This window comes from Prionailurus viverrinus, chromosome C1 (assembly GCF_022837055.1).
Source record: "Prionailurus viverrinus isolate Anna chromosome C1, UM_Priviv_1.0, whole genome shotgun sequence".
NCBI classification, from domain to species: domain Eukaryota; kingdom Metazoa; phylum Chordata; class Mammalia; order Carnivora; family Felidae; genus Prionailurus; species Prionailurus viverrinus.
The window spans coordinates 194,921,436-195,059,320 of NC_062568.1; the positions used below are offsets into that span (position 1 = coordinate 194,921,436).

At 52.5% G+C, this 137,885-nt stretch overlaps 4 protein-coding genes across 15 annotated transcripts; 2 read left to right on the forward strand and 2 right to left on the reverse strand.

Annotated features, from left to right (window-relative positions):
- Window positions 1-9,450: 9,450 nt before the first annotated feature.
- Window positions 9,451-20,765, reverse strand: PDIK1L (PDLIM1 interacting kinase 1 like). Of its 5 annotated transcripts, XM_047870336.1 has the most exons (4): window positions 20,136-20,195; window positions 19,143-19,349; window positions 17,636-17,937; window positions 9,451-12,077 (listed from the first exon to the last, which is right to left on the reverse strand). In XM_047870336.1, exons 3-4 carry the CDS (start codon window positions 17,918-17,920, stop codon window positions 11,337-11,339), a joined length of 1,026 nt encoding a protein of 341 aa, XP_047726292.1. In that variant the 5' UTR covers window positions 17,921-17,937; window positions 19,143-19,349; window positions 20,136-20,195; the 3' UTR covers window positions 9,451-11,336. The 5 variants fall into 5 exon arrangements, with proteins under 5 accessions (XP_047726292.1, XP_047726291.1, XP_047726290.1 ...); XM_047870335.1 differs by lacking the exons at window positions 19,143-19,349; window positions 20,136-20,195 and adding an exon at window positions 20,635-20,765; XM_047870334.1 differs by lacking the exon at window positions 19,143-19,349 and having other exon boundaries at window positions 20,136-20,246.
- On the forward strand, window positions 19,895-61,699 carry TRIM63 (tripartite motif containing 63). 7 transcript variants are annotated; one of them, XM_047870327.1, is made up of 13 exons: window positions 19,898-20,043; window positions 25,438-25,488; window positions 31,541-31,634; window positions 32,990-33,058; window positions 49,493-50,538; window positions 51,392-51,564; window positions 54,362-54,530; window positions 55,318-55,413; window positions 56,567-56,800; window positions 57,550-57,572; window positions 57,907-58,031; window positions 60,601-60,672; window positions 61,635-61,699. In XM_047870327.1, the coding sequence occupies exons 5-13, from the start codon at window positions 50,380-50,382 to the stop codon at window positions 61,643-61,645; spliced, it is 1,062 nt and encodes a 353-aa protein (XP_047726283.1). In that variant the 5' UTR covers window positions 19,898-20,043; window positions 25,438-25,488; window positions 31,541-31,634; window positions 32,990-33,058; window positions 49,493-50,379; the 3' UTR covers window positions 61,646-61,699. The 7 variants fall into 7 exon arrangements, with proteins under 7 accessions (XP_047726288.1, XP_047726283.1, XP_047726285.1 ...); XM_047870329.1 differs by having other exon boundaries at window positions 50,073-50,538; XM_047870331.1 differs by lacking the exon at window positions 31,541-31,634.
- Window positions 61,700-75,984: 14,285 nt separating this feature from the next.
- Window positions 75,985-83,068, forward strand: SLC30A2 (solute carrier family 30 member 2). Its single transcript, XM_047868897.1, has 8 exons — window positions 75,985-76,523; window positions 77,183-77,403; window positions 78,184-78,330; window positions 79,046-79,199; window positions 79,953-80,109; window positions 80,845-80,950; window positions 82,091-82,225; window positions 82,712-83,068. Exons 1-8 carry the CDS (start codon window positions 75,985-75,987, stop codon window positions 82,855-82,857), a joined length of 1,605 nt encoding a protein of 534 aa, XP_047724853.1. The 3' UTR covers window positions 82,858-83,068.
- Window positions 83,069-85,831: 2,763 nt separating this feature from the next.
- Window positions 85,832-100,314, reverse strand: EXTL1 (exostosin like glycosyltransferase 1). 2 transcript variants are annotated; one of them, XM_047872503.1, is made up of 12 exons: window positions 99,542-100,314; window positions 92,866-92,956; window positions 92,470-92,577; window positions 91,525-91,644; window positions 90,810-90,942; window positions 90,476-90,582; window positions 89,394-89,483; window positions 88,491-88,577; window positions 87,948-88,108; window positions 86,727-86,898; window positions 86,382-86,557; window positions 85,832-86,062 (listed from the first exon to the last, which is right to left on the reverse strand). In XM_047872503.1, exons 1-11 carry the CDS (start codon window positions 100,312-100,314, stop codon window positions 86,387-86,389), a joined length of 2,013 nt encoding a protein of 670 aa, XP_047728459.1. In that variant the 3' UTR covers window positions 85,832-86,062; window positions 86,382-86,386. The 2 variants fall into 2 exon arrangements, with proteins under 2 accessions (XP_047728459.1, XP_047728458.1); XM_047872502.1 differs by having other exon boundaries at window positions 85,832-86,557.
- Window positions 100,315-137,885: the final 37,571 nt, after the last annotated feature.

The following is a 137,885-nucleotide window of genomic DNA, read 5'->3' on the forward strand; positions in this document are numbered from 1 at the left end:
GTATTATTCTTGGAACACACCCAGCCTCCAGGAACAATTTGCTGTCTCCAGCCCCCTCCAGAGACCCCCTGAAGGGGGCTTCTGAGCAGCTCCCCCAACACGTCTTTCTACTCTATTTGAAATTTAAGCTCTGCTTTGTTTGAAATAATTAAGCACCCACTAGTTTCAGAGCCTTGATAATTTTTTAAGTGCCTTCCAGGGAGACTGGGAGTAAATATTTTCTCCACAAAGGGCCTAGACCCTGAGTGGTCGGTTCCCCCTCGGCCTCCTGAGGTTTCAGCCACAGGTAGAGTGGCCATCCTTGCCAGCCCTAGTGATCTGAAAGAGATGGCTTGTCAGGAGCCTAGGCCAAGTCCCTTCCATGACATCTGTGGTTAGTCACTTAAAAAAATTTTTGTTTTTTAATGTGTATTTATTTCCTGAGAGACAGAAAGAGTGTGAGCAGGAGAGGGGCAGAGAGAGAGGGAGACACAGAATCTGAAGCAGACTCCAGGCTCTGAGCTGTCCGCACAGAGCCCGACGCGGGGCTGGAACCCACAGACCGTGAGATCATGACCTGAGCCGAAGTCAGACGCCTGACTGACTGAGCCACCCAGGTGCCCCTGCGGTTGGTCACTTCTTAGAGACTGCCCCCAACAATACTCTGAGATTAGGTGAGCTTGGCACCGTGAGACACAGGCCACAGTGATAATTTTGTTTCCAAATTATCCCACTCTACCCTCCAATGTTTACAGGAAGCAGGTCGGTTGAGTCAAGGAGATGTAGAGACTCAGACTGGGGAGAGGTTTCCCAGGGACACGCACAGGGCACCTTGCCTTTGAGCAAAGTATCCCAGGCTCATCCACCAGAGGGCAGGCTTCACCCTTCAAGGAGCCTTTCTGATTCGCTTTCACCTTGGGACTCTCTTTTCCAACCTCCAATCGCCCCAGGGTCCACACGGCTGCCAGGCATCTCACTGCACATCCTGGACCTCCTTAGCGCTGCTGTTCCCCCTGGTGACCACTCTGATAGTTGTTTACCTGGACGCTTGGTGTTTTGTAATGCCAGTTAGCCGGTAAGAGCAGTAATTCCTTCATTTCTATTTTTATTTCCTGTAGTTTATGAAATATCTTCACATACATTATCTCATTTGGTTTGCAAGGCGACTTGGAAACATAACTTATTATATGGTCACTTAAAAAATGTTTATTTAGTTTGAGAGAGCGGGGGAGGGACAGAGAGAGAAGGAGAGAGAGAATCCCAAGCTGGGTCTATGCTGTCAGCCCAGAACCAAGGCAGGGCTCAACTGCACATGAGATCATGACCTAAGCTGAGCTGAAATCAAGAGCTGGATGCTTAAGCGACTGAGCCACCCAGGGGCTCCTGTATATGGCCACTTTTTGGAAGAGGTAACTGAGGTTCACAGAGGTGAAGTGGCTACACTTTGTAAAGTCACGTGAGTTTCTGGTGCTACTATAATTGACATCTGTTAAGCATTTGCTATCTTCCAAGGATGGTATACAAGCTGGCTTGTAATTTACTTAATTCTGCAGTAATTGGGACCATGGAGTATTGACAGCAGGGGTAGACAAATAGATAACTGGAACTTACAGAACTTATTAATTAAATGGTTAAAATCTCCTATGTTCTTACTGGGTATTTGTTTCCTTGATCTATCAGTTTCTAAGAGGGCTTAGATCTGCCTTTTGTAAACAGGACATCATTGGATTTTGCTCTTTTATTTGGTCTGACATCCTTTATCTCTAAACTCATTCATTGAGATTAATGTATCTTTATTTACTTTTCTCATCTTCTAATGGGCATTGTATTTTTGTACTCCCCCCCTCTTTTTTTTTTTTAAACATCTTTGGGATCGACCCCCAACTGCCTGCCTCTGTTCATTTGGAAATTATAGGTTCTATGCCTTTGAATATTTTTTCAATTGTTACGTTGGCCATTCTAACCTAATAATTTGTCTGCTGAGTTCTCGGTTTCAATTAGCATATTTTTCATTTTCAGAAATTGTATTTGGTTCTTTTTCAGGTTTACTAGTTCCCACATAATATCAAGTTTCTCTTTTAGTTTATGAATATATCAAGGTTATTTTATGTTGTGTGTCTGATGATCCCAATATCTTTGAAGGTCTGTTTCTACCATCTCTCAGTTCTATGTGTTCTCCCTCGTGGTGCCTTGTTACCTTGTGTGTTTGGTTATTTTTCACTGTGAGCAGCTTGCATTTCCCTAGAAATTTGTAGGAATTATTTGAAGCCTGTGTTGACATTGACAATATGCATTTATTTCTGTCAATAATGTGCTGGTACTACCCCCCCACACCACTTTAAATTCTTTGTTTAAGGATTTTAGGATTACATAAGTAATGTGATTTGACTTCGGATTTCAGAAAGGGGCTGGCTTGCAGATTGTGAATTTTTTTTTTTTTTTTTTTGAGAGAGAGAGAGAGAGAGAGAGAGGGAGTGCTTGTGTGCAGGAGGGGCAGAGAAAGAGAGAACCTTAAGCAAGTTCCATGCCCAGTGCAGAGCCCAACACAGGACTTGATCCCATGACCGTGAGATCATAACCTGAGCTGAAATCAAGTCGGATGCTTAACCAACTGAGCCACCCAGGCGCCCTGAAAATTATGAATTAAAAAAAATTCTTTAAACGTTTATTTATTTTTGAGAGACAGAGAAAGACAGAGCATGAGTGGGGGAGGAGCAGAGAGAGGGAGACACAGAATCCGAAGCAGGCTCTAGGCTCTGAGCTGTCGGCACAGAGCCCTACAAGGGGCTCAAACTCTCAAGCCCTGAGATTGTGACCTGGGCCAAAGTCTGATGCTTAACCGACTGAGCTACCCAGGCGCTCTGAGCCTGTGCATGAGAGCAAATGCTAGAACAAAAAGACACAATAGTTTTGTTTTTGTTTTTGTTTTTTTTTTAGCTCTGATCACAAATTTGTATTCCTCTGCTTGTCTTTGAGGACCTTTCATAATCTGATCACATTGTATTCACCCACTCTCTTTTTCCTGACATACGTGCCCCGAAATAGTCCTTCTGGGCATCTTCATGATCTCTTTAGTTTGTGACTTGCCGCAGCGCAGTGAAGAAGCAGTGACCACCGTCGTGGGCCCTCAGAGCCTAGGCTCAGATCCTGAGAGAACTGTAGACCTCCGGCAGGTTACCCACCCTCTCCTGGGCTTCTGTTTCTTTACCTGTAAACTGGCAAAGAACAGTAGGCAGTTTGCAGGGTTGGGGGATTCTATGAGTCAATGCAGGTAGAACAGGTGAAGTAGGGCCTGGCACATAAAATTGCAGGTGTTGGGGTGTCTGGGTGGCTCGGTCAGTTGAGTGTCTGACTTAGCTCGGATCATGATCTCGTGGTTCATGAGTTCGAGCCCCACGTTGGGCCCTGTGCTGACAGCTCAGAGCCTAGAGCCTGCTTCCGATTCTGTGTCTCTCTTTCTCTCTGCCCCCTCCCCCACTTGCACTCTGTCTCTCTCTCTCTCTCTCAAAAGTGAATAGACTTTAAAAAACATTTTTTTAAACTGCAGGTGTGTTTTAGCTGTTACTACTAATCTCCCCTATGTAGTGGGTTGTTATTAGTTCCCTATAGCTCATCTGTAAACTGGGAGAGGATCCTTGGGAATAAAATAGTTTTATTATCACTTTTAAATTTTTTATTTATTTTTAAAAATGTTATTTGATTATTTATTTTGAGAGAGAGAGAGACACGGAGAACACAAGCAGGGGAAGGGGCAGAGACAGAGGGAGAGACAATCCCAAGCAGGCTCCGCGCTGTCAGCGAGACCCTGACGTGGGGCTCGATCCCACAGACTGAGAGATCCTGACCTGAGCCAAAATCAAGAGTTGGGTGTCCAACTAACTGAGCCACTCAGGCGCCCCTAGTTTTTTAAACCAAATATTGTCACTTTGTTTTTTGTTTTTTGTGTGTGTGTGTGTGTGTAATTTCAAATTTTTATTTAAATTCCAGTTAGTTAACGTACATAAATAAAATAGTTTTAAAAAGTACCTAACGGGGTTGCCTGGGTGGTTCCATCGGTTGGATGCCCGACTCTTGATTTTGGCTCAGGTCATAATCTCGCAGTTGGTGGGCTCCAGACCCCGGGGCAGGCTCTGAGCTGACAGCTTGGAGTCTGCTTGGGATTCTCTGCCTCCCTCTCTCTGTGCCCCTCCCCCGCTTCACGCTCTCTCCCTCTGTCTCTCTCAGGATAAATAAGCTTAAAAAAAAAAAGTACCTAACACAGTGCCTGGCACATAGTAGGGCTAATTTTCTGGAATGGCAGTTTTCCTGCTGCCATTTTAAGAGGGCGATAGCGCCCTCTCTACTGAGGTCTAGGGCTTCGTTTGTCCCAGTGGAGAGACAAGTGCTTTGCGTTTCAAGTCTCAAGGGCAACGAAATGGCTCAAAATGTTGAAAGACAGAGGAACGAGCAACCCTACCCACCTGAGCAAAGGTAGTAACTAGCTCCTGAGACCGAGGGGATGGACCGGTGGCTGATTCTGTGAGAATTGAGCTCCAACTGACCCATGGTAGCAAGATTTCGGACTGGATGGAATGTGACTCCGGCTCCGGTGTTTAAATAGGGCTGGACTGTGGGGATTTGGTCCATAAGCATCTTAGTGGACAGCGTGAGGATCAGAGGCCTTTCTCCAAGTCTTAGGGATAATTCTGGAGAAGTTCCCTCTAATCTTGGCTGTTTGAGGAGGATGAAGAAATATGATGCTTCCTATCTCTTGGTGTCTTGGAGGAAATTTATAGTGATACATTGTATGTTTTATTTTCTCAATGGAGGGCAGGGATGTGTGTGACCTTCCTCTGTAAATCTCACAACCCTTTCATTAGTACTTTTCCATGTTGAATTGAATCATTAAATTTTAGAACTGGAAGGGCTCGTAGAAATTATCCCGAGTACTGACAGTAATGAATTATTCTGAAGGCCAATGATACCATCCTATTTGATTCTTTTTGTCCTATGTGTCTAAAATAAATCCTGAAGTCAGGAAGTTTCTTCTCTAAGGACTGGGCTTAGGCTGAAAGGTGGGCCCAGGTAAACATGTAATTTATCTTCAAAGAACATTTTCTTCTCCACAGCCCATTGTAGCCCACGGGCACTGACGTTCTTTTGGGAAAGACTAGGAGAACCACTGCTTTTGATGTGATTACAGCAGAAGGGTTGAGGGTCCACCAGATTGCACCAGCTTCCGGAAATCCTGCCTGCTAGACTGGAAAAGGCACGACCCAAGACAGGTCTCTGGAGCAGGCCCATTAGTTAGCCAGCTGGAGAAGGACCAGAGCCTCTGCAGACAGAGTAGTGTTCTGACATGTAGACCTAGACAAGAATGGTTGTCAACCAGTCAACTCCAGCCTGCCCTGGGCTCATCTGTGACTTAGCTTTCCAATCTCTTCGGTGTCCATTCTTTTCCTTTCAATATCCACTCCATTTTCCCTGCACCCAAAGTTCTCACGCAATAGTTCCTTATGTGCCCCTTTGTTAAGGGGCACCCTGGGTGGCTCAAGTCAGTTAAGTGTCCGACTCTTGATTTCGGCTCAGGTCATGATCTCATGGTTCATGAGTTCGAGCCCCACATTGGGCTCTGTGCTGACAGCGTGGAGCCTGCTTGGGATTTCTCTCTCCCCCTGTCTCTCTCTGCCCCTCTCTGGCTCTCTCTCTCCCCTCTTCTCTCTCAAAAATACACAAACATAAAAAGAATTTGCTATGTTATGAACTGTTCTTATGAAAAAATGCTTATTCACATAAAATTTTGCTTACAATTCTAGTGGGTCCACTGACAATCCTGGATTCCTTTGTTGGATTCCTGCTTAAGAATACCCACCCTTGAGTAACGTACCTGATAGTGATTTAATGCATTACCTCTTCTGTTTCTCAGAAACACAGCTGCTGTTCTACTATGAGGTAGACAGTCTGAGAGTGAGGATAGGGACTTGAGTTTGGGATGGGGTGCGGAAATGGGTCTGTGCTGTTGGTTGTTAGAGGAGGTAAGCGAATCTAAAAAACACTAGGACTTGGGGCGCCTGGGTGGCACAGTCAGTTAAGCGTCCGACTTCAGCCAGGTCATGATCTCACGGTCCGTGGGTTCGAGCCCGCGTCAGGCTCTGGGCTGATGGCTCAGAGCCTGGAGCCTGTTTCCGATTCTGTGTCTCCCTCTCTCTCTGCCCATCCCCCGTTCATGCTCTGTCTCTCTCTGTCCCAAAAAAAAATAAATAAACGTTGAAAAAAAAATAAAAAACACTAGGACTTATTCTGCCTATCCCACAGTCTGAGCAGTATTGTTTCAATTGCACTATTTTAACCTGTTTTCACATTAGAATTACTAATACTTAAAAAATATTAACGTGCATGCCCTGCTCACTGAAATTCTCCTTTTATTAATATGAAATGGATCCTAGGCATCAGTGTTTTAAAAATTTAAATGGCTTTATTGAAGTATAATTGATGTAAAATAAAATGCATAAATTTAAGTATATAGTTTGGTGAATTCTATGTATGAAACCCATGAACGTACCCATCATCCCCAAAGTTTTCCCTGAAATTACAGGCAAACATTTTCCTGAGGAAAGTAATGGCTTCATCACGTTATCCCAAAGGGGAGAAGAATCAAAGCCACAGCTGAAGACTGGCTTTTTGGGAACCCATTCATTCATTCAACATATTGTCAAAATCAGAACCCAGTTAACAATAATGGAGACGATTTGAGAAGTTAATGTACCAGATACTATGTGTCTATAGTATGTGTACTATGTGTACCAGATACTACAGGCACTTTATGTGTATTATCTCTGACCCATACAAAAATTCTGAAATGTAAATACATCATGTCAGTTTTACAGATAAGGGAACTAAGGCTCAGAATGAAGTGACTTGCCCGATGCCACATATTATGTAGGTATTTGCAAAAGCGAGTGTTCGGTAGGAGATCTGCTACAGTGAACCTGTGCTTCAGCCTCTAGGCCATGATGCCTTTAGTAATACCAAGTTACCTAATTCTGCTCAGAACAAGTTAAGCTTGAAATACCAGGGCTGAACAGGAACCGAAAGAGTGAAGTCAAAGACATCTTTTTTTTTTTTTTTTTTTTTTTTTTTACAATTCTCTTCTAACCAATGAGAAATCATTACAAAAGAGAAAGTACTGCCTTTAAAAGACGCAAGAGAGCACTGTGCCCTCAAGAGGTGTGGTAGGTTTTCTCAAGTTGTTATCTAACCACAAACCAACTGTCTATCATTACACTGCATTTTAGAGGACATCTATGATTGGTTGGCTAAGAGAGCAACATTTAAATTTAAAGACCAAAACAACCAGGGGTCATTTTCAGTGAGAAAGATAAAGCTTTGTTATTAGAGAAAACTCCAGCTGGAGTCTGAGATTAGGCATTAAAACCCTTACCATTACCTCACTAACTGGTGTACTACTATTAATTTCTTCATCAAGAAACCAGCCCCTATTTTAAGTAAAACCCACTGCAAAGATATGTTAAAAACCACGTGAAGGCTCTTTGTAAACTGCAGGGGATTACAAACAAGCTAGTAAATACAAATATTTATAGCTTAAGATTTAATTAAAAAATTAGTCTCAAAACAGAAAGCAAAATTTGCCTGTGTACAAAGGTTATGCCAGGAGAAGGTGGCAGAGTCAGAAGCAGCCACAAGTCCTGATGCCTAAGTCCCTACTTGCCGCTGGATCACATATAGCGTTAATGTTTTCTGCCTCCAGTTTTTCCCTCTGCTGGTCTACTGGGCCACTAAGTGCACTGTATCCTCAGTACTTTGTTTATTCTGGAGAAGACATACACAATAAAACCTATAAAAGAAAAAAAGCGGGCCAGATGACTTTACAGAAAGGAAACCATGGTTTCAAGTTATGGATTGAAAAATGACTTCCTCTTGGTACATTTACTGTACTTCATTCTGAGTCTGGGATGCATCCTCAGCTTAAGGAGATAGAAAGATTAATGGAAAAAAAAAACATTTATTTCAGGCAATATAAGTTCTTCTGACAAATACAGCAAGATAGTAAGCATTAAAATTTTAGAGAACTTGAAATGCTGAAATTCCTATAATCCAATCATCTTTTCCTCAGTAATAGCTTCTATTACAGAAAGTTTCACTTAATAGATAAGGCTGAAAATGACATTGTTTCAAATTTTATACCCTCTATTTTATGTTCATGAAGTAAAGCACTACAGAACTATACAGAGCCACCAAATCAGCAATATAGAATTTCAGGTTTTTTTTTTTTTGTTGTTGAAACTCACTTTATTTAAAAAAAAACAGTCATGAACAATAAATTACAATCATTTCCCCCTTTTATAAATTCTTCATAAAATATATTTGACAATTTTAAAAGAAAATTTCAAAAGTTGCTTTCATTTTTGAAGTGCTGATGACTTATTTTTTGACCATTTTGTCATGCTGGTGAATTATTTTGTAGCTGCTACAATAGTTTGATTGATAAACATTTTACAATTAAAAACAACAACAACAACAAAGAGGAAAAAACAGACCAGCAGAAAGAACTATTCAGTGTGCTATTTATCTGACACTTAACACTTACTTCATCATAATGACAAAGTATCCCTTAGCACCAAAAATCTACAGGAACCCCATCTTTCTAAGTGACATCTAGTGCAAAATAACATTCTAGGAACTAACTGTACAACCCCATATTTTAACTGGCCACAGCTGCCTATGAGCTTATTTGAAATATTTGGTCTTTTTTCAATTAAGACAAATTTCATAAAACACTATAAACCATGGCAAGAGACTCTGAGGAATAATAATTGTTTATTGAGTACCTATTATGGGCAAGGCACTGTGCACAAATTCTCGCTTTCGTTTTTCCTCTAGCAAATATCCAGGAATTTCCAAGTATCGCTAACCTTTTATTTCTTACTCCTGGCTGGAAAAGGCTTGTAGGGTTATATACCATTTTTAAACTGTCACTTTATCAACTGACCTTTAGTGCTGAGCTCACAGTAGGTACTTAATAAATACCTCCTGACCAAAAGAACAAATAGAGACAAAGAATTTACTATCATTTTGCTTGGTATCATAGGCTATTTTAGAATACAAGGACTGAGAAAATTCCAGAAGAAACCTCCTGATCACCTCATACCTTTGCTGCCAATGAAAGAAAGATTTCCACTTCACAGGTGAAATCTTTCAAAATAGGTAATTGTTAGCTATTTTAAATGAAGCAAGACCAAAACTATGTACTTAGGGAACCATGACTCTAAGCACATAGATATTTGAAGAGCAAATGAAGCACCGGCATGCTATCACCTGAATCATCATGAATCTCTGCTGAAGTGCCACCTTACTGGTGTGACACTAGAATACTTTTCACTTCCAATAACTCAATCCCCTTGGCCAGATCTGTGTTACAGTAATTTGGTGATCCAGAGGGTCAATGGTCATGAGGTTCCAGTGTATTCCACCTCTAATTTCCAAAAAGCTTCTTGTATGTATTGGCTTGAAAGTGATGTTAAAAGTATATGATTTTTTTATTTTAAAAGGTTTATTAAAAAAAATAATAAAAGGCTTTAGTTCAATAAAGCCTTTCAGTCCAAATTTCAAACTTCCAGATCAAGTAACACATAGTTCAGAAATTTTACATACTCTAATTTTTTGTGCTTTTTCACCTTCTCTAGTCCCCAAATACACTTTAAGGAAAAAATTATGTTAGCAAAATTCCAAAAGTTGTAGAAGTTCAAAAAAACTGAGGAGACACATTGGGTGCCAACTATGCTTCAATTAAAAAAAAAACTCAAGAAAAAAAAAAAGCGAGGAGACTATGCAAACTATTAACAATTTCAGTATTCTAATACTTTTTTTTTTTTTTACTTTGACCAAAGATTCTAGTGCTTTATAAAGACTAACCTAGATACAATGGTCTTAAAGTCTATCTAACCTTAAAGGCTAATATTCTGTTTTAGGAAAACTTTCCTTAGATTTTAATTATCTGCATGTATATAGGAAAACAAACTGGAGACAACCATACAGGGTTAAAAATCAAACTAACTTCAAGAGTAACAGTCTATTGGTTTTTTACATAGACCATACCAAGTGTGATTGTATAAAATCAATAATGTTTCTACTTGAAAGATATAATTGATGCCACAACATTTTATCCATTTGTCACACTGTATAGGTATCATCTCCCACTTTAGAAAAAGGTGATCAACATTTAACACAACCATATCACTATCATTACTGTGTCAAATTAGACAAGAGAAAATAGCATTAGTGCTAAAATGAAAGGAATTCCAGTGATTACACAAGAGACCATATCAGGGCAGGCGATGTGAGGGTAGATTTCTTTTGATCTCTTCAACTTTATGCTGAGGCTTAGACAAAGTCTTGAAATCAAAAATTAATATATCAAGTAGGGCAGTTCATATATAGCAAAGTTTTCAGAAACAGAGGAATCCTGTGTTCAGATTTATATCAGATTGCAGATGCTCAAGTGCAGACATGTTCCAGTGCAGTGGTTTAATTGGTTAATTGAATGCTTGGTTACTTAAAGAAGGTGATTGAATCAAGGTCCTTGCCAACCTGCTACCACATGATTGCATGGCTAATTCAACTCCTGCAGCTATAGGGCACTGGAGAGCTCAAACATACTTCAGCAGCTTTGGATCACTTAATTTTACGTTTAGATTATTTTAGACCCTCCAAAATGATGCCTTAAAAAAAAGCTGTATAATATTACAAAAATAAAAAATGTGGTATGATTTCATTAGAGGGAAGGACAGGGTAGGAAGATGAGGGAAGGTTCTTTTATTTTTCATCACTGATTTCACCAGCAAATCTCAAAAACCCAAACCTACATCAAATAATTTAAACAGAAGTGGCATTTTCGTCATATGGAATGCAAAATGCACACATTCACATACTTACATATACATAAATATATACATATATGTTTCCTTTACAAAGCTTCAAAGGTTGCATTACCAGCATGCAAACCTCTTCTTCCATGGAAATTCCTAATACTGACAAGGAATGTCTAAAATACTTAGAGACTTATTTCCAGAAAACTGGACTTTCTTCTCCTCTTGGCTCTTAGATAATTTTCCTGCCAAACTTCCAATGATCATTTTAAAAAATGTACACCCACATTGGTAATACACACTTAAAACATACTAACAAAATGGCCAGCTTGGACTTAAGAAAAATGAAAAAAAAACACCCCACAATAAAATCTAAACCCTTAGAAGGTGGAGTTTAGCTTTTTATATTCTTTTTCAGCCACATTATGTTGTTGCATCACTGTGAAAACATAAGCAGCATACCATCCGAGATATTTGCAAACAATGTATGTGTCACGTTTCCCAGCTGCTATCTTTAAATGCAATTTGTACTAATCTGAGTTCTAGTTCAAAAGCATCTGGGCGATCCTGAGGGTTTGCAGCCAGCATTTCCTTAATCAGTTGTTTCATTCGCCCATTCATAGACTTTTTCTTCACAGGAATGAGAAGTTCCATTTTGGGATTTTCCAGAAGCGCCTCTCCAACGGGCACAATCTCAGTTCCTTGTTTTACATAACTCCCTAAGAGTTCCTTCTTTGTCTCTGTGTCTATGAATGTGATCCTTTCCAGCATTGCCCAGATGATAATCCCCAGAGCAAAGATGTCAGCTTTTGCTGTGTAATGTCCCTCCCACACTTCAGGTGCCATGTAGAAATCTGTTCCACACGCTGTGGAAAGGAAACACTTGTTTACACTGACAGGTTCTTCTGGGTTCTGCCCAGAGGCTGAACAAACTTTACTGAGACCAAAATCGGCCACTTTCAGTGTGGGTTCCAAGTCACTGGTATCCAACCTGCTTTGAGAAATCAGGATGTTATCAGGCTTAAGATCTCGGTGGATGATCTGGTTTTTATGCAAGAAAGCCAGAGCACTGCTCAGCTGAAGCATAAAGCTGGTGTTAGTTTTACGATTGGGTTTCCTGGACAACAGATACTCATTCATATCTCCGCCGTCGCAAAAATCCATCACAAACCACAAGTAATAGGCGCTTCTGGGATCAAAGGCAATTTCTCCTTTTAATGAAGTCTCTACAAGCTATAAGAGGGAAAAAATAAATGGATTACAATCATCTGCACAGTTTATAAAATTCAGCTATAGGGGCACCTGGGTGGCTCAGTCGGTTAAGGGTCCAACTTCAACTCAGGTCATGATCTCATAGTTTGTGAGTTCGGGCCCTGCGTCGGGCTCTTTGCTGACAACTCAGAGCCTGGAGCCTGCTTTGGATTCTGTGTCCCCTCTCCCTCTGTTCTCCCTGCTCACGCTCTCTCTCAAAAATAAATAAAAAACATTAAAAAATTTAAAATTCAGCTATAGAAAATAAGTGACTGGTTAAGTGAGACTCCCAATTTTAAGTGGAAATTCTGTGAATGTTTTATTTGGTCAGTGCTTTTATATGTGCATTTTATTTTAAACTTCAATAAAATGGCTTGGGGTGCCTGGGTGGCTCAGTCGGTTAAGCATCTGACTTCGGCTCAGGTCATGATCTCATGGTGGGTGAGTTGGAGCTCCGCATCAGACCCTGTTCTGACAGCTCAGAGCCTGGAGCCTGCTTCCAGATTCTGTGTCTCCCTCTCTCTCTGCCCCTTCCCTGCTCATGCTGTCTCTCAAAAAAATAAACATTAAAAAAAAATTTTTTTTTTAAATTAAATAGCTTTAAGGGTGCCTAGCTGGCTTAGTTGGTAGAACATAGGACTCCTTATCTTAGGGTCATGAGTTCAAGCCCCACATTGGGTATAGAACTTACAATCAATCAATCAATCACTCAATCAATAGCTTTATTTTGAAAAGTGTCCAACTGGCTATACATTTTGTGTGTGTGTTAATGGAGCTGAACTCTACCCACCTAGCTAATAGCTTCATGAAAAGTCAAAGTTTTTGGGGCGCCTGGGTGGCTCAGTTGGTTGAGCAACCAACTTTGGCTCTGGCCATGATCTCATGGTTCATGAGTTTGAGCCCCGTGTCGGGCTCTGTGCTGACAGCTCAGAGCCTGGAGCCTGCATCGGATTCTGTGTCTCCCTCTCTCTCTGCCCCTCCCCCACTCATGCTCTGTCTCAGAAATAAATAAACATTAAAAAAAAAAAAAAGTCAAAGTTTCAGCAGCCAGATCTGGGAGACTGCCAGCTGGGATATAAACATCCATTAGGAATTTCTATTCAATTAAATGGCCTGAAATAACTTTCTTGTTCACTGGACATACACTATCAAATAATCTGTGATATTAAGAGAAAAATGATCAAGGAACACTAGTTGTTACAGAAATAAAGCCTTCCTGTAGCCACTGATAAAAATAAAGACTGACATTATTGCTTCATAAACTTCTACAGACAGAACGCAAATACATTGGCAATCACTGGAGGCTTCTAAAACCAATTTATAAAAAACATTTACATTTTGAAATAAAAATTCAAATCTGAGTTTGTAGATTTCTTTTATACAAGCTGAAAACCTAGAACAAATTGCTATTTCATTTGTTATGATTATCTAACTATAACTCTATTACCTTAAATTCAAGAATATTAACTACTTCACTGAATATGAATTGTCATTCTAAAATATAGATACAGTGCTTTGAAAGCATTTGTCCCATAGTGTCCTTTTCAAACCCACTGAATAGAAGCTCAGTAGGGAAGATGAAGAGTTGTTAAAGAATGAATGAACTGGGGGGGCACCTGGGTGGCTCAGTCGGTTGAGCCTCCGACTTTGGCTCAGGTCATGATCTCATGGCCTGTGAGTTCGAGCCCCGCGTTGGGCTCTGTGCTGACAGCTCAGAGCCTGGAGCTTGCTTCAGATTCTGTCTCCCTCTCTCTCTGCCCCTAACCCACTTGCATTCGGTCTCTCTCTCAAAAATAAGTAAATATTAAAAAAAAAATTTAAAAGAATGAATGAACTGCTAATTTTATGTTTAAGTCCACTAGTACATCCTCTTGTCATTTTGGAGGGCAGAAGCAAAGAGCACCTTTTCATGCCATCTCCCCCAATGGCAAACAGCTGTAATTGCAACTGTCTGCAGATGTCTTTGGCATGCATTTTCTTTGTTGTATGTGTTTGCCAGTGAGCCAGAACAGTCTAGAAAGGTACAGATCACACAATTATTTACCAAGTGCACTATTACTAAATATGCTGAGATTAAAGACCAGCGTCATCACTCCTTCATTTCCTCTCTTCTGTCTTTACTCTCAAAATCAAACTTCCTAAATAGCTTTGAGCAATGCAGAGTCCTAAACCATTCAAAGAATGGTTTAGAATAAGGCCAGATAAGTAAATATTTTAGGCTTGATAAGCCACATAAGTCTCTGTTTCATATTCTTTTTCATTTTTTTCTTTTTCTTAAAAACTCTTTAAAAATGTAAAAACTGGGGGCACCTGGGTGGCTCAGTCAGTTAAGTGTCTGACTTTGGCTCAGGTCATGATCTCATGGTTTGTGAGTTCAAGCCTTGCACCAGGCTCTCTGGGCTCTCTGCTGACAGCGAGGAGCTTCTTTGTCCCCCTCTCACTCTGCCCCTCCTCCCACACTCTTTCTTTCAAAAATAAACATTTAAAAAAAATGCTAAAAATTAGGTGTGCCTGGTGGCTCCGTCCATTAAGTGCCTGACTTGATTTCAGCTCAGATCATGATCTCACAGTTCGTGGGACTGAGACCCACGTGAGGCTCTGCGCTGGCAGAGCGGAGCCTGCTTGGGATTCTGTCTCCCTAGCTCTCTGCACTTCCCCTGCTCACATTCTTTCTCTCTCTCAAAATGAATAAACAAACTTAAAAAAAAAAAAAGTAAAAACTATTTTTAGCATCTGGGCCATATAAAAACTAGCTGAGGGCTATAGTTTGAGGGTCACTGGTTGAGAGCTATAGAAGTACAGTGCCCAATCTGCTTATTTCCACGTGTAGAGGATGTCATCAGCCATAGGTTCTCTTGGCTCAAGTCCTTCAATAGCTTCCCTGATCTCTTTGGATACAATCTAAGCTCTTTAACATGGGCTATGGGATCCTCTAACCTTGCTGATATTTCCAGTCTCATCTAAAACAACTCTCCCAGTATAGTATAGCCTTATTATCTTCTTTCACTTCTTAGAATGTTTTGTACTTTTTGCTTTAAGATATTTGTACGTACAGTTCTTTCTGGCTGTGAAGTTTTCTCACTCACTCACCTGGCTAACTCCTCTTTATCTTTCACGTTTCCACTGTTTCAGTTGAAACAGTTCCTGTGTGTGTGTATGTATGTATATATATTTGAGAGACAGTGGGGGAGGGGCAGAGAGAGAAGGAGAGAGAGAGAATCCCAAGCAGGCTCCACACTGTCAGTGTAAAGCCTGACGTGTGACTCGAACCCACAAACCATGAGATAAGACCTGAGCTGAAGTCGGAGGCTTAACCAACTGAACCACCCAGGTATCCCTCAGTTGAAAGTTCATAATTCCTGAACCCCAGAATTATGTCAGGTTCTCTATCATATGCTCCTATATCATCCTGTACCTCTCATTCACGACACTTATTATAAATTATACAGACTGGCCACTAAGTTCCTATGGTGAGACTACATCCTCTGTTAATTATTTGTTTTACATTTTCTTCTAGGTAAGGTTTTTAGCTATTAGGAACTGGTTTAATCTTTTAGAACAAGGAAAATACTTAGGAAAAACACAGAGAAAAACAAAAATTCGTGTAAAGAATGGAGAAAGCCAGGGATAGGGACTCTGTGGTCACATTATATATTTAATTGTTTTTATCAGACGTAAATTTAGAGAAGGTATTTGCTAAATGTGTTGATCAATGTCTGGTGAACTAAATAAATCCATAGAAAAGACAATTTTAACAATGACCTACTATTGAGTACTTCCTATGTGCCAAATATTATACCTGCATCATCTCTAATTTTGACAACTCCCATGGAAGGTAAAAATTATTTCTATTTTACGTCTGAAGATACAGATGCTAGGAAGACATGAGCTATTTAGCCAAGGTCATACAGCTAGCAAAAGTGCTATAAGTCGAACACAGGTCTACCAAGCTTTCAAAGATGTAAGAGTACAAATAAAAAGGTGCTTTAGATTAAAAAAAAAAAAATCACTGAATCAAGTCTGGAAGTACTTTACATCTTAAAGCCTTGAAAGACCACCTAATGCCTAGTTACTATGAAGGTTGCTTGATCTGGATCAAGGATACCATCAGCAATAAGTCATTTATTTAAACGTCTTTGTATCTGTAGTCCAAGAGAGATTATATATCTTGGTCTCCAAAATTCAATGCAAAGTTCAGCAAGGTCCTATTCACTTTTAAGAGGGAATGTGGTGAGACTGTTTCTAATATTTCCTATCAGTGCAATGGACATAATAAGCACTTTTAGAAATGTAAATAATAAATCAAATAGAGGCTAAATAGTTGGGCTTTATAGTCACTGCCTTAAGAGGTTTCATGGCAGAGCATGCTAAACTATGATATAAATTAGGTTCTCAAGATTGATATTTGTTTACCATATGATGAAACCTGCAGGTTTCTAATTACACAGATTAATGTGTTTGTCTTCCTTCTTGTTCCTAGTCCAAAAGCTTTTGTTATTTTAAAATCATACTTCTGTACCCTGATGGTAAATTCTGAATTTAGACATACTCATAGAAAGTTATTTCTTTTTCCAAGAATGACTGGACTTAAGAAATTTTCGTCGGGCCTTTAACTACCTATGTTTTAAATACCTTTTCTATGCAGCAAGTATAGGCCTCCTAGAGATTTTGATCTATGTCAGAAGCCAACCTAAAAAAATCTAGCAAATCTTTTCTGTTTTCCTATGTTAATGCTTTCTCCAGGTCTACAAAAAAAGTAATTTGGAGGCAAGAGTAATTTGGAAGTTAAGGGAACACAAGTTTTAGCAGTCAGATAGTCTCCTATATTCAGCTTCCAATTCTGTCACTTGCTAGATAGGCGACTTTAATAAATTCATTATTTATTCTAAGCCTCAGTTTCTTCATTTGTAATGATGATGATAATAATACCACCTTCACAAGACTGTTCTGAGCAACTGCCTTTAAAGCACTTAGCACAGAGCACAGAACTGAGTAGGAACCCAAACGTTAGCTATTAGCACTATTAATAACATTCAAGTGCTATGCCACATACCTCATGAAAATTAACTGGAGTTGCATGGTTAAGAAACCACGTAACCCTCTAAAACAGCAGAGGCTTTTGTTCAAACTACTGATTTATAAAGAAATGCCCAATTATCTATATGGGTACTGCTATTGATTGTGGAGTTTTCATTTCTTCTGTCTTCAGTTCCCCAAAAGATTGATTTCAAATAAATGAATTTATTAGACTCTGATCTCAATCACTTCTCTAGTTCCTACATTGCCCCATTCCCATGCAGATTGGCAAGTATCATGGCATAACAGGTGGCTTATGTTATTTTTAGGTATTTGCATCATAGGTTTAAATAAAACCTTGTTTTAAAGCAAACATCTACTCAGTTCTTGGCAGACCCCTATCTACTCCTAACTATATAAACACCTGCATTTAAAAGTACAAGTTTATCTGACGCTTTTATTTCTCTTTTTGCTGACCAATGCTATGTTCAAGTAACTTCTATTTCCCATTCAACCACACATACCTGTAAATAAAGGGAAGAATTAGAGCCATGGGACATTTTTTGCACCATCCCATCTTTTTGTAAGATGCATTCCTCCAAGTGAATCACATTTGGATGTTGGCTCTTGATACTGCTTAGGGCCCAGAACTCACGCAGGGCTAATTCAACATTTTCAGGTGCATGGCATCGAATCTTCTTCACTGCCACCCGTGCAGAGGTCTTTCTGATGACTGCTTCATACACAACACCGTAACTGCCTCGGCCTACCTCCCGTATTAGATCGTACTTTGGCTGGCTACTCACCATCTTCAAGGTCAAAGTTTCTGGAAAAATCAACAAAGTTTGCTCTGTTGAAATTAAGTATACTTACTGGCTTATATACCTTCTTATGTATAATTTAGTTATCTGTTTCACTGTTTGTACTGCTTGAAGGGTAACTGTTATAACTTAGGCAAATCTAAATATTTTAATAATAATAATAATAATAATAATAATAATAAATCAGCTAACACTTAGGTAGTACTTACCATGTATCAGGAACTGTTCCAAGCACTTTATAATATTAAATTCATTTAATCCTCACAACAATATTTTGAAGCAGACACTATTATGGTCATTTTATAGATGAGAAAACTAAAGCACAGTTTAAGCAACATGTCTAAGGTCAAACAGCTACCAACTGGTGGACCTGGGATTTGAAACCAGGTCATCTGGCTCTGACCCTCATAACTGTAACCACTACGTTATACTGCCTCTTACACAAACTGCTTCAAAATATTACTGTTAAAAACAAACCAAAAAATTTGTTTTTTCTTGATCAGTAAGTAAAAATGATAAACAATACTCCAGCTTCTCCTTAAAGCTGACACACACACACAAGTTCACAAAAATGTCAACACAAAAACAAAAAACCCCCACAGTTAGAAATACAAACACCTGGCTTGGGCTTAAGGACTGAAAGTGAACCACATTACATATAGAACTGAAAATGTGTAGTTGTTCTTTTTTTTTTTTAGTAAACTGTCAAACTGTATATGTCCTTAATTAAATTTTATGTTATTTCCTCATTTCTTGCAAAATAAATGAAAAGAAAGTTTGTGGAGAAAAATGGTCTTTTAAAAATAAAGCAAGCGCCTGGGTGGCTGAATAGGTTGAGCAACAGATTCTTGACTTTGGCTCAGGTCATGATCCCAGAATCCTGGGATTGAGCCCTGCATCTGGCTCTGCGCTGAACATGCATCCTACTAAAGATTCTCTTTCTCTTTCTCTCTCTCCCCCTCCCTCCCTCCCTCCCTCCCTCTGCCCCTTTTCCACCCAAGCTCTCGCTCTCTCAAAATAAATAAACTTAACAAAATAAAATAAAACAAGCTACTTAGAATATGGTTACCTTTCTGTTGTTGAGTTTGACAACAGCTATTTAGATCTAGACCATTTTTGCCACCAAAACCTTCTCCTCCATATGAAGGGGTTCTCTGGCAGAGATCTTTCAACTTGAAAAATCATTTAAAGGCAGAAGCAAAGGCCCTACCCAGAAATGCTCGTGAGTTGTATCAAGAAAGTCGAAAGCATGCCACCTCATTCTCCAAAAAATGCTGAGATTCTCATGAGCTTCGGGAACAAATCTCATTTGCAGCTGGCCACGATGCGCAAGAGATCGTGCAATCTTCATAGCGTACAGTTTGGGGGGTACAAGAAGCTACTGACTCTTGACCCTGAAAAACTGGGTCCAGCTACTCTAAGTCCATAGGGAAGATTTAATAAAGAAAATGAAAGCTTCAGAGATTACTTCTTCGTCCCACTTCCTCTAACTGGAACCCCCCCCCCCTTCAAATTCCTATTGCATTTCCTAGTGTCTGATTTCCTGCCACGGAATCCGTGCCCCAGGTCCACAGCAGCCTTTCTTTCCCGCTCTCCGTGGATCGCCCATTACTATCCGTGTCAAAGTGGCTCGTGGCCTGCAGGCTGGCCCGTACCCCCACACGAAAGGGCACCCCAATAAGCGGGAGGGAGGGCGTGTATGAAATCCCTGGATGCGAACCTGAGCGGCCGGCCGGCCCTTCCCGGACCCTCGCGCCGGCCCTGCTAGCCCAGCGCCGGGCCGCCGGCCGGCCCGGCCCCACACCTGCCGGGCCCGGGAAGGGCCAGCCCTGGGCAGAGGTGTTGCCCGACGCGGCGGCTCAGCGCCCCGCTCATTGGCCGAGGATCAGGCCCTCCCCCTCCTCGGCGGCGTCCTGACCAAACCCGGAGGGGATCCTCCCGAGGCCCTTCACCCCGAGGAGCCAGTCCTGCAGCTGCCCTGACTCCTGGGGCTGGCGGCTGAGGCCCAGAGCCTGGGCAGGAGGCCAGGGGCAGAAAGGGAGGCCGCAGCCGGGGCCGGTGGCCTGAGGAGTGCGGGCCGGAGGCCTTCCCTAGGAGGACTCCGCTGACAGGTCTGTGACAGGCCTCCCGGGGAGGGAGGCGCATGCAGGGCCCTCGGCTCTGCAGCAGGGCCTCTCTGCCAGGCCTGAAGGGCCAGATTTACCTCAGGGTAGCCGCCGCCGCTTCTCCCTCTCACGGGCTCTGCAGGCCGCCATTATCGGGCAGCTCGCGCCTCAGCCGCGGCGGCCTCCAGTCAGAGACCGGCGCGCGCCCCCGTGGTGCGCGCGGACACACCCCCTTACGCCGTGCGGCCCCGCCCCCCCTCCGGCTTTCCGTAGCGCGAGCCGGGACGCCGAGCGCCGTCCTTATTGGGCGCGCGCCCCGCGCTCCGCCGTCCTCCTCCCTCTCCCGAGGCTTTCAGGAGCCGGGAGTCGCCGAAGGTGTGCGCGCCCCGGAACGCACCACTAGTGCCCCTCCCCGCAGGGGTGGCCGGGTCCGGGAACGCGGAGGCCGCTGCACGCCGGGACTCGGTATCCGTAAAGCCGCAGCGGGCGCGCACGGCCCGCGGCCCCTGGGATGGTCTGCGGCAGCAGGTCCGGGCCTGGGGGTGCGCGCGCCCGGCGCGGCCTCCCCGCTCCCTCCCCGCCCCCCTTCCCACCTACCGAGCTGCGGGCAGGTGTGCGGGGGTCGCTGGGGCGGAACGCCTGGTGCATCTTCTTCGGCTCGGGCCTGGGGTGCCTGCGGGACGCGGAGCTCTTCGGCGGGCCCGCGGGGAGGCGCGGCCCGAGCTGGGAGGCCTGGCGTCCGCCCCGCCGGGAGGGAGGCTGCACCTTTTGTCAGAGTCACTGAGCCATGTTTGCGGACGGTGCAGTTGCCCAGGCGGTGGCGGCGCGGGACTGGGTGCGATCATCTGGGAGGACGCCGTCCCCTGCCCCGCCGGCGCGGTGGTATCTCCCTTAAAGAACCCGGCGCCTCATTGTTCCCGGGCCCCGGCCGCCGGGAGTCGGGGGCGCCCTGCCCGGCGCCGAGAGGAAGGGGAGGCGGTGCCGGCCCCTGGCGCCCTGCCCGGCGGCTGCCCCCGCGTGGAGTCCGGATCCAACCCGCGAGCGGCGACGGGCGGCGGTCCGAGGCAGCCGGGGCCGGGATGGACCGCGAAGACGGCTGTACTCTCGCGGCCAGACTGACAGCGGTCCGTCAGATCCCAGCCCTCAAGTCGCCTGACAGCCAGCCCGGGACTGTCAGCGACTCAGAGGCTCGGACCAATCCATTATTCAGTTAGTTACACAGATCAGTAAGCATCCGCCAGAAACGTCCGTTCCTTCTTTGCCAATTTATTCTGCATCTACTATTTGTCAATAAAGTGGCTGTTCCTCCTCCCAGTGGTGCATTGGCACGATGTGCAAAGCATCCCTGTCACCAATCTCAAGGATCAACCACTTACCCATTTTATTTTCTGTCCTCTATTTATGGACCTTCTCCCGAGAGTCTGGGACTGGGTTAGGTCTTTAAATTAGCTTTACTAATCCTGACCAAACCTCACAAGGGCAGGCTTACTAATCCTGTTTTTACAGGTGAGGAAACAGACCTGTGCCTTATTTGACCAAATGGTGTGTTTTTGTGGGGTGTGTGTGCTTTGAATACCCACTCTCCTGGTGTAACTGCCTCCCCGCGCCCCCCCCCCCCCCCCCGCCCCAAACCCAACAATACCCGGCTCTATAATCGGTTCAGACTTTTGTTGTAAATACCATCTACCATTCTTTAGCTGTCTGCTGGGAATACTGACGCTAGCCAAGGCTGTTTCTGCCGTTGAAAGTAGAGGGAAACTATGGAAGGGCTTATTACCTGTGTGGGTAACTGATCAGAATCAGGAGAGGGGTATCTCTTCTGGTCAGAAGAGCCTTTTTCCTTTTGTTGTGTCAGTAAATACAGGAATCCCTCATCTGACGCTGACTGCAGAGCTGAGACTTGAAATCCATCCCCAGAACCCCCAAAGATAGGCAGGGAGGTGAAATCAACGTGTTACGGAGGCTGAAGCTTAAATAATTTGGGGTATCTCTTCAGGAAAAACATTACAGAATGGCTCCATGAACACACTGCTGAGACCTTGGAAAGTGTCTCTAGGGGACTCAAGCTTAAGCTTCATGAGCTTCAGGGTAGATCTGCCTGGCTTATTAAGTTACAACATTATTTGTTTGCCCATAGGACTTTCACTAGACTGAGAGTTCCTGGGGACAGGAATTTTATCTATCTATGATTCGTCTCTGAAGCCTCCTCTATCTGATATGGGACCAAAACACACCTGAGGATAGTACTACATTGCTTGTGAGGAGACAAAACAATGTAACTCATTAAGAAAATCTGGCAACACATAGCCACTCTCCGTATATATTTACTATTTCACCCAGCAATCCTAAACCAAATCCTAAACTTCTTAGAATCAGTCCTAGTGATACATTGGCAAAAATACAAAAAGCTGTATGCACAAGGCTATTATTCATTATGGCATTTTTTTTTATAGCAAAACACTGGAAACTGCTCACATGTCAATAAAGAACTGGCTGAATAAATTACACTACATGCACAGGATAAAGTGCTAGGCAGCTATAAAAAGATACATGAAAGACTTCTTACATATACCCATAAACATACTAACCTGGAGTGATGTCGATATATATTGCTAGTGAAATAAAATGCATAATAGTGTTTAGATGCTATCTTCTGTATAAGTAATGGAGTGATATAAATATACATTAATTGCTTATATTTACAAGTTAGACAACGGAAGAATAAACCCCAGTCTTCTAAAAATGGTTGCCTTTGTGAGATGGAGAGGGCAGGGATGGAAATGAGACTTCTGTGAATGTACTTTATGATACAGTGACTGTTTTGGAAACTTGTAAATGTTTTGCATATTTATAAAACAAAGTTAAGTAAAGAGAATAAAACACTCCACAAAAATAAAAAACAGATGGGAGCAAATGAGCCATTACATGTCAGATTGGTGGCAAAACTACACGGAGAAAATCATTTCAAGTGGCTTTATACGTATTTTGACCGTATTTCCCTAATGGGATATAGTCGAAGGACAACTAGAACTGCATACAAATATTAAATTGCACTTTCTAGTCTCGTTGTTAGTAGTAATATTGACACTGCTGTTTTGAAACTATGATAGATATTTAAAGATCAAGCCAATAAGCATGTTAATGTCATTAGGCATCAAGAATTTCAACATGAGAAAAAGTTAAAAATATTAAACAAGCCTAGGATAATTTTAGATCTGAGTTAGATAGCAGAATGAACAAAGTACATATTGTCCTCTTAAAAAATGTGTTTTCTAGCTCTCTGCTGAAAAGGCCTAGAAACAATCACAAACCCAGTAGTAACAAACACCCCCAATGCACAGATTTGATCTCCACATACCATTTTCCAGTTTCAAAAAAAGTAAAAAGTAAGCAAAGAGAATCAAGGCTCCTTAGATAAATGGCTGGTTCCAGATCTGGATCATCTCATGCCTGGAAGCCAGGAAGCCATCAAAGACTATTGGGGTCACGTAAGGATGACTGAGGAACCGATATGAAGGGGTCCCACTGGCCAAAGATGGAACAATTTCGGCATTAAAAGAACAATAATGACTTCAGTAGGTTGTAACACATAAAATATATAAAAACCCATTAGTTAATAATAATGATACTTAAGGAAAACAGCATGTTTGTTACCCATGGAGTTTTAAAGGGAGTCAACTAATTACTGTGAACATTGATAACGAGAAATAATCAAACATTTTTTTTCTGGTCATTCCTCCGGTTATATTGTACGTAGGCAAATAGTAGGTAAAAGTTATTTTTTTGGCAGAAGAATTCCGACTAATAAATGCAAAAGAAATGATAGGATTAGAAAATCATGATTTTGCAAACCTTAGTGAAGTAATGAGTCTAGGTGAGGATCATGAAATGATGCTAAAACAATTGGATAAAGGGTGTTGGGGAATTTTGTAATGGAAAGCTTAGGCTGACAGTGCCTGAACCCAGTGATCAAACTTAACATCACCAGGATTCAGCACTCTCCAAGAAATGTTGTTGCCTTAAAAAGCAAAAAAGAAGCTAAGTCTAATCAATCCAAGATCTAATTACGGTTTACCAGAAATAAGGGAGATAGACAAATCAGCCATAACCAGCCAAACTCAAAATGTGGGACAGTCTACTACACAAGTGACCTGGTTTTTGCAACAAATTCATGGTGTGAAATTTCAAAAGGAAGACAGAACGTTAAAGCATAAAAATCAAGACACTTGCCAAATGCAATAACCTCACTTGGATCCTGATTCAAGCGAGCCACTGTCAAAAGACATGTTTGGTACGATCAGGGAAATTTGAACATGGACTGATAGATTAAATTAAGGAAGTATTGTCCTTTTTCGTTAGGTGCAATAATGGCATAGTGCCTGTGAAAATAAAAGCCTTTTTCAATTAGAATAGCACATGGATGTGTTACGGATAAAGTATAATGAGATCTGGGCTATGCTTTACAACCCCACAAGCAGTATAGCAAACAAAAAGAGGGAGGAAGATTGGTAAAATGTTGATAGTTGTTGAAACCTGGTGCTGGGTACATGGGGTGCACTATTCTACTTTGGTATATGTCTGAATTTTTCCATTATAACAAGTTAGACAACTATGCTCAAAAAATTAAATGACGGTTTTAGACAGGTGGGAACTTGGATGTAGCAATCCTGCCCCCTTGTGGCAGGTTCTATTAGTACAGCTGGTGCCCCAGCCTTTAAGGCAGGTCTGAATTCCCAGACGGGTCTAGAGCCACGTTGTAAAATCTCCCAAGAACCCTGGGGAATGAGTAGTATTAGTACACCATTTCTAAGCTGAGAAAAGGGAGAGTTAGAGGAACTCAGTAACTTAAGTTCCTAGGAAGTCATTGGTGGACCCAAGACTCCAGGTCCAAGTCCTATAAAATTGCTGTGTTTCCAGAGTTTACTTTTCCTATCTGAACAAAGGGGTCCCGTGCAAAGAGGCAGGTGGAGATGCCCCTAATTACGATAGGTCCATAGGAAGCAAATCACTGGGGAGCAATTTTGCCTGTCAAATACAGATAAATATAAATAGGTACTATAAATGTCAATAAAATAGGTAATATTCATATTCCTCCCTGTGCCAGCACTGTGCAAACAGTACACTTTTACAACCGAGGAAGCAGTGGTTCTAAGAAGACAGAGTCACACAGCTAGGAAATATCTGAATTGGGACTTGAACCCTGGTCTGACTACAATGCCCATGTGTTTTTTAATTAATTTTTTGAGATACAGTTTGCATACAGTGGAACGCTCACATCTTAAGAGTATAACGATTGTTTTGAAGTTCAGCTATTTTAACTATAGTATCCTGCTTGTCTCACTTTTAGCATGGATAGAAATATTAATTTTTTCATGGATGGTTTTTTTTTTTTCTACGTAGGAATGGGAGCCATGAAAGAGAAGAAAATGGTCAAGAAAGGAAGCTTGCATGGTAAGGTCAAAGTTCACAGTTCTGCCTAGAGCTGACCAGCCCTCTGATGACTTTTTTTTTTTCCCTTATAGGAGAGGGTGGCTCCTATTTTTATCTCCTGTCTTCTTTTAGAAGAATCTCCTCATGCCCTCTCAGCCAGTTAAACATACAATTAAGATCATACAATGGATCTCAAATGGGTCAGGTTGCCTTTCAGGGCCATTTGGCAGAATGTCTGGAGACACTTTGGTTATCACACTGGGAGGGTAGGTGCTGCTGACATCCAGTAGGTAGAGACCGAGGATGCTGCTACAATGCACAAGAGAGTCACCCACTGCAAAGAATGATCCTGCTTAAAATGTCAATAGTGTGGAAATCGAAGTAACAGCAGTAGACCGACTATGCAAATGCAGCTTCAGGGCAAGTCTCAGTCTCCTTTCCCACCAGGCTGCTGGCCCTAAATTCCTCCTCTGCAGAAATTCTGGAGGCATGACTGTTGCTTTATCAGAGACATGGTACCCTCTGAACTCATCTCACCCTAGGCTAGTCACAAGGTGTTATCAACATACTACTAAATTATTAAGGACGACTAACCAGGCCTACTGGTGACTGTTTGGGGAACAGCTCCTATCTCCCCATAGCAGGGAGAATCCCCATCTATGTTCTCTCCCCTCTCCTTCCCAGCCACATCTCTGCAGGGGGAGGCTGATGGAGAAACTCCTTTAAGCAGAGTGCCAGCTCTGGCCCTAACATGCTTTGTGACCTTGAACAAGTCTCCCTGTTCCGTGCCTCAGAGTCTTCATTACACATAATGAGGGGACCAGCTCATCTCTACAGATCTTTCCAGCTCTGACATCTGATTCTTTAGTTCTACACCTCCACCAAGCAGATTGAAATGCTTATTTCTGATCCAGCCCCCAAACAAGTGATTTAGGGTACCAAGAAGGTCGTGGGCCAGGCACAACTTCAGCTGTTTTGTCTTTGGATGGGTCCTAGTTGTCTCCTCAGTGAGGACTGAGAACAGCTGGAGCAGCATCCCCTGTCCTTGGTGCCAAGAGCTGCTGCTAGGCGGTGTCCCCATCTGATAGCCAATATGGTTGAGGAGGGCCACAAGACAAGGTCCCAAGAGCATCTCAAACTGAGGATTCATTCAGCTCCTCAGCAGATACTAAGATGTTGGAGCTTTGGCTGCCCCTGGCCTTTCTGGAAGCTGTGTGTTACAAGGGCAGAAACCCAATCAAACTGACTTAAAAGGAATAGTTGGCAGGTGTGCCTGAGAGGAACTGAGATGGGAACACCAGTTGCAGGAACGGTTTGATCCAGCAGCTCACATATCACCAAAGACTCAGCTTTCTGTATTCTGCCTCCCACTTTGCCGACTACATCTTAAGGCTGGCTTCTCTGATGGGCCCAGGTGGTAGGCAGCAGTCCCAGGGGTTCAGCCTCAGGAGTTTGCCCCTGCAGGAAAGAGAAAGTCAGCCACTCCATTCCTCAACAACAGTCCTGAGATTGAGTCCTGAGTCTTTGGATCTGATTGGCTCACTAAGGATTGTGGGCCTTCCTTGATCAAGCTCTGTGTCCTGGAGAATAGGGCTTATTTACTGGTGGGGGCAGTTAGCAAATATCACTTCACAAACTCCTCCCAAAGAGTTAATCTGTGCCTGGCACATGGTGGGCACTTTATTCATCCATTAAGTCAACAGCTATTTAGTGAGCAACTACTATGTGCAAGAAATTATGCTAGATGCTGGTGAAAAGGCAGTGAACAAGAAGACAAGGTCCCTGCCCTCATAGCCTAGCCAGGGTGACAGACGCCTAAACAACCGAAGACAGTACAATGTCATTTAGTGCCACAGGGGGTTACATGAGCCCAGAGGAGAGACCCGAAATTGTTCTTACGTGAAAGGGATACAAGGTCAGGGAAAGCTTTAAACAAGAAGTGACATTTAAATTGAGATTCAAGGGGGCACCTGGGTGGCTCAGTCGGTTAAGCATCCGACTTCAGCTCAAGTTATGATCTCATGGTTGGTGAGTTCAAGCCTCTCGTTGGGCTCTGTGCTGACAGCTCAGAACCTGGAGCCTGCTTCAGATTCTCTGTTTCCCTTTCTTTCTGCTCCTCCCCTGCTCACACTCTGTCCCTCTCAAAAATCAAACATTTAAAAATTTTTTAAAAAGAGTCTTTTGTGTTTTGTCCTGCTCTGTTTTTATATTACTTTTGCTTTCCTTTCCTTATGTTCATCTGTTTTGTATCTTAAATTTCTCATATGAGTGAAGTCATATGATATTTGTCTTTCTCTGACTGACTAGTTTCGCTTAGCCTGATACCCTCCAGTTCCATCCACGTAGTTGCAAATGGCAAGATTTCATTCTTTTTGGTTGCCGAATAATACTCCATTGTATATATATACCACATCTTCTTTATCCATTCATCCATCGATGGACGTTTGGGCTCTTTCCATACTTTGGCTATTGTTGATAGTGCTGCTATAAACATGGGGGTGTATGTGCCCCTTCGAAACAGCACAACTGTCTCCCTTGGATAAATGCCTAGTAGTGCAATTGCTGGGTCATAGGGTAGTTCTATTTTTAATTTTTTGAGGAAATTCCATACTGTTTTCCAAAGTGGCTGCACCAGTTTGCATTCCCACCAACAACGCAAAGGAGATCCTCTTTCTCTCCCTCCTCGCCAACATCTGCTGTTGCCTGAATTGTTAATGTTAGCTGTTCTGACAGGTGTGAGGTGGTATCTCATTGTGGCTTTGATTTATGTTTCCCTGATGATGAGTGAGGTTGAACATTTTTTCATGTGTCGATTGGCCATCTGGATGTCTTTGGAGAAGTGTCTATTCATGTCTTTTGTCGATTTCTTCACTGGATTATTTGTGTTTTGGGGTGTTGAGTTTGCTAAGTTCTTTATAGATTTTGGATACTAACCCTTTATCTGAGATGTCATTTGCAAATATCTTCTCCCATCCCATTGGTTGCCTTTTGGTTTTGTTGATTGCTTCCTTCACTGTGCAGAAGCTTTTTATTTTGATGAAGTCCTGATAGTTCATTTTTGCTTTTGTTTCCCTTGCCTCTGGAGACGTGTGGAGTAAGAAGTTGCTGTGGCTGAGGTCAAAGAGGTTTTTGCCTGCTTTCTCCTCTGGGATTTTGATGGCTTCCTGTCTTACGTTTAGGTCTTTCATCTATTTTGAGTTTGTTTTTGTGTCTGGTGTAAGAAAGTGGTCCAGGTTCGTTCTTCTGCATGTCGCTGTCCAGTTTTCTCAACACCACTTGCTGAAGAGACTGTTTTTATTTCACTGATATTCTTTTCTGCTTTGTCAAAGATTAGTTGGCCATACGTTTGTGGGTTCCTGTTCCTGTTTCTTAATAGGGCCCAACCCCAGTTGAAGGGGGCAGAGGTGTGCTGATCAGCCTTAAAAGTCCAACATGAGGCGGGAGCCAGATCCTGCAGGGTCCTGTAGACCCTGTTATGGATCTTGAGATAAAAGTGAGTCATCAAAGTTGTTTTTAAAAATTGTGGTAAAATATATATAACATAAAGTTGACTTTTTTTTTTTTAACCTTAAGTAAGTCTCCACATCCAGCATGGGGCTTGAACTGATGACCCTGAGATCAAGAGTCACATGCTCCACTGAATGAGCCAGCCAGGTGCCCCAAAGTTGATCATTTTTAAGGGTACAGTTCAGTGTTAAGTACATTCACAGTGTGGCACAGCCATCACCATCCATCTCCAGAACTCCTTCGTCTTCCGAAACTGAAACTCTGTCCCCGTTAAGCACTAACTCCGCATCCCCTCTCCTTCTCAGCCTGTGGCAACTGCCATCCTACTTTCTGTCTCTATGAACTTGCCTATTCCAGGTAACTCATGAAAGCACTGTATGATATTTAAGAGTATTTGTCCTTTTGTGTCTGCCTTCTTTCACTTAGCATAATGCCTTCAATTCATGCATCAAGCGTCAGCATTTCTTCGTGTTAAGGCTGAATAATCTTCCATTGTATGTACACACCACATTTTGCTTACCCATTCATCCTTCCATCACTGACGACGGGGTTTAAGTAGAGATTTTAAACATGATCAGATTTGCAGTTTAAAAGATCACTTAGCTGCCAGGTGGAGGTTGGACCAAGGGTGGAGGGAGGAACGGCGGGAAGTTGGCTGCAAAGGTCTAGGCCAGAGGCGATGGGTGGTGGCGTAGATGAGGCTGTGACCAGGAAAGAGGGGACAATTAGACTGAAGGGCAGGTGGGAGATTGTACAGGATCTGGGGTTTGGAAATTTGGCATGAGAAGGAGGAATTGTCAAAGAGTGTGGGGCTGACCTCAGTTTTCCTTAAGGACCCAGATCTGAGGGAGTCCGCTGAGCTGAAGATAAGATGTCCTCTCCTCACATGTCAGAGCTTCCTTCTCACCAGCCCTACCTTCTGGGGAACACAGACTGAGCCACCGAGAAACTTTCTCATAAGCTGGCTTTCCCTGTGGCCTTCTAACAGAGAGAGGGCACGCCGGTATGCACATTCTTGTTTCCCTGACTGTTCAATGGATCTTGGTAAATTCCCAGATTGATATCTGCTTTAGTGATTGAATCTGCCTCTGCCGCTTGGTTTTTGTTAATCCATCGGTGAAAGATGAATTCCCTTTCAGTGTGCTTCGAGAGGTCATGGTTCTGATGTGGTAAAGCTCAGCCCCAAACTCAGGACCGAGAGAGAGATCCTGCCTAGTGAGCCTTTCTCGTGCCCGTCAGACCTCTGTCGCACTGTATTATATGCCGGGAATTCTTAAAATTCTAGGCGATTCTAGCCAAGAAGGCAGGTGCCTGAGCTGCACTCTGGTTATGCTGTGTGGTTGTAGCTTGCTCCTCCCACTGCTGGTGGGACCCTACAACATTCTAGGGAAGCAACCTGTCAATGTTTACTAAGTAGCCTTTCAAAAATCAATCCCATTTCTGAGAGTCTAGGCTAAGGAGGTAATTGAAAATGCGACAGTCCCTGTAGCATTATCGATAACAGTGAGAAACTGAAAGCAAAAAATGTGTCCAACAATATATCGATAGGATGGGCTATTCTGCAGCCATTAGAAAGTAGGCGTTCCCAAAAGAGTAGGTCCTCTTCTTAAACAGGTGAGACTAATCTTTGTGGAAGTGGGGTGGTTATTGATGGGGAAGGTGAAGGAGTCTTCTGGGGTGATGGAAATGTTCTGGATCTTAACCTGGGTGATGGTGACGTGGATGAGTACATATGTAAAAATTCCTTGAACGCGGCACTTCCTGTTTGTGTTCTCTGTTTGTGTGATGAGACCCCGATGGAAAAGAATGTGTTCTGAAGGCAATGCCCGCTAGAATGTAAGCTCCTAGAGGGGATGGCTTTGTCTGTTCCCGCTGGTGGCCGTGTGCCCAGAGCCCAGAGCCACGCTCAGCACGGACCAGGCCCTCAGTTCCATCCTATTGGACGATTATAGAAAACGTTTGGGATAACACGTTAAATGAAAAACAAGTCCCAAGGCTGCGCGGCTTTTCAGTACGCTGTGACGGTCGAGTTGTAAAAATGATGGACAGGAGAATAATCGGAAGGAAATGGAGTAAATGTGGTTGTGTTGAATGGTGCAGTATGGGAGAGGAGTTTTTAAAGTTTCCTTGATGAACGTCTCCTTTCCCTTCTGTTATTCTGCACGGAACATCGCTTGGAAGTAGCCGATGATGGAGTGTAACACTGATTGAGCGCTTATTCTGTGCCAGGCTTTTTTTTTTTTTTTTAATTTTTTTTTTAACGTTTTATTTATTTTTGAGAGAGGGAGAGACAGAGCATGAACAGGGGACGGTCAGAGAGAGGGAGACACAGAATCGGAAACAGGCTCCAGGCTCCGAGCTGTCAGCACAGAGCCCGACGCGGGGCTCGAACTCACGGACCGCGAGATCATGACCTGAGCCGAAGTCGGGCGCTTCACCGACTGAGCCATCCAGGCGCCCCTGTGCCAGGCTTTTTAGGCTTGCAGAAATGTACCCTTTACTTTTATTAACTAGGTTGATTTTCACAACAACCCTATGGACGTGGGTGTTTCTCCCTGTTTTACAGACAGGGGAACAGAGGCACAGAGCAGTTCAAGAACCTTACCGAAGTTACGCAGCCCTAAATGGCAGACCTGGAAGGGAGCCCCAGCAGTCTGGCGGTAAGTGGTTAAGCGACCACTGTGCCACGCCGCCCCTCGAAAGCTAATGCCAGGCGCCTAGATTTGAGGCCTTTGTGACTACGAGCCCAGGGACAAATGGGCCTCTTTGCTTTCCTGTCCCTGTGATTGACTGTCTCTCCCAAATAGTCAAACACCTCAAAGGAGTGAAGAGATGTGTGAGGGAGGGAGAACCAGAACCGCAAGAGAAGAGGTGAGCAGAGGGGTAATCACAGGCCTGGTTTCCCTGTCACCCGCCTCCCCACACCAGAAGCCCGGGGAGAGCACCTCCTCTCCCAGGCTGGCTCTGGCCCTGCCCCTCGGACGAACAGGCCCTGTCCTGCCTGGAAGCTCATCCCCTCCCATCCCCGGTACGAGTCAGCTCTGCTCCTGGAGGTTAAGGGGACTGGGCCACCGTGTTTACCGGGACTCGAGCAGGACACACGTCTTTGGCTCCGTCACCCACAGGAGCGCTTGCTGCTGTTGGCAGACGGTTTTGAGTCCCTGCCCGGCTGCTCCCTGCTGTGAGGCCTGGGGCAACTTACTTGACCTCTCACCAGCCTCAATTTCTCTGTAGATTAAGTGGAGGTACTAAAAGTACAGGTAGGGATTGAACGCAACAGTGTGGGTGATGCATTTGGCACTGTGGCCCTCAAAGCAGGGTAACTGGTATGTCATTATCATCATCATCATCATCATCATCATCATCATCATCATCATTATCCTGCCACCCTCATCCTCTTCAGGGTCATGGGAGGCTTGGAGAGATGGGCTGAAAGGCATTCAGAGGTCTTGGCTGCCAGGATGCCTTTCTAATCAGCACCAACGTCAGACTCCAGCTATTAATACCCAGCCAGCCCCACCAGTCGGTAGATTTAGCGTTCCAAAGAGGAGGTACAGAGGTGGAGAGGGCGGGTCTGGGGAACAGGTGGCTGAGGACTGGAGAAGGAGCCCTTTCTGTGTGGGAACAACCCTTCCCAGCCTCGCAGGCTGACTTGGCCTGTCCCCCAGACACCCTCCACCTGTGGTCTAGGGTCTGGGAAGGTGTGAAATTCCTGCCTGAAGCTGAGCTGCAGGCAGTCAGACTCTCAGTCCCCTAAGGGCACAGCACTGTCCTTCCAGGAATCCAATGTCCCGAGTGAGCAGGGCCCCCCACTTGGGCCTCCAGAAAAGACAAACCAGCTCATGGCAGTGTGGAACGTGAGGGCGGAGAGAGCTCCCGGAGCTCCCAATCTCTCCTCCTGACTTAGAGCACAGCCTCCCATACACAGCTGGGTGACGGGGCAGATGGATGCGCCCCAGCCTCAGTTTCCTCCCGTTCCCTGGGAATAATCATTTTCAACCCTTTCGCACCATAGAAACATTTTCACTCGGCTGTGGAAAGAACAAATGGAATGATTCACGTGGAGCATGGGGCTCAGTGCGCAGTAAGTGTGCGGTGAAGAGAGGCTGTTGGGAGCCCAGTTTCTTCATCTTATACATGACTTCTTGTTCCTTCCTGCATGAGCGGCGGCAGACCTCAAGGAGCAAAGATCTTCCGGGAATTTCCCAGTCCCCCACCGGAGCTAACAATTATATCCGTGAATGTTTCTTTGTTTTCTTATACTGATTTAAAAAAACTTTTTTTTAATGTTTTATTTATTCTCGAGGGAGAGAGAGACAGAGTACGAGCAGGGACGGGGCACAGAGAGAGGGAGACACAGAATCCGAAGCAGGCTCCAGGCTCTGAGCCGTCAGCCCAGAGCCCGGCGCGGGACTCGAACTCATGAACCATGAGATCATGACCTGAGCCGAAGTCGGACGCTCAACCGACTGAGCCACCCAGGCGCCCCTCTTATACTGATTTTTGAAAAATGAATAACCTATTTTTAATTTTTTAATGTTTATTTATTTTGAGAGAGAGAGACAGAGAGAGAGAGAGAGCGTGAGCAGGGTAGAGGCAGAGAGAGGGAGAGAGAATCCCGAACAGGTGCCACGCTGTCAGCAGAGCCCGATGCGGGGCTTGGTCCCACTAACAGTGAGATCATGACCTGAGCCGAAATCGAGAGCCAGATGCTTAAATGACTGAGCCACCCAGGCACCCCTAATAACCTATTTAAAAAAAATTATTTATTTATTAAAATTGTTTTCAATGTTTATTATTTAATTTCAAGTGAGAGAGAGAGAGAGGCAGAATGCGAATGGGGGAGGATTATAGAGAGGGAGGGAGACACAGCATCTGAAGCAGGCTCCAGGCTCCGAGCTGTCAGCACAGAACCTGAAGACGCAGGGCTGGAACTCATGAACTGTGAGATCATGACCTGAGCCGAAGTCAGATGCTTAACTGACTGAGCCACCCAGGCACCCCAATAACCTATTTTTTAGAGCAGTTTTACATTCACAGCAAAATTGAGCAGAAGGTGCAGACAGTCCCCATATATCCTCTGTCTCCCCCATCAATATCCGCCACCATCAACATGATGCACCAGTGTGGCACATTTTTACAATCAATGAACCCACTTTGACATGTCATTATTACCCAAAGTCCTTAGCTCACATTACAGTTCACTCTTAGCATGTAAGAGTTTCTATAAATGTATATGACATGTATCTACCATTATAGTATTATACAGAATATTTTTACTGCCCTAAAAATTCCATATGCTTCACTTATTCATCTCTCCCTTTCCCCAACCCCCTGGAAACCACTGAACTTTTTACTGTCTCCATATTGCCTTCTTCAGGATGTCATAAGGTTGGAATCACACAATATATAGCCTTTTCAGATTGGTTTCTTTCACTTAGTAATATAATATGCCTTTAAATTTCTTCCATGTCTTTATGAGTGGCTTGATAGTTTGCTCGCTCTCTCTCTCTCTCTCTCTCTCTCTCTCTCACTCTCTCTCTCTCTCTTTGTGCTGAATAATATTCCACTGTATGGTTGTACCATAGCTTATTTATCCATTCACTTGCTGGAGGACATTTGGTTGCTTTCAAGTTTTGGCAATTATGAGTAAAGCCTCTATAAATATTTACATGCAGGTTTTTGTGTGGGCATAAGTTTTCAACTCATTTGGGCACATACTGAGGAACCTGATTCCTATATCTTCTGGTAAGAGTATGTTGAGTTTTATAAGAAATTGCCAAACTGGGTTCCAAAGTGGCTGTGCCATTTTACCTCCCCCCAGAATGAATGAGAGTTCCTGTTTCTCCACATCCTTGCCAGCATTTGGTGATGTCAGTGTTTTGAACTTGGGCCATTCTAATGGACGTGTCATGGTATCTCATTTTTGCTTTAATTTTCAATTCGCTAATGACATATGATGTTGAGCATCTTTTCATATGCTTATTTGCCATCCGTATATCTTCTTTGGTGAGCTCTTCAGATCTTCTGTCCGTGTTTTAATTGAGTTGTTCATTTTCTTATTGTTGACCTTTAAGCGTTCTTTGCAGACGTTGGGTCACGGTTCTTTATCAAACATGTCTTTTGAAAATATTTCCTCCCATCCATGGCTTGTTTTCTCATTCTCTGGATTGATTTTTCTTACTGATTCCATTTTTTTTTTCCTTGCGATTGAAAAAAAAGTATTCTTATAAGTATGTGTTACATGAATAGCATGTAGCTTGGTTTTGCCAGTGCCTTCCTTCATCTATGAGGGACCCCACTTTTGTCAGATGTACCAGGCAGTCTGCATGTTCAGTATTGTGGCCCAGAGAGGGAGCGTAACTTGCTTGAGATCGCACAGCATGTTTGCTAAGATGATATATCCCTCTCATGTGCTTAGCCTTCCCAGTAACCAGAGAACTGTCTTCTTTGGTCTGTGTGAGACTCCTGGAATGCTGCTTCTTTTTTCTTAACTTTAAACGAATTAGGTAGACCGTCAGGTGACAAAAGCAGGTATTTTTCATAAGGGAAAAAAGAAATTAAAAAGGCCTCATCATCATGCCACCTCAACAAATCTTTTTCACTTTTCTGACAGTTTTGTCCGTCCGTCTAGCAGAGGCTGGGATGAGGTGTGCACAAAACTGTCATAGTGATCATCGTGGTTTCTTCTTTTTTATGTTACCTTTTCCCAGGTTTTAGTTTGCAAAATGATATTTGAGAATGGCTGCTTAATATATTTTTTAATTTTTTTATATTTATTTTTGAGAGAGAGAGAGAGAGAGAGACAGAGAGACAGAGACAGAGCCTGAGCAGGGGAGGGGCAGAGAGGGAGACACAGAATCCAAAGCAGGCTCCAGGCTCTGAGCGGTCAGCACAGAGCCCGATGCGGGGCTCGAACCCACAGACCGCAAGATCATGACCTGAGCTGAAGTCAGATGCTTAACCGACTGAGCCACCAGGGCTTATATCTTATTTGAAGCAGCCCGCCTGACTGTAAGTCTCACTCCATCCCACTGTCCTGTTTTCTTCTCTTGATAGTATTTATTACTCTCAGAAATTATCTTTATTTTAATTTTCATGCCTGTCTTCTCCTAACAGAGAATGTAAGCTCTGTGAGGCCAGGGGACTTTTCGATCTCACTTGCTCTGTGTCTCCAGTGATTACAACAGTGCCTGGCACATAGCCTATCAATAAATATTTAATTGACTCAAGAATTCAGAAGACCACAGTTTTCTGAGTTGGTCATTGACTACCCAATTTTATTTTATTTTTTTTACTGACTAGTCGACTTGTTAGTTTATTTCAAGGGAATCAAGTGGTTGGGGAGGAGGGTTTTGGATTCCTCTCTCCCCTTTGTCATTTATTAACTTTGTGACGTTGGCCAGTATATTTAGCTTCTCCGAATCTAGGTTTCCTTATTTGTAATGAGGGTAATATCAGTGCCTGTCTTGTAGCCACTACAAGGTAGTTACCATGAGGATTTAATAAAAATAATACGTGGCAAGTGCTTAGCACAATGCATATGAAATACAGCACGAGTGACATTAGCCGTTCATCACTGGCACCCTAAGTCCTCCCCAGGTGTTGTCTCATGTGATCCTCAAAACTGCCCAGATTACAGGACCATATTTGTGTGTGTCTGTGAAAATCCGCTGAGTTGCACATTTATTTGTATACCTTTCTGTATTTGGATTGTAGTTGATAGAAAGTTTGCCTAACAACAACAAAAAGCCAATGAGGTAGGAGCCGTCATCATCCCCACTTTACAGATTGGGAAACTGAGGGTCAAAGAGGTAAGTCATTGGCTCAAGATCACAAGAGAGCTGAAGCTCTGCGACCCGTGCTCTTAACAACAGCTCTTCATGCCCCCACGTGCTGCCTGGCCTGTTCAAACACTCAGTAAACAAACAGTAGCTTTTATTGTGGTTAACATTCAACATTTTTGTTGTTGAAAAATTTTCTTCTATTTTCTTGTTTTTTTTTTAAGTTAATTTATTTATTTGTTTTGAGAGAGAGAGCAGGGGAGGAGGAGAGAGAGAGGGAGAGAGAATCTCAAGCAAACCCCATGCTCAGTGTGGAGCCCAACGTGGGGCCCAACCACGACCCGAGCTGATATCAAGAGTCGGATGCTCAACCGACTGAGCCACCCAGGCACCCCTACATTTTTTTCTTCTATTTTAAATAATGCTTCAGAGTACATCTTTGGGCATTTTTGGCTTTTCTCTGATTTTGAATTATTTCCCTTAGCTAAAACCCCAAGGATAGAATTAACGGCGGGAAATGCCTAGAGAGCTGAAGTGACTTTGCTCAAGGTCACATATAAGTAGTGGTGCTTGGAGTAGGGCCATCATGCACAGTTGTACAGGTTGTTCACTTCACAAGGGCAATTGATCCATGGGTAAGTGGGCTTCCCAGAGGAGGTCCAGTAGGAGCTGAGCCTTTGGCAATGTTTGAAGGGGCAGAGGTAAAAGGGCATTCCAAGTAGGGGCACATAGGAGAAGAGAATGAGGAGAGCGTGATGGGGAAACCAGTTTCAAAGGAGCAGAGAATCAGAAAAAGGGGGATATGAGGAGATAGGTAGGGCTGGGTCATTCATTCATTCCCTAAATATTTGCTAGGCTCCTACTGTATGTTGGGAGCTGTGGATACAGCAGTGAACAAGCCCATCCAATCCTGGTACTCATGGTATCTCCAGTTGTCTTCTAGTTCTCTACACTCTCCCAGACTGTTGCCAAGCTCCTTGATTCTTCCTTCCTCATTCCCTCACTTCTATCCCTGCTTTGGCCACCTTCCTAGACCAGGGAAGCAGCCAGGTAGTCTCATGCAGGGGGCCACACACACAACAAGCACTTTGGAGGCATGCAGACATGGGTTCAAATCTCAGTTCTGCCATTCAGTATATCTCATTGGGGCTTGGTTTACAGGGAGTTAGTTATATGGTGGCTAGGGAGTCAAATGAGATGATGATGTAAGTGACAGCAGCTGGCACACAGTAGGTAGTTGATAAATGACAGTGCCTTGCCCTTTCCCTGCCAATCTTGGGAACCATCTTGTTTTCTTCATACCTTGACTCTTCATATTTGGGAAGCAGAGAGATGGAAAAGGTCGGGGTAACCACCAACTCCCTAAATATCTCTTTGGGGGAATCAAATCCCCAAGTATCCCCTTTTCCAAGAATTTTAAACAGATAGCTTAATTTGTAAGTACAATACCTACTATTAACTGAAGGTTTACTACGTGCTGGTTACCGTGCTAAGTGCCTTACATACACTCTTTTCTTGTCCTCATGACAGTCCTGTGAAGGTATTTCCATTGCTACCCCCATTTTATAGCTCAGGAAACAGATTCAGAAAAGTAAAGCGACTGGTCTAAAGTCACAAAGTTCAGGGATGAAATTGGGACTTGAGCCCACATTTTTCTGGCACCATAAAAACCTGTGTGCCCAACCACCAGGCAATCCTGCCTCATAGCCCATCTGGCTAAAGCAGGGAGAACCAACATGTTTCATTTCTTGAGTGCAGAAGGCCCAGAGGTGAGAGATTTCCTGAATCCCATAATGGACCGGACACTAAGCTGCAGACCCACAACTGCCCCAGCAGAGCAAAATCGGTGGTCTAAGACCTCAGGGTGGCCTAGACCTTCATCCCTAGTGCTGGAGGACCTCCCCACGGCAACAGAGCCATAAACACAAGCAGCTCTTTCAACAGGACGCTGAGCCTGAGTCATGGAGTATTTATAGATGGGCCTCTACTCTTCCCTCAGCTCTGCCAGGATTTATCAGGTTCACTTGGGGCTCGGAGGGTGACAACTTGTTTATCATCCAAGGTGCCCAAGCGGGCTGTTGGGACATTCTCCGAGAACGAGGTCTGGTGGCCTGCCCGTGTTTAGACCTGACCTGACCCCCATACATCAGACTGAGGCAACATCAGCTGTTCCACCTTCTCCCAAATACCCCCACACCCAGCCCTCCCACAACCACACCCACACCCAGTGAACTTACGGTCTCAGGGTAAAATGGGACGGAAATGTTATTTCTCTCAGGAAGACATCTTGGATTACTCTGGAAAGGTTAAAAATTTTCCCTAGCCCCACTGCTCTTGGGGAGTGAAGCCTCACATTGCCTCAGAATAACGTTACAGGTTGGATATTAATTTAATATCACCTTTATAGATGAGGCAACTGAGGCTCAGAGAGGTCAAATAACTTGCCCAAGACCGCCAATCATTGGGGTGAGCCTCAAAAATCTAGGTCTTCCTTGGTTCCAGAGCCAAAGCTGTGGGTGACCTTAGGCCAATTACTTCCCCTCTGAGCCTCTGTTTCTTTATCTGTAAAATGGAGTACTAATACCTACCTCTCATAGTCATAAGGACTGAATAAAACTGGTATGTCGTAGGCTCCCAACCACTGATTGTGGACCCTAGCCCCCAGCCTCAACAATCAGTAATTTGGCTTGTTCTAAGCCACTTAGGACAATTAAGCAGGTCACACTGGACTCAAACTTCAGGGACTTGAATCCAGGACCCAGACTCTTCCAGTCACCACTGCCCCACCCTTTGTTCCTTCCCAAGAGTAGGGGCAGAGGAATGAGGGAGTAGAAGGGGCGTTGGGAGGTTAAGGGGTGGCTGTGCTCAGAGGCACAGAGAGCAGACCATGCTCTCACATCTGTTTTGGATGGTGCCGGGCTCCAGGCTGCTGGCAGCCAGAGCTGGAGGTCTCAGTGCTGACTTAACAGAGCAGCCCCTGGGGCCATATTTAGTGGTTGAGTGCTGACCCCAGTTGGGTGGCTTGGCTGCAGGCACTAGGCAGAACCTGCATTTATAACCCCTAATAGGTGGCCCTTGCAAAAAACCGGTGGGCTGGCTTTCTGAGTCTGAGTCTGAAGGCAACCCGCTCCTCTCTGCTGTCTTGGGCCCCTCCCTCCCCAGCCCAGTGCAGGGCACCCAACTCAAGGTTCAGACAGATTTGGGTTCAAGGCCTGGCTCTTCCACTTACGACCTGTATGACCTTAGGCAAGGTACTTAACCTTGGCGTCCTGATCTAGAAATGGAGATCATCACACATGCTTCATAGGGCAGTGATGATTAAATCAGGTCCCCTTCTTCCTTCCCCTCCCCCACTACCACTAGGGCCCATGACCTCTAAATGCACCCCCTAAGGCCTTGACCTGGGTGTTCCAGGGGTCCTAGGCTGCTCACCTCTCACAGTGCTTCCAGAAACCCTACTCCTAAGTCCCCTCTGGCCTGTTGGCCAGGGCCCAGCTCTGACAGAGGTGACAGCCCAGCTTCCTCAGTTGCAGCTCAGGTTTCCTGCTGGGCCTCAGTAAGAAGCCCCAGCTCTTTGAGACTTAATCCATAGGAAGAGTGACTTTTTAAAAAATGGGATTTCTTTCCAGCCATTTTCTATGCCTGTACAACATTTCTGATTTCTACACTTCTTTACATAAACATAGATATAATCTTAACAGAAAAGAATCAGATTACATACAAACGACGTCTGTCTTTCTGCTTGTGGCTAACAATATATTGCCGACATCTTTTGATACTGGTATTCAATATAGAAAGCTCAAGGTCATTTTTTAAAATTAGAGAAATACTTATATATATATGTACTTTATGCATGGGCAGTCGGAATTCTTATTGGGGTATGCTTTGTTTTATTTTTAAGTAAACTTTTCCTTGAAGTATAACATACATTCAGAAAAGTGCACAATTCACAAGGATACAGTTCAAAGCACCCTCACAAAGGGAGTGTACCTGAATAGCTCAAACTGAGATCAAGAGCCAGATCATGACCAGTGCTCCAGAGTCTGGCTTGTGACCCCTTCCGGCCCCTGCACCAAGGGCAGCACTCTCTTGATTTCTAACAGCTCAGATTAGTTAGGGCTTTTTTGAACTTTATAAAGACAAAATCATGTACGTACTCTTTTGTTCAACATTCTTTGAGATTCATCTATGTTGTTGCCCATGGCAATATTTGTTCATTCTCACTGCTGTATAGCATTCACGGTGTGACCACACAACAATTTATTTGTTCGTTCCATTGGTGGACATTGGAGTCGTTTCCAAAGTTTTGCCACTACAAACAATACTGCAAAAAACATCCTTGTATTTAAATGGATCTATGGATCTGATTATCTATTTAACTGTCTCTAGTTGGCTAAATATATCTTTCTGTCACTATCTTTCTAGGATTTTGATAAGATAGATGCCTCAGAATAGAACTGCTGAGTCACATGTATAAATACTTTACAGTTTGATTTTGTAAAATCGTACCCCCGCCCCAAGGTCAAGGGTAGTGGCAGTGTCTATTGCCCTACACTTTCACCAAAGTTGTATATTATTAATTTTTAATAGTTTTGCCAATCTGGTAGGGGGAAAATTAGATTTTATTGTGGTTTTAATGAGATTTTGAAAATTAGTGAGGAGAAGCCTCTTGCTTGTTTTTGTTTTGGGCGAGGGGGCATTGTCATTTATTCTCTTGTGCATTGCCTTTTTGTATCCTTTGCTTATTTTTAAAACTTTAACGTATTATGGGTATTGACACTTGGTCTTTACGTGTGTTTCTACTGTTCCCAACGGTCACTTGTCTTTTAGCTTTGTTTATGGAGCAACTGCCAGTTTAAATATAGTTTGTTTTCCTCCTGCTTACTGTTTATGATCTGGATCGTCCTGAGGGTGTGTGTGGCAAACCCCAGGTTCAGGCTGGTGGGGGGAGAGCAGCAGGCCAGGTGGGGTGGGCAGGTGGCCCCCAAGACCGTCTCTCTGGAGTACAAGTACCTGAACATTCGGGTCAGCACTGAGCCCCCGGGAACCTTGAGTTTGCTGTAAGCCTTCCAAATGCCATCTGGACCCCACTGTCAGGGGAGTCTCTCTGCACAGCCCAGGGCCAGTGTTAACTGGGCCGTAGAGGGAGGGCAAACTTGAGAGCAAGGGTAAGCAGCCCGCCTCTCTGAGTTCAAGTCCTGTCTTCTCCTGCTCAGGCTGCCATAACAAAATACCACAGGCTGGGTGGCTTAAACACCAGAAATTTATTTCTCACGGCTCTGGAGGCTGGGAAACCTAGACGAAGGCACAGGCAAGGTGGGCTCCATTCTGAGGCCTCTTCTCTTGGCTTGTAGATGGCTGCCATCTTGCTGTATGTTCACATGACCTTCCCTCAGTGCATGTGTGTGAGAAGAGAGAGAGAGCGAGAGCAGGCTCTTTTGTGTCTCTAAGGCCACTAGTCCTTACCTCCCAAAGGCCCCATCACCAAATATGATCACACTGGTGTTTAGTACTTTGATATATGATTTTGGAGAGACACAAACAATGCCCCAAGCCATTTCCTAGAGGTGTAACCTTAGGCAAGTTACCTAAACTCTGTGGGACCCAATTTCCTTATCTATAAAATGGGCATGATAGTAGTGTCAACCTCATGAATTAATAAAGAAATTAATAGCTATAAAACACTTAGAACAGACCGTGATAGCTGTTCAAGATAGCTGTCAAAGTTTCTTGCCTCCTGCCTCCATCTGTGGTCCCTTCCCACACTATATCATGGTTGGTCTGTGTGACCAATAGAGTATAGTGGAAATAATATTGTGTCGTGTCTGAGGCTAGGTCATTAGAGAACCTTCGCTCTGTTGGATCACTCCATCTGGGGGAAATCAGCCACCATGCTCTGAGGATACTCAAGCAACCCTGTGGAGAGGTACACGTGCTAAGGAACTGAGGCTGCCCACCAACTTGCCGACCATGTGGGTCGGCCATCTTGGAAGTGGATCCTCCAGCTCCAGTCAAGTCTTAAGATATAAGCTGCACTGCAGCCCCAGCCAACATCTTTACTGCAGCCTCCTTAGAGGCACTGAGCTGGAACCACTCTGCTTAGCTGCTCCTGAATTCCTGACCCACAGAAAACTATATGAGATAATCAATGTTTACTATTGTTTTAAGCTGCTAAGTTTTGGGGAAACCTGTTGTGTGGCCATAAAGAATACACAGACCATGGGGTTATTCATAGTAACTGTTCAGTAAATGCCAGCCAGTGTTATTCCCTTGACTGTGAAAATCTTAGCCACGGTGTTTTTCAAGTGTCTGTCACGTGCCAAGTATGTGCCATATGCTGGGCATATGGACTCCTATCTCTGTGCCATCAATTTTCAGCAAGGCCTAGAGTGTTGGGGGCAGACAGTCACCCCAAATCCTAGACTCTTGGGGTTGAAAGACCCAGAGCTATCGTTACTCAACCCAACTTTCATTTTTAAGATGAGCAAACTGAGACACAGAGGCCGTATAACCCACCGTAGGTATCGGAGCTGATATAGAAGAGCCTGAACCAGAACCCAGATCCACTGGTGCCTGGGCAGCCCCTTTGTTGTTGCTCTGCCTTCTAATAAGGAGCCATTGCATCTTACAGTTTATAAAGCCCTTTCAGTATTTTATTTTGGGATCATCAATGCAGAGCCCCCTCCAGACCCTATTGGTATCCATATCCCTAGGGCAGTCTATTTCTCTAAAGGCCCCCCACTCCCCAGAGCCCTTATAGCTGCCCACAATGGCTGTCTGGACCTGGAAACAACAGGAATAGGCCTGTGGGGCTCCCGGCCCTGAGTGGTGAGATCCTGAAAACACTCTGCTCTTCTTCCATGGCATGTGGGCTTTACCCTGGCACCTGGTTCGTTGCATCACAACCCCAGATCCCACTGATCTGCCTCTGCCAACTGTTTGGTCTTTAGCTTCTGGATAAAGGACCTATCAATTTGATCCTGTGATTTGGGATGACTCTTTGTTGAGGATGACACTGAAGCATGTGACAGAGAGCTCAAGCTGTAAGAAAAACAGTCTTCGTCCCCCACCCCCACCCCCGACTTCTGAGGGTGTTCAGGCACCACAGAGGCTCCAGGGGAAATCCAGAGGAAGAGGCAGGGCAGATCCACCCTCTGGGACAGTCATAGGGGCCAGGGCAAGAACAGTACATGCATGGAAGGGATCCATGGTGTACCAAGGAAACGTTTAAGCAAGCCCAAGCTATGCAGAAATGAAAGGGGAGATGGAGGATTGCTTCCTCTCCAGCATCGCCACCCCCAGGCCTGTGTCAACCAGTCACCCACCCCTGGAAGTCTTCCTCTGAGAACCAGGCCACTGAGGACATGGGGACCCTCGGGGATCATTTCTTAATGGTTGATCCATTTGGCAAACAAGAAACTGAAGGTGGGTGTGGCTGGCTAGGCATCACATTGCTGGTCTCTGGCAGTTTTCTCCTCCAACCAAGAGGTCTCAAAATCTCAGGTTTCCAGAAAGTTCCCTCTCTAGTGACAGTCAAAAACAGCACAGAGTTTGGGGTTAAATCGTCCTTTCAGCTCTGCGTACACTAACTGTGGGACTTAGGGAAACTCCATAATCAATCTGTGCCTCAGTTTCCTCATCTGTAAAATGGGGATAAGTATGACCTACTCACGGTTGTTGTGAGGACTGAATGAAATAGTACCATGAAGCTTTTAGTAGATGCCCAGACTCTTGCAAGCAGTATATCAATCAAAAATAGTGTAATAATTGGGAATGCAAGCTGGTGCAGCCACTCTGGAAAACAGTATGGAGGTTCCTCAAAAAACTGAAAAGAGAACTACCCTATGACCCAGCAATTGCACTACTAGGCATTTATCCAAGGGATACAGGTGCGCTGTTTTGAAGGGACACATGCACCCCCATGTTTATACCCGCACTATCAACAATAGCCAAAGTATGGAAAGAGCCCAAATGTCCATCAATGGATGAATGGATAAAGAAGATGTGGTATATATATACAATGGAGTATTACTTGGCAATCAAAAAGAATGAAATCTTGCCATTTGCAACTACGTGGATGGAACTGGAGGGTATTATGCTAAGTGAAATTAGTCAGTCAGAGAAAGACAAAAACCATAGGACTTCACTCATCTCAGGACTTTAAGAGACAAAACAGATGAACATAAGGGAAGGAAAACAAAAATAATATAAAAACAGGGAGGGGGACCAAATACAAGAGACTCATAAATATGGAGAACAAACTGAGGGTTACTGGAGGGGTTGTGGGAGGGGGGCTGGGCTAAAGGGGGAAGGGGCATTAAGGAATCTGCTCCTGAGATCATTGTTGCACTGTATGCTAACTAAGTTGGATGTAAATTTAAAAAAATTAAAAATAAAATTTAAAAAATAGTGTAACAATTATTATTACTTCCCATCACCTCTTTTTATTGTCAGGTCCAGACCATTGCCCCTGCTGCTTTGCCTAACCCCTACCCAGCTGGGACCCCCTTGGGTACTAAGCTCCTCCCACTACTAACAGACTTTGGGGGCAGTCCCAGATGAAGTCTGTCTCTTAGCTGGGTGATGTTCTGCAAGTTACTTAACTTCTCTGAACTTCAGTTTCTGATATGTCAAAATGAGGATCATAATACCCTGAATCATTCTCTGACAAATCAATGGCACAGAAGAATGGCGGAGAAGGCAATTGCTATAGATTAAAAGCCATTGATGAGATGAAAACAGTGAATTATCATGTGGAAGACCTTATTTGGATCTCATTTGTAAAACTAACTGTAAAAAGACATTTGTGACAATCAGCATCCTCGGAATATGGTTTGGAAACTAGATAATATTAAGAAATTCTTGTTATTTTTGTTAGATGTGATGATGGCATTGTGATTATGTACCAAGAAAATCCTTATCGGTTAGAAATGCTTACTGAAGTATTTATGGATAAAATTGCTTGATGTCTAAGGTCTGCTTTAAAATATTTCAGACAAAAGAAGTGTGTGGGGTATTAGATGAAGTAAGATTGGGGAACTGTTGGTAACAGTTGAAACTGAGTTTGGTTACATGAGTTCATTATACTATTCTCTCTACTTCTGTGTGTTTAAAATTTTCATTAATAAACAGTAAAAATAAAAAATAAAAGCATAAACCGGGGCACCTGGGTGGCTTAGTTGGTTGAGTGTCCAACTCTTCATCTCAGCTCAGGTCTTGATCTCTGGGTTGTGAGTTCAGGCCCCATGTTGGGCTTCATGTTGGGTGTGAAAAAAACCAACCAACCAACCAACCAACCAATCAATCAATCAATCAAACAATAAAAAGTAAAAATAAATAAGCAAGGAGACATGAAGGGAGGGAAGCAGTAAAATGTAGTCGTCAAAAGCTCTGGGCTCAGATGCACCACTGATATTCTGTGTTTGTCTTTTCATCTGTCGGGCCATAGCTTTCTAGTATGTTCCAGTAACTGGTAATGGTACTGGTTTATAACTTCCTGGTTCTGATCCTGGCTCTGCCACTCACTAGCTGGGGTACTTTGCCAAGTGACTTAACCTCTCTGAGTCTCTTTGCTCAGCTGCTTTTGGGAAAATCATGATCAGTGCCTCACTGAGTTATTTTGAGGACTGAACAAGGGAGCGTGGATGGGAAGGGCTTAGCACAATGCCTGGCATGCAGTAAGCACTCAATAAATGCTTTGGTGTGAGGAGCACAGGTTTAGGAGTCAGGCTAACTTGGATGTGAACCCAGCTCTGCTGTGCCACTTGTGGCTGTGTGACTTTGGCCAAGCCAATTAATTCTCTGAATCTTGTTTCCTCCTGGGAAAACGAGGATCATAATACCTCCCTTGCAGATCTGTTGTGAGGATTAAATGGCAAGATGTGTTTTGATGCCCAGCATGGCCCACGTGGGAATTCCCCTTCCTCACCCCTTGACTTTCAGCAGTGCTGGCCTGGCCAAGGCCCAGGCTGGAGTCGATCCCACTGTCCATTTGCGTGGTTTTTGCACCTGGACTGCCAACTGTGGCTGGGGAAAGTCAACAGAACCATGTGAATGGCTCCTCGCAAATAGCAAAGCCGGGTTATGAAACACCAGCGAGGCTCTTCTGCCCTTGCACAGCCCTTCTATCCCTCTCTGGGGGACTTCCTCTTGTGCTTCGCACTGGCTGGGCCACCCACTCATGCTACCCTTCCCCCTGCTTCCCCCTCAGAAGTTGATCTCAACTCCCTCTTGACTGAGGTCATCAATATGAGCACCTTTCTCTCCACTTCCCAGGACTGGATTCTCAGTTCCATCCTCTCCTCTTTCCTATCCTCCCAACTAAAGACAAAGAGTGTACTTCTCTTCCAAGGCTGTAGCATTTGCTCAGTCACCCTCCTCCCAATCTTCCAGTACTTTCTTTCCAATGTGTCAGTCAAAACAAACAAAAAATGCTCAAATACCTTAATGTTTCCCAAGTCTAACAGTGATCCTGTTGTTCCCTTACTTAACTCACTCATTCAGTGGGTGGCTCAGTTGGTTAAGTATCCGACTTCAGCTCAGGTCATGATCTCATGGTTGGTGAGTTTGAGCCCTGAATCTGGCTCCGGGCTGACAGCTTGGAGCCTGGAGCCTGCTTCAGATTCTGTGTCTCCCTCTCTCTCTCTGCCACTTCCTAACTCACACTCTGTCTCTTTCTCTCTCTCTCTCAAAAATAGATAAACATTAAAAAAAAATTTAACTCATTCATTCACTAGTCCACTCATTTAAGAAATATTTGTTGAGTACCTACTGTGTCACTGGGGGTACAGAATCCACAGAGACAGTCTTTATCCTCAAAGTCTTCAAGGTCCAGAGGGAGAATCATACTCACAACCATATAATGGTAAGATAACAAGTGGGGTGCAAAGATCGACCATGCTTGATGCAGAGATTGATGAGGTGTGCAGTGGGGGGCAGGGGAGCCCAAGGATAGCTCTCAGCTTTCTGGTCTGCACAAATAGGTGAACGGTGGTGGTGTTCACAGAGACATGAGACTAGGAAAACACAAGGAGGAGCTAGGTGCTCTGCTTGGGGGTCTGATGAGTTTGAGGTGCTATTGGAACATCACAGCAGAGATCTCCAACAAATCTTCAGCTTAAGGGAGAGAGAGATCTGAACTGGAATTAGAGATCTGAGGATCATTGGCACATCGAGATGGAGTCTTGAATGTATATAGAGTGATCTCTGCTGCAAGTAACAAGAGTAATTACACTATGATGCCCTTTGTTATCTCACATCCTAAATAGTCAGGGGTGGGGGACAGCTCCAGGGGCAGGTAAACTGGTAGCACAGTGATGTCATCAATGACCAGGGCGTTATCTATAGTACTTTTTTGCTGTTTTCAGGGAGTGGATGTCTTCCTGAGATTTGCCTGCCATCTTGGTTGCAGGATAGCTGCCCTACCCTCTTACAGCCCCATTCAAGGCAAGAATGAAGCTTTCCTTTGGAATTTCACTTTTCATCTGGTGGGGGGAGGGGAGGATCCTTCATCTTTAGCCCACTTCCGTGAGTCCTTGGGTCTCCGAGGCCATAACTGTGTCACTTAGGCAAAGGAGAATGGGATTATGTTGACAGGTTTAAGGCTTAGTCTCCTGGGGCCTTGGAGAAGTCCACCTCCCTGGAGAACGGTGCTGATATCTGAACAAGGCTGTGTGAGCAAGGAAGAAGAGATGGCCTCTTTTCAACCCTCCCCCTTCTTCCGACCCATAGCTGACTTGGCAGTGTTGACCTGCAGTTCAGTAGAGTCAAGCACATCTGGATTCATATCCTAGAGCCATTTCTTCCAATCTGTGTTACTTCATGTCAGTTATTTTATTGTTTGTCCTGGAGTTTCCTTATCTGCGGAATGGGAATAGAACAGTTCTTACGTTGTTGGCTGTTGGGGTGCTGAAATGAAACAATGCATGCGAAGTGCTTAACACAGTCCCTGGCACTTGGTAAGTGCTCAGCAAAAGCTAGCCATTAATATTTTGGGGGGGACCACCCTCTCCTTAAAATTCTCCAGCCTCATGGGGTGCCTGGCTGGCTCAGTAGGTGGAAAGCGTGACTCTTGATCTCGGAGTTGTGAGTTTGAGCCTCATGTTGGCTGTAGAGATTACTTAAAAAAATATTCTTAAAAAAAAAAAAAGCTAGGTGCTCTGCTTGGGGGGTATAATGAGTTTGAGGTGCTGTTGGAACATCACAGCAGAGATCTCCAACAAATCTCGTCCTCCTGTCCTCTGGGCCTCTCCTTCTTCTGTGACTGGTTACTACTCCTCTTCTTCTCACTCCCATTTTCTTCCCTTCCCAAAGTTGGTTGGCTCCTCTGCCCTCACCACTCACTGGACCTTGTCTCAAGGTTCCAAGGCTCTTCTCCAGGCTGAGGTGATCCAACCTACCCTCCTACCGCCCTTTTTTCATGGGACCCTGGACACTGCTGTATGTTCTACAGCCTTTAGGCTTATCCTGAGGCCTGCTGTCACTGCTCCCACTCTCGTCCCGGCCCCTGACACTGGCTGGCCCCATATCCCTTTGCATGAGATTCTCCCTTAAAAATAGTCATTGGAACTGCTCTAATGACTTCCATCTGCCACCACAGAAGATGTCCAGAAAAACATAGAGACAAATTTAAATTTGTGCAGAGAGGAGAGGGGAGCGTCTGGATAACCTCTACGTGTCCAGGTAGGGTTTTGTGGCCCCACGTGATGGCTATTTCTGCTTGTCTCCCTCCCTAGGCTGTGAGCTTCTCAGGGCAGGAAAAGCATTACTCACCCATCTGTCACCCTGGTGTCTGCTGTATAGTTAGTACTCAGAAAAATGTCTGATGAATGAAAAGGATTCGTGGCTTTGCCACTGACTTTCGAAGTGACTTTGAATAAGGCCCTTTCTTTCCCTAGACCTCAGTGTCAAACTCTATAAAACAAGGGTTCTGCACTATGTCTCAAGGAAGCCCTTTCATCATTAAAGTGAACTTAGTGGTCAGTGGACGCAGGAGGGATGGGCTAGCTGGGGTGGGGTGTGAAGGTCTCTAGCAACATGCTGTGCTCAGGGATGGGGTCAGAGAGAGGGACTGCCCAGACTCCTCTTCTTGAGTACTTGGGAGCTAGTCAGTACTCTAGAGGAGGGGATTTAGGGCAGTGAGGGATCACTGGCTATTAACCCTGCAAATCCCAGTAGCCCACTCCTTGGGTCCCATAGCTGGCTTACCAGGCTGGCATGGGAGGAAGACTAGTTTCTGCAGGAAATTCTGGTACCCACTCCTCCCCCCACGCCTGCCCATGAACAGGCTGTTCTTGTTTACGACCCTCCTCCCAGGAGAACAGTGATTGCTCATCCCTACATGTGATTTGAGAGGGCCGGTCTTTCAGGCCTGGAGGAAACTCAAGCCCCAGCCAGCCACTTGGCATCGGAATGTTCAGCTGGTCCCCTCCTGGGGCTCATGTGACCAGGACCCAGCTATAAATATCAGAGGGGCCGCAGACCAAGACAGAATTCGGGCGCCAGGAGAAGAAGGCAAAGAGGCTCTGGCTGGGTACTTTGTGACAAAGGCAAGACCCCAGGTCTACTTAGAGTGAGGCAGGTGAAGGAGGCAGCCAGGTGAACCCCCAAACCTCCTGACAATATGGATTATAAGTCAAGCCTGATCCAGGATGGGAACCCCATGGAGAACCTGGAGAAGCAGCTGATCTGTCCCATCTGCCTGGAGATGTTTACCAAGCCGGTGGTCATCTTGCCGTGTCAGCACAACCTCTGCCGGAAGTGTGCCAATGACATCTTCCAGGTCAGTGCTTGGGCACAGCCCCGTCCTGGGGCCCCAGGTGGCCGCTCAGTGTTCCTGTGGTGAAAGCCGTTCTCGCTTAGTCTAGGACTTCTAAACCAGGGCTGGTTTTCTCCCGTCTAGAGCGAAGCCCCTGCAGAGGCCTCTGGGCTGGGGGCGGGGGGCTCGGAGGCAGCTCTGGCTGCCCCATTCCTTCTCCATGACGCGTGTTTCCCCTCCCCACCCTGCCCGCAGCCCCCACCGCTGCCCTGAGCCCGCAGTTGACTCTCCAATCAGGAGTCAAATGCCTCAAGCGATAAGTGGGAGAGGCAGGAGAGAGAAACCAGACCCCTGAGGCTGGAGCCAGCTCCCTGGTGGCAGGGGGCCCAGAGCTTTAGGAGGAGGGTGGCCAGGAGGCACTGGGCAATAGAGGCACCTTCCCTTTCAAGTCTGTTGCCGGTAATAAGGGGCTGGAAGGGATCCAACTTCTTAACAAAGGAATGGGAGGGGCGTCCTGGCTGGGAAGCAGCCCTTTACAAAATGTTCTCTTACTCTTCTATCTTTCAAGTAGGGGCCTACATAGTTGGCTGTAGAGATAATGCCCACTGCATGAATGGGTAAACGGAGGCTTAAGAGTGAGAAGGGTGCTTGCCCAAAGTCATTCAGAGGATAGCCGTGGCTTGAACCTAGGTCTGCTGACTCCCAAACTCGCTGACTGCTATGTTACTTCTCGAGTGTTCCCCGTGTAAGTGGGCTGGCTCTCATCTCAGGATGGGGAGCTCCAGGTCGAATGGTTTGACCAGAATGGTTGAGGGAAGCAGGAAGAAGGACGATGGGAGATCGTCCCAGGCCTCACCTCTGCCCTTGCCGCCCGCAGGCCGCCAATCCCTTCTGGACCAATCGGGTCGGGTCTGTGTCCATGTCTGGGGGCCGTTTCCGCTGCCCCTCCTGCCGCCACGAGGTGATCATGGATCGTCATGGAGTGTATGGGCTGCAGAGGAATCTGCTGGTGGAGAACATCATTGATATCTACAAGCAGGAGTGTTCCAGGTCAGTGTGCTTTGCTGCTGGGGGCCCGTCCTTCCTCCCCAGATGGCCAGTGCCCAGCTCTCCCAGGCTCCTTCCCATCAGCCCAGGATCCAGTGCCCTGGCTGGAAGAGACACGCTAGTCAGTCCAGAGAGCCATGTCCGGCTTCCTCAGGCAGAACAGAGGCTCATTCCCATCTCCAACACTGGCTCTCGGTGTCACTCAGTGAATGGGAAGGGGCCCAGACATCAGGCTGCCCTCCTGGGAGAGACTGAGACAGGAACCAGGGGAAGGCCGAGTTGTGAGAGGGAGAGGAAGACCCTGGGGCCAGCTAGTGGCTGTGACAGGCAGAGAAAAGGGCCCAGAGAGAACGCGGCCAGTTTCTCCATAGTGAAGGCGACAGCTACCATCCCAGGCCCCGGGGACGCTTCCTCCTGCTGCTGCACAATAATCCCGTGGATCAGGCATGATTTTTATCATCCCCATTCCACGGATGAGGAAGCTGAGGCTCAAAGAGGCGAAGTCAATTACCTAAGCTTTCCCAGCCGGGGAGTGGAATGGGCTGGGAATGGGCCCTGCAGATCTGGCCCCAGGTCTCCCTGTTTGTAAAACAGCAGCTCTGTCTCAGGCAGAGAGAGACAGAGAGACAGAGAGACAGAGAGAGAGAGAGAGAGAGAGAGAGACGGCCACCAGGGAGATCTTTACAAACCCAGACACCTGACAAGACTCCCAGGCTGCTGCCCTCGCATCCTTTGGTCCTAAACAGTCACCAGGTGCCTGCCTGCTGGCAGTGTCCTGCCTAAGGAGAGGTGACAGACCAATGTCAGTGAGAAAAAGCCCTGACTCTGTCACTAATCTACTGTGGGAATCTCCGGTGAGTCTTTGAGCCTTCATTTCCCCTGTCTGCTGAAGGGGACAGTGAGGTTTGTTCCTGTGGCTGTCAAATAGGGCTTTGATGGGAAATGTTAAAAATATCAAATATTTATTGAGCACCTCCCGTGTCCAGGCACGGTACTAAGCATCTTCCATGCACGATCCCTATTTAATTCTCACAGTAATCCATACGGCATTCTTAGCCGCATTTTCCAATGAGGAAATGGAAGCTCAGAGAGGGTCAGAGGTTTGTCTAAGGCTCCTCAGCAAGTGTGAAGCGGAGAGAGAGCCTGTCTGACTCCATGGTGAACACTCCTGACTGCTGTTGCCTCTCGTGTTGCTGGAGTTCAGCACTGCAAAAGTGCATATACATTACTGATCATGATCATAATAACGAAATCAATATTGCATCTAAACAGTAGCCTCCCCGCCCCCCAGTGTCGACCTATGAAGAGCATGTTATGTTTGAACCCTTCAAGGCCTTTCCGCATCGTTGAATGGCAATGATAGCCGCCCTTTTTGGGGGGTCTGCTCTGTGCCAGGCTCTACACGCTCATTGCGGACAACTGCCATGATCCCAGTGGCTCTGGGATAAGACCAAGCCTCAGAGAGGTGAAATCACTTGCCCAAGGTCACAAAATGAGTGAATGGAGGAACAGTCTGGATTTGAACCCAGACGCTGATGCCTGGGGTTGGAAGAATGGGCATCTGGGATGGCAGTGGGCACGGGCACCAGACCCTCAGGGTCTTCCCTCACCTCTGCCGCTACAGCCATTCCAGAGCTCGATTCCCTGGGTGGGTGGGTAGAGAGTGACCCCTGCCGGCATTGGGTGGGGAGGGCGCTGGGTTAAAAGACGGAAAAAGACAAGTCTGGAGAGGGGTTGATTTAAGAACCAGTGGAGACAATAATGTCTGGGGGTGTGATCCGTTGTCCAAAGCTGTTCAGGGGTGAGGCCCTGGCAGGGACGGGGGACAGTCGCCATTTGACATTTATGAGATGTTTGCTGTGGTAGGGGCTGGGAAAGCAGAGGTGGTGTAGACATGGTGTTGAATCTAAATGAGTGTAGTCTAGCTGGGGAAATAGGAGCTAGACCCAAAAAAACTGAACCTCAGGGAGGAAGTAGCCGATACCCCAAGAGAAGCACAAATAAGATGTCAGAGTCCCTAAGTAAAGAAAACGACCGAGGGAGAAAGAATGTGTGTTTGGGAAGGAGAAAACTGGACGCTGGAGAGACTTTCTGGATTGTAAGCCAAGGCTCAGGCTGGGCTGTTGGTCATCCCTGGGCTGCCCTTTTTCTGATTGTGTGACTTGGGGCGCACACATTTCTTCCTTCTCTGAGCCCGATGACACCCTCACGGCATACTTACTGATAGATTCTCTCCACCTGTTGAATTACCACCTCCTCCAAGACACGTACCGTACCCCGCAAATTCCGGGGTGAAGAGAATAGACAGGTTTCCCTGCTGTGGTGGAGGTTACAGTCTGGTGGATTAAATATAGAATTCAGTGAGGCCATGAGTATAAATTGCTTTGCTCAGGTCAGGCCTGTAGTAACCAAGAGCTACGGGGACTATAATTAGATCAATGCACTCTTGCCTCCCCTGCCCTGACTTGATGGGTGACCTTGGGCAAGTCAATTCACCTTTCTGGGGTTCAGTTTCCTCTTCTCAAAAATGTCCCCGGTTCTGACTCTGGGATTCTACCACCTTTCCCATGTCCTGCACTGGCAGGGTCCTATGGCAACTCCATCACCCAGAGTTTGGGGCCAAGGATCTGAGGACAGCCTTGGTGTCCCTGGCTTTCCTGGCCCCAGAAAATGAAAAGGGTTGGGAACAGCCAATCACTGAGAGCTCAAGCCATAGATCTGGGGGTGGCCCCCTGGAGCTGGGGAGGAGGCAGGGACTCGGAACGCTCACCGTGTGACTTGCGACTCTTCTCCACTGCAGTCGGCCCCTACAGAAGGGCAACCACCCCATGTGCAAGGAGCACGAAGATGAGAAAATCAACATCTACTGTCTCACGTGCGAGATGCCCACGTGCTCCATGTGCAAGGTGTTTGGGGCTCACAAGGCCTGTGAGGTGGCCCCGCTGCAGAGCGTCTTCCAGGGACAAAAGGTACTGGCTGGTGCCACTTCTACCCCCAGCCTGGGCCTGCCAGGCATGGCCAGATGATTCAGGATGTGGATGTGATCCCTGTAGATCTGCTGAGCCGGCCTTTCAGGAATAGTCCCTCTGGAGGGACTTCCCAGGCCACAGGGACAGCAGCTCTGCCTTCCTGGGAGAGGTGGCTGAGCTCATGGGTTATACTTAGAGCCACTTGAGAGCATCTGGGTGTGGCCACAGGGGAGAGACCGGACCCCTGGGCCAGGCCACCAGGGTCCTCTCAGGCCACGACCTTTACATCCCAGTGTGCTTTGGGCCCAGATACCTCTTCCTGTGCTGGTGACCTCTCCTAAGCAGGGGGTGGCTGGGAGCCCTCTCCCTTGGCCTCCAGGCCTGTGGGAGCCCTATCATCCTGTCCACGCAGTAAGCTGTGGCCCCTCTTTCTGGACACTTCTTCCCTGCCTCCCACCCTTCTCTTGATCTCTCCCTTCTAGAACTCTCCAACTCTGTTTCTTTCCTGCATCCCTTCTTTCCTCGAAACAAGCCCTTCCGCTGCCAGAATGTTGCTGTGCTTTTTCCTCATTTCCCCTTTCTGGGCCTCATCTGTAAAATAAGGGATGCGGTATTTCTCCGATGCTCTCTGCTCTGGCCCTGAGCTGCACCTGGCTCAGGGTGAGCCTGAGCAGCAAGAGGCTCTTTCTAGCAGAGAGGGGAGTGAGAGTGCCACCCCCAAGAAGACAGGCCCTGAGACTATTTTTGTCTCTCCTGTCCTGATCCCCCATCCCCTCCCCCCATCTAGACGGAGCTGAGTAACTGTATCTCCATGCTGGTGGCGGGGAACGACCGAGTACAGACCATCATCACTCAGCTGGAGGACTCCTGTCGGGTAACCAAGGTGAGGGGAAGAAGAACTTCAGACTCTGGGGGTCTGAAGCCTCCTGGTGCAGCCTGGTCTCTGGGGTGAAGGCTCCCCTGTGGGTTGTGGCTAATGGTTGGGGCCTGGAGGCAGGGATGGTGGAGGAGGGACGACTAATCCATTCATCCACTCATTTACCAAATGCTTCTGGAACATTGTGTCAGGCCCTGCCAAAGGCACTGGGGACGGGGTGGTGAACAAGACAGACCTGGTTCCTGACTTCAGGAGCATCCCAACAATAATTCCCAGTATTTATTCAGCACTTGTAGTTTTCAGAGCCTTGTCTTTGATATGCTGGAGACTAAAGCTTCTCAGACTTGAAAGTGCATTCAAATCCACCCTGGAATCCTATTAAAGTTCAAGTTCTGATTCAGTAGGTCTGGAAGGAGGCACGAGATTCTGCATTTCTTTGTGCCCCAGTTGCTGGTCCATGGACCACAACACAGTGAGTAGCGACACTGTAGAGGCAGAAGGAAACTTTTCTATCCCTGTAAAAGCATCCGTGACTTTCCACTCCACTTGACGTGGGGCCTGGAGATGAGAAGGGGGGGAAATGGATCATCATACTCCTAGTGGAGGAAGAGTTGTGTGAAGGATGGCCTCCAAGGAAGGAGGGAGACATCGTTACTACTCACGAGGTGCTCCCAGTCTGATAGAGGATGCTAGAGCCCCCATTCTTATGAGCTACTATGATTATACCCATTTTACAGGTAAGGAAACTAAGATGTAATAACATCTATGAGAGCAGGGAGCCTCAGTGAGGGGGCCACTAGAGGAAGAACTGTTTCTCTGCCCCTGCAGATGTCGAGCTTCCCAAATCCAGTCTTGGTTGTAAAATGGGGAGGAGGGGGGTGGGAGGAGAGTGGCTTGGGAGCACACAGAAAGCCCAGAATCCATCATCCCACTTGACCCTGGAGTCTATTTTTGAGGAAGGGGCTAGCTTTCTCCGTGACACCAGCCTCCAAACGTCACTGGTGCGCTAAGTAGCTATGACGCCTCGGCTAAGCCTTCAGCTTGTCTTCTGTCTTCCAGCCACAGACCTGTTATTCCTAGCGCACCCGTCCCAGGAGGGAAGTGCTGGGGATAGAAAGGAGGACCCCACAGGATGTGACTCTGAGATTTCTGTCCCCAGGACAACAGCCACCAGGTGAAGGAAGAGCTGAGCCAGAAGTTTGACGTACTGTACGCCATCTTGGACGAGAAGAAGAGCGAGTTGCTGCAGCGGATCACGCGGGAGCAGGAGGAGAAGCTCAGCTTCATCGAGGCCCTCATCCAGCAGTACCGGGAGCAACTGGACAAATCCACTAAGCTGGTGGAGACAGCCATCCAGTCCCTGGACGAGCCCGGTGGGGCCATCTTTCTCTTGGTGAGCAGGACTAGGAGGGTGTGGGCAAGTCGCTTCAACCCACCAGTTCTGTCTAAGGTGTGAGCCACGCTGCATCACTGGTCACCCACGTGCCCCTGGGCAAACCACTTAAAGCTCTAAGCCTCAGTGTCCTCGTCTGTAAAACGGGCCTGCAACAATTCCTACCTTCCTTCCTCTTAGCTGATTTTATAAGGATCAAAGAGGAGGGTATTTGTGAAATGGCTTTGTAAGCTACAAAATGTGGTATTCATGTGGAGGCCATTTGTTGAGCACCAACTGTAGGCCAGCCACAGAGAGGACTGAGACACAGCCCTGCCCTAAGGAAAGCTTGTTGGGGGAGACACAAAAGGATCAGCGTATAAGGCACAAAGCCCGGTCCACAGTATGTGCTTAGGAAATACAGGAAAATTTTCTGTAGAAAACAAGACATTGGGTATAAAAAGGTGACTAGGGTATGATTCTCATCTTGGGGGTTTGGGGGTTTAAGAGTGTTTCGAATGATAACCCCTAAAATCCAAGCTTCCTGCCACGACAGCGGATGGGTCCTAGGGTGATGACCGACACCTGTGCGGACCATGAACAGAGGGAAAAGGTACAAGCTCTGTTCAACTCAGGGCAGGGAGCAGGTCACAAGGGGGCTAGGGACGGGCACCAAGTGCCCATCTGTGGCACCGTGACTGGTGTTGCTGACTTCTTGGGGCTACTTCTTCTGCAGTCCTAACCTTTGCTCTCTCTCTTTCCTCCCACAGAGTGCTAAGAAACTCATCAAAAGGTCAGTGTCTCTCTAGAGCTCTGATCCTAGCTCCCACCAGGGCCTCTCACTTCTGTCCAGTGGGTCTCCCCCTTTGCATTAGGTCTACTGGGAGGGTCTACCTCAGGCTAGCTTTCCTGGGCTTTGCATCCCCTGTCTTCTTGGACCACCCATGCTGCTTGTGACTGGCGAGGAAACACTCCACCCTCCAGGGGGAGCCTTTAGGTGCCAGGCCTGGGTGTGGGCACAAGGATGTGCACAGGTGCGGGTTGGAGCTGAGACACCCTCTTCTTTCACTGAGGCCCAGCAATCTTACCCTGTGCCACCGCCCCGTTTCTCTCTTCCTCCCTCACAGCATTGTGGAAGCTTCCAAGGGTTGCCAGCTGGGGAAGACAGAACAGGGCTTTGAAAACATGGACTACTTTACCTTGGACTTAGAGCACATAGCAGACACCCTGAGGGCCATCGACTTTGGGACAGGTAAAGGAGGTGGCCCCGCCATGCATGTACTTTCCCGCTGGGCCCCTGGAAACTTGCTTCCCTTCTATTGAGCCCCGTGTGCAGGCAGATACACTAGCAAACTGTCAGACTCATATAGCCAACTTCTGGATGAGCCCACAGCCTAGCACAGTGCCTGGTACGTAATTGGTGCTCGATAAATTATGTCTGGATCCACTGCACGGAGGCATGGGGCAGTAGAAAGAGCATGGCAACTGCAGTCTGGCAGGTTAAGTTCAAATCCTGGTTCTACCACTTGTTATCTGGGTGACCTTCGGTGAGCCCCCCCACCTCTCTGAGCTGCATTTTCTTTCTTAGTTTCTTTTTTCTTTTCTTTTCTTTTCTTTTCTTTCTTTCTTTCTTTCTTTCTTTCTTTCTTTCTTTCTTTCTAAATTTTTATTATTTTAAGTAATCTCTACACCTAACGTGGGGCTCAAACTCATGACCCCGACATCAAGAGTTGCATGCTCCTCTCATTGAGTCAGCCAGGCGCCCCTGAGCTGCATTTTCTAACTTCAAAATTAGGTTGAACATGGGCCTAGGAGGGGCACCTGGGTGGCTCAATTGGAGGAGCATGGGACTCTTGATCTCAAGGTTGTGACTTTAAGCCCCATGCTGGGCATGGAGCCTACTTAGAAAAAAAAAAAAAAAAAAAAAAAGCCACGGACCTACTAATAATGACCACATCATGGTGCTGTTGCAACAAATAAGATATTAACACAGAGCAGCTTGTCAGGTACTAGACATGTCCTAGTGATTGCCTAAAGCTGGTCTTCGCTTCAGCTTCTTAATGCTACATCTCTGATACTCACACCTTAATTTACCTGTATTATATCCTCATTTCTGTTTGTAATTACTCTGTCATAGAGTATCTATAATTGTAGCAGCATCATCGTAACAATAATAAGGGAGAAATAATAAGGGAAAATGAGGAAACCGGATAAAGAGCAAAGATTTAATAATTTGCTCAAGGTCACACAGCTGCAAGGTAGCTATTTAGCAACAGAGAAAGTGAGTGGATCCAATTTTGCTGAATGTCGTATTGATTTGAGAGGTGATGCTCCGCTGACCCAACTGAGAAAGACAGAGCTGGCACCTCTCCCACAAGCTTGTAGAATCTAGTGTTGAATCTGTGCTCAGAACCCCAAAATACCACGTTCACGGGTAAGGACGAAATGCATCCCGAAGCTGAAATGCCAAGGGACTTGGGCATGTCCATGACTGTGGGTCATCTGCTCCACTCTTACCCTCCTTAAGCTAAGACAGTCACGAGTGGATCGCACTGTGTGAACAGCACGACACTGTGGGACCCACGCTGCCTTCCACGATCGCCCTGAGGCTCAGGTCTTTCATACTGAGGGTATAAATGGGGGAGTGCATTTATCGAGCACTTTCTATGTCCCAGGCACTAAGCCTGTGACCTAAATTCTGTCATTGAACTTCATGAGGTAGTTTCTGTTGTCATCTCCATTTGTAGTTAAGGAAATAAAGCCAAGGGAGGGTCGGTGATTTGCTGGAGTCACCACGGCTAGTAAGTAGCCCTGTGGACTCCACCAAGGGCCATCTGGCTCCCAAGAGCCTGGTGAGGATTCTCTGAGACAATGCATCTAGGCTTGACATGGCACTTGGCACGTAATATGCGCCCAGCACAGGCTGCTAAGAGTAGTTACATTGTGATAATTAAACAGCAAAACCAACAGAAACCCCTGGGTTATGCACAGACTCCCAGCTGCGCAGCTGGAAATTGGGCTGACCTGTTGGAGGCATGAACTCTTTCAAACCTCTCCCTACACACTCTGGACAAATGCTCTGGCTCTGCGGTGATCCCCTCAGGGCCCCAAAGCATCGAGGAAGTGGCTCAGGCGGGGGTGGGTAGAGAACAGAAATGTCCCCTGTTAGTGGAGCTTGGAGGCAATGTCCTGCAATGGGAAGATGAGGACACAGGTTTTGCGGCTCAGTCACCGCCTGTCTGGGGCTCGCTCCAGAGAGCTTTGGAGCGGATGGCCCCAGGAGTGTCCCCCACCAACACAGCCACCCCTCTGTAGGCTGTGGAATGAGGAAACCCGGACAGGGAGTTCTAGGCAGGCAGATTTCAAAGGCTGAGCAACTTCCTTCAAGACAAGGACTCTGATCCCGGAGAATTCGAGTTTTTTGTCCATTCTCTCCAGGTGATACGTACCTGTCTAACTGAGAGATGTGCCCAAGCACAAGGTGTGCTTTCCCCAAGTCCCCCTCTGGTCACTGGTAGGTCAAGTGATAGGAACCGCTGTTGCTACCGGACCAAAGGAGCGTCTTGAACCCTCTCCCTTGGAGGGCTGTGGGAAGCGAGGAGGAGGCCGGGGGAAGGAGGAAGGAAGCAGGTCTCTCTGCAGCTTAGGCTTGGCGGGCTCGTCACCTCCGGGGCCACTGATGTCGCTGCATGGCCACGTGGCCCTCACGGGGGGCATGGGGAGGGGTTTGGAGAAGTGCGGTCTCCTGCCTGGTGCCCCTTCGAGTGGCTTCTCGGAGGAACCGGCCTCATCCTAACACGATTGTTCTTTGTCACGTACAGATGAGGAAGAGGAAGAGTTCATTGACGAAGAAGATCAGGAAGAGGAAGAGTCCACAGAGGGAAAGGAAGAAGGTAAGAAATCCATCTGCCTTCATTCATTCGTTCATTAATTAATTCATTCAACAACATGAAGTCCTGATGGTGTGTAAAGCACCACGCGGGACCCTGGGAACGATGCCAGTATAGGGCGATGATGCCAATACGTGTTTGACGCCTTTGTGAAGGCAAAGTTCTGTTCCCTTTAACCTTAGAGAGGAAAAAAACCCAAAAACCTAATCATAATAAAAAGCTCCCATTTTATATCTAAATGACCTTCCTGAGTGGAGAGCAATACAGTGTAACAGACACCATGCTTGGCACTGAGGTGTTTTGTTTGACCAGCAGAATGCTGAAATTTTAAAAAATTTTTAAAAATAGTTATTTCTGAGAGAGAGAGAGACAGAGCGAGCAAGACTGAGAGCGAGCAGGGGAGGGGCAGAGAGAGGGGAAGACACAGAATCCGAGATGTCAGCACAGAGCACGACACGGGGCTTGAGCTTGGGAACTGCGAGATCATAACCTGAGCCGAAGTCAGCCGCTCAGCCGACTGAGCCACCCGGGCGCCCCATACTGGCAGAATAATCCTGACCTGTTCCCAACGTTCTGAGTCTTGGGCTACTCATCTGTACATGGGGACAAAATACTCCTGACCTCAAAAGGTTATGGTGGAGAGTAAATGAGATGATCACTTAACACAATGTCTGGCACCTAGAAGGGACATGTTTGCTAATTAGCACATGTGTGCTAAAATTATTTTTCAAGCCAATTTACTATTGGAACTAAATTCCAATCCAGTTGAACAATACGGGATACTCTTCTGGAGTTTTGCATTGGATGGGCTATCCACGGTGTTTTGACAACTAAATTCTGTTTGGGTTTAAAAAGAAGAGGCCAGGCCGGAATTGGAGTCTGATCGTTTTGTCACCGTGGCTTGGGAAGCCCCGGATCCCCCTGTGCCCTGCCTCACCTTGTGTTTCCCGGTCTTTTTCTTTCAGGACACCAGTAAGGAGCTGGATGCGGGAGAGACCTTCTAGATGCAGAGAGACTGGGGAGGGTGGGGATGGGCCCAGCTGCCTTGGTGACAGGCCCAGGGTGGGAGGGGTCGGGGCCCCTGGAGGGGCAATGGGAAGGTGTATCTTCTCCCTGCTCAGAGAGCAGGGACTGGCAGTAGGACCCCCACCAAAGTGTCCAGCAGCCACTGAACCAGAATTGGAAACGTGCTTGAAACAGCCACACGGGACACTTTTCCACGTTGGTGCAAAATGGAGTATTTTGTACATTTTTTAAATGTGATTTTTGTATATACTTGTATATGTATGCCAATTGGTGCTTTTTGTAAAGGAACTTTTGTATGATAATGCCGGGTCATCGCGGGCCTGGCTGTTGTTAGGAAGAGGGGAGGGGAGCCGGGCTGACACAGCTGCCCTCTTCCTTTCCTCGGAGGGAGGGCTGGGTGGCACTCGCAGGCCTAGAAAGGGATACTGTACTGTACAGGTGTCGATGCCTGTCCCTGACACAGGGGACGGCAACTGAGTTTGTGTTATATGTCGTTTCAATAAACGCACAGCACTCTCTTTCTGTTATTACTGTAAGAGCTGGGGTTTCATTCGCCTCGTTGTTCCCGAGAGGGGAGCGCGGAGAGGCTGGACAAAAGAACGGATGGAAAATGTGCAGCAGGAGGCAGACAGTAAGGGCCAGGCTAGATGTCCATCCCGACAAAGAAGGAATTCTCTAAGTTAGCATTTCCCAACGGGAGCTTCGTGGAAAATCCGCTCGGAGAAACAGGTTCACTGCTTGGTCCTCTGGTTCTTCAGAGACTGAAGCAGAGAAAGCTTCGATGCTTTAGTCTAGGGGCGCCCGGGTGGCTCATTCGGTTAAGCGTCTGACTCTTGATTTCGGCTCAGGTCATGATCTCACGGTTTGCGAGTTCGAGGCCCGCATCAGTCTCTGTGCTGATGGCGCGGAGTCTGCTTAGGGTTCTCTCCCTCTCCCTCTCTGCCCCTCTCCTGCTTGCTCTCTCTCTCTCTTTCAAAAATAAATAAACAAACATTAGAAAAAATTGCTTTAGTCTAGGAGCGATCCCAGGGCAGCCAGAATGAGAACCAGTAGAAATGAGGCAGGAAAGGAGGGAAGCAAATACAGAGTGTCACATAGCTGAGCTGGCCACAGCTCCACCAAGAGGACCCCCCACCCACCCCCGCCCCTTGCTCAGTCATGTGAGATGTTTCTAGCAGGTCATAACACAATACGGCTCAAAGCAGTCCATCAGAGGGAAGAACGAGGGAATTTCGTCTCTTGTCTCAGAATCGAAGTGGCCTGCCAGAGGGTTAATTCCCTTGAACCTCCAGGTTTCACCACTTGACCCCTTGGGGCAGCTTCGGGGGAGGCCGGGTACCCCTGGGCCTACAGGTGGTGGAGTAAGAGCCCCAGCGGTCCAGTCGGGTTGGACACGGGTGCTGGTCCCACCGCAGCGGGCACAACAGTGGCTCTGCTGAAGCCCACCAGACTTCATCCGGGGAAGGCCAAGGCAGCCAGCCACCAGTGCTAGGGGATGAGGTAATGACCAAGGCCAAAGTAGCCAACCCCCACCCCCGCCACTGGTAGGGGCCCAAGGGCTAGGAGAGAGGTGAAGCTGAGAGGATCTGAGACACATTAATTGGGTCTGAAGCCCTGCAAACTTATAAATCCGAGGAACACTGTCGAGGAGGTCCCATTTTTTTTTTTTTAACATTTATTTATTTTTGAGACAAAGAGAGACAGAGCATGAACGGGGGAGGGGCAGAGAGAGAGGGAGACACAGAATCGGAAACAGGCTCCAGGCTCTGAGCCATCAGCCCAGAGCCCGACGCGGGGCTCGAACCCACGGACCGCGAGATCGTGACCCGAGCCGAAGTCGGACGCTTAACCGACTGTGCCACCCAGGCGCCCCAGAGGAGGTCCCATTTTTACGACATTCAGAACACAGCAGCAGATTAAAGGCTCTGAGCAGTCCTGCCATAAAGGAAACTATAACTCTAGACGATGATTGGTCCATCTGATTCATGGTGTTTGAAATACTGCCTCTTCATTTTTTCTTTCGTTTTTTTTTTTTTTGGTAAATTAAATATCTAACACAGCATTTTCCAACTTATTCATTCATGTGACATCCTCCAGAACGTGTGTCCTGGGGAGCTCACTTTACAGAAAGTATTTTATTTTATTTATTTTATTTATTTTTATTAAAAAAATTTTTTTTAATGTTTATTTATGTTTGAGACAGAGAGAGAGCATGAACGGGGGAGGGGCAGAGAGAGAGGGAGACAGAATCGGAAGCAGGTTCCAGGCTCTGAGCCGTCCGCCCAGAGCCCGACGCGGGGCTCGAATTCACGGACCTGGAGATCGTGACCTGAGCCGAAGTCGGACGCTTAACCGACTGAGCCAACCAGGCACCCCGGAAGTATTTTATTTTTATTTTTATTATTATTATTTAAAATATTTTATCTGAAAGCGAGTGAGTGCACGAACGGGCAGGAGAGGGGCGGAGGAAAGAGAGAGAATCCCAAGCAGACCCCACAGTCAGCACGGAGCTCTATCCCACAACCCTGGTATCATGACTTGAGCTAAAAATCAAGAGCAGACGCTCAACCGACTAAGCCACCCAGGTGCTCCGAGGCATTATTTGTATATGGAATTGTTGGATTCTAGAAGAGGCAAATTTAATAAAGAGATTAAAGAGAGGGGGACCAGTAATTGGAGTAGGAATATTGAGGCCAGGGGTCCTAAGAAGGGAAGGAGTTAGGATAGCCACGAACAGATTTCTTTCCAGGAAAACCAACCTTAGGATTCATGGCCCCGAAGGTGGAAACCAAAAGGTTATGATAAGAAGGACAAAAATTAGCCCCCAAAGGGGATGAGGATTGTATTGTGAGAGCAGGACATCAAGGCTGGGGGGGAAACTCCAGGTAAGTTATGATTTCTGATCAAGTAGATTTGGAAAGGACACCCTGAAAGAAATGGTTGAGAATGAAGTCTTGGAATGGGGAAGGAGAAATCATGTGAGAGTTTGGGGAGGAAAGTATTTAGGGAGTTTTTCTAAGACAATATAGAATGATTGAATGAGAGAGATTGAATGAGGCCATAGGCTGGATTCATGGGCTTCTAGGCCTCTGGGTGTGTATCACCCGAGTCTGGTTTGAATAACAGGTGTAGATCTCCAACCAGCTTAGAGCTGTACTTAGCCAAGGGTTCCTCATCTGGGGCTAGAGCAGTCTCGATTCTAGAAAGATGGATCCACGCGGAGAAGCCGTGAAGTTTTTCCACTGTTGGAGTGTTTAGGAGGACTCAACAGGTTCCAGTCCTGACAGGTGCGAGTAGCTTTTTGTCCTGCAAAGAGTCTTACGATACACTCAATCCCTGGATGTAAGTTTTCGATGTATGTTATGTGAGAAAGAGGGATCAGGTTTTGGATTGTAATGGTTTTGATGGTCATTAATGGTGGGGACAGTTTGCCCTAGGGATATAACATACTGTGTAATTAGAATAACAAAAAGAAAAAGAAGGCCAACGAAGAGCCCTTTGATAGTTGACAAAAATCTTCCTCCAGCCCAGGAGTTTAATCATTAAAGGAGAGAGAGAGAGAGAGAGAGATCGTTTAAAGCGCCAATGTGAGTATTTATGTCGGTTAGTAACCCTGTCATACTTTTGCGGTAATCTGGAGTACATACATAACACTGTGGGTTTTTTTTTTGTTTTTTTTTTTTTTTTCATAACACTGTGTTTTAATAAAGCATAGGTTCCTCCTTGAGCTGCAGTGAGGATATCAAGGGTCATCGGTTTTGGAGGGCTACCTTTTGAATTTGTGGATAACTGTGAGTTGGGCTTGGTTAAAGATGGCCATTGTATGCTTGGCTAAAGTTCTATTTGCAATTTTCTATCAATAGAGGTAGTTCCCGGGACAAATATGGCTAAGGGATAAAACCATCAAGAAGCTCTTTGTTTGAGGTCTAGCCTTAACAATATCCTAATTACGAGGAATCACTGGCAAGTGGGGGAAGGCTCATCTGGGGGTATGGGCTTCCCCAAGTGCATCATCCAATCCAATCGTAAAGAAAGTGGGGCCATCCATTATCTTCCTAAGTCCATAGTTAACCCCATGCCGTGGGTATGCTCTGGCTTTTAAGGAAGGATTTTGTCATCCCAGCCACACAGCATCGGTCAAGTCATGATTTCAGCTCAGGTCATGATCCCAGAGTCACAAGATTGAGCCCTATGTCGGGCTCCAAGCTGGCAGCGTGGAGCCTGTTGGGGTTCTCTGTCCCCTCTCTCCCCCTCTCCTGCTTGTGCTCATGTGCACACACTCTCTCTCTCAAAATAAGTAAACTTAAACAAAAAATCATATGCCCATGGGGTCTTGTAATCCCCACAGAATACCAAGCACGAAGACGGTCTAATCATGAGCTATTGTGGCAATTTCTCTCTGAAGTTTACCTCAAGCTGTCTAGCTTAGGCAAACAACAAACACAAAAGTTCAAAGACAATCAGAACTAGAATTTAGCATCCATAAAGGTGTGTTATTGAAACCTAATTTTTCTTTCTAAAATCACCCTTGGGTGCCTGGGCAGCTCGGTCAGTTAAGCTTCCAACTCTTGGTTTTGGCTCAGGTCATGATCTCACAGTTCATGATACTGAGCCCTGCATCGGGCTCTGTTCTGGACAGCAAGGACTCTCTCTCTGCCTCTCCTCCTGTCCCTCTGTCCCTCCCCCACTTGCACTCCCTCTCTCTCTCTCAAAATAAACTTGAAAAAAATAAATAAAATCACCCTTATTTCTTGAGATAGCCAAATCAAGACTAGTTTGTCCAAAAAACAAGTCCAATTTTAACAGACTTGGCCTAATTATTTACATAAACTCAACAAGAATAGTGATTGATCATAAAGATCTTTCAAAATGTGCTTTGCTGGAACTCTTCATAAGGAATCTCCATTGAACTCTTACTAGCCTTTCTAGGCCAGAAGCCAAGCCAAATACTTGCCATCAGACATGCCTGCAATACCTGTAGATTTGGGTGAATTCCTCTTCTCTAGGTCCCCCAAATATCCCAAACTTCCTGCACCTGCCAGAAGTGACATTCTTTACTCACCTGCTAAAGGCTCCTGGGAACTCTGTAAGCAAGGTATCAGGCCAACTTTTCCAAAGGGCTTTATTAAGCCTCCAGGGGCACCTGGGTGGCTCAGTTAAGCGGCTGACTTCAGCTCAGGTCATGATCTCATGGCTCGTGAGTTGGAGCCCTGCATCGGGCTCTGTGCTGACAGCTCGGACCCTGGAGCCTCTTTGTATTCTGTGTCTCCCTCTCTCTCTTACCCTACCCACTCTCTCTCTCTCTCTCTCTCTCTCTCTCTCAAAAATAAATAAACATTAAAAAAAAAAGAACTTAGTTCCAAGGGGCTTTATTGGATTCATGTTTCATAAAGTCAATCTTCGTTCCTTAAAGCTGTCTGGTCATATCTGAACTATGTATGTCTCTCTCAAATATGAAATTCTAGTCAAAGCCTTTGTAAAATAACCAATGTTTCCAATGGTGTCCTGTTATAAGGAGAAAAGATTCTTATTGAACTTATGTAAATAACTATGCTTGCCATGAATGAAAGAATACTTACTGAGACTTTTTGAATTTCAGAGGGCTCAGGTAGAGACAGAAAAACTAAAGGCTTCAATTGTTTCACAAATGAATACTTTATCACATTTCTGTGAGTCACAGATATCTTATGAGAAAGTTTCCTTAATCTGGAAGAGCAAACATTAGAGAGCCAGCAATATTTTAAGCAAGAGTCACAAAAACCATAATCATTTTCCTCAGTTCATTTAGTTCCATGCTACTAATTTTTGTTCAGTTTGAATGCAGCTTTTTAGTTAGTTCTGGAAGTTCCTAACCATTTAAATTTTATGAACTTAAAGATACCAAATACCTATATTTGTCAACATTCTTATGAATCTCCTTGAAGAAGATGAAACATGTTTCTCAAGAGCATCAGAACAATAACTATAAATACAAGGAACTCCGAAATGGACATTGTTAACAATCTGATACGAGAGTTTATTATGATGGAATTGACAAGGAAATTCAGTTATTTCTGTGACACATTGAATCTCCGGGTTGTTAAAAACCTTAGAAAGTTTTAAAGCACATGCCTAAATAGGATTACAGATCATCAAAGACCTGATAAAGACAAAACATAGAAACTGGTTTTTCTGGGCAAAGAAAAGAAAAAACACCTTTGTTTACATTTTCTTATCAAGAGCAGATAACAATCCAAGAAAACTTTGTCTTTTTATTTTTTTGAGTTTATTTATATATTTTTGAGAGAGAGAAAGAGAGCAGGGGAGGGGTAGAGGGAGAAAATCCCAAGCAGTCTCCGCACCGCCAGCGTGGAGCCTGATGTGGGGCTCAAACTCATGAACCATAAGATAGTGATTTGAGCTGAAATCAAGAGTCAGGTGCTTAAACGACTGAGCCACCCGGGCACCCTGAAAACTGTCTTTTTAACAGAGAGAAAGCAGAATTTCAGTCTTATGCCAGTGTACTTTATTTTTTTTTAATGTTTATTTATTTATTTTGAGAGAGAGTATGAGCAAGGTAGGGGCAGAGAGAGAAGGAGAGAGAGAATCCCAAGCAGGCTCCAGGCTGTCAGCACAGAGCCTGATGCAGGACGTGATCCCAGGAACAGTGAGATCATGACCTGAGCTCAAATCAAGGGTCGAACACTAAACCGATTGAGCCACCCAGGTGCCCCTTTATACCGATGTACTTTTAAAATTCACTCATTTTTATCTTAGTCCATCCTGACCACACGTAAAATTCCGTTCCAAAGATTTCCCTTCACAAACCCTGTGCAACTTTCTTTTGCATTCAGATTTTGTCGCAAGCCATTGCTCTCCAAACAACCAGTCTCATTTTATGACAAAATTACTTTCGTTTCTTTCAACAAAAATATATTCCCGTTCCCTACATCTTTCTTACACATTTCTTACTTTCCTACATAGTTTTTTCCCCCTTATTTCCATCAGTCTTAAATACATTTAGCAGAATTTTGAACTAAGAGAACCTTAGTCTTATGGAAACCAATTTGACAATAAATTTCATATTAAAGAAAAAAAAAGAACCTTAGTCTCCAGTGAAAACTAAGTAGTGACCAATGGTGAATTGTTACACCAGAATTGTTTAGATGGAACATTTATGAATCAATTAAGCACAAAGCATGTTTTTCAACACACTCAAATATCCTTAGTTCCTCTGCAATGAGAAGTGAAAAACACAAACCTACTTTCAGTAATCAATGCTTTAGCACTCCATTCTATTAGGAAAAGACCTAGATGTCCAATGAATTCAATCCAATCTATCATCCAAGCAAAACTTTAAAGTTTCAGGTTACCGAAAACGATTTTAACAATTCCCCATGAAAACTTTGAAAGAGACAAGCCATCGTTTTGCTGACAAACTGCAACAGAGTTAACATGAGCTCATTTGATCTTCAGCAAACCTTGGTAGAATAAGTTTCAATTAGTTTAAATGTTGAATTGTGTTCCACTTTGGTCCACTTAAAAGTTAAGCAATTTGTTCTCCATTGTCAGTTTTTACCTGGGGCACTGGTGGGGAAATCTGAAGTGAGGGGTGTAAGTCCAAGGGGGTGCTCTTTGCTCCTTGACAGCAAGGGTTGAAGGAAGAGCCAAAGGCACCATAAGCACCAAAAATGGTATACGAACCAGTTGTTCAGGCTGCACCCACGGTGGTGCAGGAACAGGAGGAGGAGAGGGAAGAAGAGGTGACAGTGCTGCCAGAGGGGAGAGAAAGAGGGTTCCCCATTCTAAAGCTTGCCAGATGAGCAGATAAGGTCAGACAGATGAACAGACGCCATGTTTTTTCACCAACAGGAAGGAATAGGCAGTTCCTCTCAGGCCAGAGAGTACAGGGAGTTCCCTGAAACAAAAAGGAGTTTCGGCAGCTGCTTGGGAATATTCCTTAGGGTCCTCTTCCCTAAGTAGACTAACTACAGTTGGCTCTAATTATCATAGCTGTTAACCCAGGAAATGAATGAGGGAAAAGCCCCCACATACAGCCAGAATAACCTGGGTCTATTGGAAGGAGGAACAGTGAGAGTCAGTATCCAGTATCTCAAGAGGTGACTGGTTAGCAGCCAAACATATTCTGCAAGAGGCTCTTAGGTCAAGGTCCCGATTTAGGGCCATGAAACCGAGCAAGACCCAAATGGAACTCCCGACCATTTGGAGCTCCAGCAAAGGAGGTCAAGCTGGAGAATAGTATCAGAAGAAACAGTTCTGTCAGAGGGCTATACCTCTTGCCCTGGGAGTTTGCCAAATTTGTTCCAGCTTTTCAGAACTCAGCCCAAGGGTGAGTCCAAAGAAAGAGAGGAGGTTGCATAGTGGGAAAGACTGGCTGCCAATTCTCAAAGGAGTGACCTGCTGGAGGGAATGGAGCTCCCACTCGTGGTCACAGTTTCATTCAGGGCATCCTGCTGACCTGAAAACAGACTGGACCTATAACAGGAGGACTGACCTTTCTGGTGGTGTCCCACCATGGAAAGGGGTTGAAGCAAACAGCATGGCACTTCCTTTTGGGGTGTCCCCTGGTAACAAGTAGAGCCAGACACGGTTTTGTCCAGACTGAGTGGGAAAAAGGAGGGGGAGGACTCACCACCTGGACTAGGAGCATGTTTGCCTTCAGATCAAGATGATGCTGGATCTGTGGGAACACAGGAAAAGGGGCACAGGCCGAGAGAAGTGAGGTGGCTGAGAGTCAGCCAGTGTCGGAAAAGGTCCCACCTGAGTCCATAAGGTGTGTGCATTCGCTCTGAGTGAGCAGCCAGTTGCACCTGACTTTGGGAACAGGCCTTGGGGACAAAGTGAGAAGGCATTGGAAAGGGGTCCTTAGCCTTTACCAACACGAGCAGTCTGATCTGTTCACTCTCACACCTTCAGACCACACCTGGAAGCCACCCTAACCAGAGGGCTTCGGTTGTCTGGGAGGTACTGGGGTTAGGCTACAACGGCTGAAAAAAGAAAGGAAAGGGAAGGAAGGGTCCCTCCAAAGAGCTGAGGGGGAAATCCCTCACATTTTCAGACAAGGGCAGTCCAGCCGGTTCTGTCTCCCAGCTTCGGATCCTCGCCAAGCAGTAACCCCTGCCCAGGTCCATCAGTTCCCCAAGGAGTGCTAGAGTTGATCCACCAAGGGAAAGTCCCGACAAATTCCTGGAGAATCCAGGGAGAGTTTCAGACTGGCAAAGTCTCCTTGTGCAGTGTTCCCCCAAATGTGTGCAAGGGCGCTACAAAATCTCCCCGTACGAGCCACCAAATGTGATGTCTAAATGGGGGTGTCTTTCCTGATCAGATGAGGGTCCCCAAATGTGGGGTTAGTGATTGGGTGGATGTCAGTGGCCCACAAGGTGACAAGAATTCACCTGAGGCAGAACAAAGGTCATAGAAGTTTATTGAATATACCTGCAAGGAAGTGGTGGCTTAAAGACAGCAGAGGGCAGGCTGTCTTTAAGGAGGCAGTGGGTGGGGGCTGTTTTTAAAGGGGACAAGTGAGGAGGTATGGTGATATATGGAATCTTCCCCTTTTTTGATAGCTGTGCCTAGTTGTAAGTAGCTCATTGGTCAGGTTAGGGCCTATGGATATTTGAGGTGGGTCACCTGATGGACCTGTCTGTATTCAGCCAGGTGGTTGCCATGGCCCTTTCTACATTCCGTCACTCAAACCTATTTGCCTAAAGGCAGCCTCTAGACACATGGTGTAACATATTATGCACAACTAAACAAAACAAGCTGTAGAGTTTAATAAACTATCCCATAATGAAATCCTGTGTTGTTACTGTTCAAGTCAAGAAAAAGAACACTGCCAGCCCATAGAAGCCCTCATGTGGTCCCCTCCTCGGAGGTAGCCATGATCTTGTCTTTTTTTTTTTTTTTTATCTTTATTTATTTTTGAGACAGAGAGAGAGAAAGAGAGAGAGAGAAACATGGCACAAGTGGAGGAGGGGCAGAGAGAGAGAGGAGACACAGATTCCAAAACAGGCTCCAGGCTCCAAGGTGCCAGCACACAGCCATACACGGGGCTCGAACTCAGGAATGGCGAGATCATGACCTGAGCTGAAGTCAGTTGCTCAATCGACTGAGTCATCCAGGTGCCTCTCTCCTGTCTTCTTGATAGTCACACACTTGCTTTTCTTTATAGTCCTAAAGTGTCTTCCTATAAAAGACCAAAGGAATGTGAAACCAGAAAGAGAGAGGTTTTCATCATTTTGAAATCACAAGAATCAGTATTACAACCTGTCCATATTCTGCCCCCAGGTTTCTTCTCCAGGTTACTGATAACGTGAGAAACAGGCATATCAGTCCACTATCTCATCATTTATCAGAGAGAGGAGAGAAGGCAGTCAAGGCTAGTAGTTAAAGTTTAAATTCTAGGGAGGTATCTCTTGATTGCAAATGAGAAGATCTCTACCTTGCCACACAAAGTGCTCTGCTTATCCTTCCAAACCAGAACACTTAAGGGTGGTAAGAAGGGTTCTTGATCAAAAGATTCCTTTAAGATCAGAAGAGAGGGAACAGTGTTTTGAGGGGTTATTCCAATGAATCTTCAACACAGTTCCATAGGCTGCTGCATTAGAACCACCAGAAGAGGTTTATTTTTCCCTAAACCTCTAATTCTGGAAAATTTCAAACATGGAAAAGTGGAGGGAATAGTATCACCTACCCATCAGTCAGTTTCAACAGTTATTGACATTTGTTTCTTCTCTATCATTACCCACTCCCTACACCGGTGTTATTTGGGGGCAAATCCCAGATATTGTATCATTTTATCCTTCAATAGTTTAGATAAAGTTTCTTTAAATTTTTTTTTTTTTTTTAATTTTTTTTTTTTTTTTTCAACGTTTATTTTTGGGACAGAGAGAGACAGAGCATGAACGGGGGAGGGGCAGAGAGAGAGGGAGACACAGAATCGGAAACAGGCTCCAGGCTCTGAGCCATCGGCCCAGAGCCCGACGCGGGGCTCGAACTCGTGGACCGCGAGATCGTGACCTGGCTGAAGTCGGACGCTTAACCGACTGCGCCACCCAGGCGCCCCTAAATTTTTTTTTTCAACGTTTATTTATTTTTGGGACAGAGAGAGACAGAGCATGAACGGGGGAGGGGCAGAGAGAGAGGGAGACACAGAATCGGAAACAGGCTCCAGGCTCCGAGACATCAGCCCAGAGCCCGACTCGGGGCTCGAACTCACAGACCGCGAGATCGTGACCTGGCTGAAGTCGGATGCTTAACCGACTGCACCACCCAGGCGCCCCTAGATAAAGTTTCTTTAAAAAATCAAATGACTACACCATAAAAAATGAACAATAATTTCACAACAGCATTGAACACTGAGGTTTTAAACATATAGATTCTCAGATTCTTCCCCAGACCTACAGTCAGACTCGCTGTGGAATGTGGGAACATATATATATATATATATATATATATATATATATATATATATTAAGCTTATTTGTTTATTTTGAGACAGAGAGAGAGTGTGCAAGCATACTCGAGTGGGCTTGAGTGAGCATGAGCACTGGGAGGGGCAGAGAGAGAGGGAGAGAGAGAACTTCAACCAAGGTCTGTGCCATCAGCACAGAGTCCAACATGGAGCCATATATATATATATATATATATATAATTTTTTTATTTTTTTAATGTTTATTTATTTTCGAGAGAGAGGGAGAGACAGTGCAAGTGAGGGAGGGGCAGAGAGAGAGAGGGAGACACAGAATCCTAAGCAGGCTCCAGGCTTTGAGTTGTCAGCACAGAGCCTGATGAGGGGCTTGAACCCACTAACCGTGAGATCATGACCTGAGCCGAAGTCAGGCGCTTAACCGACTGAGCCACCCAGGCGCCCCGTGTATATATCATTTTTTTAAATTAAGTAGGCCCCACGCCTATGGTGGAGCCCAACGTGGGGCTTGAACTCATGACCCTGAGATCGAGACCTAAGCTGGGACCAAGTTAGACATTTAACTGACTGAGCCACCCAGGCACCCCTGGAGTCTACATTTATTTATTTATTTATTTATTTATTTTTAATTAAAAAAAAAAATTTTTTTTTTAACATTTATTTTTGAGACAGAGAGAGACAGAGCATGAACGGGGGAGGGTCAGAGAGAGGGAGACACAGAATCTGAAACAGGCTCCAGGCTCTGAGCTGTCGGCACAGAGCCCGATGCAGGGCTCGAACTCACGAACTGCGAGATCATGACCTGAGCCAAAGTCGGCCGCTTAACCGACTGAGCCACCCAGGCACCCCTGGAGTCTACATTTTTGAAACAACATTCCTCAGGTTGAGGTATGAGAACTGCTATGTCATTCACATAGGCCTTCTTGGCGATTTCTGGAGCCAGGTATATAATACAAATGGGCCTAGTGCTTCTGCAGTATATCAAAGTCTTGACTGGTCAAACTTCTGCAAATCAATTAAAATGCATCTTGGGAAGTTTTAATTAAAAAAAATTTTTTTTACATTTATTTATTTTTGAGAGACAGAGCACAAGTGGGGGAGGGGCAGAGAGAGAATGAGACACAGAATCCGAAGCAGGCTCCAGGCTCTGAGCTATCAGCACAGAGCCCAACATGAGGCTCGAACCTACGAACCGTGAGATCATGACCTGAGCAGAAGTCAGATCCTTAACCAACTGAGCCACTCAGGTGCCCCTTGGAAAGTTTTAATTGAAAGGAAATCTGGCAGGGAAGCCTGGATAGCTCAGTTGGTTGGGCTTCCGACTCTTGATTTCGGCTCAGGTCATGATCCCAGAATCCTGGGATCAAGCCTTGAGTTGGGCTTTGCTCTGAGCACTGAACACGGAGCCTGCTTAAGATTCTCTCTCTCTCTCTCTCTCTCTCTCTCTCTCTCTCTCCCCCCTCCCTCTGCCCTGTGTACACTCTCTCAAAAACAAAATGGAAAAAAGAAAAGAAATATGGCATATTTTAAAAAATAAAATGAATATATTCATCTGGGTCCAATTTGTAAATCTGCATTTATTGAAAATTTACAATGTGCTCTGCACTGAAGGGAACAAGAGGGATGTTTAAAAATGTGTGTTTTAAAAATTTTTTTTAAGTTTATTTCCTTTTGAGAGAAGAGAGCGAGCATGAGCAGGGGAGGGGCAGAGAGAGGGAGACACAGAATCCAAAGCAGGCTCCAGGCTCTGAGCTGTCAGCACAGAACCTCACATGGGGCTCAAACCCACCAACCACGAGATCATGACCTGAGCCGAAGTTGACATTTAACCAACTGCGCCACCCAGGTGCCCCTAAAAATATGCTTTTTAAGCATAAACATTTTGCCAACAAATAAGTTATAAGATTCAGATTGAGTTGATTTGAACCTGCATTTTAACGCCTTTTCCAGGTAATGCTGGGCCTGCTGGTTCTTGGACTATACCAGGAAAGCTAGGAAGTTAAGGTAAAGGTTTTTCTCACTCAGAGTCCAGAGGAGGTAGAAAGGCACTCAGCGGGGACCTGATCTAGGCAGGCATGGTCCTGCCACCCCCACTCCCTTCACCTAGCCCCCAAATAATATTACTCTTGTCGAGGAGAGACTGAAGGAACCCCTCTTTGTTCCCAGTGGTATGGGCAGGAGGTTTGCACCCTAGACTCTTGTCTCTGAGAAGGGACATAGCCAAGCTATGGTCCTCTAGACTGAAGACACTGGGGATGATGGAGTGACTGGCCAGTGAGGTCACCAGTCCAAAGTTCTTTCTATATAATGGGCCCCTATCAGAGTCCAGCCATAAGGCCAGGCCATAAGGTCCCTACCCCCCAGAAACCGCTGTGAGAGGACCAAGCTTAAAGTGGGTGAGGCACCAAGCCAACAGGCCGGCTTCTCAGGCGGGACATTAGCACGGCACCTTTCCTGGCGCTCCTGTGAACTGGTGCAGTGCAGGGAAGGGAGGATGGTGGTGGTGTCCACTCGGCGCACATGGTGACCGCTGCTGAAGGGCCACAGTGCTCTACGTAGGGGTGGGGATAAAGCCACTCCAGATTCTAATCGGGGCGCGCGGGAGGGCAGGAACTGGCGCTGCTTCGGTGGCTAGGATGGGCCGATCAGTCACAGCCAGTCCTAAGAAGGGCTCCTGTCCCAGCCCCAGGGCAGGCATATCCCGCCCCCAGGAGACCCCTAGTCTGAGCGGAAGAACGCAGCCGACCGCAGGAGTCTCGAGTCCGAGGGGAAGACACACCAAGCCTCAGGAGCCACGTTCTGGCCCTCAGGGGACCCAAAGCAGATTTCCACGAACCGAGGTCCGAGAACTTCTCGGCGGGATGCGGCCAGCTGCGCGCGGGGAAGAGTGCGCGCAGCCGTCGCCCAGTCCTGAGTCAGGCCCTGTCGGCTCCTCGGGCCCCAGGGGCGCCGGGGACGGGGTGCACTGGGGCAGGGCCGGGGCACTCTTTGCAGCCGGTCACCCCTCCCCCTTCCCCGCGGGCTTTTGCACACGACGCGCCGCGGGCCGCTTCACACGGGGTGGCCGGGGCCGGATAAAGCGGGCGGGCGCGGGGCGCAGCGGCGGGCGCGGACGGGCTGGAGCGGCCGGAGCTGCAGCCGGACGGCCCCAGGGCGGCCCGGGCGGGAGCTGTCGCGCCAAGCAGCGGGCGGCCGAGAGGCGCGGGCGCCGGGGCCCCGGGAGCGGCGCGCGGGGCCCTCCCGGCAGGTGGGTGCGCGCTGCGCAGCGTCCCGCGCGGAACTTCCAGGGCGCCCTGGGCCCCGAGGCCGCGCGCGGCTTCCCGAGCCCAGCGCAGGGCGCGCGGGGCCGCATGGAGCCCACGGAGAGGCAGCATCTGATGGACGCCAGGCCCGGAGCCCGGTAAGGCGAGAGCCTGGGGAGGAGCGGGGATTTGAGCGGCATCGGACGCATCTCCTGGTTTGCAGTTTCCAGTGGATGGTTTTGCGGGAGGCTTGAAACGGGGACCACACAGAAGGGACGGGAGGTTTGGGGGAAGCGAGGGAAGGGAAAACCGAGCGTGGGCACGAGATCATCCCTCCCTCACGGCTGAGCACAGATCCTGACCCCTCGCCCGCTAGTGTGCGGTGGCAAGCCTGGAGCCCCGCCCCTGGCCCGACACTTTGCCCCCGGGCAGCCCCGCCCTGGGAGGCCCTGTGTCCCCAAGTGCGCAAGAGGAGGGTCTGCCCTTCTCCAGAGCCTGAACTGCCTTCCTTCTCCGTGCTTGATTGCACTGGCCCCGCCCCTTGGCCAGTTCCCAAGGTCTTTGCCGCCTCCAGGCGCTGAGAGAGGTGGGGGAGGAGGGAACACCGTGGACCAAGACCCCGAGACTCCTGGACTGGTCATTTCCCCAGCACCCCACTCCAAACACGAGTTTCTGGTTACTCCTCAGAGACTGTCGAGCTTGGAGTGTCCATAACTATTCTTTTAATTGGACGCATGGGAACCGCCAAGGACTGGAGTCAGCCCTCCCTGCCCCCATCTCAGAGCTGAGTCTCCCCTCTCTTTTCTTCCTTGGCCAGGTCTTACACTGGATCTCTGTGGCAGGAGGGGGCCGGCTGGATCCCTCTGCCCGCACCTGGCCTGGACTTGCAGGCTATTGAGCTAGCCGCTGAGAGCAACCATTACTGTCATGCCCAGAAGGGTCCTGGCAGTCACTTTGACTCCAAGAAGGAGCAGGCCCGGCGACAGCTTTATGTGGCCTCTGCCATCTGCCTGGTGTTCATGATTGGGGAAGTCATTGGTAAGGACTTTTGTGCTAATTAAATGAAATTGGGAGCATGGATAGTCTGGATGATCCGAAAAGCTTTTTTCCTGGATGTTCCTAGTAATATTAATACTTATAGCCCCAGGGCGCTGGCTGGCTCAGTTGGTAGAACATGCAAAGGCACAGATGGGCTGGAGCAGCCAGAGGGGCAGCTGGAGGGCCCGAGGGTAGCCCTGGCTGGAGTCTCAGGGTCTCAAGTTCAAGCCTCATGTTGGCTGTGGGGCCTACTTAATTAAAAAAAAAAAAACAAAAAAAACCCCCAAACCGAATAGCCCCATTTATTGAATGTTCATAATGCTGAGTCTTTTATATACATGTTATCTCATCCAGTCCTCACAACTTTGTACTGTCACGTGGGTGTTAATATTCTTATTTCACAGATGATGAAACTGAGGCACATTAGGGTTGAGTAATTTGCCCAAGATCATGCACAACTTGTGTGTAAGGGATGGCCTGAATGCCTAGAAGGCAAGAGCATTTACCGAGTGCCTACTATGCTTTCCAGGGCATATTTGAACTTGATTTTCACAGTCACCCTCTAAGTAGATCGTGTCAGTCCCATTTCACAGATAGAAGTTGAAGCTCAGAGAAAGTAAGTCCCTTGCCTATGGTTCAACAGCTAACGGGTGGAGAGGTCCCAAATCCACGGTCTTTTTCCAGAGTCCATGGTTTCCCTGCTGCACACACAGTCTGGGAAGGGGACTTCATGGGGGAGCTGATAAGGACCGCCCCATGTCCCTGGTCCTGCCCTTGCAGGTGGGTATCTAGCACATAGCTTGGCAGTCATGACCGACGCAGCCCACTTGCTCACTGACTTTGCCAGCATGCTCGTCAGCCTCTTTTCTCTCTGGATGTCCTCCCGACCGGCCACCAAGACCATGAACTTCGGCTGGCAGCGAGCTGGTGAGGACCCTGGTCGGGGTTGCAAGAGGAAGCCGGTCAAGACGTGGGTTCTTTGGTGGCTGCAGTAGGGTGGGTCCCTGAGCGAGGCCAAGAAGGTGACTTGGGTTGGGCGTATCAGTCTTGGCTTCTATCCTTTGGTAGCTCCCGGTCCAATGGGGGAGCCCTGGTTCCCTGTCCTCTTGGAACTTCTAGTCTGCAGGGAAGGAGAGGTCACCTTCCTAAGAAATGAAATGGTCAAACTTCAAGAACAAATGACCGTGGCCTTAAAGCTGCAGATAATTCCATGGGTCAACTCTCAGGGGAGGGAAAGGTCCTCAAAGCCTTCTGGAAGACAGAGGCTTTAAACCCCCTTTAGTTCATCTCTGGGCTGTACTGTCATTCTCCTCTTGGTGGGAGATGGCCCAGTCTCTCCTCCGAAGCCTCAGTTTGTCAGCTGAGCAATGGGTACCTATTGTAGTAAGTCAGTTTCTTTACGTATAAAACAAAAGGGGTTGACCCAGATGACTTCTTAAGGTCCTTCTAGCTCTGACATCCTTTGATGTATGAGTGGTGAGGTAAGGTACAACCATGCCAGCCATACCTTTAGCGGAGTCCCGGTGGACCCAGGCCCTGACTTTGTAGGGAGGGGGCTGGTGGATCATGGAGGGATGGGGAGGCCTCCTCAGTCTTAGGGCCCCATGCTAAGATTGGTGGTGGGGTTTGGGTTCTTTCTCAGAGATCCTGGGAGCCCTGCTGTCTGTACTATCCATCTGGGTCGTGACTGGAGTGCTGGTGTTCCTGGCAGTGGAGCGACTGATCTCTGGGGACTATGAGGTCGAGGGGGGCACCATGCTGATCACATCAGGTTGTGCTGTGGCTGTGAATATCATGTGAGTGTGACCTCAGTTCCCTGTGAGTCCCCCGTCCTTGTGCTTTTCACACACACACATCTGCATGCCTGCTCTCAGTGGAAGGAGGCCACGGATGGGCCACAGGACCAGAACTTCTGGTGGTCTGAGCTCTGGCAGCTGGGACACCTTAGTCCTGCCTTAGGCCAAGGCTGAGGCCACTGAGGGCTCTGAGTCTGGGGCTGCATCAATGAACGCCACCACTAACCCCTCCCCCCATATGCGTGAGTGAATAAACTGGGAACCTTCATGTCTGAAATGGGGAAGGTGAGTCTAGTTCTTATAGGAGCACATTTTCCTAAGGGCCCTTAGGGGTCCAAGTCCTTTTTCAAAGCTGGTGTGCCTGAAGTTGGTCTCGGTGAGAAGCAGGGTGTGTGGAGCACGGGGGTCTTGTTTGGGCTTTCTCTCCGTTGCTCAGTGGTCCTGGGCAAGCCGCTTCCCTCTCTGGGCCTCAACTTCCCCATCTGTGACATGGGTGGGGGGAACTAGATGACCTCCATGGTGTCCTCCTGTTCCAAGATTTGGCATCTTTGTGCCCAGATCCAGCCTGGCACTGGAGCTGAGCCCATTCTCCTGTGGTGCTCTGGACCAAGGCAAGTGGGTTGGGCTCCTCACAAGGCAAAAGGAGCAAGCAGTCTGGGGGTGAGAATTTTTGTCCCACAGGAAGGCCAGCCCTATGGGTGGCCTCTACCTGCTAGGTCAGCGAGCCTCTCGGCTTTGTCTCTGCTTCTGTAGAATGGGGCTGACTCTTCACCAGTCTGGCCACGGGCACAGCCACGACACCAGCCAGCCACAGGAGAACCCCAGTGTCCGAGCTGCCTTTATCCATGTGGTTGGAGATTTTCTGCAGAGCTTAGGCATCTTGGTGGCAGCCTATATTTTATACTTCAAGGTCAGAGCTGGGGACAGAGGGAGGTGGGCCGGGGGGGTTGGGGTGGGCAGGGGAGTGTAAGTTATCCGGGGGCTCCTGTCTACACGTGGCCCTTTCCAGGTTCTAGCTCCCTCCCAGCTGTGTGGGGAGAGGGAAGGAACATTCACCCAAATGCCTTCCGAGTGTCAGCGATCTTCACAACAATCCCGAAGAGCAGGTGGTGGTGTTTTCGGCAGCTCGGAAAGGTTCAGTGACTTGGATGGTGTCACACAGCTGGGAAATTGTGGAGCCAGATTCAAACCCAGGCCTGCGTGCTGCCAATGCCTGGGCATTGTCCACCACATAGCGGCCGAGTGATGTAGTGGAAAGAGCCAGGCATTGGGGTTGAAGCCTGGCTCCACCCTTTGCTAGCCGGGTGATGTAGTCCTTTGCTCTAACTGATCTTCAATTTTTCCATCTATAAAATGAGATGTTGGGCCATTGGCATCAAGATTCCTTTTAGTTCCGTCCACATCTCAGTCCCTTGGGTAAGGAAGTATGGGAAGGGACCGTGCCTTATCCTGAGCTGTGGTCTGTCCTGTCCCTTCTTCTGGACACAGGATAAAAGGTGGAGAACTGGGAGGCAGAGCCAGGGTGAGGCTTGTGCCCACCACGCAGAGAGCACCCCTCTCCCTGACTCAGCACTGGGTGGGAAGGGAGAGGGAGGCTGAGGTGTTGAGTGATGAGCCCAAGCTCCGCCTTCCCCTTTTTCTGTAGCCAGAGTACAAGTATGTAGACCCCATCTGCACCTTCCTCTTCTCCATCCTGGTCTTGGGGACGACCTTGACCATCCTGAGAGATGTGATCCTGGTGCTGATGGAAGGTAACCTGGGCGTGGGGCTCCCCTTTTGTTCTTGGCTCTCCAGCTCTAACAGGTTTGGGGGGAGAGGGCAGGGGAGTCCCAGCACATTGGCAGGGAGCCAGGGTCTAGAGCCTGGCACAGGCTGGAACACCTCCTGGGGCCCCAGGCCAGTCTTGGCATCGAGCTGAGCCCTCAGGTGTGGCTGTTCCTAGAAATGTCCCTGGGACCAGACTGTGCTTTCCTTCCCTCTAGCCCCACGGTGTCCCCTCCCTGCTGGGATGTGTCCTCCCTGCCTAATCAGGTAACTTCTAAGTGGTGTCTGTAGCACTTGGTGCTCCACAGCCTTCCTTCAGGCACCTCCTCAGTCATTGACCTTCCCCGCGGCAGAGAAAGGGGCGAGGATTCTGCTTCCATTGCAGCGGAGGCACACTGACTGAGGCTGAGAAAAAAAAGTGGTGGGTGTTGGACAAGCCTACCAAATCCACTCCAGCTTAGTGCCTTCCTTTCTGAGGCCTCTGCCTCGGGAGCGGATGGCCGGGCTCTAAGGGCTTCCTTAGCGCTGACCGATGGTCTGCCCCGAGTTTCCACATTCACCAGCTTTCTTGTGCCCCAGGGTCTTGGGTCATGGGGCTCAGTGTGGCCAGGGTCAGTCTGAAGTTGGATGCTGGTTTGGAGTCAGCACGAGTTATCTGGCTACGGGTCAGAGCATTTTCCCCAAGAATGTGACTGACCCAGATACGAGTGATAATGCTGATGCCTCATGTGGGTGTAGGGGTCCCCAGTTTGCCTTCTGTCTTTCTTCCTTCCATTCCAAAAAAAGTTTTCACTGGGCACCTGTTATGGGCCAGGCACTGTTCTAGGCACTGAGGACATGGTGGTAAATAAAACAGACTGTCCTGCTCTCATGGAGTTTCCATTTTAGAGGGGGGCACAGGCAGGAAACGAACAAGATAATTGCAGACAGAGTCAAGTGTGAAGAGAAAATACCAAAGGATGATATGATGGAGATCATTTGGGAGGCGGGGCAACATCAGATCTGCTGGCCAAAGCGGTTGTCTCTGAGGAGACAACATGTGAACAGCAGAAAACAGCACTGGGGGTGGGGGTGGGGGTGGGGGTGGGGGAGCAGTTTCCTTCAGCCCCTGTCCCTGCCACCCTCAGGGACCCCCAAGGGTGTGGACTTCACAGCTGTACGGGATCTGCTGCTGTCCGTGGAAGGGGTGGAAGCCTTGCACAGCCTGCACATTTGGGCACTGACCGTGTCCCAGCCCGTGCTGTCTGTCCACATCGCCATCGGTGAGTGGTCAGGATACTCAGGGCAGGGTGAGCGAGAGGCTGCCAGAGGTCTGGGGTCATCCCCGAAGCAGCCAACGGCCTCAGATGTTTGCTGGTGTGCCTTGAACCTGGCCCCATGCTGAGTACTTTATAGACATGATTTCATTTGATCACCACAACCCCATTTACAGATGAGGAGGCTGGGGCTGGGGCTGGGGTGGGGTGGTCAAGTCACTTGTCCGGGCTTTTACAGCTAACAGGTGGCAGAGAAAAAAAAAGACTCTTAGCCTTTAATAAAGCCAGTGCTCTCCCTGCTTTTGCAGGATTGCGCCAGGTATGGGGACCGGGAGGTTGCCTGATGCAGGAGTGGCCTCCGGGGGTTTCTTGATGCCTGTATCCTGTGCTGCTGGGGGTAGGGAATGTGATAGCCTCCCGATTGCTCCTAAGGGCCCAAGAGTGAGTAAATGTTCTCTGGTCCCTCCCCTGGGGTGTCCTCTTGGCCCCCAGCTCAGAATGCAGACGCCCAGGTCGTGCTGAAGGCAGCCAGCACCTGCCTGCAGGGAAAGTTCCACTTCCACACCATGACCATCCAGATTGAAGACTACTCTGAGGACATGAAGGACTGTCAGGCGTGCCAAGGCCCCTCGGACTGACTGCCTGGCCAGGTGCCAACGGAGCCGTGGCCAGGACCTGCAGGTGGTGGGGCGGAGCGTCCCCCAGGCCCAGCCAGAACGCTGCCTATCCTGGCTGTGTTATAAAGCAGGTCCCTCTCCTGACCTCTGCTCTGTGTTCAGTGTGAAGGAACTGTTTCCTGCCTCCCCCATCTGACTACAGCGAGTTTAAGGATGAAGACGGCAAGTGTAAAGCTACTATGACCCAGCCCTTCCAGCTTCTGGATTGGTGCCTGGCAGGGCTGGGTTTGGGCCTAATCCTCAGCTAAAGCTTTCCTACCACCAGCCTCAGGAAAGGTGGTGAGGCACAGCGAGGAGACTGGCCTCAATGTCCCCTTGCCCACTGTCTTATTCCCCCCTTCAGTCTGTCTGGCCTTTGCCTTATGGATCTATGCAGAAGCCCCGGGACAGTCTGTCCCTCTGCCTATAACAATATGGTTTAAGGAGACCTTGGGGGTTGGGAGTTGAGAGCACCCCGCACGCTTACACATGTCCCCCCTGAGAAGGGGAAACCGGGGGGAACCTGAGGCCTGTCTGTGCCTTCGTCACTTCAGCTGTGAGCCAAATGTGTCTCTTTCCTGGAGGGAGGAGGCTTCTGACCAGGTAGGGACCTGGCTGCTTTCTTCTTTCCTTATTCCTCCAGCTCGGGCACGTGTGCCAACACAATGATGCCTTTGCCACTGGTGGGGGTGGGGGGCCAGCAGGGGCTTCAGCTTGGGTCCTGCCCTAACAGCCCCACAGCCCCTGGGCCAGCTCTGAAGCTGGCCCAGCCTACCCTGCTCAGAACTTGAGCATGGACGACAACGGATGGGAGATGGTGGCTTCCTGAGGTGTATGCAGACTCCCGAGTCAGGGGCAGCTTGTGTTTCCGAGACGAAGAGGGGAGACCTGTGCCCAGTCTCCCAGGGAAGGCAGAACACCCAATCATATGGTGGCCCTGGGTTTTACAAGCCAGTGCCCTTGGGTCTCATCCAAGAATAAGAGACTACGAATGAACCTACATCACAGGGTTGTTGCCAGGACTGGAGCCAAAGCCTTTTAAGCCCGTGGTGTTCCTTGAAGAGCGGTTACTTTGATCATCGGGCTGGAAAGGTGCAGCATGAGGCTGACTCGCCGGGGAGCCAGGTGGGCTTCCCAGGGGCAGCACTGACTTGATCTTGACTCTGCCCGGATTCAGGACTGGAAGAGGAGGGGTTGGTCACCCGCCTTCCCCCGTGAACCTCTTTCTTCCCCTCTGTGAAATAACCTCTTTGTGCCTTTCAAGTATGGCCATCCGGGCTTACCTGTGATCTAGGTCAGTAGGTTCTTCAGCCCCTCAAAATCCGTGGGAAGTCATGTGGCTTGGAAGTGTGGTGGTGGGGGGGTACTGCGGATGGCTGTGTTCTAGTCTACTCCAATCTCTGGAGAAGCAAACCCCCTCTCCCCTGCAGCCACTGCAGGCCCCAGGAACCTGGATCTTGACCTCTACTGGGTGTGAAATCCTTACAGCCCTCTCAAGAGAGGGTATTTGTGGTATTACACTTGTACAGATGGGAAAACCAAAGCCAGAGAGGTGGAGTCACTTGCCTGAAGGCCCATGGCCAGTGTAAAGCAGGTCTGGGGTTTCTACCTCAGTCACCCAGGCCTCCCTTTACAGCAGGAGCTGAAAGCCTGTTCTGGGCTGCATGTTGGTACAGTGTGAGCCCTTGGGCCTGGCAGCGCCCTCCGTGGGTAAGGCTGTGCCAAGCCAGTTCAGTGTCTGGGTGCTGTAGCTGTGAGTGGGGAGGGGAAAGATGCCTCTTTCCCTTGGCTGGGCCTGGCACTCAGAGCCCTCCCTGCCCTGGGAAGGCTGCCTGGGCCACAGCTGTGTGCTCCCTCACCCACCTTCAACTGTTCTTGACCCTGGGCCAGAATGCCTTCCCTCCTCAACTCCCAGCACCCCCCCTCCCCCCCAATACTCTGGCAGCCCCATGCCTCCCAAGGGAGAGCCCTCTCTGCACCCCAGCTGTGACTGGTTCCAGGGAGGACCTGAATCATCGAAGGGCCAGAGGTCAAACTGGAGAATGGGGGTGGGAAGCCTTGGACAGCATGTTCTCGCTGGCCAGGGTGAGCTGATCACGAGAGTTTCCAAAGCTGTGAGGCCATCAGAGCAGGAAAACACCTGACACCCTGGACCTGGGCTGGACCCACCACCCCCACCTCTCTACAGTCGCCCCAGTCCCAGGCGAGCCCTGAGTCCCCCTCCCCCACGCAGCTGCTGGAGGGGTATTTATAGCCCGAGCATGAGGGGGCAAGGACACGCGCTTTATTTCGGAAGTGATAAGTCCAGTTCCAGGTGGATGAACCCTGGAGAAACCAGGGCCCCTTCCCCCACTCCACTGTCACGGCCAGGGTGCTCGGGACAATCCCATCTCCCACCCAGCCCACCTAGAAATGGCTCCTTCTCAGTCCTGAGTGTGTGGGCCAAAGGAGTGGGTCTCTTTTTTCAAATTCAACCCCCCTCCCCTCCCCAGTTTTCAGATCCTGGGCTGCACTGCACCAACTCTCAACGTCCCCTGACCCAAGGGGCGATAAAACTCCGGGCCCTTTCCCAGAGGGAGCGCGGTGTGGCGCTGACCTCTAGTGGTCATGGCTGGTAGTGCAGAGCCACGGCCAGGCCTGAGCTGAGGGTACCACTGCCCCCCGCCACCCTCGGGCTCGGTTGGGACGGACCTCCTGCGTTCTCAGCCCCTTTCTCCCCGGCCCCTTGCTCCGCCAGGTCGGGAAGAAAGCCCCGAAACTAGCTTCTCAGCTCCTCTTTGCTCCACTGCTGGGGTGCGAAGATCGTGCCTGGCAACACAGGCATCTGCGGGTAGCTGCCTTCCTGCCGGGCTGGGAACCCCGTGGGCCGGGTGGAGGGGCGGGCGGGGGCGGGGGGGGGGGGGGGGGAGACGGAGTTTGGTCTCACTCAACACACTGTCCATACTCCCAACTACGGCACAGGGCCAGGCACGCAGTTGATGTCTCTTTTATCTGTTCGTCAAATATTGGTGTAACACTTGCCAAGCCAGAGAGAAGAGGACATGGCCGGGGCTCCCAGGCTAGTCCTGGGGCCTGACCGTGTACCTTGCAAAGCCGCGCGAACAGTGTGGGAAACACCCGGCTGTGAAAGCTCAGAGGATCCGGGTCAGGGATGGGGGTCAGTCAAATCCATGGAGAAGGCGAAGATCTGAAAGACAAGTAGAAGTCAGTTCCGCAGAAGCCGAGAAAGGCATTCCAGGCAAGGGGTCAGCGATGGCAGAGGCGCCGCAGCAGGGCAAGCGCCTTGCACCTGGGGCCTGCCACTCGCAGCCGGGCTGGAGGGTGGGGCGGGGTCCCGCGCCTTGGGACGCTAGGGCTGTGATTGGCCAAGAGAGATCTGACGTGTTAGCTAACTGGCTGCCTTGATTGGGTCTCCAGTTGTTCCAAGGGAGGGAGCTGAGGCACCGCCTCCCCCGCCCTGAGCAGGCGCGGCGTCGGGTGGGAGCAGGGCTGGGGGCTCCTCTGACCGCTCCTAGGGCTTCTCCAGGCTGCGATACTTCTTGCGCAGCACGGACACCGGGTCCTTGAAAAGCACTGGGTCCAGACGCAGGCGAGAGGAAACCAGGGGCATGTAGCCGAAACCTGCAGCCATCTGGTTGATGCAGTCTCGGGCTGTCGGCTGTGGCTCCGGACCCCCAGGCACCTAAAGGGGAAGAGAAATGCGTTGGAGGTCTCCTCTGTCCTTCCGAACCACGCCCCCCCCCCAAAGCCCCCGAACCCTGCAGCAAAGAGGATTTGGGTTAGACAGTGAGAGGGAATCCCTTCCCCAGCCAGTGCCCTCCCAGTGCCAACCTGTCCCCCTTGTTCCTCACCAGTGGAGGTGTGGCCTCAAGATGCTGCTTCCCATAGGGCACCTTGATAGGGGGCAGCTTGGTGACTGCTGCTACCAGGAAGTTCATCAGGATGTCCACACAGGTGGGTGCTTCATCGGCCAGGGTTCTCAGAGCCTTGGGCAGGGAGTGGGTGAAGAGGGTGTGGTAATACCTGGGCAAAGGGGAATGACAGGCAGAGGCTGCAGCCAAATTCACACACCACCCCGCCCCACCGGGCTCCATTCTCCTCCCTCCTGACGTCACTCTCCCTTTGACTTCAATCCCCAAGGCTCTTTAGAACCCTCTGCCCCCCTCTCTGAGCCCTGGCCATCTCAGAGAGCTCACACCAGAAATACAAACCTCTCTCTACTGTTCTGTGCTCTGTGGTTCTGACATCTGTGCTCAGCAGATGGTGTACTCCTTGCCTTCTCCCTTACAGCTCCTTAGGGCCCCCACCCCTGGGCTCTGAAGTCTGAACTCAGCCCGAATGAGGTGGGGGAATCAGCTGGTTCCAAGGCCACTAAATATGGCAGCTCCAAAGACCAGCTTCGGGAAGGCTGTGGATTAACCAGGCTGATGTTGCTCTGGGTGAGCCTTGCTTCACACAGTCCTCCTACAGGACAACCTAGGTCCACCCTGCAGACCTTAGGGGTATTCTTCACCTGCTGAGAATTCCCTGCAGAATCTACTAGAGGTTCCAGGTTACACATACTTGGTTTAAACATGTCCAAGGAACCCCTCTAAAGGGGCCTTCTAGAATTCAGTCCCTGCCCCAAAGACAGGTGCTTCGGTCAACTTCTCGAAGGTCTGGGACGGTCCCCAACCCATCACACACACATTTATAAAGCTTCAGGACCCTTCTCTTGTTGTCACCATCGCCAAACCCAAACACTGTCTATACCCTCTACTTAGCTCTACTTAAAACAACACTAGCTACCATTTGTTGACCATCTGTGTGCCAAGGCCTTCATAGGGCTTTCTTACCTGATTTTCACATCAGCCCTGTGAGGTGAAGACATTTTCCGGATAACAAAACTGAGCCTTACAAGAGGTGAGGAGACTTGCCCATCACACAACTGGGATGTGGCAGATCTGGGCCTTGACCCTGGATCTCCAGGGTCACATAGTGACTGCTCTGTTCACTCCCACACCACCCTGCTTGTGGTTCAGAGAGGGGCGTCTCTGGCCCTCTGCTCCCAGGGCCAGGGCCGCCATCTTTACCTGTGGTAGAAGGCAGCTGACGTGAGAACCATGGAGAACTCGTTGGCCCTCTCAGCAGTGTAGCCCCAGCCACCCTGGGCCTCATCCCAGAAGTGGTTCCACGTCAGAAAGCCCACCATCCGCTCGGGGAAGCTCTGCCATACCAGAAAAGCAAAGTCCACCTGGCGAGATAGTTAAGTGAGGTCTGAGGAGGGACTTTCCGACCGGCTGGGAACATCCAGAGATACGGAGGCAAGGCCGGCCTAGCTGGGGGGACTCAGGGGAGAGAAGATGCGAGCATAAAATTCTCCTGGAGTGCTTGGGGGTGGGGGTGGGGCGTCCCAACTGGGAGAAACAATGCTTTTTCAGTTGGGAGGCGAAAATTGTTTTCAAGAGTCTGTGGAGCACGAGGGTGACTGGCTCCCTGGGATCGTTTCAAAAGTGGGAGGGTTTACCTCTGCTCTGGTCCTCTGCTCCTCCCCCTTCCAGGAATCTGAGGGGCTTCCGGGGCCCTCAGGCTCTGTCCCCCCTACGCACTGGGCTCCTCGTGGGCCCAGCCCTCACCTCACTTGTGGTAACACTGCTGTGCCCATCGAGGCTGAGGATGGCATCCGTGCTGATGGCTCTGTGCGGCAAGAAGCGGTCACTGACCTGCAGTGGGAGGGAGGTGAGGCCACCTCAGCCGTGGGAACCGTCCCCAGGCTCCCACGGTGACTGTCTGCATATCTGCTAAGCAGGAGCCCCTGCGGACGTGCTGTAGAAGGAAGGGCAGTGCAAACAGCAAAGCTTCCTGGACTTAGGACCTGGAACTCACTCGACGTCTCTGCACTTCAACCTCTCCTTTGGTAAAATGGGGCAGTTGGTATCTAGGGGCCCTTCTGGTTTCAACACCTCAAGATTCCTCTCTTGTCACATTGCATGTTTACCTCACCCTGCGAGAGGTAGTCAGACATCCTTCATGTGAGAGAAACGGGTCCGGAGAGATGAAGGGCCTCGCCCAGAAGCACATAGCACACAGCATCCAGGCTTCTTAGAAGCCACCCTCCTCTGGCCCAATTTGCTGCCATCTCTCCCCATTTCCTTAAGGTCCCAGGTATCTCTTCTGGCTCATCCAAGACAGCCGACATTACTCCCTCTGCCTCCTTTCATCACATAAAACCCCCGTTCTCTGGAAGCACAATTCAGAAGGGCCAGGGATGGAAGAGAATCATTTCTATTAGGTCTGCCGCTGAAACCCACGTCAGACCATCAGCTCCAGGAAGCTCTGCCACAGCACGAGAACAAAGTCTGCGTGGAGAGATACTTAAGTGAGGAGTAAGGGAGGACTTCCTCACCAGCTTCAGGCCTAACTTGAAGTCCAGATTTGGCTCAGGCCCAAATAGAGTCCTCTGTGTGTGCCCTCCCCAGTTCCCAGCATGCAGGGGCAGAATCCCTCCTTCCTGTGCCCCTCTCTGCTCCTCTCCTCACCTTCCTCTGCCCATCCATGACTGTCAAGGGCACTGCTGTCTCAGGCCACCTGGATGGGGGTGGTTTCTCACTGCTCCAGAGAACCAAGATCTAGGAGGAAAGGGGGGTGTTCCTGAAGGGAGAGCAGCTGTGTTTGTGAATTTGGGCAAGAGTTTAGTTGGAGCCAAGGTCTTTCATTGCTGCCCTGTTTTTGCCTCTGGGGTTCTGGAAGGCAGAAATTCCAGTGACGCAAAGGCAGCTACCTATAGCACTAGAACTGAAGAGAGTCAGTTGTCGGGGCACCTGGATGGCTGTCGGTTAAGCGTCTGGCTTCGGCTCAGGTCATGATCTCACAGTTCATGAGTTTGAGCCCCACGTCGGGCTCTCTGCTGACTGACAGCTCAGAGCCTAGAGCCTGCTTCAGATTCTGTGTCTCCCTTTCTCTCTGCCCCTCCCCTGCGCATGCTCTATCTCTTTCTCAAAACGAAATAAACATTTAAAAAAGGACATAGAGTCAGTCGTGGTAACCCCTAGCCTGGGCCCTGACCCCATGTCCCATCCCCATCTTCTCTCAAAAGGCTTTCATTCTCTTCTGCTCCTTTATCGTTCTCAGCCCAGCTCAAATGTCGCATCTGTGGATCTGCTCTGTGTGTTGCTGGCTGAGTTAAGTGCTTCCCTCCCCTGTGAATCCTCTCAAGGCTACGTGGCTTCTCTGGGAGTGAGATTTGACAGTGTGTGCCAGGGAAGGGAATGCTGACTGAATCTGAATCCAGGGCAGAATCCTTTCCTGCTTTTTCTCTGCATCCCCAGCATCAAGCCCACGGCCGGACACTCAGAGAATGACTGATGGGTTAACACATGAATGTATGTTTACTTCTCCAGCCTCCCCAAGGGGCACCTGCTTTTTAGATGATTTTGTCAATTTCCATGAGGGAAGGAGGGAGGAAAGGAACAAGAAACTTGGGACTTAAATAGGAGGGCAGGGATGTGCCTCCCCGCAAAATGCATGGTTATGCTTGGGGTCTAGATGGTCTTCAAGGGCCCTGACCTTGTCCCGCCCCCCCACCCTGGATCCCAAGACCCCAGCGGGCAAGGGGACAGACCTGGGCACAGTTCTGGGAGCCTGCCACCGCCTGGATGAGCTTCAGAGGGGGCTGACCTGGGGCCCCCACCCAGATCAGGGCGCTGAACCTGCCCACAGGGCGCGAGCCTGAGGGAATGAGACACGGTTGTTAGGGTAGGAGGGGACCGGACCGCCTAAAGAGTGACCTGAGCTGGGGACTCCGGGAGCCAGGAGAGCTGTTGGAGAATCAGGGAAGGGCTTGGCGGGACTGTATGGTTGAGGCTGGGACAGACTTGGAAAGAGTTAGTTGGTGAAGGGACTTCAAGTTGTCCCACCCCCAGGACGTACCCCATTGTCCCACCCCCAGGGCGTACCCCGTTGTAGGTGGTAGAAGGGGAAGTCCGAGGGGCTTGTGGAAAAAGTGGGCAAGGCCAGGAGTGCACCCGGGGGGCTGTTCCACAGTAGCGAGGCGTGAGCAGATGCTCCAAAGATCCGGTCCTGAATAATCTGTGAAATGAGAGGGCTGTGCAGAGGCAGTGGCCGTCGTGGCTGTGGGCGGGGTCTGGGGAAGTGCGGCCCGGGCCCTGGCGGAGCCCCGCCCCTCCCCCCTCCAGGCTCCGGGGAGGGCAGCAGCTGCGTCACCAAGGGGTTCAGGCGCAGAAATCCAGGGTAGGGACGCTCAGTGATGGTGTCCGGAGTTGGCGGATGACGATGTGCTTGCTCCCTCCCTTTCTTTCCTCACTCATGGCAGACATCGCTAGCAAGTTGCGACATTCTTTGTGGACCCAGAATCTCTTTTAACCCAGCACCCCAGGCAGCCACTGCCCATCACCTGGCCTGGCAAGGTGGCACGTGCTTTGAAATCTATTGACCAGAGCTGTCCTTCTACAGAGGGGGAAACTGAGGCCAAGACTGGGGAAGGCACTTGTCCAAGAGCTCAGAGTCAAGCCTCAGATTCATCCTGAGGCATCTTCAAGGGGGACGTCCAAATACTGGGGCAGAAGAAGTGTCCAGAGAGGGGTGCGGAGAAGGAGCAGGGGAGAGGCAGGAGCCAAGCACCATGGCCCCCAGCATGTAAGTGCCCCTCACCTCCAGAGTGGTATGCGTGACCTTCTCCACTGAGGAGAAGTAGGCATCCCATAGAAACTGGGTCTGCTGACGCAGGGCAAGGACCCGCGTGAGGGGCATCTCCTGGAGGGCAGCGAGGACCTGAAGCACGGAGAGAGAAAAGGAGAAGTCATGGGGCCTTGTCTTTGACTGACTCTGGGGTGGGGACAATCCAGGTTGGAGGTCTGGGAACCAGAAGCCTTCTCCCCACGGTTTTTCAAGTGGGTTAGCTGCAGCTACCCTTGGCCAAGTCCCAGGTGACTTAGCAGTCAAGAGTTCAAGGGTCACACAGAGCTGGGCCTAAATGCCACTTAGTAACTGTGTGACTGCAGACAAACTACTTAGCCTCTCTGAGTCTTTGTCCTCATCTGTAAAGAGGGGATGGTAATAGTACCTGCCTCATAGGGTAATTGTGAGGATTAAATGAGATAATACACAGTAAGTGCTGTAAGTAGCGACTGGTAAGCTATTGACTAAGCGACTGGTAGCTATTATTATTAACTGCCATACCGCTCTCACTTCTCAGGGGATTCAAGGCTTATGCATACGTTTTTCAGAGCCAGGCAGGTTAGTTTCATCAGCTGGAAAAGTCACTGTGCATTTTGTTTTCCCCACCCCAGCCTCCATGGAGGCACTCAGATTTGGGATTTTCTGTGGCTTTCCTTTAAGTTAGTCCAGTCATGGACCAGTGGAGCTGGGCCCATGGAGATCATCTGATCTAACCTATCCCATTGTACAGATGGGGGAACTGAGGCTGGAAAAGACTCACAACTTGCTCTTAGTACCCTCAGGAGTTCTGATCCTCTGGGAGCCCCAGAGGCTTGGGGTTTGGGGCAAAATCATCAATATGCACATAAGAGGATAGGAATGAGGACTGAGATCAGTCTGGAGGCCAGTCCCCATCCTGTAGGCAGGGCCCTGAGCTACCTGAAATGGGAGCCTCTCATCAGCTACAATGGCCGCCTTGGTCCAATCGATGACCTCGGAGAAGGGCAGCTCCCACCGAGGGCTGAGAAGCACAGGGATGCAGCCAGCCTGGGGGAAACAGGAGTCACTGGGGAGCCCAGTCCTATATCCTACACACATTCCCCCTCCCTTGGTTCCAAATTAGCAGCTGATTTGGTTGGGGGCAAGGGGCAAAGAAGAGAGAAAAGTGGGTTATTCTACAGAGGGTGTGGTGAGTGTGGCTGTAGGCACGCCTGAGTCCCAGAGTAAAGGAATGGGCTGCTCCCTGCCCCTTCCCATTGGCCTGAGTCCAGAAGTACCCTGCCAGCCCCGGAGTGTGGGGGACAGGGACAGGGGATGCCTAAGTTGGGGTTGTACCTGCAGGGCTTGAAGGAAGTGCAAGGCATCAGGACGGTGGCCGGGGATGAGGCAGAAGGTGGCATTGGGTAGCGTTCCCCCAGGGTGGCTCCTAAGGAGGTACGGGAAGGGGTCCCACACATATGAGGCCTGAGACAGCGGCCCCTCACCCCACCTGGCTCCCTGGATGGTTCCCCAACCCCCCACACGAACACTCGCAAATTCAGAACATGCAAGCCCATCATCTGTGCTTCATACATTAACCCTCATGCACACACACAGCCACACACTGAACACTAACACACACCAAGCTTCACACTTGCCCCTCACTTGTGGTTGGGCTAGGAGGCAGGAGCCCTGGGTTCTAGTTCTGCCTCTACCCTTGGTGGTCTTACACATCTCCCCTTCTCTTCTCTGGATCTCGGCTTCCTCATTTGCAAAATGGGAGGTAATGGGACCAGCTGTTTCCAAGGCCTGGTCTGACTTGGACAGGCACACGTTTGCCAGCCCACTGCTCTGCCACACGCAGATTCTGGGGCAGCCCTCACCTGATTGGCCCCCTTGCCCAGCCTTCCCCCCAGCCCGAGAGCCCAGGCCCATGAAAGGCTCCTCTGTCAGGAGGTGGGCTGGGCCCCCAGCCTGGAACCGCACAGGAAGCTGCTGCCCAGAGGCCCCCTTGCCCAGAGGACAGGCCCCCTCTGTTCCCCCCACCTTCTCCCCCCACCCCCTGGGCCACACTCAGGCTGTGTGTATTTGTGGGGGGATGGGCAGGAGCCACCTCCCTGCAAATGCCCACCCAGGGAAGCAGTGCTCATGACCTAGCTACTGGGAGGTGCAGGGAGGACCTGGAGGGGCAGGACTCCTGGGCTCACACGCCTGCTCAGAATGGGACTGATGAATATGGCCCCGAGGGTCCCAGACCCTCCTCAGCTACAGCCTATCTGGTCTGAGTCTGAACCTTCAAGAAGCAGTCCTTGGAGTGCTTAGCCTCTGGACTAACCCCCACTGAACAGATTGGGGGGGGGGGGACTGAATCTCAGAGAGACCCAAGGACTAGCTGAGGGTCTCAGAAAGGGTTGGAGCAGAGCTGGAACTAGAATCAAATATGCTAACTCCTGCCCCTGGGTTATCTGAACTACCCCACTGCTGCTGCTTAGGGGGTCTCCCAGGGGTTCTGCCTCCTGCCTTCTGTCTCCACTGCTCAGGTGGCCACCAGGCTTCTTCTGGGAGACAACAGGACAACAGGACATTCTCCACCTCATTGGTGCCACAGCACCAGCCAGCCACAGCCCTCCTCCCCTCCCCAGTAAAGCCCTTGGGGGCTGAAAACCCATAAGTTTACGGCTTCAGAGAACCCAGAGACAAAGAGCTTTCTGAATAAACTGTACCCTCAGTCCTCACAAACCTCCACTGTCCTCTCCTCTGTGTCTCTGTATATCCTTCTCCTGAGGGAGTGCCTGGGACACCCCTCTCTGCCTTATAACCCAAGGAATTCTTCCTACTCGATCTTAAAATGTCTAAGCTCAAACTTCGCCTCCTCTGGGAAGCCCTCCTTGATCTTTCCAGAGATGGCTCCCTCCTCTCTGCCCCCACGGCTTCTGTGTGCACCACAGTGGTAATGAGCCATGCCAGCTTTTACTGAGCATGTACTTTGTTCAGGCACTACATGCTTTACACATATTAACTCACTTCCTTCTCACGGCAACTCCCTCAGAGATGGGAAGTACATGCTGTTAGTGCCCTGTTTGCAGATGAGGAAACCGAGGCCTAGAGAGGTCACATAGCTCTGAAGTAGAGGAGACACCAAGGTAGCTGGCACAGCATCTCTCTGCTTAACAATGTGTGTCATAACCAGTGACTTATCTGTCTCTCCCATAAGACCGAACAGCTTAAGGACAGGGGCCATGCCTTCCTCACCTTAGCATCCCCGGGGCCTAGCAGAGCACCTGGCAGAGAATGGACAGGTAATGGGTGCTAAATGAATGAACGTTCAGTGTGCAGTAAAGGATAGACGCAGGACCATGGACCAAATGTCCAAAAGGTCATTTTCAGCACAAGTTGTAGTAATGGATCTGGCAGAGTAGTGAGTGGGTGGCCTTGAGAGATGGTGAGATCCCCATTGGTAGAGGTAAACAAGCAGATCTGGATCAGCACCTGAATGGGTGTGTGAGTGTGTTATGGAGGGGGCTGCATGGTAACTGCCAATGAAGTCTTAGGGTCCTGTGACCATATAAGGTACTTGCCCCAGACTCAGGGTCTCAGTGCCCAAGATGGAGTCAGTGTGGCTCCACCACGGCCCCATGGCTCCACTGGGCTCTATTGAGGCCTGGCTATAGCCAGGGCCACGTTGTGACCTCCATGTGTCCTAGGCGCTTTGGCCTTTGGGGCCCCTCTGCTATTAAAAAAAAGGGGGGGGTTGGCTCAGTCAAACATCTGACTTCAGCTCAGGTCATGATCTATATCTGTATCTCTCTCTATATAAATTACATTTGATCATTGTTGGTATAAAAATGAAAATACCAGAGTACCTGGCTGGTTCAGTTGGTGGAACATGTGACTCTTGATATTGGGGTTGTATGTTCAAGCCCATGTCAAGTGTTGAGATTATTTAAAAATAAATCTTAAAAAGAGAAGTGGCACCTGGGTGGCTCAGTCAGTTAAACGTCTGACTCTTTTTTTTAAAAAATTTTTGCGTTTATTTTTGAGGGAAAGAGAGAGCAACAGAGCATGAGTGGGGGAGGGGCAGAGAGAGAGGGAGACACAGAATCCGAAGCAGGCTCCAGGCTCTGAGCTGTCCCCACAGAGCCTGATGGGGGGGCTCAAAGTCATGAACTGTGAGGTCATAACCTGAGCCGAAGTCAGATGCTCAATCTACTGAGTCACCCAGGCACCCCTAAGCGTCTGACTCTTGGTTTCAGCTGAAGTCATGATCTCACAATCATGAGATTGAACCCTGCAGTGTGTTCTACGCTGGGCGTGGAACCTGCTTAATTAAGATTCTCTCTCTCGGGGCGCCTGGGTGGCTCAGTCGGTTAAGTGACCGACTTCAGCTCAGGTCACGATCTCGCGGTCCGTGAGTTCGAGCCCCGCGTCAGGCTCTGGGCTGATGGCTCAGAGCCTGGAGCCTGCTTCCGATTCTGTGTCTCCCTCTCTCTCTGCCCCTCCCCCGTTCATGCTCTGTCTCTCTCTGTCTCAAAAATAAATAAACGTTAACAAAAAAATAAAAAAAAAAAAAAGATTCTGTCTCTCCCCCTCTGCCCCTCCCCTGCTTGTTGGTGCGTGCGTGCCCACACACACGCTCTGTCTCTCTCAAAAACAATTAAAAAAAGAAATATTAATATTATATATTAAAACATTTTATTCTGTTTAAATTATTTTTTTTTCTTTTTTCTTTTAGAGAGGGAGGGAGCATGAGCAGGGGAGATGAGCAGAGAGAGAGAATCTTAAACAGGCACCATGCTCGGCACAGAGCCTGACACAGGGCTTGATCCCGTAACCCTGGGATCATGACGTGAGGTGTTGTTTTTTTTTTTAATTTTTTTAAATGCTTATTTATTTTTGAAAGAGATAGAGAGACACAGTGCAAGTAGGGGAGGGGCAGAGAGAGAGAGGGAGACCCAGAATCCAAAGCAGGTTCCAGGCTCTGAGCTGGCAGCACAGAGCCCATCGTGGGGCTCGAGCTCACAACCTGGGAGATCACGAACTGAGCTGAAGTTGGACGCTTAACCGACTGAGCCACCTGAGTTGAAATCAAGAGTCAGATGCTCAACTGACTGAGCCACCCATGCACCCCAGAACATTTTCTTCTATTTAAAAGTTCATTTTTTTCTTCTGATTTTCAAAGAAACGAAAATATTTTCACGGGTCCCTAAAAGTGTCATGGGCCCTAGGCACCGCGCCTCCTATATCCAAAGGAGAAAGGCCAGGGGACTTGAAAACATGAATTGAATTTATGTTAAAAAAAAAAAAAACAACCAAATGGGGGAGAGCACATATACGTGTTGTTTGTGCACACACAGAGTACCTCAGAAAAGACACAAGAGAAGCTAGAAACGGTGTTTGGCTCCAGGAAGGAAAACTGGGTGGCCAGAGACAGGGGTGGGAGGGAGTTTTGCTGTATGCCCTTTTGTGCCTTTGGAATTTGGTACCACGTGAATGAATTCCCTATTCATAAAAATAAATAAGTAACAATTTAAATGGGTGGAGGCTTATTCCAAAGGAACAGAAGACTGTTCAGCGAAGGTGGAAAAATGTGGGCTTTGTGGCCAGAAGTGCAGGGTTTAACCCCAGACTCCACCGCTGCCTCTGCCCCTCTAGCTGTCCCATCAGAAACCTGAGGGAGGCCGTGGTGAATCGAGGAGCTGGTCACCAAAGAGCCTCGGCTGGCTCCCTCCCCCTCTCGGAGCCTCAGTTTCCTTTTCCCTGAAATGGGAATAATAATACCTCCCTTGAAGGGTACTTGAGTGTGCACGACTTGTGCAAAGTGGCTGGCGCAGCACCTGGCCCAGAGCAAGCTCTCCCCACGTGTTGGCTTCCGCCCCTCCCCCGCCCAGTGAATATGGGACAGTGGCCGTGGGATGGTGGCAGAGACTATGAATTGCCTCTTTCTCTGGCCAGTACTTGTTTATTCAGGCCACCCTCCGAGGGCTGCCCTGTGGCTGGTGGCCTCCCTCTCATTCCGTCCCTATACTGTCTGGCTGGTTCAGGCAGCTGCGCGGCACCTCAGGGAAACCGAGGCTCCAGCTACTCCGGAGATTATAAGTCCCGTCCCCTGCAGGTGGGCTGAGGCCAAAGAGAGAACTTCTGGAAGTTCAGAGGGCAGTCCGAGGCTGCCAGCCATCACACCTTGGGAACACGCTCATCAACAATGCTACTTAGAGGGTGGCCCCCACTGATTAGGAAGCCTTGACCAGTTCTGGCCAATTTTGGATCAATCGGTAAACATTCACGAGCCAACAGTTCACCTACTGAATGCAGCTCCTTTACTGTCGGTTTCTCAACGCAGCTCAGACTGAAAGAGCTTTCAGATTCACCAGTCAGCAACTGCATACAGCAGTAACTAAAGTCAGCTACAACTTCCTCTAATCAAGAATAGCTAAGTGCCGGGGCGCCTGGGTGGCGCAGTCGGTTAAGCGTCCGACTTCAGCCAGGTCACGATCTCGCGGTCCGTGAGTTCGAGCCCCGCGTCGGGCTCTGGGCTGACGGCTCAGAGCCTGGAGCCTGTTTCCGATTCTGTGTCTCCCTCTCTCTCTGCCCCTCCCCCGTTCATGCTCTGTCTCTCGCTGTCCCAAAAATAAATAAACGTTGAAAAAAAATTAAAAAAAAAAACAAAAAAAAGAATAGCTAAGTGCCTAATCAGAAAGTGAAAGTGAGGCAGGGCCGTGGCGAGCAAGAGAAACTTGCTCATGGGCGGTAAGCTCTGTCTGAGCTCTGAGTTTGAGGTGCCTGGAGCGGGGGGGGGGGATCCCCAACTTTCCAGGTCACTGCTGAGGATGCCTGCTAGGGGTGGGTCCAGGCAGAAGGGCAATTCCATTCCTGCTGGTGGCCGTGGGGCTCCCTGGAGGTCATGTGCCTTCAGGAGGCAGAGTGATTGCATTCCCATGAGACCCCCTGAGCCACAGAGGCGAAAATGGAGCTTGGCCACGTGAAGAATCCCTAGGAGGGAGGTAGAGCTGAAAATAGCCCATGTTGTTCTAGCAGAGAACAGGGAGATACCTGAGGGAGGGAGCGACAGAAGGACACCAGACTGACAGGTTCCAAATCGGGTCTGCCCCAGAGATGGAGAAGGAACCGTCTGCCCCAGGGGCCCCGGACAACCTCCAAAGGGCTCTGGTTCCTGCCTGCTCAACGAGCCTTTTGGACACCGCTGGGCTCCTGGGGGTGCAGGAGGGGTAGGGTGCTTAGGGGTTAACTGCCCCATCACCTGAAGCGTGTCACCCCAACTAGCCCGGGGAGAGAGCAGTTTCTGAGCAACTCTCCACGTCCCATAGGCCACCATGCCCCTTATACGTCTCCAGGTGGCAAGTTCTTCTGGAGGTCTGACCCCATTCATATTTGTCGTAACCCAAAGCTGTTTCCTTGAGAGGCTAATCCCCCAAGTTAGACACAGGAGCAACTTCCATCTGTGACCAGCTCTTAATCTCCACGGCTCTGAGGCATTTGATGGGTTGATTGTAAACGCTTGGTTAAAACTCCGAATTCTAATGCTTCAGGCTCTGGAAATAAGCAACTCTGGATGTAAACACTGGCTGTGCTCTTGTTGTCTGGATGGCCTCAGACAAGTTACTTAACCTCTCTGAGCTTAGCGTCTGGTACCCAAACAAATGACAGCAGTTAGTATTATTTTATTGTAACTATTATTTCTAACTTGGGACAGAGTGACCACTATAGATGTGTATGTTAAAATATTAGGGAAGGAGGAACCGGAGTAAGAGAAAAAGAGTAAGTAGGAGGGAGGCACGTTTTTGTTTTTAAAGACTCCCCCAAGGGAGACTCCAGAATCCACTTCGGACACCCCTTACGGCAAAGCACCCTCTTGGTGGTGTTTTCTCTCTGTCTAGCCTGATCCCCTCCTGTTGCAGCTGAGGCCAGGCCGGTTCTCCCATCCCATCTCAATCCTGCCCTCCACCCTGCCCTCTGAGCTCATTCCCACTGCAGACCCTTCCCACCCAGCCCCCAAGGGTAAAGGTCCACTTACTGCTCGGGTCCACGGTCCTGCTCACAGCGCCCATCCCAGGGACAGGCAGAGGGGTCAGTGCCTGCTGTGCGCCACCCGCCCCTCTCCTCTGCCAGGGCTAGCAGGGGCACCCCGGGGTGGGGGCTGTGCTGTCGCAGCCGGCCAGGTGCCCCACCTCGCAATGGGTGGGCTTCAGGGAGAAGCGGGAGGGCCACGTCAAAGCCAGGCCGGAAGGTGTCCACTGTGGGGCTGGCCTTGGCCACCATCGCCCGTCCCAGCTGGAAGGTCTGGGGGCAGGGGGCTGGGTGGAGATCGAGGACCAGATGGTTCCTTCCCCCATTCCATTGCTGGGGCACTGGGCTGCACTCTCCAGCTGGGACTTCCAGGCTGAGGAAGAGGAGGAGGCAGGCCTCCTCAGGGCTGGCCGTGTGGTAGCGGGAGCTCTCAATGGAAGCCAGGATCTTGCGGTGAGCGGCAGAGATGGGTCCAGCCACCGGGTGCACGAATACCTTGAGACCACCAGTCCTGCACTTCGAGGCGTCAAAGCAAGCCCCCCAGTCGCAGCCGCCACCACGGGGTGCTTGAGGAGGTTGAGGGGCATCTTCTGGGAGTTCCCCAGGCTGGGAGAAACTCGGCAGGAGCTCTGTATCCAGCCAGCGGGGCCAGCCTTGGGGGGCACTTGCCCAAGGTCTGGCAGGCACTGCCAGGCGGAGAAGGGGGAAGACTCTCAGGAGGACGAGGAGCCAAGAGGCCGAGAGTGCCAGCCAGAGGGACTTGCCTCTCCACGACTGCATGTGGCCACCCGCAGCCAGGGCTGGGGGAAAGCAGGAGCAGGGGCTTGTGGGTGGAGCTGGAATCAGCCTTCTAGTTCAGCGTCTTCATTGTTGTAGATGGGAAGACTGAGGCCCATGGAGAGCAGGCTGCCTGTGTGAGGTCAAACAGCAGGTCACCAGCCAGGCACAAGGAGCCCAGGTAGGACCCGGCTTTCTGGCCTTGCCTTCCTACAGTCAGGAATCTGCTTCGTTGGCCTTCGGACAGCCAAGCCAGCCTTTGCCCTCTCAGCAGGGCCCCCTGCCCCTGGGCACTGCTCAGCTGATGCAACCCTGACCGCACTGCAAGGCCGTGTCCTTCTGTCCTCCTGGCTGCACCCCCTGACCTTGGCCTCAAAGGAGAGGCGGGCAGTCTGCCAGGCCATGGGGGACCCGTGGGGGCTCTCACAGGAGGTGGCTTGGCCAGCATGCAAGGCTGGCCTCCCCAATCCTCCCCTTGCCCAAGTGGCCCCCGAGTAGCCCTGGCCGCCCCTGTGCCCACTGGCGGGCACTTCTGGGCTGTGGGCCTAGTGGCTGGAGCTAAAATTAGACCCTGCGCCCCATGTGGGCTATCAGGGTCAACTGAGGTCAAGGCCCACTTAAGCAGTGCCCTCCGCCTGGGGGACCGGGAGTGCTCTGGGTCCTAGTCTTCTCCCACCCTGCCGCTGTCCCCCCCAGCTCAGGGAGCTCGACTCCTCCTCCCCCACCCCTAGCAGCCGGTTCTGCACCCTCTGGCTTGGAGCTATCTTGGTGCAGAGGCCAGGGACCCTGCCCCACGCCCTGTCCCGTGGCCCCCCCGCAGCCCTGCCGGTGTCTTTTCCCGGTCCCTCTCAGGGTTGCATCTGGCCCCGACTAGATCTCTTTCCCAGCCTGGCTCCTCCCCTGCCAGCCTGGATTCGCTCCTGCCTGGGAGGCAGGGTCTCGGCTTAACCCCTTCCAAACCGGTTTCCTCAATGGCCAATAATCCTCAGCAGCAGGACCCGCACCTCACAGTTTGCCTCAGGCTGTCACAGCCTGAGTCTCTGAATTCACACACGCGCCCTCCAAGGAAGAGGTCGAAGAGTTTGTCATTCTTTACAGGTGAAGAAAAGTGAAGCTCAGAGAGGAGAGTGGTATCTTCCTAAACTAAGAGGTGGCAGAGCAGGGATTTGAACCCTGAACTCCTGACCATACTCCTTAGAGCTTCCCCCTGGCCACGCCAGCTGGGGGTATGTTTGCAGGGAGTCTATAAATCAGCTGATGAGAAAGTCAACAGATGAGAAAAGTGGAGCGGGAAGGGGTGGGGGGAGGCAGGGGGAGGATGGGAGGGGTGGGTGTTGTTGGGTAAGATCCTCTCAAGGATTCCCAGGATCGGTCCCTCCTCCTTCAGCACCACCTCTCAATCTCATCTAGCTGCAGCCTTTTGGGGCCCACTCCTGGCACCTCTCACAGGTGCCCAGGTCTGCCTTTGTCTAGAGCTCTGTAGGAGAGGTCTTGGTGCTCATCTTCCAGTCCATATGGTAAGTTTTACCTGAGGTTGAACTTGACTGTCTGTTAGTCCACAGCCATTGAGGGGTTCCCTTGCTCAGTTTCTTCGTCTGTGCTCTGAAAGGGGAATCAGGAATGGGTGATGTTACCCACTGAAGAATCACCGAGGCGAAGAGGGAGACACAGACGCTGGCTGCCAGGAACCCCAGGCTGACCCTCTGGGAGGGAGGCCACAGGGAACTGGCCAACTTGGAGTGAACTCTGCCTCTACCTCTTAACAGCTGGATGAGGCGGGGCCTCTGTCCCCTTATCTCTAGATGAAAGTAAGGATCTTCACCATGAGATGGTTGGCAGGTTAAATCCAGGCCTATCCCATGGGGTCCCTCCGCAAGTGGCAGCCTCCTTTCCTTGCTGGCCTTCCTTTGATCTGAGAGGGCCACTGATCTGACCGGAGAGCCACCATGCGCAGCCGGTCTGAGGGAAGAACACGGTTCATTCACCCAAGAATGTCCCCAAAATGGCCAGCACAGGGGAAACCTGGCCTCTTTGCCCACAGTGTCTGTCCCTAGGGATGGACTGACTTTCCCTGCACGCATCAGGCTTTGCCACAGGAGAGACGCCTTTGCTCTTGCTGTCTGCTGCCCCTGCCATTCACCTGACTCAGCTAACTCCATCTCATCCTACAGGAATCAGCCAAAGGCTCCCCTCCTGCAGGAAGCCTCCTGACTTTCCTGGGGCTTGGTCTGATTACTCTAGGTTCTCATGCCGCTTTTCATCCTTCTATCCCTGTACTCATTCATTCATTCATTCATCGAACAAATACTTAATGAGTACTAAACATGGGCCAGGTTTTGTGCCAGGCAAAGAACAATAACAGCTAACATTCACATTATGCTTACTTTGTACCTCGCACAACTCTGAGTGCAAGTGTGTCAGCTCATTTACTCCTCTCCTAGGGGGGCTCTGAGGAAGGTACTGCTCTTGTCCCCATTTTACAGATGGGAATGCAGAGGCCCAGGCAGTTAGGTAACGTGCCTAAATTCCCACATCTTAGCCAGGCTTTGGATCCGGTCAGTCCATTCCTTTAGCCATTGTACCCGTCTCCTGAGTGAGACAGGTACACCCCCATTCTTGCAGAACTGCACCTTCCCTGAGAAATACCAGGATGCAGGCAATTACAGAACGAGGGCAGGGGGGACTGAGGGAGTGCACAGAGGAGCTGCCAAACGCCGGGGCCAGAGAAGTCATCTCAGGCAGTGACTCCTACCCTAAGATTTGACAGACGAAGTATGTTTTTTTTAGAAAAACCACTGTGGCTACCCCTATGGGAACAGACAGGAAATGGCAAGAGTGGAGGCAGGGACCACTTTTGTTTTTTTTATGGTTCATTCATTCACTCATTCCACAACTACTTAAGGAGCCCTCGCTGCGGGCCAGGCAGGATCTAGAAGCAGGGAACAAAGCAGAGAGAATCTTGCCCTCATGGAGTTCACATTCCAGGGTGGGGAGATTGGCAATGAACGAAAAGAAATCTCTCCTGTTATTTGGCAACAAATATGGAGAAAGGGAGGGGCTGCAGAGTTACATGGGACCAACAGGGAAGGCTGGCTGAAAAGCTGGCATCTGCCAGGGAGTGAGTGGAGAGCGTGTGCGAGGTCAGGTCACTCCAGCAGCAGGGGAGAAGCCAGGGCGCAGGTTCTGGGGTGGGGGCGGGGTGCGTACATGCGACGTGAGAGGCATGGTCTGACTTGTCTCTGTGACACCTCAGGGAAGAAGCTGGCGTCGGGACAGAGACAGGAGCGGGGAGCCCCGGTGGCCCAGGTGAGCCACGCAGGGGAGCCCTGACGGTGGCTGGGAACCAGGGTGACAGGGGTGAGAAGTAGTTGGATTCTGGGCATATTTCGAGCTAGGGCAAAATGACAGATTTGGTGATGGACTGGATGTGAGATTTGGCCTGAGCCATGAGCAGGATGGAGCTGCCATCAACGGGGATGGGGAAGACTGAGTGGGGAGCCAATCTGGGGGAGAAGGTCAGGAGTTCAGTTCTGGGGCTTTAGCCTCACTCATGCTCCTCATCCCAGCACTAAGGTAATAAATGTCCAACAAATACTTGTTGAATGAGTGAATGAATGGATGGGCGGACAAAGCTGGCAGGGCTAGGAGGTCAGGGCCGGCTGGTGCAGGGCTCGGTAGGGGACCACTGCTCCTGCTCCCCCAGCCCAGGCACCCTGGCTGGCTTCTGCCTGTGTCCACACTTGCGAACACACGCAAGCTGACCCCTACCTTCGGCCCTGCGAGGGAGGCTCGCAGGCTGGCTGGGCCCTGGGCTCGTCTGGCCTGCGATTCGCATGGTCGCCCTGCAGCTTGGATGGAGGAAGAGAAGGCAGGGCATCCTGGCAGGCAGGACTGAGCTGGGCTCATGCTAAAAATATACCGCTGGGCTCTTCCAAAAGCTCTGGGGCCTCCACCAAGCTCTTCAGAGCTCATCGAAGCCACCAGGAGCTCCTGTCCCATAGCTGGGCTCTGGTCAATGGCACAGTGGCCGACACTTTGGGGAGATGGGGGGTGAGACAGGGCAGGAGGGAAGGGACAGCAGTGAGGAGGAGGAGAGGGAGAAGGCCTGTGCTCTGGTTCAGCGTGGGGAGGCTTCTGGGAGAAGGCAGAAGTCTTGTTTTCTGCAGGGTTGAAGCAGACCTTGATGTGGATTGGAGTCGAAGCGAGCTCTGGATGGCATCCCGGAGCTGGAGCACTGCTGTGTTTGCTTTGTAGCTATGGTGGTGTCACGCTGCCTGGGGGCTGCCTGAGCGTGGGCTTGCTTCCTGCCTGAGGTGCCAGGTAACATACTGGCCAAGTGCCCAGGCAGAAAGTGGGGACTAGCACCACCTTGTTTGATCTGGAGCATTCCCTCTTTGCCCCCTGCTTCTGCCTCCCTCCCGTCTTTCCTTCTCTGGAACGGACCTGAAATTTCTAGGTGGGATGTATCTAGTCTTCCAAGAGGAAGGGGTCTGGAGCATTGGCTCAGGTGCTCTCAACAAGCCGAGCGTTCCTGTGTAAGTTGCTTCACCTCCCTGTGCTGCTGTTTCCCTCTCTATAAAGTGCTGATAATAGCACACTCCTCAAAGGCTTCCTGGGAAGAGGATTAAATGAGATCATGAATGGACAACCTTCCACACGCCATGCCTGGCACAAAGCAGGCAGCTGACAAACGGTCTCCTCCTTCCTCCTCCAACCCAGGGGGAGGTGAGTGGGCACACACCAAGCTGTCCCTCCGGGGTGGATCAGGGCCAGGACTTGGGCTTTCTCTCCTGTGCCCATGTTCTTCCCCTGCGCCCCCATCTCTGTTCAGAAAGAAAGAGACTTGGAGCTCCAGGAGGTGATCACCATGGCAACCCATCTGCTGCTTCTTGTCTGTTGCTGTTTTTTCCTCCAGCCTTGAGCTTTCTGGGTGTCTCACTGCAAAATTCACAAGTGTTGGGGGATGGATGCCACGAGAGGCTCTAGGGTCCCAGCTCTCACTTGCTTGAGCACAGATAACCCCCAAACCATGGTGAATCCCCTCTGGACTCTATGATATCCATCCAGCTCCAGCTAAAGTGGGTTTCCCCCTCAGGCCCCACCAGGATACAGTCAATTCCTGCCTATCGTGGAGAACTCAGACCTGGAACCCAGACCTGGGGCAGGGCCAGGGAAGCTGCCCAGGGGACCTGGGGATGGGAGTCAGTGAGAGCTGGCCTCTGCCACTCCCCCAGGTATAGCTGTGTGACCTTGGACAAGTCCACACCCTGGACCTCAATTTCTTCTTGTTCTTTTTTTCTTTTTTATTTATTTTTTGTATAATCTTTTTTAGTGTTTATTTATCTTTGAGACAGAGAGAGAGTGCGTGTGGGGGAGGGGCAGAGAGAGAGAGGGAGACACAGAATCTGAAGCAGGCTCCAGGTTCCAAGCTGTCAGCACAGAGCCTGTCGCGGGGCTTGAACTCACAAACTGCAAGACCATGACCTGAGCTAAAGTCGGATGCTTAAATGACTGAGCCACCCAGGCGCCCCCGGACCTCAGTTTCTTACCTAACAGCCTAACATAGGAATAGGACTAGCTGTTTAGAGCAAAAAGATCTGGAATTCTTATTCAGAAGTAATTCTGGCAGTTTGGAATTGACTTTGTAAGGAAACAAACAAAACCTGGAGATGAGGCAATGAGGAGACTGCATGAACCATCATCATTCCCCTGGGACATCATCCTAGAAGCCCCCAAAGGTCATGTCTCTGGACCCAGACATTTTATAAGTATGATAGCAAAGACACTAAGTTGTAGAAAACAGGTAAGATACGAATATAATACAAATAGCGAAACAAATGATTTCTGACCAATAGAGATCATTCCAAAGGTTATAAGTCATGCCCTGCAGGGTATTTGCCAGTTTAGAATCTGACTACCAATCTTTTTCCAGCATTCTCTGTGCTTCATCTCCGATCCTCAGTAAGTCGCTGGAACCAGCCCTCTCATCCTATAGTTTCCTTACGAATAAGTGAAATACAACTTTGACACACACTCGCTATGCATTGGTATGATCATTTTTTTTTTTAGCACTTGGAAGACTTTAATTTGGTAGCTCAGTGAACTTCATTTTACTCTTCTGTAAAATTCAAGGGAGGAATTCAAGGAACTTCAAGGGAGGGGCCGGTACATTTGCTTGCCATGTGCCAGACCCTACCCGAGCTCTTTGGATCCATGAATTCATTTGAGCCTCATAGTGAAACTGTTAGGATGGGCGTCTGTTCTCCCCATTGAACAGGTGAGGTTAGTGAAGGTCAGAGAGGTGAAGTGATGGCCCCAAGGCTGCACAACTGGTGAGGAACAGCCTAGATTTGAACCCCTGCTTCACAGAATAATTCATCAGCCAAGGCTACCTTCTAACCAGCCACACGTGGACACAGCCCAGGGTCTGGGTCCTCTGCCTCCTGGGAGGTGGGTCTCTGCTACCCTCAGGTGGGTGTCTGTTAGCTGGAGAAAGCCACAGGGGATTGGGGTGAGCAGGCATTCTGGTCCAGCCTCTCACAAACAGGACACTGTCCCTGCCTGAAACTTCAGGCCGAGTTTTCAGCCCTGGCCACTCCTTTGGGGCTTGTATTCCTGAGACAGGGGTCTTGGGGTAGGAGCTGGGGGATGGCAGGCCAGGACTGGACAGGCCTAGAGAAGGAAATATCAAACCCTGGTCATAGTCATTCCATTCCATCCTCCTGAGTGTTTTTATTTATTTATTTATTAAACAATTTTTTTGGATGTTTGTTTATTTTTGAGAGAAGACAGAGTGTGAGCAGGGGAGGGGCTGAGAAAGAGAGAGGAAGACACAGAATCCAAAGCAGGCTCCAGGCTCTGAGCTGTCAACACAGAGCCCAACACGGGGCTCGAACTCACGAACTGCAAGATTGCAAGATCGTGACCTAAGCCAAAGTTGGAGGCTTAACAGACTGAGCCACCCAGGCACCCCTCCACTGTCCTGAGTGGTTCAGTTGAATTATTCCCTCTCTGAAGTCTCCAAAGCCATTCCCAGCTGCCTCATTCCCTCGACCCACACCCAGAGCTACCCACACCCAGACTCCTCCACCTCAGTCCTGGGTGCCAAGGGGTTAATCGACAGGCCAGCTTGGCAAGTGTTTACAAAGCAGTCAGGCTGCTTGGAACCCTAGGTAATTAACAGGCTGCTTTTCAAAGCCAAGGCAGGAAGATTTATTTCTCCTCTCCTCCCTCCCCAGGGATTCAGCTTGGCAGAGTAAACACAGCTTTCTATTGGCTCTTTGAGGAGGTGCCCAGCAGAGGACTAGGAGCTAGGGGCAGGAATTAGGCCTGGAGGTAGGCTTCAAGAAGGAAATGAAGGGGGCTCAGTCCCATTTCTCTGGGAGTCTTGGCCCCACCTCCGAAGCCTGGCCCACACTGACATTCCTTATGACATGATAATTATCGCTGTAATTGATGGGAGCGCATGCAAGGGCCGGGCCCCTTATATCGCCTCATTTAGTCCCTGAAACCCCCAGAAGAGCTAGGTGCTCGAATCTCTGCTTCCAGAATAGGGAAAGGAGATGCAGAGAGATGAAATCACTTGTCTAGGGTCACCCAGCTAGTAGATTGTAGAGACAGGACCAAACCATGATCTGTCCGACTGCTGGGCTTTATACTCTCCCTGATGGAAGAAAAAACTGTCTATTTGTTGAGTACCTACTATGTGGCAGGCACTGTGTTGGACATTTCAATCTCTAATCTGGAAGTACCATTTCCTAGAGTCTCTTCATTAACATCAGAAGAGTGAGATAGTACAGACCATAACTGGGGGAGGAAACGCAGGCGTGAATCCTAGAAAGAAGGACAGGATGGGCCCCTTGAAGGTTGCCTCTTGTAATCCAAACAGCATCCTCATCAGATGTCCATCAGGTCCCTGACAAACTCTGACAGTAGCCTGGCTCCCACCTCCTGCTCCTACCTAGTCCAGGCCCACCATAATTTCGTGTGTATGTGTGTGTGTATCATTGCATTAGGCTCTGGCCTCTCCTTCCTCTTGTCTCACTAAAATACTATTTCCTCACATCAGCCAGAGAACCTTGTTAAAGTGTAAACCCCATCCCTCCTTGGCTATATTAACCATGTCTTCTTATTTTCTGTATTTTGATGCTTTGACATTGGGGCCTTGCTGCCCCTCCCAAGGTTAGCCCATTCCTGGAGATAAAAACAACTCACTCTCGAGCTTACCTTTCAAAAAAATTTTCGAATGTTTATTTTTATTTTTGAGAGAGAGAGAGAAAGAACATGAGTTGGGGAGGGGCAGAGGACGAGGGAGACACAGAATCCAAAGCAGGCTCCAAGCTCTGAGCTATCAGCACAGAGCCTGATGCAGGGCTGAACTCTCCAAGTGAGAGATCATGAACTGAGCCAAAGTCTGACACTCAACCAGCTGAGCCCCCCAGGTGCCGCTCAAGTTTGTCTTTCAAATGCAAGCCAACAGATCCAGAGCCCATACTCCCAGACACCTCCTCAAGGGCTCTCACACTCAGGGCCACTATCCCCCTGCCCTATTCACCCCAGGGCCAGGTACTCGACAACCACAACCGGGAGATGGCCCCTATGTCTCAGAGCCTGTGGGCATTATTCATACTAGCCGATCCTAAACCACCTTCCCCTCCCTTATCCATTCCTCCCACAGAAACCACAGTAAAGGCTCCTGCCCAGTTTTCTTCCCTTGCTCCCTCTGCTTCCTGACCCCTTGTAGCAACGTGGTCCCTCTCCTCTTAGGACCTGTGAGTAAAACAAACCGTGTCTTCAGTCCTAGGTGTCTCCTGATCTGTTGGCCTTGCCATACCTAAATAATAAAACCTCTTTTTTATTAAAAAAATTTTTTTACCCTCTCTCTCTGCCCCTCTCCCATTCATGCTCTGTCTCTCTCTGTCCCAAAAATAAATTAAAAACGTTGAAAAAAAAATTTTTTTTAATGTTTATTTATTTTTGAGAGAGAGAGACAGAGCACGAGCAAGGGGAGGGGCAGAGAGAGAGGGAGACACAGAATCTGAAACAGGCTCCAGGCTCTAAGCTGCCAGCACAGAGCCGGACGAGGGGCTTGAACTCACGAGCCCATGAGACCATGACCTGAGCTGAAATCGGAGGCTTAACCAATTGAGCCACCCAGGCACCCCTAAAACCTCTGTTTTAAAACAAACTCCCCCAGTGGCTCACGTGACACAGAATAAAATCCAGGCTTCCTTCCATGGCCTCGAAGGCCCTACGTGACCTAATCCCTGCCTCCCGTGCAAGACCCGGTCTCCAGCCCCCCTCTAGGACACACTGCACTCCAGCTCACTGCCTTCTCTCGACTCCTCAGACCCAGCAAAGCCACTTCTACCTTAGGATCTTTCCCCTGGCTCTTCCCTCTGCCTAGAACATTCTTCTCCCAGAGCTCAGCAAGGGTTCCAGCATCCAGGGCTCTGTGTACATGTTGCCTTCATGGAGAGGCCTTCTTCTGAACACTGGCCATCACGGAATAATAACAGTAGCACTTCCTGGGTGTTTTCTGTGTTCCAGGCACCACCCCATGTACTTTCCATGTCTTCGCTCTTTGGATCCTCACAATAACCCCGTAAGGTAGGTGTCATTATTATTTCCGTTTTGCAAACGAGGTGAGCGAGGCTCAGAGAGAGGTCAAGTGGCATGACCCAAGTCTCACCGCTAACAGTCAGGAGGGCTGGGCCCCAAACCTGGCAGCCCATTTCCAGAGTCCACACTCTGAACCACTGTACCCTCTTTCCTGGTGCAGATTAAGTTCATAATTAGCTATTGCTGTTGTGGTGGTGGTGGTTGTTGTGAACAGAGGCTGAATTTCACTCACCTGTTTTCTCTCATCGAATGTCCTTCCCGCGCCCTAGCATCTGACACCAATTCGCTTGAGTTGCTTGGACCCCCAAAGTCATTCATGTTTCTAACCCCTGCTCTGGGTGTCCCTTACACATTCGCTCATTCCCTTAACCAACACCCACTGTGCCAGGCACTGTGCTAGGCCCGCGGAGGTGAATGTGACACATCCTTGTCCTCGAGGAGCCCCTGGCCGTGTGGGGAGGCAGACCTGTCACACGGATGTAGGCGTGTGTTAGGGGAGCACCCCAGAGCACAGGGGGACTCAGCCAGGATTCCCCAGGGGAAGTGACATCTCTGCCGGGTTTGGAAGACGGGACGGGAAGCAGCTAGGAATGGTGCGGCGGACACAAATGGCAACAGCGGAAATAGACGCAGGTGGCTGAGCACACGCACGTCTGGGGACCAGGCCGTCACTTTGCAGAAGGAAGAGTGAATCTGACTGGCTGAAGGACGTTGACTCAGATCATGAAGGGCTTCTGGTGAGGACCGTGAGCTCAGTTGAGGAGGCCAAAAGCCGTCCTAAAAGGATTTTAAGTAAGGACTGACAAGGCATTGCTGGTAAGGGTTCCACCCCTCCCCAACCCCATTTCCCCAAACCTGCCAAGAACTTGGTACCCACCAGGCCAGCTCACGTTCTGCAGGCTGGCGAGCCTTTACCAGACATTTGATGGGCTTGATGATAACAAGGCTGGGGGCCAGGAGGAAAACATTGAAAGTGGGAATTCAGGACCTTCTTGGCCTCTGGGCATCCCTGAATGGCTTAGCCTCCGAGAACCATTTTTGATGAGAAATTCTGGGAAGTAGGCCATTGCCAAGGCCAAGTACACTCCTGAAGGCAGAGAAGGAGCCAGGAAGTAGAAAGGGTAATGCCTTCACCAGTTTTCCCCTCCCAGGTGAGGTGGGCCGGAGGCCCAGCCCCTTCCTATGCAGGAAGCACCCTCAGCCTGGCCTCCTTCCTCTGGGCTCTATAATCCCTGTGCCTCTCAGCCCAGTGTTCTGGTGACCGCCTTGGGGGACGTCTCCTTAGCTGTAGAGTTAGGTCTGACAGAGTTTTGGTATCAATGGAATGAGAGACTGTATGCCGAGCACTTGACAAAACGTGATTTTAAAAATTTTTAAAAATGTTTATTTACTTTTGAGAGAGACAGAGAGAGAGAGAGTTCACAAGCAGGGGAGGGCAGAGAGAGGGAGGCACAGAATTCCAAGCGGGCTCCAGGCTCTGAGCTGCCAGCAAAGAGCCCAATGCAGGGCTCGAACTCCCAGACCACAAGATCACGACCTGAGCTGAAGTTGGGACCTTCACAGGCTGAGTCACCCAGTGCCCCAACACTAACGAGATTCTAATCAGTGCTGGCCTGTCACTGCTGGAGTTCATCAGGTGGAGGGCCCAGGGATGGGCCACAGTGGGTTCAACGTGTGCTAGAGCAGAGGACACAGCACTTGCAAAGGCATGGAGGGTGACAGGGCTTGGCAGGATTGGAGAATGTTATGTCCCCAAGCAGTTTGCTGTGCCTGGAGCAAAGGTGGCTGGGAGTGAGGTGACCGAAAATGAGGTGACCGTGAGTAAGGCGGCCGGGAGTGAGGTGACCGGGAGTGAGGAGGCCGGGAGTGAGGAGGCCGGGAGTGAGGTGGCCGGGAGTGCGGTGGCCGGGAGTGAGGAGGCCGATTGTGAGGTGGCCGAGAGTGAGGTGACCGGGAGTGAGGTGGCCGGGAGTGAGGTGCCCGGAAGTGAGGAGGCCTGGAGTGAGGAGGCCGGGAGTGAGGTGACCAGGAGTGAGGTGGCCGGGAGTTGGTGGCCAAGAGTGAGGTGGCCGAGAGTGAGGTGACCGGAAGTGAGGTGGCCGAGAGTGAGGTGCCCGGGAGTGAGGAGGCCTGGAGTGAGGAGGCCGAGAGTGAGGAGGCCGGGACTGAGGTGCCCGGGAGAGAGGTGGCCGAGAGTGAGGAGGCCGAGAGTGAGGTGGCAGAGAGTGAGGTGGCAGAGAGTGAGGTGGCCGAGAGTGAGGTGGCCGAGAGTGAGGTGGCCGGCAGTGAAGATGCCGGGAGTGAGGTGCCAAGAATGAGGTGGCCGGGAGTGAGGTGGCCGAGAGTGAGGTGGCCGGGAGTGAGGTGGCCGGCAGTGAAGATGCCGGGAGTGAGGTGCCAAGAATGAGGTGGCCGGGACTGAGGTGGCCGAGAGTGAGGTGACCGGGAGTGAGGAGGCCGGGAGTGAGGTGGCAGGGAGGGAGGTGACCGGAGGTGAGGAGGCCGGGAGTGAGGTGGCCGGGAGTGAGGTGGCCGGGAGTGAGGTGGCCGGCAGTGAAGATGCCGGGAGTGAGGTACCAAGAATGAGGTGGCCGGGAGTGAGGTGGCAGAGAGTGAGGTGACCGGGAGTGAGGTGGCCGGGACTGAGGTGGCCGGGAGTGAGGTGGCCAAGAGTGAGGTGGCAGAGAGTGAGGTGACCGGGAGTGAGGTGGCCGGGACTGAGGTGGCCGAGAGAGAGGAGGCCGGGAGTAAGGTGGCCGGGATTGAGGAGGCCGGGAGTGAGGAGGCCGGGAGTGAGGTGGCCGAGAGTGAGGTGGCCGTGAGTGAGGTGGCAGAGAGTGAGGTGACCGGGAGTGAGGTGGCCGGGACTGAGGTGGACGGGAGTGAGGTAGCCAAGAGTGAGGTGGCAGAGAGTGAGGTGACCGGGGGTGAGGTGGCCGGGACTGAGGTGGCCGAGAGAGAGGAGGCCGGGAGTGAGGTGGCCGAGAGTGAGGTGGCCGGGAGTGAGGTGGCCGGGAGTGAGGTGGCCAAGAGTGAGGTGGCAGAGAGTGAGGTGGCCGAGAGTGAGGTGGCCGGGAGTGAGGTGGCCGGCAGTGAAGATGCCGGGAGTGAGGTGCCAAGAATGAGGTGGCCGGGATTGAGGTGGCTGGGAGTGAGGTGACCGGGACTGAGGAGGCCGGGAGTGAGGTGGCCGGGAGTGAGGTGGCCGAGAGTGAGGTGGCAAAGTGTGAGGTGGCCGGGAGTGAGGTGGCCGGGAGTGAGGTGGCCGAGAGTGAGGTGGCAGAGTGTGAGATGGCCGGGAGTGAGCTGGCCGGGAGTGAGGTGGCCGAGAGTGAGGTGGCAGAGTGTGAGGTGGCCGGGAGTGAGGTGGCCGGGAGTGAGGTGGCCGAGAGTGAGGTGGCAGAGTGTGAGATGGCCGGGAGTGAGCTGGCCGGGAGTGAGGTGGCCGAGAGTGAGGTGGCAGAGTGTGAGGTGGCCGGGAGTGAGGTGGCCGGGAGTGAGGTGGCCGAGAGTGAGGTGGCAGAGTGTGAGATGGCCGGGAGTGAGCTGGCCGGGAGTGAGGTGGCCGAGAGTGAGGTGGCAGAGTGTGAGGTGGCCGGGAGTGAGGTGGCCGGGAGTGAGGTGGCAGAGTGTGAGATGGCCGGGAGTGAGGTGGCCGGGAGTGAGGTGACCGGGACTGAGGTGGCCGGGAGTGAGGGGACCGGGAGTGAGGGGACCGGGAGTGAGGTGGCCGGGAGTGAGGTGACCGGGAGTGAGGAGGCCGGGAGTGAGGTGGCCGGGAGTGAGGTGGCCGGGAGTGAGGTGGCCGGGAGTGAGGTGGCTGAGAGTGAGGTGGCCGGGAGTGAGGTGGCCGAGAGTGAGGTGGCCGAGAGTGAGGTGGCAGAGTGTGAGATGGCCGGGAGTGAGGTGGCCGGGAGTGAGGTGGCAGAGTGTGAGATGGCCGGGAGTGAGGTGGCCGGGAGTGAGGTGACCGGGAGTGAGGTGGCCGGGAGTGAGGTGGCCGGGAGTGAGGTGACCGGGAGTGAGGAGGCCTGGAGTGAGGAGGCCGGGAGTGAGGTGGCCGGGAGTGAGGAGGCCGGGAGTGAGGTGGCCAAGAGTGAGGTGGCAGAGAGTGAGGTGCCAAGAATAAGGTGGCCGGGATTGAGGTGGCCGGGAGTGAGGTGGCCGGGAGTGAGGTGGCCGAGAGTGAGGTGGCAGAGTGTGAGGTGGCTGGGAGTGAGGTGACCGGGACTGAGGTGGCCGGGAGTGAGGTGGCCGGGAGTGAGGTGGCCGAGAGTGAGGTGGCAGAGTGTGAGATGGCCGGGAGTGAGGTGGCCGGGAGTGAGGTGGCAGAGTGTGAGATGGCCGGGAGTGAGGTGACCGGGAGTGAGGAGGCCGGGAGTGAGGTGGCCGGGAGTGAGGTGGCTGAGAGTGAGGTGGCAGAGTGTGAGATGGCCGGGAGTGAGGTGGCCGGGAGTGAGGTGGCAGAGTGTGAGATGGCCGGGAGTGAGGTGACCGGGAGTGAGGAGGCCGGGAGTGAGGTGGCCGGGAGTGAGGTGGCCGAGAGTGAGGTGGCAGAGTGTGAGGTGGCCGGGAGTGAGGTGGCCGGGAGTGAGGTGGCAGAGTGTGAGATGGCCGGGAGTGAGGTGACCGGGAGTGAGGAGGCCGGGAGTGAGGTGGCCGGGAGTGAGGTGGCCGGGAGTGAGGTGGCAGAGTGTGAGGTGGCCGGGAGTGAGGTGACCGGGACCAGGTGGCCGGGAGTGAGGTGGCCGGGAGTGAGGTGGCCGGGAGTGAGGTGGCCGAGAGTGAGGTGGCCGGGAGTGAGGTGGCCGGCAGTGAGGTGGCCGAGAGTGAGGTGGCCGAGAGTGAGGTGGCCGGGAGTGAGGTGGCCGGGAGTGAGGTGGACGGGAGTGCGGTGGCCGAGAGTGAGGTGGCCGAGAGTGAGGTGGCAGAGTGTGAGGTGGCCGGGAGTGAGGTGGCCGAGAGTGAGGTGGCCGGGAGTGAGGTGGCCGGCAGTGAGGTGGCCGAGAGTGAGGTGGCCGAGAGTGAGGTGGCCTGGAGTGAGGTGGCCGGGAGTGAGGTGGACGGGAGTGAGGTGGCCGAGAGTGAGGTGGCCGAGAGTGAGGTGGCAGAGTGTGAGGTGGCCGGGAGTGAGGTGGCCGAGAGTGAGGTGGCCGGGAGTGAGGTGGCCGGGAGTGAGGTGGCCGGGAGTGAGGTGGCCGAGAGTGAGGTGGCCGGGAGTGAGGTGGCCGAGAGTGAGGTGGCCGGGAGTGAGGAGGCCGGGAGTGAGGAGGCCGGGAGTGAGGTGGCCGGGAGTGAGGTGGCAGAGAGTGAGGTGACCGGGAGTGAGGAGAGCGGGATTGAGGTGGCCGGGAGTGAGGTGGCCGAGAGTGAGGTGGCCGAGAGTGAGGTGGCCGAGAGTGAGGTGACCGGGAGTGAGGAGGCCGGGACTGAGGTGGCCGGGACTGAGGTGGCCGAGAGTGAGGTGACCGGGAGTGAGATGACCGGGAGTGAGGTGGCAGAGAGTGAGGAGGCCGGGAGTGAGGTGGCCGGGAGTGAGGAGGCCGGGAGTGAGGTGGCCGGCAATGAGGTGGCAGAGTGTGAGGAGGCCGGGAGTGAGGAGGCCGGGAGTGAGGAGGCCGGGAGTGAGGTGGCCGGGAGTCAGGTGACCTGGAGTGAGGTGGCCGAGAGTGAGATGGCCGGGAGTGAGGAGGCCGGGAGTGAGGTGGTTGAGAGTGAGGAGGCCGGGAGTGAGGAGGCCCGGAGTGAGGAGGCCGGGAGTGAGGTGGCCGGGAGTGAGGTGGCCGGGAGTGAGGTGGCCGGGAGTGAGGTGACCGGGAGTGAGGAGGCCGTGAGTGAGGAGGCCGGGAGTGAAGTGCCAGGGAGTGTGGTGACCGGGAGTGAGGTGGTCAAGAGTGAGGAGGCCGGGAGTGAGGAAGCCGGGAATGAGGAGGCCAAGAGTGAGGTGGCCGGGAGTGTGGTGGCCGGGAGTGAGGTGGCCAGGAGTGAGGTGGCCGGGAGTGAGGTGGCCGGGAGTGAGGTGGCAGGAGTGAGGAGGCCGGGAGTGAGGAGGCCGGAGGTGAGGTGAGCGGGAGTGAGGAGGCCGGGAGTGAGGAGGCCGGGAGTGAGGAGGCCGGGAGTGAGGTGACCGGGAGTTAGGTGGCCGGGAGTGAGGAGGCCGGGAGTGAGGAGGCCGGGAGGGAGGTGGCCGGGAGTGAGGAGGCCGGAGGTGAGGAGGCCGGGAGTGCGGTGGCCGGGAGTGAGGAGGCCGGGAATGAGGTGCCAAGAATGAGGTGGCCGGGAGTGAGGTGACCGGGACTGAGGAGGCCGAGAGTGAGGTGGCCGGGAGTGAGGAGGCCGGGAGTGAGGAGGCCGGGAGTGAGGTGGCCGGGAGTGAGGTGGCCGGGAGTGAGGTGACCGGGAGTGAGTTGGCCGGGAGTGAGGTGGCCGGGAGTGAGGTGGCCGGCAGTGAGGTGACCGGGAGTGAAGTGGCCGGGAGTGAGGAGGCCGGAAGTGAGGTGGCCGGGAGTGAGGTGGCCGCGAGTGAGGTGGCCGGGAGTGAGGAGGCCGAGAGTGAGGTGGCCGGGAGTGGGGAGGCCGAGAGTGAGGTGGCAGAGTGTTAGGTGACCGGGACTGAGGTGGCCGAGAATGAGGTGGCCGGGAGTGAGGTGGCCGGGAGTGAGGTGGCCGGGAGTGAGGAGGCCGGGAGTGAGGTGGCCGGGAGTGAGGAGGCCGGGAGTGAGGAGGCCGGGAGTGAGGTGGCCAGGAGTGAGGTGGTCGGGAGTGAGAAGGCCGGGAGTGAGGTGGCCGGGAGTGAGGTGGCCGGGAGTGAGGTGACCGGGAGTGAAGTGGCCGGGAGTGAGGAGGCCGGAAGTGAGGTGGCCGGGAGTGAGGTGGCCGAGAGTGAGGTGGCCGGGAGTGAGGAGGCCGAGAGTGAGGTGGCCAGGAGTGGGGAGGCCGAGAGTGAGGTGGCAGAGTGTGAGGTGACCGGGACTGAGGTGGCCGAGAGTGAGGTGGCCGGGAGTGAGGTGGCCGGGAGTGAAGAGGCAGGGAGTGAGGAGGCCGGGAGTGAGGTGGCCGGGAGTGAGGAGGCCGGGAGTGAGGAGGCCGGGAGTGAGGTGGCCCGGAGTGAGGAGGCCGGGAGTGAGGAGGCCGGGAGTGAGGAGGCCGGGAGTGAAGATGCCGGGAATGAGGAGGCCGGGAGTGAGGTGGCAGAGTGTGAGGTGGCCAGGAGTGAGGTGGCCGGGAGTGAGGTGGCCCGGAGTGAGGAGGCCGGGAGTGAGGTGGCCGGGAGTGAGGAGGCCGAGAGTGAGGTGGCATAGTGTGAGGTGACCGGGACTGAGGTGGCCGAGAGTGAGGTGGCCGGGAGTGAGGAGGCCGGGACTGAAGATGCCGGGAGTGAGGAGGCCGGGAGTGAGGTGGCAGAGTGTGAGGTGGCCAGGAGTGAGGTGGCCGGGAGTGAGGTGGCCCGGAGTGAGGAGGCCGGGAGTGAGGTGTCCGGGAGTGAGGAGGCCGAGAGTGAGGTGGCATAGTGTGAGGTGACCGGGACTGAGGTGGCCGAGAGTGAGATGGTCGGGATTGAGGAGGCCGGGAGTGACGTGACCGGGAGTGAGGAGGCCGAGAGTGAGGTGGCCGGGAGTGAGGAGGCCGAGAGTGAGGTGGCCGGGAGTGAGGTGGCCGGGGGTGAGGTGGCCGGGAGTGAGGAGTCCGGGAATGAGGAGGTCGGAGGTGAGGTGGCCGGGAGTGAGGTGACCGGGAGTGAGGTGGCCGGGAGTGAGGAGGCCGGGAGTGAGGTGGCCGGCAATGAGGTGGCAGAGTGTGAGGAGGCCGGGAGTGAGGAGGCCGGGAGTGAGGAGGCCGGGAGTGAGGAGGCCCGGAGTGAGGTGGCCGGGAGTGAGGTGACCGGGACTGAGGTGGCCGGGAGTGAGGTGGCAGGGAGTGAGGTGGCCGAGAGTGAGGTGGCCGGGAGTGAGGTGGCCGGGAGTGAGGTACCCGGGAGTGAGGTGCCCGGGGATGAGGAGGCCGTGAGTGAGGTGGCCGGGAGTGAGGTGGCCGGGAGAGAGGAGGCCGGGAGTGAGGAGGCCGGGAGTGAGGAGGCCGGGAATGAGGTGGCCGGGAGTGAGGTGGCCGAGAGTGAGGTGGCCGGGAGTGAGGTACCAGGGAGTGAGGTGCCCGGGGATGAGGAGGCCGAAAGTGAGGAGGCCGGGAGTGAGGTGGCCGGGAGAGAGGAGGCCGGGAGTGAGGAGGCCGGGAGTGACGAGGCCGGGAATGAGGTGGCCGGGAGTGAGGTGGCCGAGAGTGAGGAGGCCGGGAGTGAGGTGACCGGGAGTGAGGTGGCCGTGAGTGAGGTGGCCGTGAGTGAGGAGGTCGGGAGTGAGGAGGCCGGGAGTGAGGTGCCCGGGAGTGAGGAGGCCGGGAGTGAAGTGCCCGGGAGTGAGGTGCCGGGAGTGAGGAGGCCGGGAGTGAGGAGGCCGGGAGTGAGGTGGCCGGGAGTGAGGAGGCCGGGAGTGAGGAGGCCGGGAGTGAGGTGGCCGGGAGTGAGGAGGCCGAGAGTGAGGAGGCCGGGAGTGAGGTGACCGGGAGTGAGGTGGCCGTGAGTGAGGTGGCCGTGAGTGAGGAGGTCGGGAGTGAGGAGGCCGGGAGTGAGGAGGCCGGGAGTGAGGTGGCCGGGTGTGAGGAGGCCGGGAGTGAGGTGGCCGGGAGTGAGGAGGCCGGGAGTGAGGAGGCCGGAAGTGAGGTGACCGGGAGTGAGGTGGACGGGAGTGAGGAGGCCGGGAGTGAGGTGCCCGGGAGTGAGGAGGCCGGGAGTGAGGTGGCCGGGAGTGAGGTGGCCGGGAGTGAGTTGCCCGGGAGAGAGGAGGCCGCGAGTGAGGTGGCCGGGAGTGAGGAGGCCGGAAGTGAGGTGACAGGGAGTGAGGTGGCCGGGAGTGAGGTGCCCGGGAGTGAGGAGGCCGGGAGTGAGGTGGCCGGGAGTGAGGAGGCCGGAAGTGAGGTGATAGGGAGTGAGGTGGCCGGGAGTGAGGTGCCCGGGAGTGAGGTGGCCGAGAGTGAGGAGGCCAGAAGTGGGGTGACCGGGAGTGAGGTGGCCGGGAGTGAGGTGCCCGGGAGTGAGGTGGCCGAGAGTGAGGAGGCCGGAAGTGGGGTTACCGGGAGTGAGGTGGCCAGGAGTGAGGTGGCCGAGAGTGAGGTGGCCGGGAGTGAAGGGGCCGGGAGTGAGGTGCCCGGGAGTGAGGTGCCCGGGAATGAGGAGGCCGTGAGTGAGGAGGCCGGGAGTGAGGTGGCCGGGAGTGAGGTGGCCGAGATTGAGGAAGCCGGGAGTGAGGTGGCCGGGAGTGAGGTGGCCGAGATTGAGGAAGCCGGGAGTGAGGAGGCCGGGAGTGAGGTGGCCGGGAGTGAGGTGGCCGGTTGTGAGGTGGCCGGCAGTGAAGATGCCGGGAGTGAGGTACCAAGAATGAGGTGGCCGGGAGTGAGGTGGCAGAGAGTGAGGTGACCGGGAGTGAGGTGGCCGGGACTGAGGTGGCCGGGAGTGAGGTGGCCAAGAGTGAGGTGGCAGAGAGTGAGGTGACCGGGAGTGAGGTGGCCGGGACTGAGGTGGCCGAGAGAGAGGAGGCCGGGAGTAAGGTGGCCGGGATTGAGGAGGCCGGGAGTGAGGAGGCCGGGAGTGAGGTGGCCGAGAGTGAGGTGGCCGTGAGTGAGGTGGCAGAGAGTGAGGTGACGGGAGTGAGGTGGCCGGGACTGAGGTGGCCGGGAGTGAGGTAGCCAAGAGTGAGGTGGCAGAGAGTGAGGTGACCGGGGGTGAGGTGGCCGGGACTGAGGTGGCCGAGAGAGAGGAGGCCGGGAGTGAGGTGGCCGAGAGTGAGGTGGCCGTGAGTGAGGTGGCAGAGAGTGAGGTGACCGGGAGTGAGGTGGCCGGGACTGAGGTGGCCGGGAGTGAGGTAGCCAAGAGTGAGGTGGCAGAGAGTGAGGTGACCGGGGGTGAGGTGGCCGGGACTGAGGTGGCCGAGAGAGAGGAGGCCGGGAGTGAGGTGGCCGAGAGTGAGGTGGCCGGGAGTGAGGTGGCCGGGAGTGAGGTGGCCAATAGTGAGGTGGCAGAGAGTGAGGTGGCCGAGAGTGAGGTGGCCGGGAGTGAGGTGGCCGGCAGTGAAGATGCCGGGAGTGAGGTGCCAAGAATGAGGTGGCCGGGATTGAGGTAGCCGGGAGTGAGGTGGCTGGGAGTGAGGTGACCGGGACTGAGGTGGCCGGGAGTGAGGTGGCCGGGAGTGAGGTGGCCGAGAGTGAGGTGGCAAAGTGTGAGGTGGCCGGGAGTGAGGTGGCCGGGAGTGAGGTGGCCGAGAGTGAGGTGGCAGAGTGTGAGGTGGCCGGGAGTGAGGTGGCCGGGAGTGAGGTGGCAGAGTGTGAGATGGCCGGGAATGAGGTGGCCGGGAGTGAGGTGACCGGGACTGAGGTGGCCGGGAGTGAGGTGACCGGGAGTGAGGGGACCGGGAGTGAGGTGGCCGGGAGTGAGGTGGCCGGGAGTGAGGTGGCCGGGAGTGAGGTGACCGGGAGTGAGGAGGCCGGGAGTGAGGTGGCCGGGAGTGCCGGGAGTGAGGTGCTGAGAGTGAGGTGGCCGGGAGTGAGGTGGCCGAGAGTGAGGTGGCCGAGAGTGAGGTGGCAGAGTGTGAGATGGCCGGGAGTGAGGTGGCCGGGGAGTGAGGTGGCAGAGTGTGAGATGGCCGGGAGTGAGGTGGCCGGGAGTGAGGTGGCCTGGAGTGAGGTGGCAGAGTGTGAGGTGGCCGGGAGTGAGGTGGCCGGGAGTAAGGTGGCAGAGTGTGAGATGGCCGGGAGTGAGGTGGCCGGGAGTGAGGTGACCGGGAGTGAGGAGGCCGGGAGTGAGGTGGCCGGGAGTGAGGTGGCCGGGAGTGAGGTGGCTGAGAGTGAGGTGACCGCGAGTGAGGGACCGGGAGTGAGGTGGCCGGGAGTGAGGTGGCCGGGAGTGAGGTGACCGGGAGTGAGGGGACCGGGAGTGAGGTGCCGGGAGTGAGGAGGCCGGGAGTGAGGTGGCCCGGAGTGAGGAGGCCGGGAGTGAGGTGGCCAAGAGTGAGGTGGCAGAGAGTGAGGTGCCAAGAATAAGGTGGCTGGGATTGAGGTGGCCGGGAGTGAGGTGGCCGGGAGTGAGGTGGCCGAGAGTGAGGTGGCAGAGTGTGAGGTGGCTGGGAGTGAGGTGACCGGGACTGAGGTGGCCGGGAGTGAGGTGGCCGGGAGTGAGGTGGCCGAGAGTGAGGTGCAGAGTGTGAGGTGGCCGGGAGTGAGGTGGCCGGGAGTGAGGTGGCCGGGAGTGAGGTGGCAGAGTGTGAGATGGCGGGAGTGAGGTGGCCGGGAGTGAGGTGGCCGACAGTGAGGTGGCCGGGAGTGAGGTGGCCGAGAGTGAGGTGGCAGAGTGTGAGGTGGCCGGGAGTGAGGTGGCCGAGAGTGAGGTGGCCGGGAGTGAGGTGGCCGGAGTGAGGTGGCCGAGAGTGAGGTGGCCGGAAGTGAGGAGGCCGGGAATGAGGTGCCAAGAATGAGGTGGCCGGGAGTGAGGTGACCGGCACTGAGGAGGCCGAGAGTGAGGTGGCCGGGAGTGAGGAGGCCGGGAGTGAGGAGGCCGGGAGTGAGGTGGCCGGGAGTGAGGTGGCCGGGAGTGAGGTGACCGGGAGTGAGTTGGCCGGGAGTGAGGTGGCGGGGAGTGAGGTGGCCGCAGTGAGGTGACCGGGAGTGAAGTGGCCGGGAGTGAGGAGGCCGCGAGTGAGGTGGCCGGAGTGAGGAGGCCGAGAGTGAGGTGGCCGGGAGTGGGGAGGCCGAGAGTGAGGTGGCCGGGAGTGGGGAGGCCGAGAGTGAGGTGGCAGAGTGTGAGGTGACCGGGACTGAGGTGGCCGAGAATGAGGTGGCCGGGAGTGAGGTGGCCGGGAGTGAGGTGGCCGGGAGTGAGGAGGCCGGGAGTGAGGTGGCCGGGAGTGAGGAGGCCGGGAGTGAGGAGGCCGGGAGTGAGGTGGCCGGGAGTGAGGTGGGCCGGTAGTGAGAAGCCCGGGAGTGAGGTGGCCGGGAGTGATGTGGCCGGGAGTGAGGTGGCCCGGAGTGAGGAGGCGGGAGTGAGGAGGCCGGGAGTGAGGAGGCCGGGAGTGAAGATGCCGGGAGTGAGGAGGCCGGGAGTGAGGTGGCAGAGTGTGGGGTGGCCAGGAGTGAGGTGGCCGGGAGTGAGGTGGCCGGGAGTGAGGAGGCCGGGAGTGAGGTGGCCGGGAGTGAGGAGGCCGAGAGTGAGGTGGCATAGTGTGAGGTGACTGGGACTGAGGTGGCCGAGAGTGAGATGGCCGGGAGTGAGAGGCCGGGAGTGAGGAGGCCTGGAGTGAGGAGGCCGGGAGTGAGGTGGCCGGGAGTGAGGAGGCCGGGAGTGAGGTGGCCGGGAGTGAGGAGGCCGAGAGTGAGGTGGCATAGTGTGAGGTGACTGGGACTGAGGTGGCCGGGAGTGAGGTGGCCGGGAGTGAGAGGACGGGAGTGAGGTGGCCGGGAGTGAGGTGGCCGGGAGTGAGGAGGCCGAGAGTGAGGTGCCCGGGAGAGAGATGGCCGAGAGTGATGAGGCCGAGAGTGAGGTGTCAGAGAGTGAGGTGGCCGGGACTGAGGTGCCCGGGAGAGAGATGGCCGAGAGTGAGGAGGCCGAGAGTGAGGTGGCAGAGAGTGAGGTGGCCGGGAGTGAGGAGGCCGGGAGTGAGGTGGCCGAGAGTGAGGTGGCCGGGAGTGAGGTGGCCGAGAGTGAGGAGGCCAGAAGTGGGGTGACCGGGAGTGAGGTGGCCGGGAGTGAGGTGCCCGGGAGTGAGGTGGCCGAGAGTGAGGAGGCCGGAAGTGGGGTTACCGGGAGTGAGGTGGCCAGGAGTGAGGTGGCCGAGAGTGAGGTGGCCGGGAGTGAAGGGGCCGGGAGTGAGGTGCCCGGGAGTGAGGTGCCCGGGAATGAGGAGGCCGTGAGTGAGGAGGCCGGGAGTGAGGTGGCCGGGAGTGAGGTGGCCGAGATTGAGGAAGCCGGGAGTGAGGTGGCCGGGAGTGAGGTGGCCGAGATTGAGGAAGCCGGGAGTGAGGAGGCCGGGAGTGAGGTGGCCGGGAGTGAGGTGGCCGGTTGTGAGGTGGCCGGCAGTGAAGATGCCGGGAGTGAGGTACCAAGAATGAGGTGGCCGGGAGTGAGGTGGCAGAGAGTGAGGTGACCGGGAGTGAGGTGGCCGGGACTGAGGTGGCCGGGAGTGAGGTGGCCAAGAGTGAGGTGGCAGAGAGTGAGGTGACCGGGAGTGAGGTGGCCGGGACTGAGGTGGCCGAGAGAGAGGAGGCCGGGAGTAAGGTGGCCGGGATTGAGGAGGCCGGGAGTGAGGAGGCCGGGAGTGAGGTGGCCGAGAGTGAGGTGGCCGTGAGTGAGGTGGCAGAGAGTGAGGTGACCGGGAGTGAGGTGGCCGGGACTGAGGTGGCCGGGAGTGAGGTAGCCAAGAGTGAGGTGGCAGAGAGTGAGGTGACCGGGGGTGAGGTGGCCGGGACTGAGGTGGCCGAGAGAGAGGAGGCCGGGAGTGAGGTGGCCGAGAGTGAGGTGGCCGTGAGTGAGGTGGCAGAGAGTGAGGTGACCGGGAGTGAGGTGGCCGGGACTGAGGTGGCCGGGAGTGAGGTAGCCAAGAGTGAGGTGGCAGAGAGTGAGGTGACCGGGGGTGAGGTGGCCGGGACTGAGGTGGCCGAGAGAGAGGAGGCCGGGAGTGAGGTGGCCGAGAGTGAGGTGGCCGGGAGTGAGGTGGCCGGGAGTGAGGTGGCCAATAGTGAGGTGGCAGAGAGTGAGGTGGCCGAGAGTGAGGTGGCCGGGAGTGAGGTGGCCGGCAGTGAAGATGCCGGGAGTGAGGTGCCAAGAATGAGGTGGCCGGGATTGAGGTAGCCGGGAGTGAGGTGGCTGGGAGTGAGGTGACCGGGACTGAGGTGGCCGGGAGTGAGGTGGCCGGGAGTGAGGTGGCCGAGAGTGAGGTGGCAAAGTGTGAGGTGGCCGGGAGTGAGGTGGCCGGGAGTGAGGTGGCCGAGAGTGAGGTGGCAGAGTGTGAGGTGGCCGGGAGTGAGGTGGCCGGGAGTGAGGTGGCAGAGTGTGAGATGGCCGGGAATGAGGTGGCCGGGAGTGAGGTGACCGGGACTGAGGTGGCCGGGAGTGAGGTGACCGGGAGTGAGGGGACCGGGAGTGAGGTGGCCGGGAGTGAGGTGGCCGGGAGTGAGGTGACCGGGAGTGAGGAGGCCGGGAGTGAGGTGGCCGGGAGTGAGGTGGCCGGGAGTGAGGTGGCTGAGAGTGAGGTGGCCGCGAGTGAGGTGGCCGAGAGTGAGGTGGCCGAGAGTGAGGTGGCAGAGTGTGAGATGGCCGGGAGTGAGGTGGCCGGGAGTGAGGTGGCAGAGTGTGAGATGGCCGGGAGTGAGGTGGCCGGGAGTGAGGTGGCCTGGAGTGAGGTGGCAGAGTGTGAGGTGGCCGGGAGTGAGGTGGCCGGGAGTAAGGTGGCAGAGTGTGAGATGGCCGGGAGTGAGGTGGCCGGGAGTGAGGTGACCGGGAGTGAGGAGGCCGGGAGTGAGGTGGCCGGGAGTGAGGTGGCCGGGAGTGAGGTGGCTGAGAGTGAGGTGACCGCGAGTGAGGGGACCGGGAGTGAGGTGGCCGGGAGTGAGGTGGCCGGGAGTGAGGTGACCGGGAGTGAGGGGACCGGGAGTGAGGTGGCCGGGAGTGAGGAGGCCGGGAGTGAGGTGGCCGGGAGTGAGGAGGCCGGGAGTGAGGTGGCCAAGAGTGAGGTGGCAGAGAGTGAGGTGCCAAGAATAAGGTGGCTGGGATTGAGGTGGCCGGGAGTGAGGTGGCCGGGAGTGAGGTGGCCGAGAGTGAGGTGGCAGAGTGTGAGGTGGCTGGGAGTGAGGTGACCGGGACTGAGGTGGCCGGGAGTGAGGTGGCCGGGAGTGAGGTGGCCGAGAGTGAGGTGGCAGAGTGTGAGGTGGCCGGGAGTGAGGTGGCCGGGAGTGAGGTGGCCGGGAGTGAGGTGGCAGAGTGTGAGATGGCCGGGAGTGAGGTGGCCGGGAGTGAGGTGGCCGACAGTGAGGTGGCCGGGAGTGAGGTGGCCGAGAGTGAGGTGGCAGAGTGTGAGGTGGCCGGGAGTGAGGTGGCCGAGAGTGAGGTGGCCGGGAGTGAGGTGGCCGGGAGTGAGGTGGCCGAGAGTGAGGTGGCCGGAAGTGAGGAGGCCGGGAATGAGGTGCCAAGAATGAGGTGGCCGGGAGTGAGGTGACCGGCACTGAGGAGGCCGAGAGTGAGGTGGCCGGGAGTGAGGAGGCCGGGAGTGAGGAGGCCGGGAGTGAGGTGGCCGGGAGTGAGGTGGCCGGGAGTGAGGTGACCGGGAGTGAGTTGGCCGGGAGTGAGGTGGCGGGGAGTGAGGTGGCCGGCAGTGAGGTGACCGGGAGTGAAGTGGCCGGGAGTGAGGAGGCCGGAAGTGAGGTGGCCGGGAGTGAGGTGGCCGCGAGTGAGGTGGCCGGGAGTGAGGAGGCCGAGAGTGAGGTGGCCGGGAGTGGGGAGGCCGAGAGTGAGGTGGCAGAGTGTGAGGTGACCGGGACTGAGGTGGCCGAGAATGAGGTGGCCGGGAGTGAGGTGGCCGGGAGTGAGGTGGCCGGGAGTGAGGAGGCCGGGAGTGAGGTGGCCGGGAGTGAGGAGGCCGGGAGTGAGGAGGCCGGGAGTGAGGTGGCCGGGAGTGAGGTGGCCGGTAGTGAGAAGCCCGGGAGTGAGGTGGCCGGGAGTGATGTGGCCGGGAGTGAGGTGGCCCGGAGTGAGGAGGCCGGGAGTGAAGAGGCCGGGAGTGAGGAGGCCGGGAGTGAAGATGCCGGGAGTGAGGAGGCCGGGAGTGAGGTGGCAGAGTGTGGGGTGGCCAGGAGTGAGGTGGCCGGGAGTGAGGTGGCCGGGAGTGAGGAGGCCGGGAGTGAGGTGGCCGGGAGTGAGGAGGCCGAGAGTGAGGTGGCATAGTGTGAGGTGACTGGGACTGAGGTGGCCGAGAGTGAGATGGCCGGGAGTGAGAGGCCGGGAGTGAGGAGGCCTGGAGTGAGGAGGCCGGGAGTGAGGTGGCCGGGAGTGAGGAGGCCGGGAGTGAGGTGGCCGGGAGTGAGGAGGCCGAGAGTGAGGTGGCATAGTGTGAGGTGACTGGGACTGAGGTGGCCGGGAGTGAGGTGGCCGGGAGTGAGAGGACGGGAGTGAGGTGGCCGGGAGTGAGGTGGCCGGGAGTGAGGAGGCCGAGAGTGAGGTGCCCGGGAGAGAGATGGCCGAGAGTGATGAGGCCGAGAGTGAGGTGTCAGAGAGTGAGGTGGCCGGGACTGAGGTGCCCGGGAGAGAGATGGCCGAGAGTGAGGAGGCCGAGAGTGAGGTGGCAGAGAGTGAGGTGGCCGGGAGTGAGGAGGCCGGGAGTGAGGTGGCCGAGAGTGAGGTGGCCGGGAGTGAGGTGGCCGAGAGTGAGGTGGCCGGGAGTGAGGTGGCCGGGAGTGAGGTGGCCGGGAGTGAGGTGACCGGGAGTGAGGAGCCCGGGAGTGAGGTGGACGGGAGTGAGGTGACTGGGAGTGAGGTGACCGGGACTGAGGTGGCCGGGAGTGAGGTGACCGGGAGTGAGAGGCCGGGAGTGAGGTGGCCGGCAATGAGGTGGCAGAGTGTGAAAAGGCCGGGAATGAGGAGGCCGGGAGTGAGGTGGCCGGGAGTGAGGTTGCCGGGAGTGAGGTGGCCGAGAGTGAGGTGGCAGAGTGTGAGATGGCCGGAGTGAGGTGACCTGGAGAGAGGTGACCGGGACTGAGGTGGCCGGGAGTGAGGTGGACGGGAGTGAGGTTACCGGGAGTCAGGTGACCGGGACTGAGGTGGCCGGGAGTGAGGTGACCAGGAGTGAAGAGGCCGGGAGTGAGGTGGCCGGCAATGAGGTGGCAGAGTGTGAGGTGGCCGGAGTGAGGTGACCTGGAGTGAGGTGACCGGGACTGAGGTGGCCGGGAGTGAGGTGGACGGGAGTGAGGTGACCGGGAGTGAGGTGACCGGGACTGAGGTGGCCGGGAGTGAGGTGACCGGGAGTGAGGAGGCCGGGAGTGAGGTGGCCGGCAATGAGGTGGCAGAGTGTGAGGAGGCCGGGAGTGAGGAGGCCGGGAGTGAGGAGGACGGAGTGAGGTGGCCGGGAGTGAGGTGACCTGGAGTGAGGTGGCCGAGAGTGAGATGGCCGGGAGTGAGGAGGCCGGGAGTGAGGTGACTGAGAGTGAGGAGGCCGGGAGTGAAGAGGCCGGGAGTGAGGAGGCCGGGACTGAGGTGGCCGGGAGTGAGGTGGCCGGGAGTGAGGTGGCCGGGAGTGAGGTGACCGGGAGTGAGGTGGCCGGGAGTGAGGAGGCCGGGAGTGAGGAGGCCGGGAGTGAAGTGCCAGGGAGTGTGGTGACCGGGAGTGAGGTGGCCAAGAGTGAGGAGGCCGGGAGTGAGGAAGCCGGGAGTGAGGAGGCCAAGAGTGAGGTGGCCGGGAGTGTGGTGGCCGGGAGTGAAGTGGCCAGGAGTGAGGTGGCCGGGAGTTAGGTGGCCGGGAGTGAGGTGGCAGGAGTGAGGAGGCCGGGAGTGAGGAGGCCGGGAGTGAGGTGAGCGGGAGTGAGGAGGCCGGGAGTGAGGAGGCCGGGAGTGAGTAGGCCGGGAGTGAGGTGACCGGGAGTTAGGTGGCCGGGAGTGAGGAGGCCGGGAGTGAGGAGGCCGGGAGGGAGGTGGCCGGGAGTGAGGAGGCCGGAGGTGAGGAGGCCAGGAGTGCGGTGGCCAGGAGTGAGGAGGCCGGGAATGAGGTGCCAAGAATGAGGTGGCCGGGAGTGAGGTGACCGGGACTGAGGAGGCCGAGAGTGAGGTGGCCGGGAGTGATGAGGCCGGGAGTGAGGAGGCCGGGAGTGAGTTGGCCGGGAGTGAGGTGGCCGGGAGTGAGGTGACCGGGAGTGAGATGGCCGGGAGTGAGGTGGCCGGGAGTGAGGTGGCCGGGAGTGAGGTGACCGGGAGTGAAGTGGCCGGGAGTGAGGAGGCCGGAAGTGAGGTGGCCGGGAGTGAGGTGGCCGAGAGTGAGGTGGCCGGGAGTGAGGAGGCCGAGAGTGAGGTGGCCAGGAGTGGGGAGGCCGAGAGGGAGGTGGCAGAGTGTGAGCTGACCGGGACTGAGGTGGCCGAGAGTGAGGTGGCCGGGAGTGAGGTGGCCGGGAGTGAAGAGGCAGGGAGTGAGGAGGCCGGGAGTGAGGTGGCCGGGAGTGAGGAGGCCGGGAGTGAGGAGGCCGGGACTGAGGTGGCCGGGAGTGAAGTGGCCGGGAGTGAGGAGGCCGGGAGTGAGGTGGCCGGGAGTGAGGAGGCCGGGACTGAAGATGCCGGGAGTGAGGAGGCCGGGAGTGAGGTGGCAGAGTGTGAGGTGGCCAGGAGTGAGGTGGCCGGGAGTGAGGTGGCCCGGAGTGAGGAGGCCGGGAGTGAGGTGGCCGGGAGTGAGGAGGCCGAGAGTGAGGTGGCATAGTGTGAGGTGACCGGGACTGAGGTGGCCGAGAGTGAGATGGTCGGGATTGAGGAGGCCGGGAGTGACGTGACCGGGAGTGAGGAGGCCGAGAGTGAGGTGGCCGGGAGTGAGGAGGCCGAGAGTGAGGTGGCCGGGAGTGAGGTGGCCGGGGGTGAGGTGGCCGGGAGTGAGGAGTCCGGGAATGAGGAGGTCGGAGGTGAGGTGGCCGGGAGTGAGGTGACCGGGAGTGAGGTGGCCGGGAGTGAGGAGGCCGGGAGTGAGGTGGCCGGCAATGAGGTGGCAGAGTGTGAGGAGGCCGGGAGTGAGGAGGCCGGGAGTGAGGAGGCCGGGAGTGAGGAGGCCCGGAGTGAGGTGGCCGGGAGTGAGGTGACCGGGACTGAGGTGGCCGGGAGTGAGGTGGCAGGGAGTGAGGTGGCTGAGAGTGAGGTGGCCGGGAGTGAGGTGGCCGGGAGTGAGGTTCCCGGGAGTGAGGTGCCCGGGGATGAGGAGGCCGTGAGTGAGGTGGCCGGGAGTGAGGTGGCCGGGAGAGAGGAGGCCGGGAGTGAGGAGGCCGGGAGTGAGGTGGCCGAGAGTGTGGTGGCCGGGAGTGAGGTACCCGGGAGTGAGGTGCCCGGGGATGAGGAGGCCGAAAGTGAGGAGGCCGGGAGTGAGGAGGCCGGGAGTGAGGTGGCCGAGAGTGAGGTGGCCGTGAGTGAGGTGGCAGAGAGTGAGGTGACCGGGAGTGAGGTGGCCGGGACTGAGGTGGCCGGGAGTGAGGTAGCCAAGAGTGAGGTGGCAGAGAGTGAGGTGACCGGGGGTGAGGTGGCCGGGACTGAGGTGGCCGAGAGAGAGGAGGCCGGGAGTGAGGTGGCCGAGAGTGAGGTGGCCGGCAGTGAGGTGGCCGGGAGTGAGGTGGCCAAGAGTGAGGTGGCAGAGAGTGAGGTGGCCGAGAGTGAGGTGGCCGGGAGTGAGGTGGCCGGCAGTGAAGATGCCGGGAGTGAGGTGCCAAGAATGAGGTGGCCGGGATTGAGGTAGCCGGGAGTGAGGTGGCTGGGAGTGAGGTGACCGGGACTGAGGTGGCCGGGAGTGAGGTGGCCGGGAGTGAGGTGGCCGAGAGTGAGGTGGCAAAGTGTGAGGTGGCCGGGAGTGAGGTGGCCGGGTGTGAGGTGGCCGAGAGTGAGGTGGCAGAGTGTGAGATGGCCGGGAGTGAGCTGGCCGGGAGTGAGGTGGCCGAGAGTGAGGTGGCCGGGAGTGAGGTGGCCGAGAGTGAGGTGGCAGAGTGTGAGGTGGCCGGGAGTGAGGTGGCCGGGAGTGAGGTGGCAGAGTGTGAGATGGCCGGGAGTGAGGTGGCCGGGAGTGAGGTGACCGGGACTGAGGTGGCCGGGAGTGAGGTGACCGGGAGTGAGGGGACCGGGAGTGAGGTGGCCGGGAGTGAGGTGGCCGGGAGTGAGGTGACCGGGAGTGAGGAGGCCGGGAGTGAGGTGGCCGGGAGTGAGGTGGCCGGGAGTGAGGTGGCCGAGAGTGAGGTGGCCGGGAGTGAGGTGGCCGAGAGTGAGGTGGCCGAGAGTGAGGTGGCAGAGTGTGAGATGGCCGGGAGTGAGGTGGCCGGGAGTGAGGTGGCAGAGTGTGAGATGGCCGGGAGTGAGGTGGCCGGGAGTGAGGTGACCGGGAGTGAGGTGGCCGGGAGTGAGGTGACCGGGAGTGAGGAGGCCTGGAGTGAGGAGGCCGGGAGTGAGGTGGCCGGGAGTGAGGAGGCCGGGAGTGAGGTGGCCAAGAGTGAGGTGGCAGAGAGTGAGGTGCCAAGAATAAGGTGGCCGGGATTGAGGTGGCCGGGAGTGAGGTGGCCGGGAGTGAGGTGGCGAGAGTGAGGTGGCAGAGTGTGAGGTGGCTGGGAGTGAGGTGACCGGGACTGAGGTGGCCGGGAGTGAGGTGGCCGGGAGTGAGGTGGCCGGGAGTGAGGTGGCAGAGTGTGAGATGGCCGGGGTGAGGTGGCCGGGAGTGAGGTGGCCGACAGTGAGGTGGCAGAGTGTGAGATGGCCGGGAGTGAGGTGACCGGGAGTGAGGAGGCCGGGAGTGAGGTAGCCGGGGAGTGAGGTGGCCGGGAGTGAGGTGGCCGAGAGTGAGGTGGCAGAGTGTGAGGTGGCCGGAAGTGAGGTGGCCGGGAGTAAGGTGGCAGAGTGTGAGATGGCCGGGAGTGAGGTGGCCGAAAGTGAGGTGGCCGGGAGTGAGGTGGCCGGGAGTGAGGTGGCCGGGAGTGAGGTGGCCGAGAGTGAGGTGGCCGGGAGTGAGGTGGCCGAGAGTGAGGTGGCCGAGAGTGAGGTGGCCGGGAGTGAGGTGGCGGCAGTGAGGTGGCCGAGAGTGAGGTGGCCGAGAGTGAGGTGGCCGGGAGTGAGGTGGCCGGGAGTGAGGTGGCCGAGAGTGAGGTGGCCGGGAGTGAGGTGGCCGGGAGTGAGGTGGACGGGAGTGAGGTGGCCGAGAGTGAGGTGGCCGAGAGTGAGGTGGCAGAGTGTGAGGTGGCCGAGAGTGAGGTGGCCGGGAGTGAGGTGGCCGGGAGTGAGGTGGCTGAGAGTGAGGTGGCCGGAGTGAGGAGGCCGGGAGTGAGGAGGCCGGGAGTGAGGTGGCCGGGAGTGAGGTGGCCGGGAGTGAGGTGACCGGGAGTGAGTTGGCCGGGAGTGAGGTGGCGGGGAGTGAGGTGGCCGGCAGTGAGGTGACCGGGAGTGAAGTGGCCGGGAGTGAGGAGGCCGGAAGTGAGGTGGCCGGGAGTGGGGAGGCCGAGAGTGAGGTGGCAGAGTGTGAGGTGACCGGGACTGAGGTGGCCGAGAATGAGGTGGCCGGGAGTGAGGTGGCCGGGAGTGAGGTGGCCGGGAGTGAGGAGGCCGGGAGTGAGGTGGCCGGGAGTGAGGAGGCCGGGAGTGAGGTGGCCGGGAGTGAGGTGGCCGGGAGTGAGAAGGCCGGGAGTGAGGTGGCCGGGAGTGATGTGGCCGGGAGTGAGGTGGCCCGGAGTGAGGAGGCCGGGAGTGAGGAGGCCGGGAGTGAGGAGGCCGGGAGTGAAGATGCCGGGAGTGAGGAGGCCGGGAGTGAGGTGGCAGAGTGTGGGGTGGCCAGGAGTGAGGTGGCCGGGAGTGAGGTGGCCGGGAGTGAGGAGGCCGGGAGTGAGGTGGCCGGGAGTGAGGAGGCCGAGAGTGAGGTGGCATAGTGTGAGGTGACTGGGACTGAGGTGGCCGAGAGTGAGATGGCCGGGAGTGAGAGGCCGGGAGTGAGGAGGCCTGGAGTGAGGAGGCCGGGAGTGAGGTGGCCGGGAGTGAGGAGGCCGGGAGTGAGGTGGCCGGGAGTGAGGAGGCCGAGAGTGAGGTGGCATAGTGTGAGGTGACTGGGACTGAGGTGGCCGGGAGTGAGGTGGCCGGGAGTGAGAGGCCGGGAGTGAGGTGGCCGGGAGTGAGGTGGCCGGGAGTGAGGAGGCCGAGAGTGAGGTGCCCGGGAGAGAGATGGCCGAGAGTGAGGAGGCCGAGAGTGAGGTGGCAGAGAGTGAGGTGGCCGGGACTGAGGTGCCCGGGAGTGATGTGGCCGGGAGTGATGTGGCCGGGAGTGAGGAGGCCGGGACTGAGGTGCCCGGGAGAGAGATGGCCGAGAGTGAGGAGGCCGAGAGTGAGGTGGCAGAGAGTGAGGTGGCCGGAGTGAGGAGGCCGGGAGTGAGGTGGCCGAGAGTGAGGTGGCCGGGAGTGAGGTGGCCGAGAGTGAGGTGGCCGGGAGTGAGGTGGCCGGGAGTGAGGTGGCCGGGAGTGAGGTGACCGGGAGTGAGGAGCCCGGGAGTGAGGTGGACGGGAGTGAGGTGACCGGGAGTGAGGTGGCCGGGAGTGAGGTGGCCGGGAGTGAGGTGACCGGGAGTGAGAGGCCGGGAGTGAGGTGGCCGGCAATGAGGTGGCAGAGTGTGAAAAGGCCGGGAATGAGGAGGCCGGGAGTGAGGTGGCCGGGAGTGATGTGGCCGGAGTGAGGTGGCCGGGAGTGAGGTGGCCGAGAGTGAGGTGGCAGAGTGTGAGGTGGCCGGAGTGAGGTGACCTGGAGAGAGGTGACCGGGACTGAGGTGGCCGGGAGTGAGGTGGACGGGAGTGAGGTTACCGGGAGTCAGGTGACCGGGACTGAGGTGGCCGGGAGTGAGGTGACCGGGAGTGAAGAGGCCGGGAGTGAGGTGGCCGGCAATGAGGTGGCAGAGTGTGAGGTGGCCGGAGTGAGGTGACCTGGAGTGAGGTGACCGGGACTGAGGTGGCCGGGAGTGAGGTGGACGGGAGTGAGGTGACCGGGAGTGAGGTGACCGGGACTGAGGTGGCCGGGAGTGAGGTGGCCGTGAATGAGGAGGCCGGGAGTGAGGAGGCCGGGAGTGAGGTGAGCGGGAGTGAGGAGGCTGGGAGAGAGGAGGCCGGGAGTGAGGTGACCAGGAGTGAGGTGGCCGGGAGTTGGTGGCTGAGAGTGAGGTGGCCGAGAGTGAGGTGACCGGAAGTGAGGAGGCCGGGAGTGAGGTGGCCATGAGTGAGGAGGCCAGGAGTGAGGTGGCCGGGAGTGAGGTGGCCGAGAGTGAGGTGGCCGGGAGTGAGGTGGCCGAGAGTGAGGTGGCCGGGAGTGAGGTGGCCGGGAGTGAGGTGGCCGGGAGTGAGGGGGCCGGGAGTGAGGTGGCCGGGAGTGAGGAGGCCGGGAGTGAGGTGGCCGAGAGTGAGGTGGCCGAGGGTGAGGTGGCCGGGAGTGAGGTGGCCGGGAGTGAGGGGGCCGGGAGTGAGGTGCCCGGGAGTGAGGTGGCCATGAGTGAGGAGGCCAGGAGTGAGGAGGCCGAGAGTGAGGTGGCAGAGAGTGAGGTGGCTGGGACTGAGGTGCCTGGGAGTGATGTGGCCGGGAGTGAGGTGGCCGGGAGTGAGGTGGCCGGGAGTGAGGTGGGCGAGAGTGAGGTGGCAGAGTGTGAGGTGGCCGGAGTGAGGTGACCTGGAGTGAGGTGACCGGGACTGAGGTGGCCGGGAGTGAGGTGGACGGGAGTGAGGTGACCGGGAGTGAGGTGACCGGGACTGAGGTGGCCGGGAGTGTGGTGACCGGGAGTGAAGAGGCCGGGAGTGAGGTGGCCGGCAATGAGGTGGCAGAGTGTGAGGTGTCCGGAGTGAGGTGACCTGGAGTGAGGTGACCGGGACTGAGGTGGCCGGGAGTGAGGTGGACGGGAGTGAGGTGACCTGGAGTGAGGTGACCGGGACTGAGGTGGCCGGGAGTGAGGTGACCGGGAGTGAGGAGGCCGGGAGTGAGGTGGCCGGCAATGAGGTGGCAGAGTGTGAGGAGGCCGGGAGTGAGGAGGCCGGGAGTGAGGAGGCCGTGAGTGAGGTGGCCGGGAGTGAGGTGACCTGGAGTGAGGTGGCAGGGAGTGAGGTGGCCGAGAGTGAGGTGGCCGGGAGTGAGGTGGCCGGGAGTGAGGTACCCGGGAGTGAGGTGCCCGGGGATGAGGAGGCCGTGAGTGAGGTGGCCGGGAGTGAGGTGGCCGGGAGAGAGGAGGCCGGGAGTGAGGAGGCCGGGAGTGAGGAGGCCGGGAATGAGGTGGCCGGGAGTGAGGTGGCCGAGAGTGAGGTGGCCGGGAGTGAGGTACCAGGGAGTGAGGTGCCCGGGGATGAGGAGGCCGAAAGTGAGGAGGCCGGGAGTGAGGTGGCCGGGAGAGAGGAGGCCGGGAGTGAGGAGGCCGGGAGTGAGGAGGCCGGGAATGAGGTGGCCGGGAGTGAGGTGGCCGAGAGTGAGGAGGCCGGGAGTGAGGTGACCGGGAGTGAGGTGGCCGTGAGTGAGGTGGCCGTGAGTGAGGAGGTCGGGAGTGAGGAGGCCGGGAGTGAGGTGCCCGGGAGTGAGGAGGCCGGGAGTGAAGTGCCCGGGAGTGAGGTGCCGGGAGTGAGGAGGCCGGGAGTGAGGAGGCCGGGAGTGAGGTGGCCGGGAGTGAGGAGGCCGGGAGTGAGGAGGCCGGGAGTGAGGTGACCGGGAGTGAGGTGGCCGTGAGTGAGGTGGCCGTGAGTGAGGAGGTCGGGAGTGAGGAGGCCGGGAGTGAGGAGGCCGGGAGTGAGGTGGCCGGGTGTGAGGAGGCCGGGAGTGAGGTGGCCGGGAGTGAGGAGGCCGGGAGTGAGGAGGCCGGAAGTGAGGTGACCGGGAGTGAGGTGGACGGGAGTGAGGAGGCCGGGAGTGAGGTGCCCGGGAGTGAGGAGGCCGGGAGTGAGGTGGCCGGGAGTGAGGTGGCCGGGAGTGAGGTGCCCGGGAGAGAGGAGGCCGCGAGTGAGGTGGCCGGGAGTGAGGAGGCCGGAAGTGAGGTGACAGGGAGTGAGGTGGCCGGGAGTGAGGTGCCCGGGAGTGAGGAGGCCGGGAGTGAGGTGGCCGGGAGTGAGGAGGCCGGAAGTGAGGTGATAGGGAGTGAGGTGGCCGGGAGTGAGGTGCCCGGGAGTGAGGTGGCCGAGAGTGAGGAGGCCAGAAGTGGGGTGACCGGGAGTGAGGTGGCCGGGAGTGAGGTGCCCGGGAGTGAGGTGGCCGAGAGTGAGGAGGCCGGAAGTGGGGTTACCGGGAGTGAGGTGGCCAGGAGTGAGGTGGCCGAGAGTGAGGTGGCCGGGAGTGAAGGGGCCGGGAGTGAGGTGCCCGGGAGTGAGGTGCCCGGGAATGAGGAGGCCGTGAGTGAGGAGGCCGGGAGTGAGGTGGCCGGGAGTGAGGTGGCCGAGATTGAGGAAGCCGGGAGTGAGGTGGCCGGGAGTGAGGTGGCCGAGATTGAGGAAGCCGGGAGTGAGGAGGCCGGGAGTGAGGTGGCCGGGAGTGAGGTGGCCGGTTGTGAGGTGGCCGGCAGTGAAGATGCCGGGAGTGAGGTACCAAGAATGAGGTGGCCGGGAGTGAGGTGGCAGAGAGTGAGGTGACCGGGAGTGAGGTGGCCGGGACTGAGGTGGCCGGGAGTGAGGTGGCCAAGAGTGAGGTGGCAGAGAGTGAGGTGACCGGGAGTGAGGTGGCCGGGACTGAGGTGGCCGAGAGAGAGGAGGCCGGGAGTAAGGTGGCCGGGATTGAGGAGGCCGGGAGTGAGGAGGCCGGGAGTGAGGTGGCCGAGAGTGAGGTGGCCGTGAGTGAGGTGGCAGAGAGTGAGGTGACCGGGAGTGAGGTGGCCGGGACTGAGGTGGCCGGGAGTGAGGTAGCCAAGAGTGAGGTGGCAGAGAGTGAGGTGACCGGGGGTGAGGTGGCCGGGACTGAGGTGGCCGAGAGAGAGGAGGCCGGGAGTGAGGTGGCCGAGAGTGAGGTGGCCGTGAGTGAGGTGGCAGAGAGTGAGGTGACCGGGAGTGAGGTGGCCGGGACTGAGGTGGCCGGGAGTGAGGTAGCCAAGAGTGAGGTGGCAGAGAGTGAGGTGACCGGGGGTGAGGTGGCCGGGACTGAGGTGGCCGAGAGAGAGGAGGCCGGGAGTGAGGTGGCCGAGAGTGAGGTGGCCGGGAGTGAGGTGGCCGGGAGTGAGGTGGCCAATAGTGAGGTGGCAGAGAGTGAGGTGGCCGAGAGTGAGGTGGCCGGGAGTGAGGTGGCCGGCAGTGAAGATGCCGGGAGTGAGGTGCCAAGAATGAGGTGGCCGGGATTGAGGTAGCCGGGAGTGAGGTGGCTGGGAGTGAGGTGACCGGACTGAGGTGGCCGGGAGTGAGGTGGCCGGGAGTGAGGTGGCCGAGAGTGAGGTGGCAAAGTGTGAGGTGGCCGGGAGTGAGGTGGCCGGGAGTGAGGTGGCCGAGAGTGAGGTGGCAGAGTGTGAGGTGGCCGGGAGTGAGGTGGCCGGAGTGAGGTGGCAGAGTGTGAGATGGCCGGGAATGAGGTGGCCGGGAGTGAGGTGACCGGGACTGAGGTGGCCGGGAGTGAGGTGACCGGGAGTGAGGGGACCGGGAGTGAGGTGGCCGGGAGTGAGGTGGCCGGGAGTGAGGTGAGGGGGAGTGAGGAGGCCGGGAGTGAGGTGGCCGGGAGTGAGGTGGCCGGGAGTGAGGTGGCTGAGAGTGAGGTGGCCGGGAGTGAGGTGGCCGAGAGTGAGGTGGCCGAGAGTGAGGTGGCAGAGTGTGAGATGGCCGGGAGTGAGGTGGCCGGGAGTGAGGTGGCAGAGTGTGAGATGGCCGGGAGTGAGGTGGCCGGGAGTGAGGTGGCCTGGAGTGAGGTGGCAGAGTGTGAGGTGGCCGGGAGTGAGGTGGCCGGGAGTAAGGTGGCAGAGTGTGAGATGGCCGGGAGTGAGGTGGCCGGGAGTGAGGTGACCGGGAGTGAGGAGGCCGGGAGTGAGGTGGCCGGGAGTGTGGTGGCCGGGAGTGAGGTGGCTGAGAGTGAGGTGACCGGGAGTGAGGGGACCGGGAGTGAGGTGGCCGGGAGTGAGGTGGCCGGGAGTGAGGTGACCGGGAGTGAGGGACCGGGAGTGAGGTGGCCGGGAGTGAGGAGGCCGGGAGTGAGGTGGCCGGGAGTGAGGAGGCCGGGAGTGAGGTGGCCAAGAGTGAGGTGGCAGAGAGTGAGGTGCCAAGAATAAGGTGGCTGGGATTGAGGTGGCCGGGAGTGAGGTGGCAGAGTGTGAGGTGGCTGGGAGTGAGGTGACCGGGACTGAGGTGGCCGGGAGTGAGGTGGCCGGGAGTGAGGTGGCCGAGAGTGAGGTGGCAGAGTGTGAGGTGGCCGGGAGTGAGGTGGCCGGGAGTGAGGTGGCCGGGAGTGAGGTGCAGAGTGTGAGATGGCCGGGAGTGAGGTGGCCGGGAGTGAGGTGGCCGACAGTGAGGTGGCCGGGAGTGAGGTGGCCGAGAGTGAGGTGGCAGAGTGTGAGGTGGCCGGGAGTGAGGTGGCCGAGAGTGAGGTGGCCGGGAGTGAGGTGGCCGGGAGTGAGGTGGCCGAGAGTGAGGTGGCCGGGAGTGAGGAGGCCGGGAATGAGGTGCCAAGAATGAGGTGGCCGGGAGTGAGGTGACCGGCACTGCGGAGGCCGAGAGTGAGGTGGCTGGGAGTGAGGAGGCCGGGAGTGAGGAGGCCGGGAGTGAGGTGGCCGGGAGTGAGGTGGCCGGGAGTGAGGTGACCGGGAGTGAGTTGGCCGGGAGTGAGGTGGCGGGGAGTGAGGTGGCCGGCAGTGAGGTGACCGGGAGTGAAGTGGCCGGGAGTGAGGAGGCCGGAAGTGAGGTGGCCGGGAGTGAGGTGGCCGCGAGTGAGGTGGCCGGGAGTGAGGAGGCCGAGAGTGAGGTGGCCGGGAGTGGGGAGGCCGAGAGTGAGGTGGCAGAGTGTGAGGTGACCGGGACTGAGGTGGCCGAGAATGAGGTGGCCGGGAGTGAGGTGGCCGGGAGTGAGGTGGCCGGGAGTGAGGAGGCCGGGAGTGAGGTGGCCGGGAGTGAGGAGGCCGGGAGTGAGGAGGCCGGGAGTGAGGTGGCCGGGAGTGAGGTGGCCGGTAGTGAGAAGCCCGGGAGTGAGGTGGCCGGGAGTGATGTGGCCGGGAGTGAGGAGGCCGGGAGTGAAGATGCCGGGAGTGAGGAG

Bases quoted from the DNA above. Each gene is read 5' to 3' on its own strand.
- TRIM63 (XM_047870327.1), top strand. From the start codon at position 50,380: ATGGATTATAAGTCAAGCCTGATCCAGGATGGGAACCCCATGGAGAAC. The intron at 57,573-57,906 runs GTCAGTGTCTCT...CCTCCCTCACAG, and splicing joins GCTAAGAAACTCATCAAAAG to CATTGTGGAAGCTTCCAAGG. The intron at 58,032-60,600 runs GTAAAGGAGGTG...TGTCACGTACAG, and splicing joins GGCCATCGACTTTGGGACAG to ATGAGGAAGAGGAAGAGTTC.
- PDIK1L (XM_047870335.1), bottom strand. From the start codon at position 17,920: ATGGTGAGTAGCCAGCCAAAGTACGATCTAATACGGGAGGTAGGCCGA. The intron at 12,078-17,635 runs GTATGTGTGGTT...TCCCTCTTATAG, and splicing joins ATTCTTCCCTTTATTTACAG to CTTGTAGAGACTTCATTAAA.
- EXTL1 (XM_047872503.1), bottom strand. From the start codon at position 100,314: ATGCAGTCGTGGAGAGGCAAGTCCCTCTGGCTGGCACTCTCGGCCTCT. The intron at 89,484-90,475 runs GTCTGTCCCCTT...CTTTCCTCCTAG, and splicing joins GCTCCCAGAACTGTGCCCAG to ATCTTGGTTCTCTGGAGCAG. The intron at 86,558-86,726 runs GTGAGGAACAAG...CTTCCCCTTTAG, and splicing joins TTGAGGCCACACCTCCACTG to GTGCCTGGGGGTCCGGAGCC.
- SLC30A2 (XM_047868897.1), top strand. From the start codon at position 75,985: ATGCGGCCAGCTGCGCGCGGGGAAGAGTGCGCGCAGCCGTCGCCCAGT. The intron at 78,331-79,045 runs GTGAGGACCCTG...GTTCTTTCTCAG, and splicing joins CTTCGGCTGGCAGCGAGCTG to AGATCCTGGGAGCCCTGCTG. The intron at 80,951-82,090 runs GTAACCTGGGCG...TGCCACCCTCAG, and splicing joins GATCCTGGTGCTGATGGAAG to GGACCCCCAAGGGTGTGGAC.